Here is a 144,179-nt window from a genome sequence, read left to right as displayed (position 1 = left end):
AAGTCATTACTCTCTGAAGAGACTTTAAGATCTCTCTCCCCCCACGGATGGAAGACATCGACAGATGACCCGAGGACGTCCCATCTGTTGGCAGCTATTCCCCCTATTCTGTGTGTGTCTCTCTCTCTGCCCCCCTTTTACTTTGTTTCCCTATTCCCTCTCTGTCTTCTATCCTAAACTAAGCTGTTGGCACTCAATAAACTGCATTGCTGCTTGTTGCTGAATAAAATTTTAGTCTCTTCTTGTTTGTCTTTTGCACCCTGGGGTCGAACAAACCATCATGACCTCCGCTCAGGTTGTGCGGACTGTGACTCCCCAATACCCAGCAATGGCATGGCCTGGAGCTGGCAGCTGGGACAGGTAGCCACAAGGGCTTGAGCCTGACACTGTGTTAGTCAGAGCTGACGGATCAGACCTGGCACATTCTGATGGTATTGCTGGTGGCTCAGCTTCGCCTGTTAGAAGATGTCTGGGAGGCTTGTTTTTCAGCTGGGGCAGCAAGGGAATCTGCTTTATGATTCCCTCCTGCAATTTTGCCTGGCAAATCGGTGTGTGACCTTATGTGCATCAAATAGAACAGATGCTCTCAATGTGAAACTAAATAAATTACTTTTGAAAGCATCTGAAGAGATGCTCGTTCTCGGTGTCTTTGAGAACAGCCTGCTCTGCCCTGGACACTACCCTCTCCACGCAGGCTGAGTCGGTTACCAAATTAATTGGTTCCAAGAACTTCTAAAAGGCTCTGATGACTACGGCCAGTTCGGCTACCTGGGCCAACTCTTCCACAAACTCAACATCAGCTTCCCAATGCTGAGTCTTGGGATTTCTTCAAGTCATCCCCAACTTGTGGGACACCCTGGACACGTCTGTGAACACTGAGAGCTTTGAGTGGCCTATAGCTCCTTTTCTCATGAAGAATGAGTTGGAATTCCTCATTGAACAATTTGTGTGATGGGGCATGGACTGATATTTGTCCACTCTAGCTGTCCAGAGATAATTGGAGGTTGGCATTGCTCTGGAGCAAGTGCTCAAACATGTCTTTGGTCAATCTCTCAGAGTTTCTTCTCAGAAAGTTTGACCGAGAGGTGAATACACACAAAGTGTGCTCACACAGCCTTATCCTGGCTTTTCAGACCAGCTGAGCCATCAGCTCTTGTGGCTTTGTGATGGTCTTGGATCTTTGGTGGGAGAGGAAGACCCACTCTATGATTAAGAGCGAATCTTTCTGCCCTTTAATCCATTGGAATATCAAATCATGCAAGTGTGGCAGCTTTCCCAGGACAATAAATTTGAAATGCAGCTCAGGCTGTTAATGATGAGCCTGCCTCTCAGCCAAAGCCTTCTGTGCTTTTTCGACTGCAGCCTTTGCCTCTGGGGTCAGTTCCCTGGGAGAAACCAGCTCTTTCTCTCCCCTCAATAAATTGAGAGAGGGTCTAGGTCCTCATTGGTGAGGCCTAGCCAGGGCCTGACCCAGTTCAAAGACCCACACAAGGAATGGAGATCTGCTAGGGCTTTGGGATCACAATTGATTTCCAATTTCTGCAGAACAACGGTCTGTGCAGTGATCTCCAAGCCCAGGAATTTCCAGGGTGGCATCTTTGGACTTTGTCTTCCTGCAGTTGGAATCCAGCAGAGGTTAAAACTTTAACCACTAGGTCAAGTGTGTGTTGGAGTATAGAGTCATTGGGGGCACACACAAGCACGTCATCCATCTAGTGAAGTATGACGGCCTCCCTTTTTTGAGCACACACCAGGTACAGCAATGAGACCATGTACCACTGGCAGATGGAGGGACTACACTTCATTCCCTGTGGGAGTACTTTCCAGTGGTAGGGCTTCATTGGGGCTTCTCAATTGATCATAGGAACCAAGAAGGCAAACTATGGAACATCTTCTGGGTGTAGGGGAATTTGGAAGAAAAAGTCCTTGATGTCCAGGACAGTCAATTGCCAATTCCGGGGGACCATCGCTGGGGAAGGCATGCCAGGTTGGAGTGACCTCATGTCCTCAATTACTTTGTTTATTTCCCAGAGGTCATGGAGCAGCCACCACTTATCCTTCCCTGGTTTCTTTATTACAAAGACCAGGCAATTCCAAGGGCTTGTTGTCTCTTCTATGTGGCCTTTGGCCAATTGCTCTTCCACAATCTCCTCGAGTGCCTTAAGCTTTTCCTTACTTAATGGCCATTGTCCTACCCAAACTGGGGTGTCATCCAGCCACATTAACTTGTAGGTAGGGTGCTCTACAGTGGCCGCCTCCAAAAATCCTGGGGAGTCTTAGGGATAACTGATTTGACTCCCCACTGGGACGTGGTGTCTCTCCCTCATAGGGGGCACTTGTAGTCAGTGACAAACAGACGGACACTAACCAATTTTCTGTCCAGCCCCTCAATTTGCACGATGCTTTTTGAGATCTTTGCCAATTCGATGCCTCCTACACCTTGGATTTTGCCAGCCACAGGTTGCAACTCCCAACGTGACAGCCACATCCTCTCAGGTATGATTGTCATATCTGCCCCTGTGTCAAGCAAACCTTCCACATGGAGACGGTCTGATCCATGGGTTAAGTTGCATGCCAGAGAAGATTTTTCCTCGCCAACCACTTCTCCCCAGTAGACTTCAGGTGCTTTTTCATCTACTAGGACCTCTGTTGGAATGGGAATGTTCTGGTCATGGATTTGTCCTTTGGCCAAACAGAAGGGTGGCTGAGGGCAGCGTGCCAGGAGAATGAGGCAAATTATGCCTCCCTTGATGGTCATGGGAGCCACCTCAATCTCCAGGGGTAAGTGTGTGGTGTCACCAGTAACAAAATACTCACTGCACAATTCCCTGTGGTTTATCATCACGTCCTGTGAGTTGTCTTGCAGGTCCACTCTGAGGATTGTCCAACCAGTAGACCTGAAATGGAAGGCTTTGGTAGTCATGAACCTGAAATGCCCGTGAGGCTGCCCAGATTTGTTAATCAAACATTTGTCATTTTGATTTTCCAGCTGTCTCGCACCCTGCTTCCCTTCGTTCCCCTTTTTGTTAAGAGAGAGGTTTTCACACTGTGGAGCACACTGCACACTGTTGTATTTTTATCATGGCATGTATTTGTGTCAGATGCAGGTGGGCGCTCCCATCTCAGTTTTTTTGTTTGTTGGTTGTTTCTTCATTCTGGTTTTTCTTCTGGTGGTGTGAGAAGTCGTGGGGGTTTTGTTTTCTGGGGACTTCTTCCAGAGGTTTTCCCAAAATTTGCCCTAAACTAGGGCAAATGAACACATAATAAGTATCACCAATCAAGATAACCAGAGTCGTCAGAGAAAACTGCATCTCAATACCTGGTTCCCGTAAGCCAAAATCTGCATTCATCGAAATTCATCACTTCCCAGAAACGGTTTTGTCCAGCCCAATGCAGAGAAAGGAGGCTACATGAATATGCGAAACCACGAAAAGAAAGGAGGACCTCTGCCCCAGGCTAGAAAAACTGTATAAAACCACAACCAACTGAGATGACATTTGTGAATGAACACAGGGGAATCCAAAGCGATAGAGTTGGGATCAGTATGTGTGTTCACTCAGTGCCGACCCCAGGCTCGGTGTTGTCCTTTTTGATTGTGGCTATCAAGGACCGTATTTTCGATTGCAAAATAAAAATTGTTTCATTAATCATTCTTAATTAGGCTTAATTCTTTTATTACCTATACAGTAATTTCACAACTATAAGGTGCACCCTTTCGACAAAATTTTCTCCCAAACCTGGAAGTGCACCTTATAGTCCGGTGCACCTTATATAATGGACAAAGTTGCGAAATTTGCCAAACCAGAAGTGCGAACTGCAATGGGGGGGGCGGTGCCGCGGGAGCGCTGAGTCGCAAGGGTGGGGCGGGAATGGGTGGCCATGCCTGGCAGGAGTCACGACCGGAGGGAGGGAGCTGCCGCTGGCCCCAGCCCGGGCGCAGGCGGAACAAGTAGCCAGGCGGCACCACCCCGGGTGCGGGGGCGGAGGGGAACGAGAAGCCAGGTGGTGCCGGCCCCGGCCCGGGCTCGAGGGGAATGAGAAGTGTGAGCCCAGAACAGCCCCGAGTAAAGCCCGCCTGGCGGCGGCATCGGAGCAACAGTGGCAGCGAAGCCCCTGTGGTGGTGGCGGCACAGTCCCTGTGGCCACGGCAAAGCGGTTGTGGCAAAGCCCCTGCGGCTGCGGCAAAGCGGCGACAAGTGGTACAGCTGTGGGGAAGTGGGGAGAAGTGGCATGGCCGCTGCCACCACTGCGGGAAAGTGGCGAGAAGTGGCAGCGCCGACGCTGGCTGCAGGGAAGCTGTGAGAAGCACCGTCACCGCCAGCCAGGGGGAAGCCAGGATGCAGCGCAGCCACGCGGTGGGAGTCGGGAGCCGTGAGCTGTGCCAACTGACGCCGGGGGTGGGCGGGAGTGCCAGGGTCCGCTGCACGGGGAGGGCTCCTGGGGCTGCATTTAAAGGCTACACCGATTTTTGAAAAATGTTTGCAAATTGAGCACCTGCCAGTAATTCGTTACTTTGTTGAGCGCCGCGCGGCTCCTCGCTGCAAAAACAAAGTGTGCCTTATAGTCCAGTGCGCCTTACATGATCTACAAAGTTGCGAAGTGTGCTGACTCCCGGGGGGTGCACCTTGTAGTCCAGTGCGCCTTATGGTTGTGAAATTACTGTAACAATCTTGGTGACCCCAAAGTGATTCTGATTTGGGGTTTCGGGAAGGCCCCCCCCTCCACTCAGGAGGTGCCCCACTGATTTCAGCGACCCAATGGAATTGGGGAATTTCTCGGAACCAGTCAGAATCTCAAGCTAAAAGCCAGAACCACAATCAAAGAGGGGACAAGACGCGCCCAGCTGCTCTCGGATAACCACAGTGCAAATTTTTTTCTCTCATAAATCTCTAAGTGCACAAAGAACCCGAGCAGGAGAAGGAACTGTAAGTATCGCATGGTTGAGTGAGGGGTGATTGAGCGTGTATGTGAGATGTGATCTGATCACGGAGCAAGTGTGGACCCCAAGATTGCATTTCCACTATCCTTCGAGGGATGTGGTCGGTCAACGGGGAAGCGAACGTAATGTGGTAAAAATCTTTCTTGCATGTAAAGGCTAAAACTCGGGAAGTTTTGGGGGTCGGTCATGGGGAGGATCAAGAGGGAGGGTACGTTCCCCTGCAATTGAGCACTGGTAAGGCTTTTGGATCCAGGACTAGGAAAGTCCAGGAAAGGGAAAAGAGAGTTCACTATCTTTCGAAAACTCACAGATCAGTTCGCTGTGAGGTGAGTAGACTGGTAAACTCGAACAAAAATCAGACAAGTACGGTATCTCTCAGACTTAGAAAAGATCTTTTGGAGGATCCTGGCATGAAATCACGGTAAGGAAATATACAAGAGTAGTGTGTTGTAAATTTTTTTAGAAGGATGGGACAGAGGAAGAGTAAAATTCAGGAAAAGCCCCGGAGAAGCCTGTAAAGGCACGAAATCCTGAGGAACAGCCCGTTAGGATGGATGTTAGAACACTGGGAGGAGTGTCCCAATAGGAGAAGGAGGTCTAAGGAGAAAATGTTTCACTATTGCATAGAAGTATAGGGAGATAAGGAAATAAGGGAATATCTAGTTTGACCCATCTTTGGTATAAAGGATGGCAGGAGAAACATCTGCAGAACTTGTTTAGAAAAGCACAGTGGGTTTATATGAGGAAAGAAGAAGAGCAGCAGAAAGCACAGGAAAAGGTGTTGGTTGCAGCTGTGAAGGAAGCACAAAGGCAGGAGCAGGTCCAAAAAATATGAAGCCCACACTAAACCATCAACCTCAAAAGAAACGAAACCCCTCTCAGAAGAAGCAGACGGACAATCAAAGGGAGGTGTCAGAGTGCTTCTATTGTGAGAAGAAAGGCCATCTCAAGAAACAGCGTAAGAAGAGGATGAGAGATGAGAAGATTTTCCAGGAGGATTAGAGGTGTCAGGGGCTTTTTCATTTAGGGTCTAGAACGTCCAGAGAGCCCCTGGTAAAACTGAGAATAGGACCCCAAAAACTAGAATTAATATTCTTAGTGGATTCAGGAACTGAGCAAAGTACTGTTCAGCAGTTGCCCCGAGGATGTACTAGAAGCAAAGATACTACGGTCATTATTGGGGCAAAAGGGGAACCTTTAAAGGTTCCTGTAATTAAGAATGTAAAAATAGAATCAGAAACTAGGTTTTGTTTAAGGAATCTACTATTAGTCAAAGAAGCTGATTATAACTTGCTAGGGAGAGATTTGATGGTAGCTACAAGTTAGTACAAGACCTGAGAGCTGGGAACAGGAGAACTAGAACATTATTTCCTACTGTTTCAAACCCATGCACTTTATTAAATAATATTTCTCCTGAAGATACCTTGTATAGTGTGCTAGATTTGAAAGATGTGTCCTGGACCTGCCCCCTAGCCGAAGACAGTAGGAACTACAGTAAATTCAAGACTATAAGGCGCACCCTTTTGACTAAAATTTTGGTCCGAATCCGGAAGTGCGCCTTATATTCCGGAACGCCTTATATATGGACAAGGTTCGGAAATTTGCCAACCCGGAAGTGCTAGCCGCAAACCAAACTGCGCGGGGCCGTGGGGCTCAGTGGGGCTCAGCACGTGTCCTGGTTTGGAGGACAGGTGTCTGCTAAGAAAGGCAGGAGCCTCTCTTTGAAATGGAAAATGTAACCTCCCTCCCTCCAAATTATGATAATTTTGAAATTAAGGAGCTCTCAGGCAAAGATGTAGGAATTGAGAATAACAGTTCTTTACTAGGAAAATTAAGATAGAAATACAGTACTATAAAGAAACAAACCCCAAACACTGACAAAAATGTATCTTGGGTTACAATACAGGATGTGATCAAAGTATCTATTCTATCACCATCTATTGTGACCAGGTGGGGCAGTGATCCTTATCTCCGTGGGAGATACTCTGCTAATGAGCCATCCATTGAAACCAGTAGGGCATTGTTCTTTATCTTTGCACCCCCTATCCTTCCTCCAGGGAGTTATCTTCTGCTAATGGCCCATTGAGTCTCACTGTGTGACTGATAAAATTACTTTACCATTGAGTGTTGCTCCAGCCAGAGGGGAGAACCAAGCCTTTCTTACCTAGATAAAAACTGAAATTCTAGGACACCAAGTAACCCTTCCTCTGCTGGACTCCAGAAAAAAAATGGATTTCCATGTCATCACTACTAGACCTCTGGAAGGAAACTGCACCTTCTGCAAGACCACTGCTTCAACTAAACCACATCTGTTACTGCAAGAGGATGGCAGCCACCATTTAATGGGACTGCTACCAACATCCTGCCTGACGGGGTGTCAGGTTGTACTCTGACTTTGTCAGGGTTTGGGGTTTGTTTCTTTGTAGTACTGTATTTCTGTTTTCATTTCCCTAGTAAAGAACTATTATTCCTAATTCCCATATCTTTGCCTGACAGCCCCTTGATTTCAAAGTTATAATAATTTGGAAAGAGAGGGGTTACATTCTCCACTTCAAAGAGAGGCTTCTGCCTTTCTTAGCAGACATCTGTCCTCCAAACTAAGACACAAAGTCAGAGTACAACCTGACACCCCATCAGGGTGACACCTGTCAGTCAGGGTGTTGGTAGCAGTCCCATTAAATGGTGGTTACAGTCTTCCTGCAGTGACAGATGTGGTTCAGTTGAAGCAGTGGTCATGTAGAAGGGTGTAACCTCCCTCCGAAGGTCCAGTGATGACATGGAAAAAAAGCCCGGTTTTCCTCTGGAGTCTATGGAAAAGAGGGCGACTTGGTGTCCTAGAATTTCAGTTTTTATCTAGGTAGGAAAGGCTGGGCTCTCCCCACTGGCTGGAGCATTTCCCAATGGGATGAAGTAATTTTGTCAGTCACACAGTGGGACTCAATGGGCCATTAGCAGAAGATAACTCCCTGGACAAAGGATGGTTTGTGCAAAGAAAAAGAACAATGCCCTACTGGTTTCAATGGATGACCCATTAGCAGAGTATCTCCCACGGAGATAAGGATCACTGCCCCCACCTGGTCACAACAGAAGGTGATAGAATAGATACTTTGATCACATCCTGTATTGTAACCCAAGACAGCACGGCTGGCGCAATAGTTACTAATTGGTTACTTTGTTGCATGTGGATGCTTGCTGGGGGTGGGGAAAAAAGTGCGCCTTATACTCCGGTGTGCCTTATACTCATGAAATTACTGTACTTTGCCTTTCAAAGGGAGGATCCAGATACAAATAGAAGGCAACAATCCAGGTGGACTTCTTTGCCGCAAGGGTTTGTAGACTCACCAAACCTGCTCAGCCAGGCACTTGAACAGTTGTTAAGTCAGTTTGTGCCAGTAGAAGGGACCAAGTTATTACAATATGTGCATAATCTACTGGTAGCAGGTCCGAAGGAAGAGGACATAAGAACAAGTTCCATAAAGTTACTAAATTTTTTAGGGGACAAAGGATTAAAGGTTTCCAAATCAAAACTACAGTTTACTGAACCTGAAGTCAAATATTTGGGACATTGGTTAATAAAGGGAAAAAAGAAATTAGACTCTAAAAGAGTAGCAGGGATTGTTACTCTACTCTCCCCATGAACCAAAAGGGAAATAAGGCAGTTACTGGGACTTTTGGGATATTGCAAACAGTGATTTGAAGGATATAGTGAGAAGGTAAAATTCCTATATGAAAAACTCACTACTGATAGATTAAAATAGACAGAACAAGATGAGGAAAGATTCAGAGAGATAAAAGAAACACTCATGACCGCTCCAGTATTGAGTCTTCCTGATGTAAAGAGGTCTTTCCAGTTATTAGTGGATTTTAGTGGTCACACTGCTCATGGAGTATTAACACAGGACTGGGTCGGAGCTAAGAAACCAGTGGGGTATGTATCAAAGCTTTTGGACCCCGTGAGCAGGTGATGGCCCACTTGCCTACAAGCAATTGTGGCAGTAGCATTGTTGGTAGAAGAAGCAAAGAAAATAACTTTTGAGGTCTCGTTGGTAGTATATACTCCTCATAACGTGAGGAGTATATTACAACAAAAAGCAGACAAATGGCTCACAGATGCAAGGTTTTTAAAGTATGAGGCCATACTAATACACGCACATGATTTGGAGTTACAAACAACCACTGCACTAAATCCAGCTCAATTTCTGTTTGGGGAAGCCTCAGAGGGACCTACTCATGAGTGTGCTAAAGTGGTGGAATTTCAGACAAAAGTAAGAACGGACTTGGAGGAAGAGGAATTAGAGGGAGGAGAAAAATGCTTTGTGGATGGGTCAGCGAGAGTGGTAAAAGGAAAAAGAAAGTCAGGATATGTGATTGTGGATGGCAAGATGGGGAAGTAGTGGAATCAAGACCCCCAAGTGCAAGTTGGTCAGCTCAGGCATGTGAATTGTATGCGGTGTTGCGAGCATTAAAGAGATTGAAAGGAAAAAGAGGAACAATCTTTACAGATTCAAAGTATGCATTTGGGGTAGTCAATACTTTTGGGAAAAACTGGGAAGAGAGAGGGTTGATTAATACTCGAGGACGAGGACTAGTTCATGGGGAAATAATAAAACAAATCTTAGAGGCTATCAGGGAGCCAGAGGCAATTTCAATCCTACACGTGAAAGGACACCAAGCAGGAATACATTTTCAGACTCGAGGAAACAATTTAGCAAACAAAGAAGCTAAGAATGCAGTGTTATTAAAAGTAAGTACCCTGAAAGTCAGAGAGGGTGAGACTCAGGGATATCCCCTGTGTCCCTCCCAAAAGAAAATTGAAGTATATAAAAAGATGGGGGGAAAATTGGAAGAAAGTAAGTGGAAATTACCAGATGGAAGGGAACTAATATCTAAAGACTATACCAGAAAAATTCTAAGGAGACTACACCAGCAAACTCACTAAGGAGACCAGGAGCTGGCAGAACAATTTCTGAAATTTTTCAGGTGTGAAGGGATTTATGAATTAGCTAAACAGGAGGTACAGGGAAGCCTGGTCTGCAAAACGCTTAATAGGGTCAGAACACGATAGACAGTCTGGGGAAGTCGCCCTATAGCATACCGTCCATTCAAAAGGATCCAAGTGGACTTTACCGAATTACCCAAAGTTGGAAGAAATTATTCCCCAATATGGAATAATCAATTCTATAGACTCAGATCAAGGAACACATTTCACCTCAAAGATCATTAAAAAAATTGGCAGAAGCCTTAGGGATTCAGTGGGAATATCATACCCCGTGGCATTCTCAAAGCTGAGGACAATGAGAGAATGAATCAGACATTAAAGGCTCAATTATAAAAGTTAATGATAGAGACTAAAATGTCCTGGCCAAAATGCTTCCCTTTAGCTTTACTAAACATCAGAACCATGCCTCACTCTGAGACAGGATTATCACCTTTTGAAATGCTATATGGAATGCGTTATAATCATAGGATGTCAGTGGGACATTCTAGGATAAAAGATAGACAAATACAGCCCTACTTGATAGCAATAAATAAAAAACTATTGTGAAAACAGAGAATTGTAACACAGAATACTCCTTTGGGGTTTGCCATACATAAAATTCAAATAAAAACCAGGAGAGAAGTCCCCCTCTCTCCTCACTGGGAAGGTCCTTCTAATCACAGACACAGCAGTTCGAACAGCAGTTCGAACAGCAGAGAAAAGCTGGACACATGCTTCCCGGGTGAAAAGGATCAAACCAAGGGAAGAGACATCCAAGTGGAAAGTTACTATCCCCTCTGGAGACCTAAGGATAAAGTTGTGCCAATCAAGTTAAATGACTGACAGGGATCAAATAAGGTGTATAATATCTGGATGTGAATGTTATCCATTTATCCATTTCAAATGCGAATAGTTTTGGGTCACAAGTTTTGGGTCACGCATTGTAAAAGGGGATATAGACCTAGAAGTCTGTGCACAAAGTGTTTTGCAGACGAGCAGTCTGTGACTATTTGGGTCTTAGTACTCGCCACTAACTTAAATCTAATCAAATTAGACTCTCCAGAGTGGTATCTCTTGTACGAGAATGAGGTAAGGGGAAAATTAGCTTCCAAGGCTGAAATTTTAGCAATCGAGTGCCAAAAGTCGAATAGAGTACCCTGCGGAACAGATGCAGTCAAAATTATCAAGGTGGGGCTTCTTTAAGATGCAGTATGCGGCTCAGTCCGGGTATGGGTCCCCAGAAGAATACCCTTGCTGCCAAGAAGATGGCTTACTTCGCCGCTGGTGGCAACCCAGTAGGTGTAGGCAAAGGCAGAGGAGTATACCTATGGGGAATCCTAACAAGCCTGAGCCTAGTCATGTGCCAAACAATTAGTAGGCACCCAAAGAATTCACCAAGCCCTGTAAAACACAGCCTCAGTGATGAGTATGGGGAATGTTTACAAATCGTCCCAAAAGAACAAAGGAAAGCGAATGCTCCAGCATACCCTGCCCCAGCTGACTGCACCAATGGTGAGGAAAATGGGTATTGTACCTTTAACAGCACTCAATACGCAATGTGTAAATTGGATGGGAAAACAGTATGTTATGACCTCAAGGCGAGATCTAAGTATAGGTAGTCAGAGACACTCGTTCACAAAATGCAAAAGAAAGGTGCAAAACAGGTGCCGATTCTCACATGTAATCAATGTAACTGCACTGTGAGGATAGGGAGAAAGAAAAAATCAGTGTTTGTAGCTTACTTTCAAGTTAACTAACTATGTTATGACTACACTCAGTTAAATATGTGTGTTATGGGAAGAAAGACTTACTAGGTAGAAAAAAATCTGAGATATGAGAACAGGTTAGCTGCTAACAGTGAACCTGTTATCATTGACCTCCTTGAGGACGATGATAACAGAATCTGTGCACAATTTGATAACACTTTCTGTTTTTCAAGGGAAAGAGAGGGCATGGATCCAGAAACTAAGATGAAACAAGTAGCCCAAGAAATAAGAAAGCAGGAATCAAAAATGAAGAAAAAGAGGTTAAAACAAGAGAGATTAAACCCTGAGTAAGCAGTATGATCAACTGGAAAAGCAATACAATGATTGGGGTTTGCCTGCTTCAGACAGAAATTTGTTTATAAATCTGATGCAGGAGATTGCCACTGAATTAGGATTGTCTAATTGTTAGATTTGTGGAGGACTTAAGTCAGCTGAGAAATGGCCCTAGAAAGGTGAGAGTTTAACTCCAGAGCAGCTTCTAAAAGAGGATAGCACCCAAATCTCAAGAACAATCCAAAGACCTGAGGGTTGGGTCCTGGATAAGAGGGTAATTCGAACAATTTGTATTAGTCGAGAGGGAAAAGAATACACCGAGATAGTAGGATACACTCCATGTATATCCACTCTAGTAGTAAATTCAAATAACAAAAGCAAGATCTGGCAACCAGAACCCCTGCTGGATATTGAAAGGAAAGACAACTGTGAATGGAGTGATAAAATTGGACTTTGTTGGAACAAAGGCTCTGGACCTAATCTTTACCAATCTTTGAGAGAACTGAGTACTTATTGGGCTGAACCAGAAAACACAGAAATTACATGGAAAGCCCCTGATAGAATATACTGGGTGTGTGGGAAGAAAGTGTACAGTGAGTTGCCACAAAAATGGAAACAGTCATGCACCCTGGGGATGATTCAACCTGTTTTCTTTACCTTACCTAGATCTGAAGGTGGTTTACTGGGAGCACTTCACTACAAAATTTTGAGTAGAAAAAAAGGGAAATAAAAAGGAAACTTCTAATGCAGGTGGCAGCCAGACTTGGGAGGGCGAAGAATGGTCTGTTGAAAGGATAATAGAATATTATGGCCATGCAACATGGACACAGGACGGAAGTTGGGGGTACAGAACTCCAGTTTACCTGTTGAACAAACTAATAAGGCTGCAAGCAGTAGTGGAGAACCACACTTCAGATGCCCTCGAACTGTTGGCCAAACAGCATTCACAGATGCAGGCCTTTGAGTATCAAAATAGAATAGCATTAGATTATTTATTAGCTGAAGAAGGGGGAGTCTGTGGGAAGTTCAATGAATACAAATGCTGTATAAAAATTGATAATTATGGAAAAACTAACAGGAGCCTTGCTGCAGAAATAAAAAAAGTAGCACAGGTTCCAGTCCAAAAATGGAATTCCATTTTCTAAGTGTCTTGGAGGTGTTATAGATAATAACGGAATCAAGCTAAATTAAATAGTAAACCAGCAGTTTTTATTTTTGCGGCCGAAAATACGGTCTTGGGAAGCCACAAGCGAAAACAACAGTACTGAGCCCAGGATCGGTGCTGGGTGGACACATACACTGATCTGACCTCTATCAGATCCCCCTGTGCTCACACCGCCATCCCGGGGAGCCCAGTTTTTATACAGTTTTTCTGGCCTGAGGCGAGAGTTTCCTTTGTTTCTGCTGCAGGTTCTCATATTTAGATTAAATCCTTTTTCTGGTGCTGCCCTGGACAAAGGTCCTTCCTGTGTGCTGATGAAGGCTGTGTCTGCTCCGCATTGATGTGTAATTTTCCTTGGGAGTGCTGTCTCACGTTTATGGGAACCAGCGGGAGGTGATCGGCTGTCTGATATGTGGTACCTGACAGGTCCTTTATCGATGATCTTTTCCCATCTGTTGTCCAGATCGCTGGGCTAGGTCTGTTGATATGCTAATTACGGCCGTTGTCTATGGCCCCGGGTGCTTGGCGGTGTTTTAAGAGGTTCTTTTTATTTTATTTTATTTCATACAACCTTCTTATATTATATAAAAATGAATTATAAAAAAATATATTACAGTGGGATCTGTTGTTCAAAGGGGTTTGGTGGAAAAGACAGTATTCTTTGTATTATGCTCGGTAGCTGGAGTCATCTTCCTACCCTGTTTGATACCATGTTTTATCAGGTTAATACACTCGGTAGTACAGGGTATGCAAACGGTAGCTATGCCTATGGACCCAGAACATGCTCCCGAAATATTAAGTAATAAGGCATCCAAGATAATAAAATTGGGAGGAGGAGAAGTAAACACCAATGCAGTAGAAGCACTGGCAAAATTTGAGAAGCAAACAGGGAGGGATAAGTTTCATTTATAGAAATTATCGGGAGGAATCACTAGAAGAGTGGGACAGTAGTGGAGAATCTGAAGAAGACTGAGAGAAAGAGAGAAGGGAACACAAATTAATGTGTTTATATAGAAGGGGAGGGATTGTAATATATGTTATGAAGTAATTGTGATTTATGTGAAATAAATCATGTTCATACAAATAAAGAAAATAATAAACTTTAGAACACTAGCCGCAGCGAGAAGGAAAGACTGCCTCATGAGAAATCCAACACTGCAACTATTGACAAAGCCCAAATTAGGAAGTTACTAGAACTGCCTCCAGCGGAGGTGACTCTTTACAGAGACAGTCCAGGAAACACCCAAGCGATGAACACTTAATAAGTATCACCAATCAAGATAACCAGAGTCGTCAGAGAAAACTACATCTCAATACCTGGTTCCCGTAAGCCAAAATCTGCATTCATCGAAATTCATCACTTCCCAGAAACGGTTTTGTCCAGCCCAATGCAGAGAAAGGAGGCTACATGAATATGCGAAACCACGAAAAGAAAGGAGGACCTCTGCCTCAGGCTAGAAAAACTGTATAAAACCACAACCGACTGAGATGACATTTGTGAATGAACACAGGGGGATCCAAAGCGATAAGAGTTGGGATCAGTATGTGTGTTCACTCAGTGCCGACCCCGGGCTCGATGTTGTCCTTTTTGATTGTGGCTATCGAGGACCGTATTTTCGATTGCAAAATAAAAATTGTTTCATTAATCATTCTTAATTAGGTTTAATTCTTTTATTACGTATAACACTAATAATCCAGCCGTTGCATGGTGTATCAACCTCACGGGAGGCCTCACATTGGGTGCCAGCTGCTGTAATTTTACCCCCACTCTCCGACCTGCCCGGCTAGCTTCGGGTCGGAGATGGAGGAAATACAGCATGGACAAAAGCAAAAGACCAAAGGAGGTTCTCTGTCCCAGGAAAAAGCCCAGCACCTTACGCCCGAACCATGTACAGGGAGAAAGAGACACAAAGCACTGGCAGGGAATTTCAAGCCTAGGGGGAGGGGGAAATCGAGTTGCAGCCAATGAGATTGTGCCGGCAGGGAGGGGCTAAGGGAGGGCTGAACCATCTTCACAAGCCCTAGGGGATACAGAACAAACCATTTTCAGTGCAATAGGAACCATAACTTAGTACAGTACAACATCCACTATTGCCTCACATACCTGCATTGACAAAACTGCAGCTTCTGCCCAAGAACTCCAGACTCTGCAGCACCCGAGCCAGGCCTTGTGTCTTTCTCAAGTGTCCCTGCTGCCCTCGCAGCTGGCTACAAGAGCAGCAGCTCCAGCAGGATGGCCCTGAGCTGTGCAGGGAGCAGCCAGGAGCCCTCCTTCTTTAAATATTGTCAATATGTAAATACCATAAATATAGATTAATAATATCATATATGCAGTAATTTTTACAGTACTATAAATACAGAAATTTTGTAAGTTTTTTTTGTTGTAAGTATACCAATATTTGCTAATAGATTTTCTTTTCTGGAAAAGATGAGACTCATTTTTCACTGGCCCAATGAGGCTCTTGCCAGCTCTTGTGCCAGAGCTGTTCCCTGTGATCAGAAGTGGGAATTTGGGGTTGTATTGAACCAAGGGGTGAAGAGAGCCTGGCAGGAGATGGGTGAGACACTTAGTGTTTCTTCCTTTCCCTTTTCTGTCTTTTGTCTCCTGTTCCTTTCCTCTTTCCCTTCTCTTTTTCCCTCCAAGAACCTGGCACTCTGTTGAGACACCTGTCTTGACATGCTGTTACCGCCACAGTCAGCCTGAGGGGCAGCTCTGCTGCTTTCTACATGCTGTCAGTTTCAGGCTCCAGCCCTGCCACAGCCCAAGGCCACAGATGCTGTGGGGAGGGTGTCCTGGGCAGGGGGAGCTGCTCTTCACCCACCAGTGGCTGCACGGGGACTGGCCCGTTGTCTCTGGCACCTACAAGTCTGTAGCATTGAGAGTCTTGGCTGTGCTAAACAGATCCTGGGAATGAAGTTGGACATTAGCTCTAGACATTTGTAGGCCTGGATTTTCATTCCTTCTTTGAGTTGGGGCTGCATTTTGCCTTTCTTTCTCTCTTTTTATTTAAAAATCCCCCTTGAATCAGAAAAGGCCGTGAACTAAGTGCTGTGAATTATTTTTTTTCTCCTGCCCCCTCTTGTCCTCTTTCCCTTTCTCGCCATCTTTCTCCCTCCTATTTTTTCCCCTTCTCTTCAGTGCAGTGACCAAAAAGCAGTGCAGCAACCAAAAAGCAGTGCAGCCTCAGCAGCGATCAAGCCCAGGAGCTGGGGTTGCCAGCCCAGCACCACCTGCTCTGGTGGTCTCTGGGGAAAAGCAGGGCTGTCTTTTGCTCCCTGCTGATGGTCCTGGGGGTTTGGGGAAGGTGTGTGCCTGCACAGCCCCAGGCACTGTCAGATGCCATAGCAGCCAGGTGGAGATGTGGGGCTGAGCCCTGAGCCAGAGAGGGGCCCTAGAGAAAGCAGGTGCAGTTCTTCTCTTCCCCGCAGGCTTTGCACCCTGCTCAGAAACCAATCCCCATCAAATGGGGCACAAAAATGGCACTAAACCAAAAACTTGAGATGGAAACCATGAGGCTAGAGTTGGAGGATATGGCTGCTGCTTTGAAGCTGAGAGAAAGTGATGAACTCAAATGGAGAGGGAAGGCTCAAGGTGTAAGGATTGCCGTTCCCAGGAGGGAACTGGCCAAAAGGATTTAGAAGCAGGATTAAGTCATTATGTAGGGAAAGGCTCCAACAGTGCTTTGCACCAGCAATGACCTTCAGTTCACCTCAATGGCCCTGAAGGATTCCAAGGATGTCTCCCATAAAGAATTGAGACTCTCTATCCTTATCTCTCCAGGCTTGCTTGGCCAAAGCAGCCTGGGCTGCAGCAGGCAGCCTTGTCTGTGTGCCCGGCTCCAGCCAGAGAGCATTGACTGCCAGATTGTTTCCTGGCATGCCCAAAATGACTGATAGAGCTCTGGAGCTTGCTGTTCAAATCACCTCCAGGCTAAAAGCTGGGCATGGGGAGCTGCTTCTCCCATGTCCAGGCAAGGAGAGGAAACATGGGCTGATTGGGATTTGGTGTGGGAAGGAATGGAGCAGGTGAGCAGAGTGATGAACTAAACTGTGCAGTTTTTTACTCAGGGCTGAACAGCAGCTGCACTGCTGGTACTTGAAGGATGCTTCCCAAGACGGAGATTTCTGAGGGACAACTGCCCCAACAGCTGGCATTGTGGGACTGCAGGTGGTCCTGCCAGTGTGGGCTTGTCTGAGCCAGGCCTTATGCCTCTTTCAGGTGTTGCTGTTGCTGGCCTGAGACCAGCAGGACCACCTGGGTAGCTGTGCACAGGGAGCCCAATCTGCTGTTCCGGGTGGAGAGACAGAAGCCGGAGTAGCCTCTGAGCACTGAGTTCCTGCCTAGGAGCAGCTGCAGCATCACAGGGCTCCTGTCTTGTGCCCTTCACAGACAAAAGTTATGGTGTGCTCTGGGAAATGTTTGTTCTCCTTGCATTTGGAAGCATGTTTTAGAGACAGGATTTTTTATATTTCCTAATAAAAGGTTTTTCCCAGGAAAAGATTACACTCATTTTTCACTGTCACAATGAGCTGTGAGCTGTTGTGCAACTTCCACTTGAGGCCACAGCTGTTCCCTACAATGGGAAATGGGAATTTCAGGTGTGAGAAATGAAGGGCTGAACAGTTCATGGCAGGGATCCAAGGTGGGTGAGAGAGTGGTAGTAGGTTTGCTTTCCCTATTTCTTTTCCTCTCCTTTTCCCCTTTTTTCTTTCCTTTTTTTCCTCCAAGGAACCGGCACTCTGCTAGGACACTTTGCTTTCCACGCTGTTGTTGCCACAGGTGGCCCAAGAGGTAGCTCAGCTTCTCTCCAGAGGCTGTCACTGCTCAGCGAAAGCCCTTCCACAGCCTCTGGGTCTCCTGGAAAATGACACATTTGTTCAGGCTGTACTTTGGAATAGTCTACTCGTTTCTCTCCCTGTCCCTGCTGTGGGCACACACTTTTGTGTTTTCTCTCTTGTGGCACCACATGGCTTTCACAAGAGTACCTTCAGTCCACCACCCCGTCTTGTCTCTGCGTCTCAGACCAGCCAATCCCTGAGGGGAGTTTGGCTGAGGCCGGAACTGCTCCCGCCCCGCCCCTGTCCCGCCCAGCCAATCCCTGAGGGGGTTCGGCTGAGGCGGGAACTTCTCCCGCCCTCCCCTCACCGGTCACTCCTGCCCCTCCCCTGCCTTGTTCCTGGCCCCTAGCGACTCTGAATTTTCCCCAGCTGTCCCAGTCTGGGCTGGTTTATGCTGGTTCATTCTCCCCCCCACCCCAGCTAGAGGAGCTCCTGCTCCACCACACACCCCTACCCCCTCCCCACTGGCAGTCAAGGCATCTGCAGGTGAGCTCTGGGCTGGGCTGGTCGATGCTGGTAGCTTCAGGGGGGCTTAGAGGAGAAAGGGAGGTTGTATATTGGTTCATACTAGACCATATTGGTTTATTGAGTTCGGTGTGATGCCTGGAAAGGCTGACCTGGAACAGAGACTGAACAGAGCTGCACTGAGTATAAGCTGCATCTCTGGGTGTAGGCAAATATTTCATTTTTTGTCCATAAATAAGCCGCACCTGAATATAAGCCGCTCTGTCGTTCGCAGCGAGGACCCGCATGCAACAAAGTTGCCAAATAGTAACAGAACGGCGGCAGGGCGGGGTTTACTGGCTCAGCTAAGGCTGTGCAGACTCGGCCCGCTAGGGGCTGCTGACAGGGCCAGGTAGCCCAGCCCGGCGCTGCCGCTTCGGCGGGGCCACTGGGGGCCGGCCGCCGCTGCCACTGGGCTTGGTCACCACGGCCCGGTGTTGCCCTGTGGTGGCAGGCAGGGACGGAGCCCCCCTCGCTCCCGCGGCGGCGGGCGGGGACAGAGCCCCCTGCCGCCTCCCAGAGCCGCGGCAGGGGCGGCCCGGGTCCCCCGCCGCCTCCCAGAGCCATGGCAGTGGCGGCCTGGGTCCCCCGCCGCCTCCCCGAGCTGCGGCAGGGGCGGCCCGAGTCCCCCGCCACCTCCCAGAGCCGCGGCAATGGTGGCCCGGATCCCCCCTCTCCTCCCCAAGCCACGGCAATGGTGGCGCGGGGCCCCCCCATCTCTCCCCCGGGCTGTGGTAGAGGAGGGAAGGAGGGAGCTCTCCTGCCTCTCTTCCCACCCCCCGTGCTGCCTCCAGGCAGCCAGGCTCCACCCCGTGGCACAACAGAGTAGCAATTTGTAACAATTGTAAAATGCCGGCTTTGCAGCAGCTCGGCTCGGCACTCTGGCTGGCACTTCTGAGGTTGTAAATGTCAGAAAATTATTCACATATTAGCCGCTCCTGAATATTAGCCGCATTTCCGGTTTAGGAGCAAAATCTTAGTCAAATTGGTGCGGCTTGTATTCGTGAAATTACTGTATTTATTAAAAGGATACACCTTGGGCAGTGTGAGAGCCTGCCCGGGGCTACACCCAAGTCAAATCCAAGATGCATCCTGGTCATGAGTTTTTACACTTTTATAAGTTTTGGTTCTTCTACATATTGGGGTCAATTGTCCAACCATAGCCCCAGGCTATGAAGTCTCAGCCCCCTGGCTTGTCCCCTTCCCTTAGCCATTGTTTATGCTTTTTGGGTACTGGTTGTCCTTGATTCTCTAACTGGGAAGGGATTGTTTTGTCTAACTACCCTGTGAAGAGAACTTACTGACACCTAATATGAAGTTTCAGATTTACACACTAAGCAGTAGAGAAAAATATAAAAGCTAAAACCCAAGGCATCAGATGCAGAGCAGTTTAGGGCTGGTTGATGAGTAGTTATTAGTCCACACTGGTGGCTGCAGAGTGGTTTTAGGGCTGGAAAGGGTTGTTGGGCCATCCTGGTCCATATGGGTTTATACTCGGCCGTACTGGTAGGTGCAGGACAGCTTTTGGGCTGGAAGGGTTGCTGATCTATTCTGGTCCATATTGGTTTATTTGGGTCCATACTGGTAGATGCAGGGAGACATTAGGGCTAGAAGGGAGGCAGTTGCTGGTTTATACTGGTGCCTACTGGTGGCTCCAGGGCCAATACCAAAGGGCCATTGGCAGGAGCAGTGTCCAAATGCCAATATCCATTGGTCAACTGGATGTGAGTGGCTGGACAACCAGGACAACCATCAGCATGAATTTCTGCTGGCGTCTTCATAGAATCACAGAATGATTAGGTTGAAAGAGTCCTTCAAGATCATGGAGTCCAACCCATGCCCTAACATCTCCACTAGACCATGGCACCAAGTGCCACATCCAGTCTTTTCTTAAACACATCCAGGGATGGTGACTCCACCACCTCCCTGGGCAGACCATTCCAGTACTTTACCACTCTTTCAGTGAAAAACTTTTTCCTAATATCCAACCTGTATCTCCCCTGACGCAGCTTGAGACTGTGTCCTCTCGTTCTGTGGGTTGCTGCCTGGTGAAAGAGACCAACCCCCATCTGACTAAAACCACCTTTCAGGAAGTTGTAGAGAGTGATAAGGTCACCCCTGAGTCTCCTTTTCTCCAGGCTGAACAACGCCAGCTCCCTCAGCTGTTTCTCATAGGGCTTGTGTTCCAAGCCCCTCACCAGCCTTGTTGCCCATCTTTGGACAAGCTCAAGCATCTCAATGTCCTTCCTAAACTGAGGGGCCCAGAACTGGATGCAGTACTCAAGATATGGTCTCACCAGTGCTGAGTAGAGGAGAAGAATGACCTCCCTGTTCCTGCTGGCCACACTATTCCTGATACAGGCCAGGATGCCATTGGCCTTCTTGGCCACCTGGGCACACTGCTGGCTCATGGTCAGTCGGCTGTCGACCAGCACCCAGGTCCCTTTCTGCCTGGGCACTGTCCAGCCACGCCATCCCCATCCTGTAACGCTGCAGGGGGTTATTGTGGCCAAAATGCAGGACTCAGAACTTGGACTTGTTAAACCTCATCCTATTGAATTCTGCCCATCCATCCAACGGGTCCAGGTCTCTCTACAGAGCCCTTCTACCTTCCAACAGATTGATACATGCTCCCAAGCTTAGTGTCATCTGCAAATTTACTAATGAAGGACTCAATACCTGTGACAGGTGGCGACCTCTTTTATGGTCAGAGATCACTCACCTGCACATTAAAGGGTGGTCTGAGAATTCTTGTTTTGCAGCCAGGGCGCAGCAGGGCACAAAAGAAGACTTGAAAGCTGTTGTTCTGAGGTTTCCAGGGTTGTTTATTCTTTCTTATCTAAGGAATTTTCTTTCTACCTTACAGTGGTCCACTCTGCAACTCATCCAAGGCTGTTCTCCTGCCCTCCGGGGCAGGACTTATCTTTTATACCCTAAATTACGTATACTTTATTTACAATTAATCACCAATACTTTATACCCACTTTACACCGTGCGGTTTTCCCTTCACCAATCCCGAGTTGGCATCCTGACCCAGAAGATGGATGCCATGAAGAAGAAGAAAGAATTTCTTACTACGCCACAAATCCTCCATCTTGTGTTCAGACCCCCTAATATAAACAATCTTTAAAACCTTACTTTTCTACCTTTTAATGCACTAATTTACACTCTACTTATTTCTGTGACTCTGTAATTCTGTATATAAAGATGGTAATTTCTCCCAGGGACTTAGATCCAACTCACAGGGATTTTGAGCACCTTGCCAAGGCTTCTGAGCCCCCTGTCCAGACTCCGGGGAAGCCAGGGGGATATCCTGGGTTCCCACAAATACCCTCATCTATGTCATCAACGAAAATATTAAACATAACAGGCCCTAGCACAGATCCCTGAGGGACACCACTGGTGACAGATTCCCAGCTGGATGCAGCACTGTTCACCACCACTCTCTGGGCCTGGCCATCCAGCCACTTCTTAACCCAGCAAAGAGTGCTCCTGTCCAAACCATGGGCAGCCAATTTTTTTGAGTATTATTCTGTGAGAGATAGGGTCAAAGGCTTTGCTGAAATCCAGGTACACAACGTCCAGAGCCTTTCCTGAATTCACCAGGTGGGTCACTTGGTCATAAAAGGAGACCAGGTTGGACAAACATGACCTTCCCCTCCTAAACCCATGCTGGCTGGGTCTGATACTCTGGCTGTTCTGTAAGTGCTGTGTGATGCCACTCAGTATAAACTGTTCCATAATCTTACCTGGTACTGAGGTCAGGCTAACTGGCCTATAGTTACCAGGTTCCTCCTTCCCACCCTTTTTATGAAGGGGTGTCACACTGGCCAGCTTCCAGTCATCTGGAACCTCACCAGTGAGTCAGGACTGCTGGTAAATGATGGAGAGTGGCTTTGCAAGCTCATCTGCCAGCTCCCTCATCACCCTGGGGTGGATCCCTTCTGGGCCCATAGACTTATGAACATCTGAGCTTCTCAGCAGTTCTCTGACTGCCTCCTCCTGGAAAACAGGGAGACCATTCTGCTCCCTGACACCATCTGCCAACCCAGGAGGACACCTGTCCTGAGGACAAGCCATCTTCCCACCAAAGACTGAGGCAAAGAAGGCATTAAGCACTTCTGCCTTCTCCTCATCTGCAGTTAGTAATTTTTCTCCCTCATCCAGTAATGAACAAAGGCTGGACCTACTCTTCCTTTTACCATTAACATATTTGTAGAAACATTTCTTATTATCTTATATAGAAGTTGCATTTTTAGTTCAAACAGAGCTTTGGCCTCTCTAACTTTTTTCCTACATACTCTAGCAGCTCCCTTAAATACTTCTTGAGAGACCTGACCCTCCTTTCAAAGATGATGCATCCTCTTTTTATTCCTAAGTTCCTCCAAAACCTCCTTACCCAGCCAGGCTGGACGTTTGCCTTGTCGACTTGCCTTTTGGGACACAGGGACAGTTTGTTCCTGTACCCTCAAGATCTCTGTTTTGAAGCACACTCACCTTTCCTGAACTCCTTTGTTTCTAAAGGCTGCTTCCCAAGGAACTCTCTGAATAAGTCTCCTGAAAAGGCCAAAGTCTGCCCTCCGGAAATCCAGTGTAAAGTCTTATTGATATTCCTCCTGATTTCACCAAATATCGAGAACTCATTAATTTCATGATCACTGTGCCCCAAGTGACCTCCAACCACCACAGCTCCCATCAGTTACTCTCTATTTGCAAACAGCACATCTAACATAGTCATTTCCCTGTGGGCTCACCCACTAGCTGCATCAAAAAGTTGTCCTCCACACACTCTAAAAACTTCCTGGTCTGCCTTTTTTCAGCTGTATTAAGTTCCCAGCAGATGTCTGGCAAATTGAAGTCCCCTACAAGAACAATGGCTGATGATCCTGAAATATTATCTAGTTGCTTATAGAATGAGTTGTCCCCCTCTTCTTCCTGATTAGGTAGACAATAACAGACTCCCAGTAGGGTGTCAGCCTTGTTGGCCTTGCCCTTAATTCTTACCCCCAGGCATTCAACTTCATCATCATTCATTTCAATACCTATGGCATCAAAAGCCTCCCTAATATAAAGGGCCATGCCTCCACCTCTTCTCCCTTTCCTGTCTCTTCTGAAGAACTTGTAGCCATCCAGTGCAGTGCTCCAGTTTTGTGAGCCATCCCACCACGTTTCTACAATGGCAACTACATCACAGCTCTGCTGTTGCACCATGGCTTCCAGCTCTTCTTGTTTATTATCCAATGCTGCGTGCATTGGTATACATGCACCTCAGCTGGGCTACTGATTTCACCCCCAACTCAGCCTTACCACCCTTGGGCCTGCTTCCAGAGAGCCCAGCTGCACCCCCTTCCCCCCTCAAGCCTAGTTTAAAGCCCTCTCAACAAGGTCAGCCAGTTCATGAACTAAAAACCTTTTGCCCTTAACTGAGAGTTGGATCCCATCTGGTTCCAGCAGGGCAGGTGCCATGAAAGTTGCCCCAAGATCAAAAATCTTCAGCTAGCTTTGGTTGTGAAGTGCTTTTTCTGATGCCCTTAGTGAGCCACTTCAGTTTTGAAACAAGTTGTCCATATCCACTGTGAATCTGGTCCTCTCGGGACAGGGAGAAATGGAAAGTTGTCCTTTGCCTTTCCTCACAGCCTCTGCTGTGGCTGACAGTGACAAGCTGTGGCTGTAGGCTCTGACTGCTTTGTTCTGTTTGACTGGAGGTGGCAGAGTTGACATCTCAGCTGGCAGCGTCCTGAGAGTCCCAGGAAGCCATTTTCCAGGGAGCACAGAAGGATGTGAACGAGGCCCAGGAACAGTCAAGGCAGAAGCTGTTGGAGGTTGAACACGCCCAGAAGATGCTGGAGGAGGCAGAACATCAGAACAAAGAGCTGCAAATGTACAGTAATTTCACGATTATAAGCCACACCATTTTGACAAAATTTTGGTCCGAACCCAAAGTGCGGCTTATAATCAGGTGCGGCTTATATATGGACAAAGAACAAAAAGTTGCTGTTTTAGTTTGGAGGACAGGTGTCTGCTCAGAAAGGCAGGAACTTCTCTTTGAAATGGAGAATGTAACCCCCCTCCCTCCAAATTATTATAATTTTGAAATCAAGGGGCTTTCAGGCAAAGATATGGGAATTAGGAATAACAGTTCTTTACTAGGGAAATTAAAATAGAAATACAGTACTACAAAGAAACAAACTCCAAACCCTGACAAAGTCAGAGTACAACCTGACACCCCGTCAGGCAGGGTGTTGGCAGCAGTCCCATTAAATGGTGGCTGCATCCTCCTGCAGTGACAGATGTGATTCAGTTGGAGCAGTGCTCCTGTACAAGGTGCAGTTTCCCTCTGGAGGTCCAGTGGTGATGTGGAGAAATCCGGTTTTCCTCTGGAGTCCAGTGGAGAAAGGGGCTCCCTTAGTGTTCCAAAACCTCTGTTTTTATCTTGGTAAGAAATGTTGGGCTCTTCCCCCTGGCTGGAGCAACTTCCAATGTGATGCAGTAATTTTATCAGTCCCACAGTGGGACTCAATGGCCATTAGCAGACAATGACTCGCTGGAGGAAGGATGGGTTGTGAAAAGATAAAGAACAATGCTCCGCCTGGTTTCAATGGATGGCCCATTAGCAGATTATCTGCCATTGAGATCAGGATCACTGTCCCCACCCTCAACAGATGGTGATAGAACAGATACCTTTTATCACACTCTGTATTGTAGCATGCGGCTTATAATCAGGTGCAGCTTATGTATGGACAAAAAAACAAAAAGTTGCTGAAACCCAGAAGTGCGGCTTATACTCAGTGCGGCTTATAATCGTGAAATTACTGTACCTGCAGAACCTGGAGAGGGAATGGAGTCAATGGGAAGAAGTGGCACAGCAAAATTCAGACTTGCAGGCTTCTGTGAATGTCCTGGAGAAGGAGAAAACCAGGTAAAGGAAAGCCTGTGGGACTCTGCATTGTGGTGAATGGATTCCCTCTTTGCCATTTTTGCACCTGCCTGGGGCTCTGGCAGCATTTCCTAAGTGGCAGATTCTGAGCTCTCTGAGCGATACATCTCATTATGTGTTCATTTTCTTTTCCTTTAAACCTTCAGTTAAAGTTTTTCTGAAGGTAAAGGCTTTTGGAGTGGGTCTTTCCCTCTGGGGACCTTTGTGTTTTTTGGTTAGGTAGGTGAGTTAACACTGCCTAAGCTGCAGTGTAAGGAGGTGGATGCATCCATCAGCTCCACCTTGGGTCCTGTGACTTGAAGCCTTTGGGATCTGGATCAGCCTGGCATCTGATGCCTTTTGTTGACATAAGACGTGTTAAACCCATAATTTTTTATCTAAGCCAGATGAAGAGAATCTCAGAATGCATAAGGTTGGAAGGACCACAATGGCTTGTCTGGTCTCACCTCCCCACTCAAGCAAGGTCATCCCAGAGCACATGGAACAGGATTGCATCCAGATGGTTCTGGAATGTCTCCAGTGAGGGAGACTCCACTGTTCAGATTGTTCAGATCTGTTCAGTGCTTGGTCTCTACACAGCAAAGAATTTCTTCCTCATGTCCAGGTGGAACTTCCTGGCCATCAGGTCCTGCCCATCTGGTGCTGTTTCTTGGGCCCCAGGGAGCAGAGCCTGGGCCCTGCTCTAACCCTCCCTGCATACAGGTACACTCAGGACTGAGGGCCCCTCTCAGCTGGGGCTTCTCTCCAGACTGAACAACCCCAGGTTCCTTGGCCTTTCCTCATCAGGAGGATGCTCCAGGCCCTTCCTTATCTCTGCAGCCTCTGCTGGCCCTGCTCCCAGAGCTCTGTGTGCCCCTTGTCCAGAGGAGCTCAGAGCTGGACACAGCACTCCAGATGTGCCTCACAGGGCTGAGGAAAGGGGTTGCATCACTCCCTGATCTGCTGGCAATGCTTTTCCCAGTGCTTTCCAGGATCCCAGTGCACCTGCAGAACTTTGAAAGGAAAAGGAGTCATTAGGAAGCAGTGGCACAGTAAAATTCAGAATTGCAGGCTTCCATGAATGTCCTAGAGAAGCAAAAGCAAGGTGAATGAAAGCCCGAGGGACTCTGCATTATAGTGGATGGATTCCCTCTTCGCCATCTTCGTGTGCATGCAAACCTGCCAGGGGCTCTGGCAGCATTTCCTAAGTGGCAGATTCTGGCCTCTCCAAGCAGACGCATCTCATTGTCTGGATGTTATGTTTCATTTTCTTTTCTTTTAAGCCTTCAGTTGGAATTTTTCTGAAGACAAAGGCTTTTGGAGTAGCTCTTTCCCTCTAGGGGCTGTTGTGTTATTAGGTTAGGTGGATGTGTAAACACTGCCCAAGCTGCAGTGTAAGGAGCCAAAGGAGTCCTGAGCAGGAGAATGGTGCTTGAGGGACTCTGTGCATGAGCTGCAGGCTGTGATGTACGACCTGAATTTGGGGCTCCAGAGCTCTGAGGAAAGAGCTGAGGCCATGGCCATAAAGTGTAAGGTCAAGGAGCTGGAGCTGAGGGAGACACAGGCTCAGAGGTACCATCTCAGGGGTCGCAATCAGATTGTGACTGCAGATACATTTGGATGAAAGTTGGGAAGGTACAGCTTCCCCTCTCCCACCCACTGTCCCATTCTGTCTTGCCAGCAGAGATCTCTGATTTCATGCAGAGGAAAAGGGCAGTACCCCTGAGATGGCAGAGGGGAAAAACAATCAGCAGAAGAATTATTCATTGTAGTGCCAGTGAAAGCTTTTTCTCAAAAAAGATGCCGGGCTGGCAGTGGCATCTGGCTGTGCTGTAGCTGATCCCATGCACAGCTGGTGCTTTTCAGGTGCCCTGTCTGTGCTAAGGAGCTGTAGCTGGATGCCTCAGCTCGATTCCCTCAAACTACAGGCCCTGCCAGAGCCTCCAGGCTATTGATCCCTCTGGAGCAGGGCTGCACAGGCATCCCCAATCCTTTGTCTCTCCCTTGGGTTGCCCGCTGTGTCCATCACGACTGTATTTTCATCTTGGTGTCTTGTTACTTGCAAAGTTGAGGTGAGGTGCAGCAAAGGTCTGCAGCATCCCAAGAGACAGAGGGGCAGCTTGTGCGTGCCCCTGCGGCAGGAGTCCAGGTCTGGTATGCAAAGCAAACCAAGAGAGGGAATGACTGACTTTTTCTCTCTCTTTAGCATCAGGAATGGGGCAGAGTGAGCAGATCGAAACAAAGAGCGGCAGACAGCAATTTAAATGTATCAGCCACTGCATCAAAAACCTGAATAACTGCAGCAACAAATGCCTCCACCTAAGAACTCCAGATTCTGCAGCACCTGAGCTGGGCCTTGCGCCTTTCTCAGGTGTCTTTGCTGCCCTCGCAGCTGGCCGCAAGAGCAGTGCTGGCAGGAGGGTGCTGAGCTGTGCAGGAAGCCACCAAGAGCCCTCCTGTGCTTCAGCAGCTGCTGCTCCTTCTGCAAAAGAAGTTTTTTCAGGAAAAGATGGGACTCATTTTTCACTAGCCCACTGAGGCTCTTGTCAGCTCTTTGCCCTTTCCCTTCCTGAGGCAAGAGCTATTCCTTGCAACGAAAAATGAGAATTTAAGGTGGTATTGAACCAAATGGTAACAAGAGCACCACACGGATTGAAGATGAGCAAGAGATTGGGGCTTTTCTTCTTTCTCTTTTCTGTCTTTTTTCCCCTGTTCCTTTTCCTTCTCTTTTTCCCTCCAAGGCACTGGCACTCTGCAAGGATGCTTTGTTTTCCAGGATGTTGTCTTCACAGCTGACGCAAGGGACATCCGTTTTAGAAAGCTTTACTAATTGACGTGGACTGCTGCTCAGCTGAGGTCACACTAAACTCCTGAACCTTGGGAAGAAGAACAAAGACTTTATAGGGTTATGAACATTAACTTCTCTGCCCAGACCTGAAGCTAATTTTAACGACCATGGATTGTGTGTTATACAGGGGGTTCTTGCTAAGGGGGAACATGGAGTAGGTGGATCAGACAGTCTGTACCTTTAAAGTATCTCAGGCAATGGGGAAAAGGGAAAGGGTGTGAATCAGCTGGGAAATTAGAAAAACAGGCTACTTGTTTCACCAAATTGAGAGAGACCCCATTAGACACACACGCCTGATGGACTCTCTCCCTTTCTTCATAAATGAAGGGACTTAAAGGACCAGAAGATCCAGCAGGAAGACTTGCAGAGTAAGTGCTATCCTCTGCCATGGTGTCTTTGCAGGACTGCAGGGCAAAGCTGGAAGAGCTGGGGGCAGGTCTCCTTTGACTCACACAGGTCTGCCCGGTGAGGATCAGACCCTGACTTTGGCGAGCAGTCTCCTCCCGCCCTCACTGAATTCCTTCAGTTCTGCCCTGTAAACTTCACTGCGTTTCCCTGCAGGGACATCCCCTTGCTCTCAAAACAGCACAGCGTTACAAAGTGAGAGGGCAGAACTTAGACAAGTCCCTGCCTTAACAGGTTTGTGGCTTTTAGACAGCAGTTTATTGAGGCAGCAACCACCCCAAAACCCCACTCTTGTTTGCAAGTTCTTAATAATGATCAGTCAGGCTTATTAACAACATGAGTGATTTATTGAATAGACCAAGGAAAACAAACATAAGGATTCAAAGAGACTACTTACTACAGAAAAGGAACTACTAGTAGATAAAAAATACTGTACATGATAATAAAGATACCTATGTTACAGCTAGTGAAGAAATAGTATAGATTAGGAGTCAATATCACCTACCAATGAATGGTAGTGGTGTCCACAGAATCTCCTAATTCCCAATGTCTTAGCATCAAGGAGGACTCTCCACAGACAGGATGATTATTGCTGGCTAAGGAGGTTTTCAGCTGAGATAATTCATCCCATGACAAATCATTCTGCCTACCTTGGCTATATGGGGCAGGGAGGTAAGCTTTTGCTGTATCAGGGGGTGAAAGCTCCTGCCACACACAGCTGACGTGGAGCTATTGGATATTTCCCAGAATCTTTACTGCAACCCCAATGCACTACAAGGATGAACTTTGTTTTCTAAATGATGAAACTGCAGGGGTCTCACTAACCCTTCTTGGAGGTTTAACTTGATAATTTTCCTTTCCTGCTTGCCCAGGGCACTCTGCTGCACCTTTCCTGGTTTCTTACAGGCAGAGCCCAGCAGGTCCATGGCCTGGGCTCTGCTCCAGCTCTCAGGCAGCCCTGTTATTAAGGAAACTTCCCTGTCTGACAATCCTGGAGACACTCTGACAGTCACACTCCCACTACCACGCTCTTCCTGCTGGGACCAAGTCCCTTTCACAGAGGGAGGCTCAGGTGAACTGAAGGGTGCCCTCATTAACTCCCTGCACTCCCCCCACTCTCACACAGTCACACCAGGTTTCCCACAGCAGAGTCTCACATGTCTTATTCCACAAAACAATTTATTTGTGGTGCAGGAACGCAGAAACAGCTGGTGCCTGCAGGGAGGGACCTTGAACTCCTGGGCTATTACCTTCACAGTCCAAGCACAGCAAAGTCTCAGCTCTTCCTCCCAAGGTTTGGCATCTGCCCTGCCTCTGAGTGGCCACTGACCTGGCTGTGCCACAGGAGCCTGGGCTCTTTGTCCTGCCAAGGGTCTGCAGGTCGTGGGCTCTTGCCTCAGGCTTCTGCCAGCCAGAGCTGAGCCTGGAGTTGGCACTGCAGCTGCACCCCGAGCTACCTGCACCAGGTGTATTCCTCAGCACGTGTGCTCTGCAGCTGCCAAGGAACTGCACACAGGGCCTCCTACTCGGCCTCCTGGGACCACAAGCTGGAGCTGCCGGAGCTGCATGAGCACTGCCCCAGGTATCAGGCACTTCTTTTTTCCCTACCTCCTTCCAGCATCCACAAGGAACCACTAACACTTCCGTTCTTCACAGCCTCAGAAACCTTCTTGCCCACGTCAACAGAAGAGCAAAGAGACCCCCCTGAAATCAGGGAGATTCAGAAGAGTGAAAATAGCTTCAGACAAGAGCCAAACCTACTCCAGAGCTGAGCTGGGCACTGCTGCTGACTCCCAGAGGAAGCCGGACAACACTGCTCACAGCCTCTTTAAAGCTGTCCTTGAGCAGCTGACCCCAGCAGAAGCACAAAAGCTCCAAGAGTTGGTTGAGACCATTGTGTACAAAGTGTTTGCGAGGCTGAAGGTTCCTCAGGATCAGCATGTGAACTTTTTAAAGAAAAAATCTTTAAAAATATCCTGCCCAGGAGATCAGGCAGCTGTGAGAGAACAGAGCTTGCAGATACACCTCTAGACCACCATCAGGAAATAGAAATGGTGGCCAAAGAGCTTCTGGCAATGGTGTTGGGGAGCCTGGGGGACCATCTGGAGTCTGAAGCTTCTGAGCTAACAAGGGCAGTCAGCCGGAAGGGGCAGCCTGTTGATGGAGGAGTCACCCAAGCAGACACATCTGAGGAAGCTGAAGCAGCCTCCTCAAACAGGGCTCGTGTACAGGCTGCCCTTGACAAACTCACTATCCAAGTTGTTAACAGTGTTCACTGTCTCTTGAAATCCACGGTAGCTTCTCAGTTTGAAGGAGACTCCAGCTGCAAGTACAATGAAATCCTGGAGTTTCCCAAAGGTAAGATCTCCAACAGACAGATGCAGCCAGGATTCCCTGGAGCATCCAAACAGCAAAGCCAGGAAATGAGTGTGGGACTAAAGCTGCCTGCCTTAGGATCACAGCTCCAAGCAGAAGAGACTGGCTGCGCCAAAGCCATGGAGCCTGAGGATCTTGCAATGGTGAAGGAGAGCTTGGTGAGAGCAATCTCCAGCAACAATTCAGATACAAGGACCATGGCAAAAACAGACCATTCCATCCGTATTAGGGTGGATTTATAAATGTCTGCCTGTACCGCCCCCTGAAGAGAATTTTCAGTGACCTGTCCCAAACCCAGCCACATCCCAAGGCAGAGAGGAGAGCTGTGCTGCTGATAACACTTCCCTCCGAGGACCCACAGTTTTCCTGACAGTCTGTCCCTCCGGAGTGTCCCCAGGCCCCTGCCCAGGCTGGAACACGGCACAGATCAGCGAACCCAAAGCTCGTCTGAGTCGAGTGAGGTGTGTGGCAGGAGAGCTGAAGGGCCTCTAAATGGCAAACCTTGTTCCATCAATAAAGAGTTTACTCCTAAGGCCTTGCTTGTGCTTCGTCCTGTGGGAAATGGCCCCTCACTTTTAAAAGTTTAGAAGGTTGATTAAACCTTAACAAATACAATGAAGGACTGAATAAAGAAAAAGGGCAGTGTGCTGGGAGTGTGTGACCAACTGCCATGTGCTTGCGTCAGCCAACCCTGGCTTGTCCCAAAGTCTGTCAGTCAACTCTCCTTTGCTGTCCATTGGTGGAGACCACTTTCTTGCAACTTGATTGGAGGTCAGGTGTTGTCATGCTGCACCTCCTAGTAACAAGCCTTCCCTATTCCCAACTGCCCATGCAAGCGGCACATGTGCACATGTGCCCTCTCTCCACATGTCTCTGACAACTAAGGCTGTCCAGTGGCAAAATACAGGGGTGGGGAAAGGGACTATGGGGAGAACAGAGGACGTCCAAACAGCAAAATACAATAACATCAATAAAACTTCTCTTAACATACACATAATATTAATCCCTTAATTACAAGGGCAAATCATCACATCACCTACCTGCAACACTCCAAACCAGGCCAAACTGCATCCATGCATTTTCGCTGCTGTAACCAATCCCATCCTCTTCCCTTCTACAGCCTCAGCCATGCTGCAAATCGATTTTACAGGGAATCTGAGCTAGGGAGGCAAGAAGTAGCCAGCAGTTTTGTCTCATATAGCAAGTTTTGCCTGACAGGAAAGTGGAGGAACACATCCCATTGGAGGCAGCCTGGCTTTCACCTTATGTGAAGGACAATGATGTCTGCCTTGTGATTATTTTTGCAGAGCCTTTTCTCCTCAGACCCAGCTGCCCCAGAAGCTCTGCAGGAGCACTCGCTATCTCTGGGTGAATATCTAAAGAGGGGATGCCAAGAGACTGGAGCCAGGCCCTGCTCAGCACTACCCAGCAATGGGGCAAGACGCAACAGGCAGAAACCCTTCAGCAGCAATTTCCACGTGAACATGTGGAAGAAATTCTTTCCTGTGCAGAAACCACCTGTAGGGGTGGCAGTCAGAGTTTTGGGGTGTACAGCCAACCCATGTCACCTTTGGCTCATGCAGGGACTTCCACTAATGACAGGCTCAACACTTTGCAGGGAAAAGGGCGAAGGGTCAAAAGAATGAGAGGAAAGCTAATGTCTTTACAAACAATTTGATTCATGAAGGTATGGATGTAAACGTCTTTGAAATGGGTTTTAATGTCTCTGCTAATTTTGGGTAGCATGTTTGTTACAGAGCCCAAGAAGCTTGTCTCCTGAAACAGACCTGAATAAGCCTGAAGTTCTGAACTTTGGGGTAAAGCGACAGGGGCAAGGGGGAATATGTGGTAGGTGGTTCAGGAAGGCTGTACCTTCCTAGTACCTCAGCCAATGGGCTAAGGAAGAGGGCAACATGCGGCCAGGAGTTAGGATAAAAGGAGGCTGCATCCTCTGAAAATATGAGAGAGAGAGAGAAGTCCGCGTGTCAGTGATTGAGAGACAAGACTCCAGGGAATGCCAATGCTGAAGTTACAGTAATTTCACTACCATAAGGCGCACCGGACTATAAGGCGCACCCCCCCAGAGTCGGCAAAATTCGCAACTTTGTAGATCAGATAAGGTGCACTGGACTATAAGGCGCACTTTTTTTTTGCAGCGAGGTTCCACCCCTAGCTCATCCCATGCAGTTGCTGGCCGAGGCCTCGCCTCAACCCAGCAGCCATGGGCCCCCTGGCCCCCCTCCACCCGGCAGGGGCGGTGCCGCGGGCCTCCGGGCCTGCCTCCAGTCGGCTGCTGTGGCACTTCGGCTCCCCCCATGGCTCACAGCTCCCACTTCTGGTTTGGCAAATTTCGCAACTTTGTACATCAGATAAGGCGCACCGGACTATAAGGCGCACTTCCGGGTTCGAGGGAAAATTTTAGTCAAAAGGGTGTTCCTTATAGTCATAAAATTACTGTAATTTACTGATTACAGAGCTCAGTTTATATAGCCTTACAGCTTTGAATAGAATTTTCTACACCCAAGCAATAACCACATTGTTCATGTTTCTTATCAATATTGCTTAACTACAATGCTTGCAAGTGCAGTCTCACTTCAATACCTTAAAACAAACCACAGCATTCCTTTTCCTTTCTCCCTCAGATTTCTGTTTGAAGTTCCCATGGCTTCTGGCCTACCAAAGCCAAGATATCTGCACCAATTATCAACTCCCCAGTAATTTCTGCTCTATTCCTTAACTGCCTCTCTATACCTGTGGGTGTGTGCCCCAGTGGACTCTCTCCTTTTATTCTCCGTCAGTTTTGGTCAGGCCTTGGAGTCAGTCTGGCATGTGTAACATCATCCACTAGTCAAGCAATGTCTGAAGCAATGCCCAGAGGCATCAGCCCATACAAAACCCAAGCAGGCAGGTGTGCTCAAGCAGTTGGTTGTGCCAAAACACACAGCATTTCCTGAAGGTCGCATGTGAAAAAACAGCAGAGCAGGGGTACAAGGAAAGGGCCTACTTTTCATCTTCCACATGGAGAGAAAGGGACAAGACAGCAGCGTTCCCTTTCAGAGACCTTTGACAACCTGCAGGTATGAGAAGCCAGGCCATGCAGATCCCAGTTGGATGGATAAACACAACTGTGTAAGAATGAGCAGGGCTGCTGGGTGCCCCTGGGGAAAGACTCCAGTTGTTATTCACCTTCATTTACAACTCACTAGGAGCTAAGGGCAGAGTGGAAGAACAGAGAACAGCAAATAACTGCCTGAAAAATAGTAAGAGGAGAGATCCTGGAAGTGGTGAAACCTTGAAGACAGTATCAAATGAGAAGCAGAAAGTGCAGCCTGGTGAAGGACTTGGGGATGCTGGTGGATGAGAAGTGGACATGTACTTGCCATGTGTGCTGGCACCCAGAATCCTCTCCATGTCCTGGGCTGATCCCCGCCTCTGCCCCTGTGCTGCACTCAGGGGAGACCCCACCTGCAGAGCTTCCTCCAGCCCTCGGGCCCAGCACAGGACAGGTTGGAGCACATCTACTGTTGGAGCACATCTACTCCTTTAGCACTTCCCATGGGCTGACCTGGGGCCGCTGGCATATGCCCCATCCCACAGGGAGGTGGATGGGAAAGGACCCTCCCTAAGGGACTGGAGTTTAAATAGCATGAGGCTGGTGCAAGGGGCAACATCCACAGCTGCTCCAGCTGCCAGGACCAGCAGGGCAGCTGTTCTCACCTACACTGCAGGGAGCTGTGCTTCAGCTGGCTTCCAACATCTTCCTGCAGTGCTCTGTTGGATCTGTCCCTCATACTGGCTCCTTTCCTGGATAAAGGATTCCCTGCAGGTGTAGGACAAAAACAACACACTCAGCTGCAACTCGGGCAAGCCTAAAGTTTTTTCAGTGCTTAAACCCTTCTCTGCTGGGCAGTGCCAATGAAGTAGAGTGACCCGAAGATCAGGGAGACACTGACTGACCAAATGACCATCAGCCCCTGCCTTTGGTTGGAGAAAAGTCTGATGGAGTGCTCAGGATGAGACATGATTTCCTCCACTGCTCAATGCTTCACTTAAAAACAAACTTTACAAATGCCTCCACCTCAAGTTTTTGTTCACAGATTAAGAGCTTAGTCAAAGGACAAGAGACTCTACACAGGTAGGGCAGGGACAACCACGTTCCCTGCGTCACTATCCAGTGCTTTGTTCTCTAAACTAATCTTCCCCTTTTGTCCCAGTCCCTCACTCCCAACCATCTGCTTATCCACAGCTTGGATTAACCAGCAACACCAGTGAACATGAGAAACACACATCACACTTGATATACCAGAGACATTAACACAGACAAATGAGATGGGAACAGAACATTCCTACAAGACACAACTTGAATGTACGTTTATTTTATATATTTTTATATATATATATGTGTATATATATATATATATATATATCTTTGTATAGATTAAACTGGAGGGGATTTTATCATATACTTTTTTTGGTATAATACATGAGAAACAGGAAGAGGAACATAGCAGATATAAATCAGTACATTCCTTCAGTGAACTCCTTGACACACAGAGACTGAAAAATTGCATGCAATGGGGAGACAGAGAGAAGCAAAATCAATTTTATTTAAAAAAAAGAAACAAGATAATCTAGGTACAACTGTCAACAGAGAAGCAGCATTATAGATGGCAAACCTGTATAAATTAAAAGAAATTTCACTCCAACATCTACTATGCTTTAAAGTGCAATGAAGCCTGATATATTTACCTACAGAATACAGGAAAGTTTCTCCCTCTTCCCATTCCAATCTAGCCCTAAAAAAACCAAAAACCAAAACAAAAACAACAAACAACCCAAACAAACAAACCAAAAAAATAAATCTAAAAGATATGCATTATCCACAGTCCTATAGAGATGCCTACATCTACTCAGTAGCACCAAGAATTTGATACGGGTGTAATTAAAATCAATTAAAACTCGGGACCAATGGTAACATCTGTTATCTGCTTCTGCAGACCTCCTGCCCTTTATGAGTGCCTGGGGGGAGGTGGCTCTCCCTGTGCTGGAGTGATGGTGGCCCACACACACAGTACAGCGAGAGCAGAGCAGGGACACAGGGAGGGGGCCAGGCCCGGCTGGGTGGGGCTGTCACACACCTGGGTGGGTGCCTGGGACTGACTACACAGAGGGGAAGGGTTGTGTGAGTCCAACACGCGCCTCGAACCTCTTTGGTGACAGGGTAATGGGGCAGGAGGGAGGCAGAGAGGGGAAGGAAGGAGGTCAGCACAGCCTCCCTCTTGTGAGCCTCTGTCTGTGTTGTCTTCTGAGGCCAGAGGCCTCTGTGCCACAGTTCATGTGTCTCCATATGCCACCTCTCAGCAGCCCTCAGAAGCCGAAGGTCTCCTGGGAAGCATAGACCATGTAGAGGAAGCCATCCTCATCCTTCTCCTGCTCGTAGATCTCCGAGATGGGGGTGGACACACTGACCATGCTGTGCTGGTTCACCAGCAGGAAGAATGCCTGGGTGGGATTCAGCTGCAAGCGGCGCCTGTGGAGGCAAGAGCAGGACAGGGAGGGTCAGTCCACCTGGGGTGCCCTGACAGCCTGTTCCACCTCCCCAGCAATGCTACTCCCTTAGGGCCAAGCCTGCACAGCCAGGACCCCCTCCCACCACTCGGGACACGGTATCCATGAGTCCAGCTGAGCTGCTCGAGGCTCCAAAGTCTCCTGAGTCAGGATTCTACAAAGCCCCCCTCTCCAAGTGCTACTAGCAAGGGCAAAGCAGAGGGGCCTCTTCCCTCTGAGCTGAAGAATAAAAAGGGGATGGGGACCCCTTCATTGCTCATGAGTGTCCCCTTGAGGGAAACCCCATCCCTTCATAAGGTGCTAAGAACCTGCCCTCCCCTGGCCCCCCACAACAGTCTGTACCACACACGAGGATGCTGGCAGCTGCCACGTCCCCATCCCTGCCCTGAACAGCTGCCTTAGGTTCACCCTCACCCCACCACCCTGCAGAGAGTGGTCTGTGGGTGAGGACAGGCTCTCAACATGTCAGTTGAGGCCACCCCACTCACCGGATTATTTTTACCAATTCACTCATGTTGACATGGTCTGGGACAAGGAACTTGGTCTTGTCCAGCAATGGCAGCTGTTTCTCCCCTTTGTAGCGTTCGATGATGACCTGAGGGGAAAGTCAAGGGGAGGATTAATCATGTTCATGGTGCCCCACACGCTCATTCCAAGGTCAAATACAAATCCAACTAGCATGGGTAGAAAAGCTGAGGTAAAGCCTCACTTTGCTTCACCCTCACAGGAAACAAACCAAAAAAAGGACATGAGAAGTGACAACCAGGCCAGTTGCAGGTGGTTCTTCATCAGTCACCTGTGCCCAAGCCAGAGAGTGAAGAGTGTTCAAAACAATGAACTAGAGCACCAAGTACTCTGGCTGAGAAACAGTGGGCACCACTGGACTGAGACAGATTCTTGTCCTCGGGCATGCAGGAGATCTGAAGAGGAGTGAAGTATTTTAACATCACTTTCAGACTGACCAAACCCACAGGTTTTGTTGGCTTGAGCTACAGCTCATGGTGCAGTTTCCTTCCCCATTCCTCCCTGCTGCCATTCAGTATCCCTCTGTCTGCTCAGGGAGAGCTGTGGATATTCCCAAGCAAGCAGTTTTTAGAAGTCCCAGTGAAGCCACTCAGGCATTCCTTCAGAAAGGGGGTGTTTAGATTTCACCAGTCCTGCTCCTTATGTTAACAGTCAGACACTCTGAGTCCAGGAAGGATCAGAAATCCAGGGTCACTCCAACTGTGCACTGAGCTTCCCAGGCACTCCTGCATCCAGCAGATCCTCCTCTGCCAGACATCTCGCTTGGAAAAGCTCTTACCATCCCTACATTCTGAAATGGTTGAATGATGATTTCTGATCCATTTTCCTGCTATTATAATTAATGATTTTATTCTGTGAAGCTGTTTGCTGACAACTACAATTGCTGTTCTAAACCAGCCTGGAAAGGTACCTTTTGTATTCTGAGAAACAAAGTGGCAGGCAGTTAAAATAGCGAATGTACTTTTAAGTAAAATGAAAACAACAGAAGAATATACAGGTTAACATGTTCCCACTACAGTGATGCTCTCTCACATCTCTCCAGCAATCTGTTGTTTTCCCCATAGAGAGACTCTTGGATACTCATCAGCCCATTATCCTCTCCCACCTGAGACTGAACATTATTTTTCACTATAAGGCAAGGAATTGCCATAATTTATTTTACCAGGTCCTGTCCAAAAATACTCGAGAGACTGCAAATGGTTTTTGGCAGCAGAGGGGTGGCACAGCGTGCAGAGAGGAGGATCCCCAGGAGATGGCTCTGTGGAGCCAGACGGACCAGGGAACCTCTGGGAACACGGATTTCCCTCCCTTTGATCCCTTGCTGACACATCAGCCTCTGGCAGCAGCAGCAGTGGAAGTCCTGCCAGCCTCCCCCAGAGGTGGATCAGACACCCCGGTTGGAACACTGCAGAGTAACCAGTGAGCTGGGACTGCCTCGGGAGCCCCCCAGGCCGTGGGCTGATCTGACAGGGCTGGGCTACAGGCAGTTCCCAGAGGAGAAAGGAGTGTGAGGTGCCTTGCTGGGAGCTCTTCACAAAAACGTCCTCTGCAGAGCCCACCCTGGACAAATCTCACCCAAAGGGAATGAACGCCTGGGAAAGCAGCATTTGAACATCAGGTATTGCCCCTTTGGCTTCTTTTGCAAAGGAGGATCTGATTAAAGAACCATTTTCTGCAACAGACTAAATCATGCATTAGGACATCTCTCACCAACCTGTTAATGGCCCTTCATCCCTCCAAGGAGGGCACAGGGAGGACAAGATGAGCAGAACCATCCTACTGCATTTAATTTGAGTCTTACAAGGACAAGTGAGTATTTTGCCTGTGGGGAGAGGAGTAGTCTTGACAGGCTGAGCACCCACAACAGCCACATACAAGGATGCTGCTGGGAAACACACAAGCAACAGTGCCCCTTGCGCTTTTTGGTTTGCATGAAGGAGCAGCTACACAGCAGCTGTTTGTGCATCCACCTTTACCTGCAGAGAGGGCCCTGCACACCTGGATGATGGCCCAATTCTCACAAGAGCAGGACCAGAGGCCGGTGTCTCTCATTACCAGCCAGTTCCATCCCAAGAAGAAAAACCTGTAGATCAATCCAAGAATGGAATGCAATGGCTGTCCTGGCTCTTTGAACAACAGCTGCCTTGTGCCCTGAGCAGACACAAAGCCTCTCACTTAGAAGAGCTCAAAGAGTTTCTCTTCCCAGAACATGAGCTGTTATTTGGGTAACCCAGCTATAAGAACAGGTGGCCAATGCACATAACATTCTTGTCTAGCTCTGGAGGCAAAAGCATGATCAAATGCTAAAGTTACATCCCTGTGGCCACAGGGCAGGTGTACACAGCCACCCCCCCATCCCATATCCTCTTCCAAGCTGCTGCCTTGAGCTAGGGGGTTCCTCAGCAAGGGACACCTGCTCTTGCAGAGGGAAACTACCACAGATCTCTGCAGAACTCATGAGTGGGCACAGGTAGGAAGGGGAAACACACAGGGCAGAGCCTGAAGTCCTGGTCCCACTGCAAAGGGGGCTTGGACAGTGTTTGTTTAAAGGACAACCTTTGTTCTGGGGCCAGTCTGGAGAGATGGAAAGGGAGTTTGATAGGGAATATGGCCAGATGTGGTGGCCAACAGAGGCAAGGTCCAATCAGGAATGAGGCTGGGAATGTATTCCCAGCAGGCACAGAGGCTCTAATGTGTGTAACACCTCCCTGATATCCATGGCCAGGCACAGAAATTGACAAAGACACACACTGCACTCACATGAGCACAGACTGCACCAGCCTCATCTGGTTCCCCTCTGGCAGAGCAGGGTGCAGGTCCTTTAGTGGCAACAGATACAGTAGCCCTCAGTCAAAATGGTACTCTGGTGTTGATCCATTCAGAGTCATGTCAGCGCTGGACACTGGATCTGCAACTCCCAGAACAGCCATCCCAGGAACCCAGAGAAGGTTGTTCCTTCTTCTGAGTCCATAATTTGGGTTTCCATCCACCCCTGTGCCAGGGCAGAGCACTATGTGGGATCTCCCAACTGCCACTGCCTCTCCATATTCCTCTGTGGGTGCTCACATGAACCCAACAGAGTCCTCTCTGTATAGCCCAAATACCCCCTCAGCCCTCCCCACCAGCACAAGGGGTGGCCCTGCCTTCAGCCCCCTTGACAGCCCATGACTCACCAGAACTCCCCGAATTTAGCATTGAAGGGCTTTGGGAAATGGTTTGCTCCTGGTGCCGCCCAGCACAAGCGGTTTCCCAGCAATTTCAGACTCTCTGAGCGTTCAATCATCTCCAGAAAGATCCCTGGGGCTAAGAGCAGGCAGGGACAGTGTGGTGGGGCACAGGGTCCCTGTCCTCTAACAGGAGAGAAGATGATTTCGAAAACATGTATTGAGACTATTGATGGGGTTCCAGTGGAAAGGCTGGAAGTTCTCTGCTTGCTCTGACTGCCCAAGGAGAAACTGCACTGCAAGGAGCAGCTGGTGATTTCTTCCTGAGAGAGCTGAGCGTGAGCAGCACCTACTGCCTACACAACCGTCTCACCTTCTCAGCAACAGCTGTGTGTGCCTGTGTTCAGCACTTTCTACCAGAGCAGGCAACTCTGGGAAATGCAGAGAGAGCAAAGGAGCCCTGGCATGAGGTGGACAGAGGACCTGGCTCCTGCCTATGTCCAGTGAGGCATCCTGGGATGTGACTTCTCTTGAAACACAAGCAAAGAATTCCACATCAGTCCCTTCCTCAGCTCTCCCTGCAAGTACACTCATGGAAACAGGAGAGACATGCTCTTTCCTGGGCACACAGCCAAGCCATGCCCTCTGCAAATCCTCCTGTCCCCCTCTCAAAGTAGAAGGGACTTGCCCAAGGACCCGGCTGGAAACCGGAGAGGGCAGCAGGTGCTGTACAGCTTTGCCGTGGTTTCTGTCAGCAATAAGGGTGTGACCTTGGATCTCCCTAACTCCCCCGTGCTGTGGGCTCAAACCCCTCTGCTAATTCCAAGTACCTCTCCAGGGAAGCTAATCACTTGGAAAACACAGCTCCTGTCTTTCACAGTTCACCAAAACCTTCCTAAAGCCCAATGAGCCTGCAGTGCTTGGACTCACAACAGTGCCCACACCACATTCCTCCTGCATGGGGCTTTGATCGCTGCCCCGCACTGAAATCTGCAGGAGCTCTGCCTTGGGAGAGAAGAGAAACAGCACCAAACTGGTGTTGGGGTCTAACAGGGTCTTTAGAGACACCAGTGACACAATCACAAGGCCTTCATGACCCTTCTCACTTCCTGATTCTTTTTACCCCTCCCAGCAAAACTTGCATTGTGGTGTTGACCCCAACACAGAGAGCACTCCAGCCATGGGAGCTCTCCCACCATGTCTCAGTAATGCCTTAAAACTCTGCCTGTGGATGCACAGCTCTGGCTCCTTCTGTCCATTCCCCAAGCAACATACATTTGTGTGCAGGCACTTGATACATGTACATGTGTGCATTTTATGTCCAATTTATTTCTAGGCTGGTCTTACTGCCAGAGCCTGAATGCACTGCAATTAGCTCTGCCATAGCTCTGGAGAATTGCAGAGCCAGTCTAATGCCATTAAAACTATTAAAAAGCAGAAATCAATCAATGTGTTGATGACCTGCAGTACTGCCATCCAGGGTGCTGTGAGGGGCAGGCCCTGCTCTGCTGAGCTGCAAACACGTGAACACCACAGTGGTGGTGGGAGAAGAGGAGGAGAAAGAATTCTTCTGGATAGAAGATGCTGTGCTAAAAACAAAACAAGAGTGAAGCAGGAGTGGACTAAGATGGACCAAGAGCAGTTCGAGACATTCAGTCTTGAAAGCCAAATGCTGATAGTCTACAATTTTAAGACAAGGTTAACGTTCACCCAATACTGAGAGGGAGCTGAACTAGGAGACCTGTCTTTTTGGTCATAGATGCTGTGATATTGCAAACAGTAAATCAAGCAAGCCCCAAGTACAGTAATTTCACGAATATAAGCTGCACCATTTTGACTAAAATTTTGGTCCCAACCCAGAAGTGCGGCTTATAATCAGATGCGGCCAATATATGAACAAAGTTCAGAAATTTGCCAACCCGGAAATACGAGCCCGGGTGGCGCCGAGCGGCAGCAGGCATAGCCTGGCCCTGGGGAAGCAGCACGGAGTGGTGGCAGGCATAGCCCGGCCCTAGGGAAGCGGCACCAAGCGGCGGCGGGCATAGCCCAGCCCTGGAGGGGCGGTGCCGGGCGGCGGCAGGCAATGCCCTGGCCTCGGGGAGGCATCCCCAAGCCAGGTCCTGAGCCAGTAAACCCCGCAATCCCGCGATTCTGTTACTAATTGGCAACTTTGTGAAAGCTGCACACGGATCCTCATTGCGAACGAAAGTGCGGCTTATAATCCAGTGCGGTTTATATATGGACAAAGAACAAAATGTTGCCGACACCCGGAAGTGCGGCTTATAATCAGTGCAGCTTATAATCGTGAAATTTCATGGAATCATGGAATGGTTTGGGTTAGAAGGAACCTTAAAGGTGAGCAGGGACACCTTCCTCTAGACCAGGCTACTCCAAGTCCTGCCTAACCTGGTCTCGAACACTTCCAGGGTAGGATGTTCCTCTAAGTTCTCCATTTTCTCAGGAAGAGAAGCAAATACTCTGGTAGGAACTCAAAAGCACACTCACAGCCAAAGAGCAACTCAGCATATTAGGTGTGACATGGGCAGCAAGAACTGCAAGTTCATGGTGTCTCACCTGTGCCTGTCAACTACAGGTGTTGGGAAAGCACAGAACAGGTATGAATGATCCTAAGAGAGACTCTGTGCTTCCAATGCAGCAAAGATCAGCTCATACATCTTTCTCAGGGCAGAGAGAAATCTTTACCAGGTTATCCAGAAAAAATCAGGTAGCTACCACAGCCAAAAGAGTTTTCTCCTACTGTACTAGCTTGAAAATAGATTTGAGATCAAATCAGTCCTCTCCCTCCAGGGTAGCATGGAGTTTTAGAGCCAGACTGTCCTTTGCACTGCAGAAAACATGTTGAGCATCAAAACTATTGAGCAGCTGGCACACACAAGACACTGGAGGCTCATGGGGACCATCCTATGTTCATTCCAGGGAGTAAAGTTTTGCAAGCTCCATGGAGACCATCCAGGAGCACAGAGCAGTCCTGAGAACAAAGTCTGACACAAAAGAGTGAGAACAATCACTTACCGGGATTTTGTTTGGATGCTGCTCTCGGATCTGCTGCACTTCTTTACAACGATCCGCTGGAGAGAAACAAGTAAAAAAATGAAGTTACAAACACCTGCATGTGCTAGGGCAGCCAGAACTGAGGTACCCACCCTGCAAGCCACAGCCTGATCCAGAGAGAGGCACATTTCCCAAGGAATGCATATTCTGCTCTCCAGGCCTTTTCTGAGTATGGTCTGCCAGATGTCAGCTTCCTACTGCCCCAACCACCTCCCAGGTTGGGACATGCCACTCTGCCTGGTAAAACTGGGCAGCACACCTGGAAATCAGGAGAGTGAGAGGAGACCACAAAGATAACAAAACTGACTTAAATCCACCCTAAGCAAATGCAGCTCCTGGCAATGGGCGCAGGGCAGCAGCACAGCTTCAGGGGCTGTGCTCTGCAAGTTCAGGCTCTTTGTGTCTCCTGGATGCTTCCCCCACGGAGACAATTCTCCAGCTAGCCTGGGTTTTAGCCATATCCTTCTGCCTGTCATGTACTTCCAAGCACTCTCTGGCACAGTGCCTGGTACCACAAGAGCTGCACCTCACCAAGGGGGACTCCTTCCCTAGTACAGATCTACGGAGCAGATCAGCTCTTAGCCTGACAGAAAGTATTTCTAGGCCTGGATGCAGGATGAAAACCTTAAGCAAGGAGATGACCCACGTACAGAAAGACTTTTCCTCCAGTTGTTCTCACACTTTCTATTTCTATTCCACTTTCTTGCAGAGTTGATGTTTATTGACACACGTAACAGGCAGCGCACAAAACTTAAGCACTCTTCCAGTTCACAGGAAGTGAACTGTTCCATACCCCTCAATGCTTTACCAGAGGGCTCTCTGCTTTCCACAACCCAAAGCAACAGAAAGCAGAGGAAAGAGCAGTACCAGAGCCAGGTAGGGCTCTGTGCATGCTCTCCATGGGACACTACAGACCTACACTCCTCCTGGAACTGCCACGACTCTGGGAAGTGCTTCACAGCCTACCATGGCCCATCTGAAATGCCCAGAAACTAAGCCATTGGGTGAAGGTGAGTGACTAAGCACTGCCTAGAAAAGAGATCTAGGTATTGCAGGATCTGTCACGGGATTGTCCTGCCACACACAGCACAGCACCAGCTCCAGCCTGACTCCCCTCATCAGCTTACACAGTCCCAGTTCCTCATGACCCACTGGGTTAATGGAGGGCAGGATAAATGCATGTATTTGAGTGTTTTCTCCTCAGAAACACCGAGAATTTCTTTTCTGAGCACTCAACAAAACCTTATTGCTTATGTTTAATTTGGCTAGATATGACTTTGGGAAGAAACTGGAGTGTCTTTAAAAGCCTCAAGACTACAAAATCACCAGATCATTGAAAGTTTCAAGCACCATTTCTGCCTCTGAGAGGAAAATATCGCTCTGCTAGGAACTGTTAGACCTTTTATTCTGTAGGACTCCATAGGTGAGCAACACAGAGCAAGATTATTTGGATTTCATTAAAAATTCAGGGATATTTGTTTTGGGTTTTATGACTGAAGACACAGTTTCTCATGTTTCCTTTTTCATCCAGTCCAGTGCTCCAGGGATTCAGAGTCATCCTTGTGATACAGACAATTTTCCCCTGAGGTACCAATCAGCCAGGGAATCACAGAGACATCAGCACCACACAGGACACTGGTACAGAGACACCTCCTGGGGAATGCTGAAGGACACAGTGCAAGCAGCACCCAGTCCACACCATCCAGCTGAAGCAGAAGCAGCTGCCCTGTCCCACAGAGCCTTATTCCCACATGTTCACTTGTATCCAGGATGGAGCATCCAAAAGGCTGGAGATCCAGAGCTCAACTGGATGACACTGATCACCATGGAAATTCCAGCAGCTTGACTGCAGCCAGCTCAGACTTCTGGGTGTTAACAGAGCTTGTAGAGCTGTGTCCTCACATTTGGCCCATCAGTGTCCACTCTAGCCTGCTTCTCTCCCTTTACTATTAGATGGACATGTGGATGAACTTCCTAAACACCATGTGCTGCCGTACAAGATCACAGGACTGTTGGCACAGGAAGCCCCAACAATGCAGATAATTGTGAGAAGGGTCAGAAAAGGAATTTGCTGAAGGCATGTTATCATGGCTAGTAAATGAAAATAACCTTAGAGCATCCAAGTAGCCCAGGCTGCATGTGCCAAAAGGCAGCCACATTCCAGACACCCCTTCCTGCTCCCTGGAAGCATCACCAGCTACAGCACAAGATGACACAAGCTATCACCACCTTAATTTACACATTGGAAACAGAGATGCCTCCTGCCCATTACACTGAAAAAGGTGCCACACAGAGAGGAAGAGGGTGCATCAATACTCCAGCTGCACATCAGTGCAGGACTCCACCCCTGGGACCAGTCCTTTGTCCCCCAAGGGGCACAGACAGGGTGCCTTCGACAGAGGTGGTTGCTGCTCCTTCCAGGCTTGCTGACTCTGTGCCCAGGAGTCAAGGGCATGAGACACCAGGGACAGAACTTTCTGCTACCCTCAAGTCTGCTAGGCCAGTGGAAGCTCTCCTGTCCCACCCTTTAAAACCTGCCACATGCCCAGGACCACCTCCCTCTGGCCAGCAGGACCCAGGGCATTCACAGCCTTCCTGACCTCAGGGGACCCTGTGGCAGGAGGCTGATCTGCAGGTTACCAGAGTGGAATGGCAGCAGGTGCTGCTTTACTCCAGGGGTTGCTGGATCCCTCCAGCAGCTCCATGGATTGCAATGACAAACATCTCAAGCACTGCACTTCTTCCTCTGGCCTGGAACTGCTCACTTCAGAAACTTCATTTGGGAAGGCAGTTGGGAGCAATCCCACCTAAGGTGCTCAGGTTCCTGAATATACAGGCAGAAGTTTCCAGGACACCTGAAGCATTGGTAAAGAGCACACCCTGTCCCATCCTAGCCTTAGAGAGCCAAAGAAGCAGGCTTGACAATTAGGAAAAGCTGCATCAATCCCTGATAATTTCTGTGCACACAGGAGGCCAGGCACAAGAGATCTTCGGCAAGTGATAGTGACGGTCACCCACACCCTCCTCAGCCTGGGATGGGAGCAAGAGGTTGAGCCTGTGACTCACGAAAACATCAACAACACACAGCAGGAACGACTATAAATACCAGCCTTAATTTAGTGTCTATACAATCTAATCTAAGTCATAGGAATACAGAGAAAACAAAGGGCACTTCAGGGAAACCTGGCTGGAGGTGCCAGCACAGCACCTGAGTCCCCAGGGTGCTGAGGACAGGCAGGATCACCCCGGCAGTGTCTGCATATTCACATTTCATACACAACAGGTCTGATCTTACAAGCTTTGTTTTCCTCCTGCAGTTCAAACTGTGCTGAAGTTGAGACTTCCCCCTTTCCTGCAGTGCCTGGTTACAGTTAATCCTGCCAATGTGCAGAGTAAGCCAGAGCTGCTTACAGAACTCTGTCCTTAGCCATGTTCTACTCCTCTGGTCCCTCCTCGCTGCCAGGGGAGCAGAACACCACACCTGGCTGCAGCAGCTCAGGGGCTCCAGCCTCCTGCTGTTTCGAAGAGCTGAACAAAGAGAGAAGAGCACCATCCCTGCTCCAGGTGTGGGTACAACATCTCTGCCATGAAGGAAGCCAGACTTCTCCCCAGTGCCAGGATGTCAGATCTCAAGATGTCAGCAAGACAAAACCCACATAATTTTATTGGTTATTCCCAGGGAAACTTCTCTGTCAGGGCCTATTGAAAGATAGGAGTATTTTTGTAGCATTGCATATGCCAGGAAATTGCCTATTTCTCCTCCAACTGCTGTTTCAACTGTTAAGTACCAACAGCAAAGCTTGCCAATTGCCCAAAACACCAGAATCTTGGCTGTCTTCTTGACTGAGGTTCTTCCCAAGCTGTGCTTCAAAAGATGTGAGCACACAGTGTATCCCATGGCAATGCAGGATGAGATCATTATGGCAGTTGAGGAGAACAGTGGAAAATTTTAAGCCACACTTTGCAAAAATTAACCTTTTTTATCAGCAGTGCCCAGGAACCCTGGTCACAGGAGCCAGGTCCCTGCTGTCCTGAGCACTGTGCAGAAGATGAAAGGACAGTCCTGGATGCAAAAGAGCCTCAGCAGACAACAGATACAGATGGTGGGACAGAAGGAAAACACATGGCAAGTCTTCCAACAGTGCCATTGCATAAGGGGCACCATTCTTCAGGAGATTCTAGACAAGCACTGCTCAGGCACTGGTGCTGCCCCAGGGCAGCAGATGGACAATAGGGAGAGGTCCTGCTGCCTGTGACCAGCAGGAATGCTGTTAGGAAAACACCAGTAAGAACAAATACCACCTGGAAAGGTCATCATCGTGCTACCAGATAAACAGCTCCCGAGCTGAGCAAGGGATGTGTGGAAAGCAAAGCAGAAACCAGAAATGCAGCCATGAGCTACTGCCTCTCCTGTGTCCCACAGATCTGGAGTGTACAGACATCCCTGGCACCTCCAGCAGGCTGCTGGCCCTATGGCTTCTCCCTGCCATCCACACAATACTCTGCCAGCCAGCCCAGAGAGTGATCTGCCTAAGATTTGAAGCAGATGCAAAAATGAACATGTTTCTTCAGGAAGCTGCTGTGGTCAGTCCCAGGGCAGAGTGCTGCTAGAGCATGGACTTCTCTCCAAGAGATTTTCTGCCAGGAGAGGAGAAATTGGATGGTTTGAAATCAGGATGTGTGTGGGATGAGCTGGCAAGTGCTGGAGACACAGGCCAGTTGTGCAGGTCGTTCCAGATGAACATCAATGACTATTTCTGTAATATCACACCACCCTAAGGCCAGACACCTCTGACCACCAGGAAACACCCCCATGAATGTGCCATGGCTCACCCAGCACTTGACCTGCCCTTGCCCAATGCTCCTTCTCAGGCCAGTGGTGCTGTGGGAGGAGCAAGAAGAGACTCCAACATCCAGGAAGGAAGGAGGTTGTGCCCAGGTGTCCTCAGCACCCCAAAGGGTGCTTGTCCCAGGCTACATAGGACAGCAGCACTGCAGAGCTCTGACAGTGCTTCTGATTGTCAAGTTTATTCGATTGTCTGTTTGCAAAGCTGGGTGCTCTGCACAGGACAAATTACTCAGGACCAAACCTACACTGCTCTGAACCTAAAAGCTTTAAACTGATAGAAAACATATCTCTGCATCATGGAAGTTGGAGCCTGAAGCTCCACTGTCCCTGGAAGGTATTACCAATATGAACATGGTGCAGTGGATGCTCTGTCGTCATGACTCTCCATCACATCACTATAGCTGCAATACCAAATGTGCAGTGTTTGGGAGAATTTCTAAATGCTAGGTTCTTTGGGCCCTGTGACTGCAGAAGGATCTCAGCAGCCTTATTCATTTACAAAAGTTCACAATCTTCCTGGCTCCAGAATAAAGCTTGAAAATGGATTTTAAAACACAAAGAGGAAACACCTTTATTTTTTCTCAGCAGTTTAAAAATGTAACAAAAGTATGATTTTGAGCCTGGCTCCAGGAATGAGCATTTGCATCTGGCAAATCATGATAAAGGTTCAGCTCATGATCAAGCAGAGCCAAACCACAACTGTGAACTCTAAATACATGTCAAGACACTTGTCCACTGGAGTGGCATTCCCCAAGGGAGAATGGCATTAAACTGCCAGAGGGCAAGGTTAGATGGGATATTGGGAAAGGATATTCTTCTCTGTGAGGGTGGGTAGACAGGTCTTCCAGAGAAGCCATGGCTGCCCCTGGATCTCTGGAAGTGTCAAAGGCCAGGCTGGATAAGGCTTGGAGCAACTTGGGATAGTGGAAGGTGTCTCTGCCCATGACAGGGGGTGGAATAAGATGGACTTTAAGGCCCCTTCTAAACAAAACCATTCTGGGATTCTGTGATCCACCCCTGCCACACGGGCAGTGCAGGATGAGCACTGGACCTCCATCATCCAAACAGCTTAAAACTCACTGTACCCCCCTGAGCACAAGGAGCAAACAGGCAGCACCTTCTGTGTCACGTCAGGATGGCAAACCAAGTATTTACATCATATTTTCAGATAAGGAACTGGTTTTTTGCTCAACATTTAATCACAGTTTCACTATCCTTGGTAAAGGAACAGCGAGTTCCCTCTGTGCAAGCCCTTGGGAGGCTGCCGTGCCAGGGTTTCCCTCTGCCTGCTGTGTGACCTTCCACCTGTACAACCTTTCCATCCATATCCTCCAAGACAGCAGGAACACACTCAGATTTCTCAGAACTACTCAGTACTACTACTTCAAATTGCTCAAAGAAAGACCTGGCACTGCTGGCAGGACTGTATTTTGGTGCAGCCTACCATGCACCTGCATGCACCAAGAGCCTTTGCCCAGCACAGGTTACTGCTATTTGTGCACAAACAGGCTTGGACATGTACAGATGCTTTGGGGACACGGGTTAGACACCAGAGTTTTGAATTCATTCCTGCATTTTCTCTCACAGCCTTAAAAAACCTTCCAAGGACAAAAGGCAGCAAACAACAGCATGACAGAGCTGGTAGTGTGCACACACTACCAGTCAACCACAGAATGTCACATGAGGAGATGACACAATGTGAGACCTCCCAGGTGACTCTCCTGGCCATGATCCCTGCTGGGACTGACCACAGAAGAAACACCAAAGCCAAGGGACATGACTTATCGATGGCTCATGGCTACTCAATGACAGAGGCAGCAAGGGCCTACCAGTCTGACAGCCCCTGGATTCACTGGTCTCCACCCGTCTGGCTCAAAGGAAGATCTGAAGTTTTTATAGTGGAAAAAAAAAACTAAATCATGAACAAAACACACAGGTGTTATTATTCCTGGCTGCCAGTCAGGATCTTGTATTATATAAAATAATAATAATTTAAAAAATCAAAATTTGTGGTCTACATGTCAGGTTGGCATTTGTTCTGGAAGCCTGTTGAGTTCTTCAGCACTGATAATTATCCTCACATCCAGTCAGGTCACTGAATGTCCTCAGTAATTAATCCAAGGCACAGGCAGCTAAGCAGCAGCTTGGAGCAGCATCCTCCTTTCAAGGAATCCCATCTTGCAAAGCACAACTGCCGGAGCACAGACACCCTGAGGACCAGCCAAGGACCAGCATGGGCTGATGGACCAACTCCACATCAATATCCAGAAGTTCTTCAAAGCCACCAACAAGCAAAACTTTGTGACAAGTACAGGATGGTGTGTGAAACAGACAATTCAGCCGCTGCTGATCTCTCAATGGGTACAGGCACAGCTTGCTCATGCTGGATGAGTCCCCAGGGACGCTGTTCCCCAGAGCCAGCAGGACATTTGCTCTACACCCACCCCTGCCTTTCATCTGAAGAGGAGTGGCTTCCACAACTAAAGGCAGATCTCCCAGAGGATGTAACCTGGGATGGGAACACTCTGTCCAGAGGCCAAGGTCAATCCTCTATGTTTGTCACCAAGCCAGAGGCTCCAGCTAAGCCACAGGACAGAAGTAGGTGTGTTCCTGCTTCTGCTTCGGCTGGACACAGGGGCACAGGACCGAGGTACTCTGGGTCATCTAGCCAGTCCAGGATCCAGGCCCATGTCCATCACCACGCTGGTTTTGTGCTGCATTGAAAACACAGCTGGCAGCTGCTGCCAGCCCAATTCAACCCCCACTTCAGAGCAGTGGGACAATGCTCCCAAGGACTTGCGTTCCTTTTGGGAAGTGCAACAGTGTTGTCAGGCTGCTGCATGCTCTCACTATTGCCAGGACAGCCTGTTCCTCTGACACAGACCACAGCTTTGTTCTGGGAATTGTTTTGGACTCCTGCAACAGATTTGAACATGCCTCAGCCTCTAGGTTCAGCACATGGATGCAGAGGGTGCTGCCACACTTCACCCCCTGCACCCACAGACCTGCTCACAGAGCTCATCTGAGCTTACCTGCTCACCAGGGACAGCACCTCAGATCACAGGAGGAGTCACTGCTTCCTGCCCTACACACACCTTGGACCAAAGCCCTGGTGTTTTCTAGGCAGTCCCCTTTTCAAGTCCTCAACAATGATGAAAAAAAATCAGGAAATTTTACTCAGGAGAGACCCAAGACCAAGCAGATGAACTAACGTAAGAAATTCACAGAAAAATTCCAAAAATACAAGAAGGAGGAACACAAGCATTGAGGAAAGCAGAATCTTCACTGAGGAGCAGCAGACCAAGACCTTAGCAGCCACTTGCCATGAAACTGGAGCCTGGGTGCCCTTTGTAAACAGCCATAGCTCTGACTCTGCCTTTTCCCTGCTTTTTTGGAACTGTTCCATTTCTGTAAAGTTTTGAAGCCTTAAAAATTAAGCCATTCTGAGGGTACAGAATCACTGGAGATGTTTTCCACCAGCCCTCTCCAACTGCATTGTAAACAATCGCTTCCTGCTCCTGTTGTGTAATGCTTCAAAGACAAAACCAAGCCGTATTTACTTTCTGCAACAGAGTAATTCCAGCCCTGACCCAAAGCAACAGCAGGGGCTGCCAGGCCTCCTCCTCCTCCCCTCCTCCTGGCTCAGCTCTGCAGCCCAGTCAGCTGAGAGAGCAAAAGGGCAGAGGAAAGTACAGAGAAACAAGGAGCACTTGCAGTTGCCGGCACCAAACTCCCTCACTCCCTCTGTCCCCTCTGGGCTATTTTAATCCTGCTTTCTTTCAACTACTCTGAGCCTCAGATTTTGTTTTCCTTCTGGCTCACACAAAGTCTGAGCAATCCACAAAGGCAAACCACTCTCCTCTTGACCATAATAAGCTGATTCTCACCAGTTTAACAGTAGGGAGTTACTAAGGGGCTGATTTAGGACTTTATTGGTTTTAATACACAGCTTAGGAGAACACAGCAGGGTCTCAGCAAGGATCCCAAGCACCCAGGCTTCAGCTGGTTCTTACTTTTGTGTTCTCTTGGCTCAGTCCTGTGGCAGAGGAGGGCTGGGTAAGCATTCGAGGCCAGAAGGGTTGTGCCAATAAAATACCAAATATTTACAGTTTCCAAGAGAGCAGCAAGGGACTGGATCAACAGTTTTCAGCAGGCAAAAGCTGCAGTTTTAAAGCTCATCTAGGAAACGCCCTCACCTGCGTTTAGACAGTCTCTGGCACAGTATGAGGGGTTTTAGGCATGAAAACACCGATTTCAGCATCATACAGCCAGTAAAGCTCAACTGTTAGCCCCTCCCCAGGAATTTAACCTGCCAGAAACACACGCCTCTCCCTGAACCGGCTGGCAAAGTGCAAGAGACACAGCAGTTGATGTTTCCTCGCATTCCACTATCGGGTCTGGAGATAAAATCTGGGACTTTCTACAGTAACCTCCTCACCTATTGAGCCTCCCCACCATGCACCTTTGACAAAGGGGTGGGGAGGATGTGAGCATTCACTCCTCTGGGTCTCCACAACCATCACAGAGGGCATCCTGGAACAAAAACCGCCCTAACGCTGACAAGACGGGGAGCGCGGAAGGCGATTTTTGGGAAGGTCTTTGTGCTCTGACAGTCAAAGAGGACACCCGGGCACCGCCCTCGTCCTGGGCATTCCACAGCCCCTCGCGTCCGCCACCGCGCCCCACTGACGCCGGTCCCCTGGAGAAGCGACGACACAGCGGGGACGGCCCGGGGACATCGCTGCGCTTCGGCCGAGCGCGGTACGGCCCCCCCGATGCGGGGCCGGCCGGGATGACATCACCGCGCGGCGGCTACGGCACCGCCGTCCGCAGCACGGGCCCCGTTGCTCCCGCGGCCGCGTCCGGCGGGGACCCGCGGCGGCCGAGCCCCGGCCCGGGCGGGGTGGCCCCGTAGGGCAGCACGGCGGGGACGGCGCAAGGCAGATTCCTACGTCCCTCCCTCCCGTGCCGCCGCTCCCGGCTCACCGAAGGTGCGACGCTGCTTGAAGGGCCGGTCCGAGGGCATCGCGGCGGGACCGGGACGGCACCGGGACAGGGCGGCTCCGTCTGCGATGGGGCTGCGGCGGAGCGGCGGTGACGTCACAGGGCACAGCCCATCGGGGGCGGGGCTTGGGCCGCTCGGGGCCCCGCCCACCTCCGAGACCCCGGCGCTCGCCCGGTCTGGGCCCCTCAGTCAGCCGGGACCCGCGGAAACTGTGGAACCGTACTCGGCTTTGGGCTGGAAGGAGCCCTACAGTCCAGCCCGTGCCACCCCTGCCATGGGTAGGGTCACCTTCCGCTAGCCCAGGCTGCTCCAAGCCGCATCCAACCTGGCCTTGGACACTTCAGGGATTCAAGGGCTTCTCCGGGCACCCTGTGTCAGGGCCTCAGCACTCTCACAGTGAAGAATTCCTTTCCAATATCCAGTCGAAATCTCACCTCTCTTAGTCTTCAGACTGACCATTCCCTCTTGTCCTATTACTATCAGCCCTTTTCTTTTTTATAAGCCCCAACACAAGAGAGAGCAGCTGGTGATACGAGAACAGCTATTCCATAGGAACACCATGGCAGAGCATCCCCATTTCCCGATTGGACATAATGGTTTATTCAGAGATGACCCAAAACACGAGCATTTTTTCCAGTCCTGGTGGAGCAGAGCACCTGAGGGCCTATCTTAAGACAGCAGAAGTACACTTGAGCTGGGATTTCCAGAGGTACTCAAAAGACAGAGGTGTCCATGACTCCAGCCTGCAGTGGCGTCTTCTGGACATTTTGGTTCAAACATCTTCCAAGTGTCACTGCCATCCTTGAGCAGCAAACGTGGTTGTTGTTAGCGGGGTGGAGGAGAAGGAGGGATTGTGTGGGGATGAAGCCACAACAGCTCAGACCACAGACTCCAGCCAACAAACGTGGACATGAACTACTCTCACACAGATACTCAGACATTTACAATTCCCACATCTACCCCAATCATCTCCCCACTAATGAGCCCGTTGTTTTCCCTGCTGCATTCACAGCCATGGTTATGCTGAATATATTAAAGCCCGCAGCATGACTACAAATAGGGCAGCTATTTCTGGAGCTGGTAAATGAATCAAAAACAACTGCAAACAGAGCGTCAGTGTTTCATCAGGTCTAATATCCTTCTCACTGCACACTGAAACAGGAGCTGTATCATACTAGAGCACTGTCTCATTGTTACAGTGAATCGGCACAAAACAGAAGTGAACACAAATGTCAAAGGATTAAGTACAACCTTGGTAGAAAAAATAAATGAAAGATGCAGTTTTGAAAGAACTGCTACAAATATTGTGCCACCAGTTAAAACAAATATATATTTAATGAGAATTGAAGAAATTATTGTTTCCTTGTTGAGTTTACCCAAGAAAGAAAACATTTTCATGGTCAATATAATGGATTTTCCTTGACCAAACAGTAGTTAAACAAGCCCATACTGGTAAGGAAGCATAAACTCATGAGATTCACTTTCATAATTAAGATACAAATAGAGATATTAACCTCTGATTATAGGTCCTGTTAATCAGAGAATACTGACGGGAAAGCAGGAATGTTAAATCAGACATGGCAAGTGATGACCCTTACAGACTTCATCCTCAGCACAACGGTTTATTATTGCTATAAAGTGTGAACCTCTTTTTGATAAGAGGAATGTGGAAGTCTTTCCAATTTAGTGATGTGGCCCCTGGTTTTATCCATGCAGACATCATTGCAGGGCTGGGGCTGTAATTCCACAGAATATTATTCGGACACCTGGAAAGGGAGAAAAAAACCCATTTCATAGGAGCCCTGGAGCTTCTCAGCATGTTAGCATACTTCCAGAAATGGGATGTGGATCAAAGAATTGATTGAATTTAAGAATTAATTTAAGATTTAAGAATTGATTCAATTTATACACTTCCTCCTTCAGCCCTCAGCTTCCCAAACAATCCTGCACACATTAACGCCTCTCTTGCCTGGTCTTACCGATGGGCAAAACTCCTCATTTAAGGAGGTGCATTTCAGATTCAACAACCCCCCAGCCCCTGGATCAGTCAAAGGTTTAAAGCACCAGCGAGCTGTCCTAACATGACCTGGAAACAACAAAGAGCTTCCCCCATGCCAGCATTCCACAGCATAGCAATACTGATAATAAGCACTCCTGGATCTTGTAAAACCACAGCAGTGAGGCAAATCTCCCTGAAAGAATCCTGTAATGCTACTAAAGGAAGTATATTTTTGTCAATGGAACAGTGTTGATGCTCAGGCTCCTGCTGGCCAGGGTGGTGTTTGGGCTCCTGACCCTGCATCCCCAGCTGCTTCTGCTTCTCCTGCAGCTGGTGAGTCCCAGGAGCTGCTGTAGCTCTGCTCACTTTAGGCCAGCCTCTCTTGGTGTGAGATCTCTGTCTTTGTCCCCGAGAGAAGTAGCTAAGACAAGCTCAAACATAAATCACAGACTGGTTTGGGTTGGAAGGGACCTTAAATCTCATCCGGTCCCAACCCCTGCCATGGGCAGGGACAGCTCCCACTATCCCAGATTGCTCCAAACCCCGTCCAACCTGGCCATGGACACGTCCAAGGATGGGGCAGCCACAGCTCCTCCTTGTCCTGTATGTGAAGCTACCTTAGGCAGGGGAGGAGTTACCTGGGAGGGCACTGGAGCCAACACAAATTCACAGAAGGTTTTACATAAGCTCAGCTTTTACAGTGTTACTATCGCGGCTAGGAGCTGTGGGGGAGGTGCCGTGGTATCCTCCGGTAAAACGTCCTTAGAACGACGTCCGTGAACCACAGGCACGTCCTCGCTCCCGGGCGGAGTGACCAGTTCTTTTGTGAGGCTCCTGCCGACGCAGGAGAAAGAGACGGGAGCCGCGTTTGGAGTTCCAAGGAGAAGTTTATTGGTCATCTTCCTCAGAGGGGTCCAGGGATGCACGAGCTTAGGGGGGGCTGAGGGAGTAGGGTTTATATAGGGTATGAAACTGACGGTCCAGGGGTGGTACAAAGGGGAAAGTGCCAATAGGGTACAACCGATTAACATATAACAGAGGGACATATTTGGGATAATTTTTCCATAACCACTATGACGGGGGAGTGCTTAAGAGCATTCCCTCCAGGGGAGTGGGGCAATTTCCGTCCCCGGTGGGCCATTGGCCTCCACATGTTACCTCCATTCCTCTGCCAGAGTCTTATTTCAGCACAGAGGCAACATAAGAGACACATTCTTGGGCCTCAAGTGATGCTCTTCCCAGCCCAGAGCCATGCCCCAAACACCCTTTCATTACCTTGTTAATCCATCAAGGGTTGTTTGCCCAGTAGCAGATGCTTCTTCAGCCTTCCATAGAGATCCACCAAAACCAAAATTGACTCTTCCAAGACAGCAAATCAGGCCAGTCTCCATTCCCAGCACAGAGCAGCTCCAAAGTGCAGATGGCACAGGCTGTTCAGGCTGCCTGTGGTCCTGGCTACAAAAAAGGACTGGAACCATAATGCTAATTTTTCTACTCTTCCTCAGTTTGGTAGTACAGTTTTATCATACAAATAACCAGGCCGAGACTCATGAAGCATGGGACCAGAAATTGAGCTCCACTCATTCCTTTATTTAACCCTGTTTGTGATAATGTAGGAAAATGAAACCCTCCTCTAACTTTCATACATGGAAATTGCTGCCAGCTCTGTGACACTCTAAATAGACTTTAGTTTATTAGTTTAGTTGCTATTTAGTTTAGTTACTTTGTTCCATAGTAACTGAATGGAAGTTGCTGTTCTTCAGCTTCCTTCACCCCTTGCCAGTTTTAAAAAATAAATCTGAGTTAACTTTGGATGCTGGTGTAAAGGTGGCGCTACAATGCCTAAGCAAGGCCCTGCCCAGATGGATCTGATAAGCTCCTTGACTCCAAACTCAGCTTAAGAGCCTTTCATTCAGATTCCCAAGTGTGTCTCGTGTCAGGTTGCTCTCAATCCCTGGGGAAAAAAAAACCCAAACCAACCCCCAATCCTCCAACCAACCAGTACATAGGAGGAGTTCAGTCATTTCACTGCAAATTTATCATCTCAAGACAACACAAAAGGGTAATGATCTTTTGTTTTGCAATAGGTTATTTATTACAGCTTAAGTAAAACCAACACTCAACACTCTGTCCCAAAATTCTGTGACACAAAGCTACTGTTAGAACAGCTATCCTTAAGGAATTGTCCAAAAGAATGCAGGACACTGCAGATTTTTCACTACCACCTACGTGGGAAAGCCAAAATCCATAAGCAAGTCACCACCTCCAAGGAAATATATCTCTGGGTTACAAACAACAAAGAGGGATCACTGAGGTAACATTTTTCTTCTGCCTTGCTTCACTGTTCAGTTATTACCCGGACTTCAGCTTGCTGAAGGTCATTTTTTTGGGAGGCAGCATTCAGTTATTGCAGATCACAAGCATTATGTACAGTAATTTCACGACCATAAGGCGCAAGGGACTATAAGGCGCACCCCCCGGGAGTCGGCAAAATTCGCAACATTGTAGATCATATAAGGCGCACCGGACTATAAGGCGTACTTTTTTTTTGCAGCGAGGCTCCGCCCCCAGCTCACCCTGCACGGTTTCTGGCCGAGGCTCCGCCTCAACCCGGCAGCCATTGGCCCCCGGGCCTGCCTGGACCCAGGAAGGGGGGTGCCGTGGGCCCCCTAGCCCGCCTCCACCCGGCAGCCATGGGCCCTCAGGCCTGCCTCCACCCGGGTACTTCCGGCTCCCCCCACGGCTCACAGCTCCCACTTCTGGTTTGGCAAATTTCGCAACTTTGTACATTATATAAGGCGTACTGGACTATAAGGTGCACTTCCGGGTTCAAGGGACAATGTTAGTCAAAAGAGTGCGCTTTATAGTTGTGAAATTACTGTAATTGCTGGGTATCAGGAGCTGCTCCAAAGGCCAAGCAGGAGAAACAGCTCATGAACAGCAACAACCAACTCTGAGTCACAGGGGCAGCTGGGACACCCAAAGCACTCATGCTACAGGGCTACAGACCCCAAGAGGAATTTCTGACCTTCAGGGTCATGGCCACCACCAAAGATTAGACACAGCCAAAAATTGATGTCCAGGTATCAAAATGCAAAGAAAACGCTGAACATGCAGGTTACCTTAGCTATTTGAGTGCCCACACACCCATCCTTTGCTGGGCTCTGAAAGCCACAAGTGCCCAAATCAATACCAACATTTTTACCAAAATCTCCACAGCTGCACTTTCCAGAGCACCCCCTAGTGTCGCTGTATAGGCGGGTGTGACATACACACAGACACTCCACACTTCAGAAGGTCAAATCTGTTTATTAAGCATGCTGTCTTTTAAACCCTCTACACAGTTTACATTTTCTTCATTAGCTACATTAAATCAACGTAAGGATCATTGGTGGAAAAATCTCCACCTCTATTCTTCCCAGAGCCTTTCTAAAAATACGTTCCCCAGCTGCAGGGTTTTTTCATGGCTATCTTCTTTTCTTCTTCTTCTCTTCTTGGTCTCCACGCCAACAGCCTTGGTCACAGAATACTTCTTGGTCACAGAATACTACCTCATTCATTAACCCTCTAACCCACAGATCAGCTGTGGGTCCTACTATACCCCAGTCCTGTTTTTGGTTTTTTTCTGAAGAAAAACTCCACCAAAATAACCCCAAAACCATTTTGGAGTAACCATGTGGGCTTTTTTAGTCCTTAATGGAATCAATAAAAAAGTATTAAAGGAAAATAGCACATCAAACTGGCTACTGAACTATGACAGTGTGAAATCTCCCATGGGTGGCCTCAATGGCCTTCCTCAGCCAACCAAATTCTGTATAGAACAGAAAGAAGGTGGTAGGAAAATGCTGCAACACAAGAGCCAATTGTGAGTGCACTGCACATGCTCTTGGGTCAAAACCTTGTTCAGAGAAAGCAACAGACAAACAAAAAAACTCCTAGGAAGGTTTTGTTTTTTGAAGAAAAACTTAACCATAAGAAAACTTAAAATCCTGAGAAGCAAAACACGTAAGACAAAGCCAGTTACTGGTGACACTTTTTAATTTCTTATGGTCAGACTTTTTTGAAGTAAAACTAACAGAGTAAGACAGAACTAGAGGACAGGCAGTCAAAACTAAGAGCCATTCAAAACTAAGAGTGAAAAACCAGAGCTCAGTGGTAAAAGAAGCATAGAAGCATACAAAGAATAGTATTTTTTTGGTTATTATTACTAGAATGTTACTATCTGAGCTATCAAAAGAATCTGTTGCATTTTTTACTGCCCAATTCCAATTCACCAGCTCCCACTCAAACTGACTTGTGATACAAAAAGCGCCATTTTTTCTGTTTGTAGACAACAAAACCACCTGCTTTAATTCTCCCAAACCTTACTGAAGAGTCACAGCACAGTTAACACTAATGCTCTATTCTTTACCATTAAATAAAATATAAAACAGGGAAAATAAAACAGCAAAGAGAAAAAAAACCAGACTGAGTCAGCATAATCATTCAATTGGATTCTGGATGACAATCAGGAAATAGTCTTTATCTGGAGAGAGAAAAAAAAAAGAAAATTATTCTTTCACTGTTGGCATTTGTTCTGAGAAACAGTAATTTCCAACATTTTTGACATCTCTCTGATGCACTGTGGGAACTCCAGAGCCCTGACATTCAGTCTCAATGAGCAAAATAGGCTCCAAGTGACAGATCATTTATTTTATGGGTTTTACTGAGAAAAACTCTCAGTTTTAGAAACTGCACATTCCCAAGGCAGCTGAATTTAGCTCAGTTTGTGCCAGGAAATTACAGTAACTGGCACGCGCCACGCTACTGCAAGGTGGTCACTGCCCTTCTCTCACAGGCAGACTGAGGGCCACAGCTGTTTTTTCTGGAGCAATGCTTATTCCTCTTTCCATCCTTCCTGTGGAAATCTGAGGCTGCCTCAATACGAACCAGAGCCTGTGTTAAGATCTGCCCTGGTGCATGCCTGCCTAGGTTAACTGCCATCCCCTGCTTGGCCTCTCCACCAGCCCCATCCCAGCAGGGACACACAGGGACAAGGCTGAATTCCTGCCACGTGAGGAACCCGCATTCATCTCATTGCTTCCCAGTTTGGAATTCAACAAAATACTGAGGATGTTTCCTGAAAAGAAGGTTGCTGCTGCTGTATACCATGACTCATGATTACAGCTACAATGTACTCTTAATACTTTCCCCAGAACTAGAAAGTCAGGACCGCCTTGTTTTATCACTAGTCCACAGTTCTGAATGGAAATTGCTCTCAGAATGTATTTCTTTCCAAATCCTAGGGTTTTATACTGAAAAACAAAGCATACTTTGATCTACACAAAATGAGGGAAGCGATTTGCCACATTCAAATATGACAAAGGAAACTTAGCTCAATGATAAAGCTTTCAACTTTCCAGAAAGTAGAACAGCTTCTTGGAAAGAAGGGATTATCCAATGTGAACACAAGCAGCAGGCAGACACCTTCCAGGCTGAGTGTCAGTCCCAAGAGAAAACAATACTGCTGGATTCCCAGGTTCCTGCTTCCACCCTGCTCTCTCCTACCTGGAGCAACCATGATTTCATTTTTCTTGGAGCGGATCCGCAGGAATGTGAGGTCGTTCTGGGGATCGATATCCCGCACGGTGCTCCTGGCCTTCATGATGAAGCTATGCATGAGGCCAGCGTACTGAATGGTGGTGGTGTTGTCTATGGTGCTCTTGATGGGAATACCTGCAGGAGAGGGACAGTGAGGCTCAGTGACAAACCTCCCGAACCAACCCTGCATTGGGCAGCATCAGGTCCAACCTTGGTTGTCATTGCACCAGCAGTTAGGAATGTTCTCTCTGAAGGCCAGATGAAAACATGAGGAACAAAATATGAAAAAGCTGACGTGGGACTACAGGTGTAGGTGAGAGCTGATTTACCTCTAGTAGCATCAGTGCTTTACTTCTGCATTTTGAGAGTTAGAAATAAATTAAGCAAAAATAGTTATCTGTAGAGGAGAGAGGAAATACCAGTGTTACCGTTTTTTCTCCTGACTGGGAACATCTTTATTACTTCAGAAAGACTCCCCAACACCAGTTAAATGGTATTGAGCTAGGCCAGGCTGGGATCAGAGGACACCAGCTGCTGCATCCCACACTCCAAGACTGAAGCTCCAACACTCAGCCCTGAGAGGTGGTGCAGTCTTGGGAGGTCCCTCATTCAGTGATAACCAGCCTTGAGGGCAGACACACTGTTCACCCATCCATTAGATGTGTTTTCCCACCAAAAGCCAGTCAAATCCCAGCTCCTGGGTCAGAACACAGCAGCCAAGTACCAAATTCTGCAGGGTAGAACCAGGTGTGTGTTTGAGCAGCTGCAGCACAGAGAGCACAATCCACTCAACCATATAGAAAAGCAGCGAGCAGGAGCCAAGTTGCATGATCTGATCCTCAATATAGTCACATGTAGCTACTGTCATCTTTTTAAGGATTATTTCTAGGAAATATTCAGTTTTTGGGCTGCTCATTGTGTATTCAGAATGCTCTGAAGAAGTTGCTCTGTTGAACTCTTCAGAGACTCCAAAAAGAGACAACTTGCTGATGAGTTACACGAGATCACAAGCTAGACAGTGCTAAAGACCTGGAGTCTGCCAGGCCAGTAGTGTTCTAGACAGGCCCAGCAGCAAGATTTACATCTTGTGAGAGTCTCAGTGCTACTGATTAAAGTTTTCACAAATCCAGTTTCAAACACTGCCATAACTTAAGTATTTTGATATTTCTGCAAATTATTTTATTTCCTAAAATAATAAAGTGAGCTTGCAGAAATTGGATACAAATTTTCTCTTATAGCCTGACTGTTGTCTGTCTCCTTGGGCTCCAGGAATACCTCTTCCAAAACCAGACTAAGTGGTACAAGCAGCAGCCCTCAAAGTGGGTGGCTAAAGTAAGTAATAGGTCAGAAAAGTGAGGCTGACACAGCACCTTCTGAATTCACCACGATGATTCCCTGCACTCCTTTCTGGCTCTGGATTCGCTTCAGTGTTTCCTCTACCTCAGCCTGCAAGACAAAGCACAAATCAATACAGAGTTACAACTGCTCTTTGCCTCCCACCAAAGCTTTGGAATAATGCAGCTGAGAACAAAGCTGCACAGGGATGATTAAACAGCCACTGCCTATACTGGTTTACACAGTCAAATGTTTGTACTTTGGTGACACCTTTTCTGCATGACCTTTTCAGTTATTTTTCATCTACCTTTCTTCTTCACTCATTTGTGACTACCATCCTCGAACTCCCCTCTCTCCTCCTCCCCAAGCCTCCTGCTGAAGGCTTGCAGCTGGAAGCTGCAGTCTGCTATAATTTAGGTGTCAATCAAAAATTATCTTTGAAAACAGACATGGAATTTACGAACAAAATAGGAAAAAGATACATTGTGGGTGTGAATGCCAAAAGCAATTACAAGTAAGAGAAGTGAAAGGAAACCCAATGAATTAACACTTTTTGTTTGCAATTCTGATTCATGCTGGGATGGCTGCAAGGATGTAACCACTACCAATAATTTACAACTTAAAAATGAAAAAATGCAAATGCAGGCCAAAGCAATAGTCCTTTGTCTGCTCTACAAAAACGATCAAAGGTTTCAGTACCTTCTGCACAACTTCCCTGCTACAAGACATCCATCAAAATGTAATTATGGCATCCGTAGTAGAGCCAGAAACCCTTATACCTGAGCTGATTTGCACAGCTGGATGAGTATTTGGCATTTTGCAGTCCCACTAAAGGAAACAGAAACAAGCAGTATCTTTCAGATCCTGCAAGGCAGAGTCCCCCAGAAATGGTTTAGGAAGGGAGATAGGAATCACCTGAACCAGGACAGGTGAGACCTACAAGGGGCATTTGGCCAAGGCTGTGTTCCCTGAGCACCCTGAACAATCCTCTCCACTTCCTCCCACATCAAATGGGCACAAAGATGTCACACGTCCTGTTCCCTGGGAAGAGACTTTGTCCAACAGCAAACACAACACAGCACAACACAACATCAGCTCAGCTCCAGCACCACCAGCACTTTCCTCAGGGTGCTGTTGGTAACACAACCTGTGGCTCATAAAAGATGGGACCCCCTGGGCTGGTCTTTTGAAGCAGAAGATTTTCTGTGTGATCCAGCACAGAAAAATTCAAGTATTTTCAACAAAACTCTTTATTATTTCTGAATGCTGGACTATTCTCAAATGAAAGGCAAGGGAAATTAAACAAACGAAAGGGTGTATGAATGCTGAGAAAATATAGTAGCAAAATTTTTAATCTATTAAGAAACTAAGATTAGATTTCCTGCCTTCTAACTAGCACTATTTAAGTCCTGATTAAATACTTTTCTTCATAGGACCTTAACAAACCTTTTCAGATGCAAAGCAGCATCCATAAGGAAGGATACCAGTTTTCAATTTCCTCTAACAGCTTCAGCTGATCTAACTCACAGGTGGGTGGTCTGCTCTGATAGTTCACTGTTGCTGATGTGGGAAGGTCCTGCTCCTCCTATTCCCACTCTGGGGCTTGTCCAGCACCTGCACAAGCCAGTGCAGCTCACCAGAGCAACAAAAGTAGTACTTAGAAAAAAAATACATATTTAATTCATGAAACACACAAACCCCATTTTAATGAAGGGCTGAATAACTACAAGAAATAGCACATGGAGAAGGAGAGATGCATTCCAGAAAAGGAGAATAAACACTTCCTCAACACTATTTTGCTGCTAAATACCCTTTGCTATATGTACAACAGCAGCCTTTATCTTCCTGTTTTCATCTGCAATACCTGAACTCCTAGATTTGCCTAAAAACTGCATCTTATTAGATAATTTCAATTTTCCCTCTGCAACTTCGATCAGCATTTATTTCTTTACACGTTTTAACATACATTTCGATCCCCAGTTTCATCAACGTGCAATAGCCAGCAACACATCTGAGCAGGGAGAAACCTCCCATACAATCACAACATAACGAATTCAGCCCCGGTTACTAAACATCCAAAACCAGTCTCTTTTTCCCGACTGCTTCCAGCTTTAGCTGCAGGAAAGGCAGGTTTCACTCTGCGCGTTTCCCCGGCACAGGGCTGGGCTGGATCGGGTGAAAGACGGTTCGGCCTCTACCCGCAGTGACTCAGGGCGGGCAGAGCCACTGAATCCCCAAGGAGGCGGCGCTGGGACCCGCAGCTCCCCCGGGCCCACCCCGCACAAACACGACCCCGCCCGGGGGCCTGACACAGAGCCCGACGCGAACGGAACAGGGCCGGGCTGCGCTCCCAGACCCCGCGGCGTCTCGCCTTTACCCAGGCCCTACGCCTGAGGGGAGCCCCACCCGAACTCCGGCCCGGCCTCACCCACCATGATGGAACCGCCGCCTCAGCCCGTCCCAGCCCCGGCGGTGCCCCGGAAGCGCTTGGAGCGCGGGGCGGACTCGGCCCGGGGACACCGCCCCGAACCCTCCAACCTCTCGGAGCCTGCGCACATCTCCCGCGAGCGCTCGAGGACGCGCTTGGGAACGCGTTTGGTCGCTGATCCCGCTTTAGGGACATCAGCGTGAAACCCCAGCCTTCTAGTACCCGAAAGGGAATCACTGGAAAGGTGAGACGAGTCTGTTTGCAAGAGCCTGGAGTGACAGGACAATAGGGGATTGAAAGAGAGGAAGTTTAGATTACAGATTAGGAAGGAATCCTTCTGTGTGAGTGAGGGTGCTGAGGCCCTGGCACAGGGTGCTCAGAGCAGCTGTGGCTGCCCCATCCCTGTAAGTGTCCAAGGCCGGGTTGGACACTGGGGCTTGGAGCAGCCTGGGATAGTGGGAGGCCCCCTTCCCACTCCAACCGTTCTGTGATACTCCATGAAAAGAACTCCACGTGGGGAGTTCTTTTTCCCCCCAAATGGCCACGTCACCTCAGCTGCTGCCAGAGGCCCCCGGAACAGGGGAAGAGCCACTCCAAGGCATGGTGCACCCTAAAGCCCTGGGACCTCCCTGCCACAGCCCCGGGGATCCGTGTCCTGAGGGTAAAGATGTGTGCTGCCCCTGCCAGTGAGAAAGGAAGAGCTCTCAGCTCCCTTGGGGGAAGGACTGGAGATGATGGCAAAACAAAACAACACATTGAAGAACTGCATCCCGCATAACCCCAGCTCTATTCTACACACACAATAGCAGCAGTTGTGACTTCACCCCTGAGCTCAGGCTCTGTGAAACAGAGAGTCCCAGAATGGTTTCGGTGGGAAGGGACCTTTAAAGGCCATCTCATACCACCCCCTGCCAGGGGCAGGGACACCTACTATTCCAGGTTGCTCCAAGCCCTGTCCAACCTGGCCTTGGACACTTCCAGGGATCCAGGGGCAGCCACAGCTGCTCTGGGCAACCTGTGCCAGAGCCTCATGATCCTTAGAGGGAAGAATTCCTTCCAAAAATTTAATCTAAACCTACTCCCTATCAGTTTGAATGCTCCTTATTTTGGGACCACAACCCTGGAATCAGCAAACAGACACTGGATTCACACTGAGCTCCCAGAGCAATCACAGAGAGCTGCTGTTGGGTGAAATGTAAAACATGTCCTCACAAAGTGGTTTTAGATTTTATTTTTACCCCTCTGAAAGCCAGGATTTGACACAGCAGGTAAGCACATTGGCCTCTCTAATCTGTCAGAATCTGCATTCTCCTTAGAGAAGAAAAGATTTCCGCAGTGAGTCCTGGCATTTGTGTACTGCTGGGCTGACAGGCATTGCCAGAGATCAGGAAAAAATTCTTCTTTAGGATCCAAGAGGCTATTTCCTCTTCTAGTGGCTATTTACAACTCTGCAACCTAATTCAGTTAAATTCTAATCTCTCTTACCAGTCCAGCAGCAAGTTTTACAGCTTGGCTATAAGAAGTCATTTTGCCATGGATTGATTTAACTTCTAGTCTTGTGATGATAAGATTAGGGCAATAGTAAGGATGTGGTGGATAATTTGGGCAATAATAAGTAGTGCACAGCTGCCAGCAGGCACCCAAACCAAACATGGGTTTGTTTAAATAACTGTTACTGTCCTGCCATGAACAAAACCTTCCACACCCCCAGCCAGGGCTAGTGCTGACATTAGCACCCTCATCACCAAAGCAAACAGGAAAAAAATGGTGCAATTGAGATATACATTTATCATACATTGCATTGTGATTTTTGCCTTTTTAAAATAAACTTCAGATGTATGTGAAATACTGTTTCTGTATTCACAATAAAGCTGCCCAAAGCACCTTTCAAATTTTGTTTTTACACTACTTACTAGGATGCTTTTAAGTGGTTCCATTCAAAGCTTGGAGGAGGTGTCTCCACGCTAAGGCAGCTGTTACTGCAGTATTTGCCTGGCACAGGAAATCATCCTTGGGATTTGCTGTCTCTGACAAAATTGTGTTAACTGAGCCTTTGGGAACACCTGAGAAAGTCAGCAGAGGAAGAACACAGTGGGAAGGTCTGCAGAAGGGAATATCACCCTCAGGGGATGACCACTTTAGGGACCATTTCACCAAACTGGACAGAATCAGGTCCCTGAGACGGGATCACAAAATAAGGGTGGAAGAGACCTTTGAGATCATCAAGTCCAACCTATGACCTGAGACCTGACAGGACATCCCTGTGAGCGCTGAGGGAACTGCAGCCTCACTGCAAAAGCCCATCTCAATTATCTGGGAAAGTTTGTGGCTGTCAGGAGAGGTTCTGATGACAGAAGACTCTAAATGCCACCTACCCCTTCAAGGAGGGTCAGGGACAGTAAAAGACTGGTTGCTCTCACTGGAGTTTTCCCACCCTCCTTTGTGGCATTCTGTTAATCCAAACCACTTGCAGTGTCATTCCTCATTGTTGGTGCAGCACTGCAACAAGTGCTGCAATGAGATGTTACAGCTGTGGCTCCTGCAGAACCTCTCTCAGGCCTCAGAAACCTCACAGCCCTCACTGGCTCCTCAGGGCAACAGCCACAAGCCTAAAAATCCACAAATTGTGTCCAAAAATCTCTTGTTCAATATCCAATCCAATCAATAAGGTTGGACAAGGTCTTGGGAAAGAACTATTCCTAAAGAATCCTAGTGGAAGGACAAGTCCAGGAAGCCTGACCCTTGCCCCCAAGAACACACACACAGACAATTAATTTCCACCTGGATATTCTGTCACACAAAAGGAATAAGGACCACACCACCAGCTCTTGAAGTAGTTTTATAAAAGTATTTGACTTACTGAGATACTGTTACAGTTACCTGAGTATTTGAAATTACAATGCAAGGAAATATCAACAATGAATTTCAGTACAGTATTTTACAATCCAGTGCTGCTGATCCCAGTTTCTACATGAGTTCACTAGAGCACATATACACAAACAGTGATTCTTGGAGAAAATTAAAAGACACCACAAAAAAGAGGGCTGGAGATACCAATATAACAGAGTTGAGATTACAAATCCAGTGCAGCATGTAATAAAATAAAATAAAAAAAAAAACCCACTAACTCTCAGAACAATTTTTTATTTTTCTTAGAATAATAAAAAAAGTTTGTTTTTCTTAAACAAAAGCAACCGGATTAAAAAAACTTCCATACTAGATGAGATAAAGACATGATATATTTACTGTGCATGTCATTAGTAAATGAACAGTTCCTGAGCTACTCAACAATAAGGCTTTGTTAATTCTCAGTGTTTCATTTTCTCATGTCATTCTCATGAGGGAAATTCTAAATAAAACTTCTTTTAATACTTGGCAATTAGGATCAAGTGACAGTTGCATATGAATGTACATTTGTAATATACTATAAATTTATGCAGCTCAGGTTGCTAAAACAGTGGGAGACAAATTAATTAATCTCTGCTGAAAATCTTACTTGTAAATCCAATCCACAAAAACGTGTTATCTAGGAGAGCAGCTGCTCTGAGCTCATCCCTGTATTGCTTCACCAGATCCCCAGAAAAAAATGAAAGTGCACCAGTGGCTTGTATAATTCCTTTGAACCTCTACACAACATGCTGTAAAAATTTAACAGATTAGTTAGTATTCACAAGTCAAATGCCTAAGCAATCTGAACTTATGCCTTCAGAAATATTGTCAATGTAACACTGTAAAGTTGCTTTCAACTTTTTATATTTGGCCAAATCCAATGTTCCACTGATTATTTTTCCCCCTCAAAGAATTCTATATTTGCAATGTTTTAAAATCATACCTGGTGCTTGGGATATCCAGCCCCCTTTCTCCCATCCTGGTACAGCAGAAAAGACATATAAACATGCCATTTAAATTAACAAAACAATGGAATAAGTGGAATCCCGGACATCAAAAATATATACAAGCAGGTATGGTTTTCCTGAACTAAACATTTCAACCATAAAAATATTCAACAGCCAAACCCTATAGAACTAGGGCTAAGGCTATTTCAATTATAACTATTCTTTATTTTAAAAATATAGGGCTGACAGCCTTTTGGGTGATATTTATACATGAACAATAGTTCTAGGTTCCCTACATGAATCATAAAGCAAATATGCAGAACATAGACTATTTTTCATAGCTTAACCTTGCATTATCTTGCTTAATTTAATCTCTCTCGTAAATACGTTAGATAACTACATTTCATTGTAAGAATTAATATAAACAGAAAATATATATAAGGCTTTTCTCTTCCTCATGAGCTGTATACTGTGATAGATCCAAATGTTGTGGAAGTTGGCAGTTCTCCTCCCAGTCACACCTGAAGGTGAATTCTCTCCATCAATGAAACTTTAAATGAGGGCCATTTCTGTATTATCAGCATCTCTTCCCCAGGCCTTCCTTTGATTAAGCCTGACAAGTCCCACCCTCTTGCCTTCCCAAAGCATTTATCACTGAGACCTGACACACTTGTGAAAGTCAGTTAAAACCTATAGTGTCTTGGTTCTTCTTAGGCCTGAATTAGCTTTCTCTCTTGCAGTTTAGATGGATGAAACAGCAGGAAAGAAACACACTTTTCCAGACTGAACATTCAGGCTTACACTTTCCCACCGTCCTGCTTCAGCTCTGTCATCTGAAAATGTCTAAAATGCAGCACCTGCCCCCAGTGCTCTGAGCTGTGGGTTTGCTTTAATATGTGCTACATGTTATTTCAAGTGTCATGTCTCTCACTGCAGCTACAGCTCATTTCACTGGTGTCTGACTTCCTCCCTTCAGGGGAAGGGAAAGGGCTGACCAGACCCAAAAAGTGCATTCAGTCTAAAGGAGCAATAAAATGTAAAATGTTATTGTAAACTGGACAAGAATTAAGAGATTTAAAAGGAAATAAAATATGTTAATTCAACAGGAACTTGCTACAAAAGTTACTAGCTGTAAGCAGCTTAGGGTGAATTAGCTTAGAAATCTCCCCAAAAACTTTAGTTTCAAACTTTGTAGAACTATTTATTGATGCTCCAGCTTCCCAAAAACCTGCAATCCATGTCTGAACTTTCTAATCCTCTTGGTCTCAGCCAGTCTCACATATCAGTTCATCTGCAGAAATGATGAGTAGGATTATTTCCTGAATCCAGTTGTTTTGTGTCTCTTCCTGGGAGCCAAACAAACTCTTTGGAGCAAACTGACTGCAACATGTAGGAAAAACACTGAGGGTAATGTTCATTAACACTGCTGACAAACAGCCTGCAAACAGGAACCTCAGTGCAATCCCAGCTGGACTTGTCTTTTGCAAAACAAGTGAAGTACCACAGTGTTAATATTGATTTCAAAGTTAAAACACGTTACACAGCATAAGCTCAGAACCAGAGCAGTGTTCCAACAACTTTGGGCAGGTGTCTCTTTTGCTGACAGGAGCAGGACCGGGATAAACCAAAGTGAAGCTATGCCCTGGATTTGTGTCACAGTTTGACATCCCCTTAGCAGCAGCTTCAGTCCAGCTGGCACATGAGCAGACTCCAGGCAAGGAAAAACAGTCTGGCCACACTTGAGTTAGAAAAAGGAGCTTAAGGAATGGAGCTGCTCATGGCACAGAGGTGGATCCAGGCTGGATCTGACATTGCTGTTGAGAGGCTGAGGATGCTGCTGCAGCATTGCAGCTACCAATGAACTTCCCAGTGCATCAGTAGCAAAAATGCTACTAAAAAGGAAAGACAAAACTATCGTTAAAAATCTGTCAGTCATTAAGGACACATTCTAATTAATGAATGGTAAAACAAAGCTGCGCCCAAAGCTGTATTAAACCTCTACTTCAGTCATTAGTCACTTGTAGCCATATCTGATTGCGCATTTGATTTCTGAAAGTGCTCAGTAGAAATCCAGAATAAATGTGGATAACCTCAGGATAACATCCATTTATTTACACATTAGTACTGTTAAATAAACTGAAGTCATGTCTACTTTACAACGAAGTGTGCAACAAGCAGAAGTGAAGCACATACATCATGTTGGGTTCACTTTCTTCAAGGTGCAAATTTCAGCTACTCTTGCCCAAATCCTTCTGTTTCTTCAATTGCAAATAACAACTTTTCCTTCAACTGCTCATAATTCTTATATGGTGGAAGGTCTAAGCGATTGAAACTGAAAAATAAAAAAAAAGTACTGATCAAGAATTCAATAGAGCTCAATAGAGACAAAAAATCCATTATGAATATGCGTGATTGGAATTTTTGCTGTGGAGATGAATACTGGGATTTATATCCCCAAGAAAGCTGACTACTGATATACATGTACGTATTTCTGAGGGCAGAGGTTAGGATTCAAGTGCTCATACAGTAATAGTTTTCATTAATCATTCCTAGTTGGAGGAAAACCAACCTATAGGTGGTTCATTAGAGTTGTCATTCAGATATGAAATTTTCAATTTGTGTGGATTTGCCTACCACTAACATCTGAAGAAAAGAGCAGAAGTGACCTTTTCTCTGGAAATGTGTGAATGTGGCCATTTTACTAAGGAATCCAGTGATAAAAAGATAATCCCAACCTTGTTAGACAGTACTATTAATTGTTCAGTAATATATTACAAAATTCCATGGAATTCACAATGGAATCTATTCCATGCCAAAAGAGATTTTTAGAAGTTCAGCTATCATTCAACAACATAGTTCATAATTTCACGATTATAAGTCGCACTTGATTATAAGCCGCATGTCCGAGTGTCAGCAATGTTTAGGTCTTTGTCAATATATAAGCTGCACCTGATTGTAAGCCGCACTTTCGTTCACAGCGAACTTTCACAAAGTTGCCAATTAGTAACAGAATCACCGTAGCGGAGTTTACTGGCAGGTGCTGACCTTGAAAACATTATTTCCAAGCAAAAAAAGATACAGACGATAGCTGTGGCAGTGTACCCAGCAAGTTTTATTAACAAGCGAAAAAAGATATGAACAATAGTGTGGTCATTTTACAAGCATTTCCAACGGATCCGCATTGCCTTTAAATAGCCACTCAGCTGAGCAGCCGCACAGCCACGTGGGCAGGTGGGGAGCTGGGCAGATGGGCAGTTGCGTGGGCAGGTGGGGAGCTGTGCGGGGAGCCGGGCAGCTGCACAAGACTGAAAACACTGAAAAAATACAGAGAAATATCACAGGCTCGGATCGGCACTGCCGCCCCGCTGCTGGGGCCGTGCAGGGTCCGGCTCGGCTTGGGGCTGCTGCGGGTTCTCACTTCCAGGTTGGAAAATTTCTGAACATCATTCATATATTGGCTGCTCTGGAGTACAAGCTGCACTTTCGGGTACAGACCAAAACTTTAGTCAAAATGGTGTGGCTTATAATCGTGAAATTACTGTAATTTGTGTTTGCTTTCACAGAGTCTCAACCACTTCAGCATATTACCCATTTACTAAAACGTCAAAGCAGATTGGTCACCAAAAGCAGAGCAATAGCAATATTCTGATTTGTTACGTACTCACCAGGTATGACTTCTGGGTAACCAATTTTCCTTTCCAACTTTTTCGATACAGAATTTTTGAGGTCCATTGCTCCCTGTAATAAATTCCAATAGACAAGGCTACCTTTGTATCACTATAACACACCTGAAGCATGCAAGGCTTAAATAAACACAGGATTACCATTATTTCCACAGAGAATGTACATTTGTCTCACTATACAGCTCTGCCTGGATCAAATTATGCATGTGGAGAAATGCATCAATTTGAAGTGATTTTGAAGCACAATAAACAGGTGTAAACATTCCTTCCTTCTTTTTCCATCCCAGCTCAAATATATGCATGGCTTACAAAACAGCATTTAATATAAAATTAATTTTAAATGCCATAAATATATAGTTTGGGGTTTTTTTAGAAGTATCTCCTGCATTAGAAGGGTTATTTATTAATACATACCCATGAGATCAGCAAATCCGCCCACTGGCAATCTGCATGTTCCAGTCACGAACTGCAAGAGTCTCATCCTCTTCTCATTATCTATTTCTTTCACAAACTGAAAAACAGGAATTGAAATAAACATTTAGGGATAATTTCATTATTCAGATTTTCACATCATCACCATGCCCAGATGAACAGTAGTGGCTGTTGGGAACAGCTGGGTTAGCAGCTGTTTCTATCTGCACTCTGCAGGTGTGCTCCGTGTTCTGACCACTGCTCACTGAGTTGTACTCAGTAACTTCTCCTGGTCTGAGAATAAAGCAAAATCTGCAAACCTGCCAGAACCACACGATCTGCCTGCTGGTCCTGGTGTAGTGCCTGTAGATGGTGTGTCTCTGCCAGTCATTCAGGTCAATTTCTTGCATTCCACAGAGAAGCACCTTTGGGGCAGAAAAAGGGAAATAAGCAGAGGAATACAAATTTGTACTTTTCTTCTGTGACCTCGCACACAGCAAAAGAGAACAACTGAATCCCAACCTCACAGCACCTGCAATAACAGTGCACGTGGTTTTAGTTTTAAACTTAATCCAAAACTTCTATAAATAAAGACTGGTGATGGTTCATGAAGTATATTTGGAGACGCCACAGATTAGAGTATCTCTGTTGTGAAAAATGGAGTACAGTAATTTCAAGACTCTAAGGCACACCCTTTTGACTAAAATTTTGGTCCGAACCCGGAAGTGCGCCTTGTAGTCCAGTGTGCCTTATATAATGTACAATGTTGTGAAATTTGCCAACCCTGAAGTGCGAGCCATGAGCCGAGCCACGAGGGATGATGGGAGCAGGCAGCCCCCGGCCAGCAGGAGCCACGCGGGGTGGGCGGGAGCGGGCAGCCCCCGGCCAGCAGGAGCTGCACGGGGTGGGAGGGAGCAGGCGGCCCTGAGCCTCCCTGAACCATGGGCAGCCCTGAGCTGCCACGAGCCGTGGTGGCCCTGAGCCGCACTGAACTGCAGCAACCCCAAGGTGTGAGCCATGGTTGTCCCAAACCGTGGCAACCGTGAGCCGCGGCTGCCCCGAGCCCCGTCTCACCAGCTGGGGACGGGCAGGAGTGTCGGGGCCCATGCATGGGGAGGACGCTTGGGGTTGTGTTTAAAGGCTATACCAATCTGTGAAAAATGTTTGCAAATTGAGCACCTGCCATTAAACTCCACAATGGCAGGATTCCATTACTAATTAGTTACTTTGTTGCACGCGGCACAGATCTTTGCTGCAAAAAAAAGTGCACCTTATAGTCCGGTGTGCCTTATATAATGTATAAAGTTGCGAAATTTGCCGACTCCCGGAGGTTCGCCTTCTAATCCGGTGCGCCTTATAGTCGTGAAATTACTGTAATTGTTTGCAATTTTAGGAATAAATTCTTCCCTGTGAGGGTGGGAAGGCCCTGGCACAGGTTGCCCATGGAAGCTGTGGTTGCCCCTGAATCCCTGAAAGTGTCCAAGGCCAGGATGGATGGAGCTTGGAGCAATCTGGGTTAGGGGAAGGGGGTTGGAACAAGATTATTTAAGATTTCAACCCAAACCATTCTGGGATTCTATGTAGACATTCAAGCCAATTTATCTTTGCCCAGCCATACAATTCTTCACAAGGGATGAAATGTTTTGTTTCGATGGTTTTATTTTTCAAACTGAACAGATGCTTCAGAAAGTGTAATTTTGAGAGCTCAAACCCAAACCAAGAACTTGGTCCAATCTATAAGCTACTATCCATTGCATATCTGGTTTTATCTCTCACTCTGTCAAATTACTTCTTCTTTGAACACAGGCAAATCAAAGAATCACAAAAACATAGTAAGAAATTGCTGACAGAATCTTGGCCTGTAGAAACATCTAAGTTGGCTGCAAAGAAGGAAGTTAAGGAAAACACATTACAGTAAATTCACGAATACAAGCCGCACTGACTATAAGCCGCATCTCTGGGTGTTGGCAAATATTTCGGTTTTTGTCCATAGATAAGCCGCACACGAATATAAGCCGCTTTGTCGTTCGCAGCGAGGACCCGCGTGCAATTAGTAACAGAGCCGCGGGAGGGCGGGGTTTACTGGCTGAGCTAAGGCTGTGCAGGCTCGGCCCGCTAGGGGCCGCTGACGGGGCCAGGTGGTCCAGCACGGTGCTGCAGCTCGGGGCCGGCCGCCGCTGCCACTGGGCTCGGTCACCCCGGGTCGGCGCTGCCCCGCGGTGGCAGGCAGGGACGGAGCTTCCCCTGCTCCTACGGCAGCGGCGGCGGGCGGGGACGGAGCTTTCCCGCGCCCGTGGCGCCGGTGGCGGGCAGGGACGGAGCTTCCCCGCTCCTGCCGCAGTGGCGGCGGGCAGGGACAAAGCACCCCGTCGGCTCCCCGAGCCGCGGCAATGGCTGCGCGGGGCTCCTGTCGGCTCCCCGGGCCACAGCAATGGCGGCGCGCGCTTCCCCCCCCTCCCCGGGCCGCAGCAATGGCGGCGCGGGCTTCCCCCCACCTCCCCGGGCCGCAGCAATGGCGGCGCGGGCTTCCCCCCCCCTCCCCGGGCCGCGGTAGGGGCGGCCCGGGTCCCCCCTCTCCTCCCCGGGCCGTGGCAATGGCGGTGCCCCCCCCCCCCCCCGTCTCTCCCCTGGGCTGTGGCAGAGGAGGAAAGAGAGCTCTCCCGCCTCTCTCCCCGCCCCCTGTGCTGCCTACAGGGAGCCAGGCTGCACCCGCAGTGCAACAAAGTAGCGATTTGTAACAATCGCAAAATGCCGACTTTGCAGCTGCTCGGCTCAGCACTCTGGCAGGCACTTCTGAGGTTGTATTAGCCGCTCCTGATTATTAGCCGCATTTCCGGTTTAGGAGCAAAATCTTAGTCAAATTGGTGCGGCTTGTATTCGTGAAATTACTGTAATCTGATACTATTCCATGAAGTTTCCCCCATATTCCCTATAAAAGAGTTGTCAGCCTCAGTGATTTCTGCTCTTCAGATGTACTGCCCGAAGTTTATGTATTTTACGTGTAATGATCTGGATCCAGCAATAGGCAAGCAATCCTTTACCTCCAGTTCCTTTGCATCAAAATACTGCAAATACTGTTGTGGCAAAATTTCATTGAAGCCTTCAAAGAAAGCCTGTGTCTGCTCCTCAACACCTCGGGACAGTCTCCATTCGGCTACTAGCCTGGAAAAGAAAACACACCAAGATCACTTAAATGGCCCATGCTAATCCAAGTCCACATCTTTGCCTAGTTTGAGATGAACTGTAAACTAAAAAAAACATGGCAAGTCTAGAAAGTTCTGGGGATACAGCTGTAAATAACTTTATCAGCAGCCTTTGTTCTGTGCAAATGATTTCAATTTCTCTCTGAATTACTCCAAGCATTCAACTGTTCTGCTACAGAAGTATTTTGGACTCAGAAGCAGCATCTCTTCACTGATTACATTAATGAGAGCATAGCAGTCCTGAGGTAGTTGATGATTTTGTCTGATATTCTCCCCAGAAATCTCAGTTGTTATCCATGACAAGGTAAAAAACAAGTCAAGTTGTACTGGTGAAGAGCAGCAGGACTACCAGCTTACCAAGCAGTGACTATGTCCATTTGGAAAGTTCCATATTTGTTTCTGTTAATCATGAAACTTTGCTCTGTGGCAGAAACTCCACTCTCCATTAATACAAGGGTGAAAAGCAGGCAGGAGACAGGGAGAACCTGAACCCAGGGAGAAGCAGATATGCTGAATTCAAGCCTAACCTGTCAGGAGCACTGGAGTCTAAAGCAGAGGTGGCTATTTCTCATTTCAGTCCTAGAAACTTGAGGCACTTAAAGCAGGACTTGCAGTAATACAAAAGAATCTGAATGAAACTGGAATCCAAGCTCTCTCTGGGTTCCTAGGAACTAGAGAAGAATTATTTTCTGCAGATCCTCTCCTCCTGCCAAATGCCAGTATGATGCTTGACTAAACATCTCCTCTTTTGTGAATCACTGAAATGTCTGCAGATTTCTCATGTGATGAAAAGAGAAGTCCACCCCTGACTCCCTCCCCCTGCCCATGGAAAAAGCCTTCACAGAACACATCATAATGAAAAGGAAAATTCTCTGTGATTCAGTTTAGTTTGTGCCTGCAATGTATGATGACTTTTTTATTTTGGCAAGCACATCCTCCAAGCTTTTATGTTGAAGTTCACACCTTAAATCAGAGCTGCTGTACAGCTGCACGCTGACGAAGAAGGGGATATTTCAGGACAAAGCAGGTCACCGTTCACGTTTTTATTCCTTAATCAGTCTTAGGCTCCTTCACTCCTGATCTATTGCTTTGAAACATTTTGGTGCTGCAAATATGATCCTTATTTTATGATATCACAACCTATGACATCATGCATAGCACTTACAACTACAAGACCAGTTCAGATAAAACTAACAGAATTCCAAGTACAGTAATTTCACAACTCTAAGGCAAAAACTTTCCCCTCAACCCAGAAGTGCGCCTTATAGTCCGGCGCACCTTATATAATGGACAAAGTTGTGACATTTGCCAACCTGGAAGTGTGAGCCCGCAACAGTCCCAAGCCCAGCAGAGCCCGCCTGGTGGCGACATTAGACCAGCGCCGGGCTGGGGTGAGCCTGGCGGCATCTGGACAGCCCGGGCGCGGGGGGAAAGCTGGCGGCATCGGGGCAGCGGCGGCGCGGGGTGAGCCCACTGGCATCGGGTCAGCGGCGGCAAAGCCTGGGGGAATTGGGGCTGCGCCAGTGCGGGGGAAAAGCCCGGGGCCCCCAGAGCTGCATGAGGCTTCCAGAGTGCCAGGGCGGCACGGGGAGGGAGGGAGCAGGCTGCCGCAGAAGCTGCAAGCCACGGCCGTTCTGAGCTGCCGCGAGCCGCGGCCCCCCCAAGCTGCCGCAGCCCCGGCGCCGCAGGAGCCCCGTGCTACGAGGGGGAGGCGGGACCCCCGCACTGCGGAGCCACGAGGGCGAACAGCATGGCGGCACCACAGAGCTGCGAGGGGGAACGGCATGGCGGGAGCACCGAGCTGCGGGAGACAGGCGGGACAGGCGGAGTGCCGAGCCCAGTAAGGGACGGGTGACATGGCAGGAGTGCCGCGCCGAGCGAGGGACACGCGACACGGCAGGAGCGCCGAGTCGAGCGAGGGAACAAAACAGCGGCTCTGCAGAGCCGCAAGGGGGAACAGCATGGCAGCACCACAGAGTTGCAAGATGGAACGGTACGATAGCAGCGCTGAGCCGAGCGAGGGACAGGCAGCACGGCAGGAGTGCCGAGTGAGGGACAGGCAGCACGGCGGCAGCACCAAGCCGAGAGAGGGACAGGCGGCACGGCGGCAGCGCTGAGCCGCGTGGGGGAACGGCATGGCGGCAGGGCGGAGCTGTGAGGGACAGGCGGCATGGCGGAGCTGCGAGGGGCAACGGCACACTGGGAGCGCCGAGTCGAGCGAGGGACAGGCGGCACGGCGGGAGCGCCGAGCCGAGCGAGGGACAGGCGGCACGGCGGGAGCGCCGAGCCGAGCGAGGGACAGGCGGCACGGCGGGAGCGCCGAGCCGAGCGAGGGACAGGCGGCACGGCGGCTCTGCGGAGTCGTGAGGGGGAAGAGCACTGCGGCAGCACGGAGCCGCAAAGGGGAGGCAGCCCCGCTGCTGCACTGAGCCGCGCCAGCCGGCACCAGGGGTGGGCGGGAGTGCCAGGGCCCACTGCACTGCCTTTGGAACCCTACGCCAATCTGTGAAAAATTTTTGCAATTTGAGCACCTGCCAGTAAACTCCACGATCGCAGCATTCCATTACTAATTCGTTATTTTGTTGTGTGTGGCGCAGCTCCTCGCTGCAAAAAAAAAAGTGCGCCTTATAGTCTGGTGCGCCTTATATGATCTACAAAGTTGCGAAGGTTACCAAGTCCCGGGGGGTGCGCCTTATAGTCCGGTGCACCTTATGGTCATGAAATTACTGTATCTTTGAAAAATAAGGATCTTCGCAAAACGATCCAAAAATGTTCTCAAAAAGAAACCCAACAAAAAACAGCCCCTCAAAACCTCAAATGAACCAGAAATGGTTGGCTAGAACATCAGCAGGGTATGAAGCAATATAACTATAATAATAAACACATGGAACATTTCATGAAATACGTAACAGTCACAATTCTCATTATGGTATTCTGCTAAATTGAGGTAACTAGAAAAAAAAGGTGCACTTTCTTCTAATTATGATCTTTAGGAAAACTGGATTTTAGAAACTAATTTCAATCAATATTCCTTTTTCAATTATGAGATCCAAACAATTGCCACTCATTGCCGGCATCAGCAATTATTCATCAATGCTTTAAATGACACAATCTTTTGTTGCTAGAACTCAAGAAAGAAAATGACAGAGTTTTAAAGTCTTCACTTATTTTCACCTGATGTAGTCTTCTTTATTTTCTTCTGTGACCAAAATGTTGCTACCATTTGGCTTCAAATCATGGCTTTTGATTTCACCTAGTATTTCTTTATCAACAGAAAAAAACATTTCCAAGCCACATTCTTCAATATCATTCTCTCTGGAAGGAAAAAAATATAGTTTTAAATAACTGTGTTGAGAACTTGCATACTGTAGAGAAGATGAGTATGAAGAACGTCAAGGTATAAGGTTTGGAGCTAAACAGTCAAGATAAGGAAATGTTCCTTACACAGTAATTATGGCCTTGCAAGAAGGCCTGGAGTTTATATGTTGATTTATGCTTTTGCAAAGTGAAGAACTGTCTATATATACAGAGGTTTTGATGATGATTTTTCCTCCAAAATAAGGTGCAAAATCCAGATATTTATCCTGACCCATAACACAGCAACATCAGTCTTGAAAACATGACTATGGTTTATTGAGCCCCATGATACAACTGCACTTCTGAACTTCATCTTTCCAAAACACATGGTACTGCATGAAACCTTGGATGAGGAGAGGTGGTTTCAGATGAAGGGCTGATTTCATTTTATCATCCATCCCTTTTAAAATGAAAGCTACACGGTCCAGCTCAGTTTGGGCATAGAGGTTTGGCAGATGACCTCTAAAAGTCCATGTTCAAACTCAGTCAATCTGTGAAATCTTCAAACTTGTGGGAATGAGAAAAACAGCCCCTTGACAGATGTGCCAAGGAATACTTCCTGCAAAGTTACAAAATTTGCCTGTAAGGAGCAAAATTATGTCTGTCCTGACAGACATGGCTCTTTTCCCCGTACATGTGCAGTCCTTTCCTCAGGGTTACCTCCAGTAGCACTACAGACAAGCAGGCTCAGCTACATTGAAGTTTGGGTCCGGACTGAGAGGACTCTGCAGCCCTTGGGGGATCTGAAGCCTTTTCTCCTATTTTATATCCTTAAGTGTTTTTTCAAAGGGGCAAAGCCTTTTCTGACTTCAGCCTAGAAGATTTCTACCACTACAGAAATTGCTTTGAATTAAAATGAAGGCACATTAGCAGCACATCCATGGAGTGCAGAACATACTACTCTGAAAACTAAACACAACTCCTATTTTAATTCTAAAACATCTCATATGCTGCTTTCTCTGCTCCTCAGTATTTAAGATAAATCTTCCAAGAATCACCACTACAGTAGATGAAAAACCTGGCTTTTATATTTAGTTTTGCATTTTAAAACCCAATCTATTTTCACATCTTCTATGAAGTTTTCAAAGCATATTTAAAACTATTCTTAGCGTGATTCTTCAGTGAAATATTTTGTCTCTAATCGCAAGAAAGACTAATTTTTCTGCAAAATTGTTTTTATTATAGCTGAAGAAAAAAATTTAGTTTGTTTTTCTCTCTTTTTCTTCTAATATATTTACCATTTTAACTGAAAGAAAAAAGATGTGTTACTGAAACAAATGGTGCACATTAACCATAGACTAAAACATGTGGCATCCTCCTATGACAAAATCAGTATAGAATTACAATGCTTTAGATTGAAGGGGCTTTTAAAAATAATTTCTTAAAATATCTGTATATACATAATTCCAAAATAACTATGGTCTAGAAACTCCACATCCTTTTTACTCGCTAGTCTCTGGAGAGGAATTTGCAAAGTCCTTCAGGAAGAGGAGGACTCCACAAGAGCATGGACAGAGAGGTGCCTGATCATGCAGACGTGGAAGGCTGCAGGTAGGAATTGTCTGGAATCATTAAGCTTGGGGCAAAAATACCAGGATGGCTAGAACTTCTTTTAAGGCATTAAATCTTCAATACCAACCTTGAAGTCAAATTGCAAGTGTGACTAACAGAAGAATTATGTGGTAGTAAGTAATAAACTATATTTGTTAACTTTGTGTGATTGTAGCACTACAAATTTTGTTTTCTAACAAAACCAAGTACTAGAGAAATATTAATTAGGTTTTTGCTGATTTCTTCTAACCAGTTATCTCAGAAGTCTCAGTTGAATTTACTCAAGCCATTTTATGTGTAACCATGTTCAAGACTGCCACATCTGTATATCTAACTAGAATTAGTAACAGCCAACAAAAACACAACAGAAGATGCTGCACAGAATGTTCAATGAATCAGAAAGGCCCTGCATAAACAAATCATTCTTTGTGTATCTAAAGTAACAGTAAAAATTTCATACTGCTCTGCAATGTTAGATTGCATTATTCTGTAGGGTTGTTAGTAATAGCTTTACACCTACTTCCTGGCAGAAGTGAAAATCCAAAACATTGTATTGCTATTTCAAGAACAAAATTCAGTCAAACTCACTTTACCCAGATGAGAGAGTTGTAAAACTCTGGATCAACAGATTCTAAATCCTTGAGTCCTACTGCCTTGTTTAGGATACGTTTATAGAATGGCAGAGAGAAACCAGTGTCAATGAACTTCCCATGGAACAAAGCCTGAGGAACACAAAAACAGACAAAATAATGCAAAGGATGCTTCAGTACTTAATATGACAACATTGTGTTCTCTGTGCCCATGAAATCTGACAGTCAAAGAATTAAACCAACCTGAGTATCATGACTGCCCATATGTTGAAGTAGCTTATACCAACAGGAGTTATAGCCAAAACTCCTCACTTTGTCAACTCAAAAGTGGATTTTTAAATTATCCATGTGATGGCACAATATTTATTTATAGGAAAATTACAAGACAGATCTGCTTTCTGCTTTAGGACTTACCATGGCAATGAACCTCCCAATGAATCTGAAGTATTTCAGGTGGTCTGGGTTGATGTAAGAGGCTGGGTTTATCTGTAAGCAGTAGTTATCTTTCCCTGCATATTCAAACAGGCAATACATGGGGTTCAAGACTTCATGTGACAATAGAAAGAACCACTCCCTGAAATCACACAAACAATAAAAATACATTTCAAAATAAATCACAGCAGAAATTACTGTAGCTAACTCATGCTGACTCAGGCCCTTGTTGGCACAGTCTGCCTCCTTCCCCAGAAAGTAGCTGGCCCACACTGACACCAAAGGGAAACTACAGCAAATTACAAATTAAAATGCAAAACTGCAATGATACATAACTCTCAGCAGCTTGGATAAAATCTAATCTTATCTAAATGAGCACATTACAATTCTACCACTGATCTAAATATCTGGGGTTGAGGAATGCCAATTAACATATGCACTTCTCAGTCACATTCCAGTCAAGACTTTGGATTTAAATGTACGTTTCTGTTCACTTTTTCAATAAACTTTATTTTGACATTTACAGTTGGGTCAAAGGCTTACTTTAGTTCAGTAAACTGCATCTCTTTAATCCTAGAGATGATTAAAGTCATTCCTAATGCAAACTAAAAATAATTTTATACAGTTTTAAGACATGCAAACATCTTGCAGAACTGCCTTCCTCAGATGTTCCAAAATAAGGAATAAACTTCACTCCTATTGTGAAAGCACTGCAGTTTAAGTATCTACTTTGGGGAAGCCTTCACATCACCACTTGCAGAACAAGTTATTATCTGCCATTTCAGCATAGTTTACCTTGCCACACCTCCATAATCTAAACCTTCTTCTCCAGGGAAAATAACCCATAAACGTCTCCGGAGATCCTGAGGGCTGAAGCTCATTATCTTAGTGAAAGAAAAAAAATCAATTCTTTTTAAGAAAACAGCTATAAGCACTGGTTAGAATTATTACTATTTTCTAACACGCACTAGAGCATTTAATAATTTGGAAAAATTTTAATCAGGTCTACAGACCTTAACAAAACCTAAACATTTAAACCTTAAGTCTACAGAGATTAATAAGAATTTCACTCCTAATAATACAAATAGAATTAATAATTTTTGTTTTTAAATAAATCACTCATTTCAAGACAACCAGACTAAGATTAATTTAAAAGATTTTTTGTATATAGCCCATGCCAGTACAACACACTGTGAGGAAAAATGCACCAACAAACAAACACAACACAAAAACATCCTGAGAATGGGGTGCTGCTCTGCCCCAGCACTCTCCTCAAAATTAACTCAGATTTTAAATCATTCTGAGAAAAAAAACCCTCCCCTTCGTCAGATAAATCAGTGCCAGAACTTCCTATTTTAGCATGATCTTGTAAGTGCAACTGCAGCCTAACTACTAAACTAGTACTTTTTTGTTAGTCTGACTTAAAGCAACATTAGCAAGATATCAAAGGCTCAAAAATGACATGTGAGAATAAATTTGATAACTCCACTTTTCATGCCCATTACTCCCATGTTTTAATACAATACCTGCTGAAATGAGTCCTCAAATAATGTTTTCCTGCTCACTGTGATCTTTATGTGCTGTGGCATTGCCAGTTGCTAAAAGGAAATTTTTTAGAGGTGAAGGGTACAATCACTTAAGATTTCCACGGTTAAGTTTGGACTGCAATTTGTAGTATATATTAAAAGGTACAGTTGAATTTCATTAATTGATATAAAACAAACCTAGCAACCAAGATATCTGAATTGCAATTTAATCTGAGAACAGGTTGGTTCCAACATTGCTGTCTAAAGTGACATGAACACACCTCCAGATGCTGCTCAGCAAAGGTTAAATATTGCACTCCTACAAGATACTGGAAAACATGAAGATTGATAACATATTCCAGCTGAGTAAGGCTTTCTACCTCAGAATTGATGAGGCACATGAAGTACCTCTCCTATGAGAAAAAGTGGACAGAATTGGGATTTTTCAGCCTGGAGAAGCTTCAGGGTGACCTAATTGTGGCCTTCCAGTACCTGGAAGGGACCAACAGGAAAGACGGAGAGAGACTATTGACAAGGGCCTGGAGTGACAGGACACAGTGAATGGCTTCCCAATGCCTTTAAGGATTAGGTGGGACATTGGGAAGGAATTCCAAGCACCTATAAGAGTGCTGAGGCCCTGGCACAGGTTGCCCAGAGCAGCTGTGGCTGCCCCTGGATCTCTGGAAGTTCAAGGTCAGGTTGGACAGGGCTTGGAACACCCTGGGATAGTGGAAGGTCTTCCTGCCCATGGCAGGGAGCTGGAATGAGATGATCTTTAAGGTGCCTTCCCAAGTCAAACCATTCTGTGATTCTATTAATTTAGCAAAAAAATTAGAACATTCAGGCTGTACTGCACAAAATTCCAAGTGAAAAACGAGGCTACTCTCTCCACTGTTTTCAAGGAAAACTGGAACATTTAAACCAAATACTTTTTCCTTAAACATCTCTTGATATAAGGAGCTTAGAGGACCAAGACTGACATGCTGGAATTTGATAATATGCTAGAGCAACCTAACGTGCACCACAGCATATTCCTCAGTGCTTAGATATGTCTGTTGTGTTGCAAATGCCCTGCATTTTCTCCCAGAAGTGGGTATTTTTAATAAATATTTCTATATATATATATAGAAACTAGAAACTGTCCTACAGAAAGCATTAACTTTAAAAGTACTGTGCCTCTATATATTCCTGTATTAAAAATAGCAAGAACACAGTATTCAGAAACCCACCACTTCAAAAAAAAAAAAGCAGGGAAATGGATGTTTTCCTTTATTCTAAAACTTTTTAAAGTCAGAAGTTACACCACTTTAAAGGTTACATAATACAATTCCTGCATTTACTCCGTCCTAATTTAACCCACCTTTAACCTTACAGTAGTTTGATTCCCTTTATTGGAAGGCACTGAAGAAGGCATTAGAAGCATGTAAGCAAAACCAAAAGTGCAAGGAAATACTGCCAAAAAATGAATCCATACCTGACACCAGAATCTGAAATAATGGACCTTGGCCTTGAAATCACGCACATAAGCTATCTGGGGTCCATTGTCTCTGCAACCAGAAGGAGGAAAAGAATATATTTCCATTTTTTTTGTAACTGAAGTAAAAGCCTGCAAATGTATTAGTTACACAACTGTATGGCTTAGCTGGCAATCTAGTCAGTTTTTGATTTTGGGGTGTAATTTATTGTTTTTAAACTAAAAAGAAAAGAACTTCCTTTGTAAACTGTGGAACACTTAACACTACACTTAAAACACTACCTGATCATTAACTGTAAAAAAAGACTCTAACACTAAAGACGTGATGACATTCAGTTAACTTGGGAGGTAAATTCTGGTTTCAACTTCCTTCTGGTTCCGTAAAAAAAAACCAAACAGGTCAAAAAAAGAAAAGGGTTGGGTCTCTTTTAAAGAGAGAGACTAGTAACTCTAAGGAAGGGATTTGGTCATCAACAGGACAGATGCAGCTCCTCCATTACTCTCAAATCTCAGACAGTACATGGCAAGAAGGATTCTGCAGTGTTCAGAACTCTGCCTTCTTCGAGGACTTTCAGTGAATGAAAAATCCCATGTAATTAAGCAGCACTGTTCCATGTACAGTAATTTCACGAATACAAGCCGCAGCAATTTGACAAAAATTTTGGTGGAAACCCGGAAGTGCGGCTAATAGTCGGGGGCGCCTAATATATGAATAATTTTCTGACATTTACAACCCCAGACGTGCCAGCCAGAGTGCCGAGCCAAGCACCTGTCAGTAAAAGCCGGCATTTCGCAATTGTTACAGTGTTACTGTGTTGCCCTGGCTCCCGGCAGGCAGCACGGGGGGCGGGGAGAGAGGCGGGAGAACTCTCTTCTTCCCTCCTCTGCCGCAGCCCAGGGGAGGGGGGGGGGGGGGGGGCGCCGCCATTGCCGCGGCCCGGGGAAAAGGGGGGGGGGGGCGCCGCCGTTCCCGCGGTTCGGGGAGCCGACCGGGGGGGGGTGGGCGGGCGCCGCTGTTGCCACGGCTCTGGGAGCCGACGGGAGCCCTGCGCAGCCATTGCTGCGGCCCGGGGGAAGTGCGCGCCGCCATTGCCGTGGCCCGGGGAGCCGACGGGAGCCCCGCGCAGCCATTGCCGCAGCCCGGGGAGGAGGCGGGGTGCTTTGTCCGCGCCCACCGCCGGCGCCACGGGCGCGGAAATGCTCCGTCCCCGCCCGCCGCCGCAGGAGCGGGGGAAGCTCCGTCCCTGCCTGCCACCGCAGGGCAGCGCCGACCCGGGGTGACCGAGCCCAGTGGCAGCGGCGGCCGGCCCCAGCGGCAGCACCGGGCTGGGCCACCTGGCCCCGTCAGCGGCCCCTAGCGGGCCGAGCCTGCACAGCCCTAGCTCAGCCAGTAAACCCCGCCCTCCCGCAGTTCTGTTACGAATTGCACGCGGGTCCTCGCTGCGAACGACAGAGCGGCTTATATTCGGGTGCGGCTTATCTATGGACAAAAACCGAAATATTTGCCAACACCCAGAGATGCGGCTTATACTCAGTGCGGCTTGTATTCGTGAATTTACTGTAAACCTTCCTGCCTAATAATGTAGTAAAAGGAAAAAAATATAAAGATCAAAAAAATTATGTGTTCTAAACTTGACTTTAGAACCTTAGTAAAATGTGAAGAACACTTACAGAGCAGACTTGCCCGTGCGGGGATCTATGTATGTAGTGGTTCTTCTATTGTGATCCACAAAATAGGGAATTCCATCCACAGTAAAACGCATTTCCCAGCCCTCTGGCAAGGGCTTCTCATTTAACTGACTATGGATACAAGAAAATACATGGTAACTGATCAACTTCATCTATTAATTCAATTGAGTAATACCTGAGACGGTAAACATTTTGGAAAACCTAGAAAAATCTGCATATTGAGAAAGTTTCCATTTGGATTTATTTTAGCTTTTACCCCTCCCCTTCTAAATTCAGTCAGGTCTCAATTAGACCAAAATGATGAGTTAAGTAAAAATTAGCTCATTTGCTTGCACTACCTTAAATAAATGCAATAAAAATCCTTGAGGGAAAAGCATAAGCAAGATTTTTTGTTTCCTTTACAAACAACAGAATTTTATCTTCTAACTATGAGGTTTTTACTCAAAAACTGACATAATTTTCATAACCATCTTTTGCTACCTCATGCATAATCACAGCAGCCATAAATGTTTCAGAATGACAAAAATAAAAAGAAAATGCAAATACTGATAATGTAGAATTGTTTCACAATTTCCACCTCAGTTTTGCTATGTACAAAAGTAGAGCTCAATATATCGGAAAACCTGAATAGGATCACTGCTAAGTGCTTCCCAGTGGCCTCCCTCCATAAATACCATATCCTGACTGTACAGCCCCAACATTCTGTTGCTGCGCTGTTCCAAGAGTAACTGCTCTCCACAGTTGGCTGCTGCAGAGGTGAATGGCTACAGTTGTGACCCCTCTCACACAGCCTTGGCCTGTCCTCCTTCCCCTCCCCCCATGGAGGACAGGTGAAGTTGCTTCACCAAACAGACATTTTCAGTTCAAACAGCAGCTGGGACTGAACACACTTCACCTGCAACTTCCTGTCTCCATTCCTTACCTCAAAGACATTGCAGTAAGACAGCTGCAAATAAACAGAATTCTACTGTTTCTAGTAGTGCCTCAATTTCTCTGTCTCCTTTATTCCTCCTTTTTTAAAAAGGTGTGAGAAAAGGTGCTATAGGTTTTGGGTCTGTTTTCTTTTTGTCTCCTTCCTATCCCTGGACATGTCCAAGGCCAGGTTGGACAGGGCTTAAAGCAACCTGGGACAATGGAAGGTGTCCCTGCCCATGGCAGGAGGGTGGAAGGAGATGGGCTTTAAAGTCCCTTCCATTCTGTATAACTGCAAACCATTCCGTGACTCTATGACTGTCTGGAAAACAATCGAAGTCTTATTCAAGACTCTGCACTATCCCATCATCATACAAAGGAAATCTCTCCTTCCTCCAATGACACAGATGCTTAGCCAAATGTAATTGATTACTTATGAAAAGTAGAAACCACCCTGGAGAATGAGCTTATTGCTTATTGTTGACCAAAGCTTTCTTAGTAATTGTAGGATGACAAAGTAATATTGTGACAGATTCCATTTTGGCCAGTATCTCAACTTTTAATCGAGTTTTCTGATGTTTACATAACACAATCCAAGCCTCACCCATGGGCAGCAACTCCTGGCTCACTCAACTTTTACTACCTGACGCCATTTTAATTTCATTTACACTTTCATCATACATGCAGCTGCAACTGATTTCTTACCCCTGACTCCTGGGGTCTTCCCACTGAGTGATTCGTGTGTTGTGATTGACAAAATACACTCTGCCATTGCTGTCAGTTCTCTTTTCTGAAAAGATGTAAAAGGAGAAAAAAATCAACTCCTCCTTTAAAATATTGCTAATAAAACACTAATCTTAAAAAAAATTAGGATTTTAGTTAAAAGTTAGTTATTAGAATTAAAAAGCAAATGGATAGATAGGCATTGTTGAAAATAATTAAAAGTTAGAAGAAAACTGGGCTTGAGATAGTTATCTGAAACCCAAATAATTGATTGCCTGTCACTATATGTTTGCTCAGCTGTGCTTGCAATGGGAAAAGATGAAACTAGTATGTAGGTCCAAAGAAACACAGACTTTTGCAACTAGAAACCTATTTGAAAAAATTGGACTAATCCCAGAAGCCATTTCTATTGTCATTGTATCTTGGATTGCAATACAGGATGTGACCAAAAGTATCTATTCTATCACCATCTGTTGAGACCAGGTGGGGCAGTGATCCTTACCTCTGTGGGAGATATTCTGCTAATGGGCCATCCATTGAAACCAGGTGGGGCATAGTTCTTTATCTTTTCACAGCCCATCCTTCCTACAGAGAGCCATCTTCTGCTAATGGCCCATTGAGTCCCACTGTGTGACTGATAAAATTACTTCAACCCATTGGGAGATGCTCCAGCCAGGGGGAAGAGCCAAGCCTTTCTTACCAGGACAAAAACTGAGATTTGGAACACCAAGGAAGCCCTTTTTTCCACTGGATCCCAGAGGAAAACTGGACTTTTTCCATATCATCGCTGGACCTTCAGAGGAAAACTGCACCTTCTACAGGAGCACTGCTTCAACTGAACCACATCAGTCACTGCACGAGGACTGCAGCCACCACTGAATTGGACTGCTACCAACACCCTGACTGACGGGGTGTCAAGTTACAGTGATTTCACGATTATAAGCCACACCATTTTGACTAAAATTTTGGTCCGAACCCAAAGTGCGGCCTATAATCAGGTGCGGCTTATATATGGACAAAGAACAAAAAGTTGCTGTTTTAGTTTGGAGGACAGGTGTCTGCTCAGAAAGGCAGGAACTTCTCTTTGAAATGGAGAATGTAAACCCCCTCCCTCCAAATTATTATAATTTTGAAATCAAGTGGCTTTCAGGCAAAGATATGGGAATTAGGAATAACAGTTCTTTACTAGGGAAATTAAAATAGAAATACAGTACTACAAAGAAACAAACTCCAAACCCTGACAAGGTCAGGGTACAACCTGACACCCCGTCAGGCAGGGTGTTGGGAGCAGTCCCATTAAATGGTGGCTGCAGTCCTCTTGCAGTGACAGATGTGGCTCAGTTGGAGCAGTGCTCCTGTAGAAGGTGCAGTTTCCCTCCGGAGCTCCAGTGGTAATGTGGAGAAATCCAGTTTTCCTCTGGAGTCCAGTGGAGAAAGGGGCTCCCTTAGTGTCCCAAAACCTCTGTTTTTATCTTGGTAAAAAATGTTGGGCTCTTCCCCCTGGCTGGAGCAACTCCCAATGGGATGCAGTAATTTTATCAGTCACACAGTGGGACTCAATGGGCCATTAGCAGAAAATGACTCGCTGGAGCAAGGATGTGTTGTGAAAAGATAAAGAACTATGCCCCACCTGGTTTCAATGGATGGCCCATTAGCAGAATATCTGCTGTTGAGATAAGGATCACTGCCCCCACCCTCAACAGATGGTGATAGAACAGATACCTTTTATCACACTCTGTATTGTAACATGTGGCTTATAATCAGGTGTGGGTTATGTATGGACAAAGAACGAAAAGTTGCTGGCACCCAGAAGTGCGGCTTATACTCAGTGCGGCTTATAATCGCGAAATTACTGTATATTCTGACTCTCTGATTTGGGTTTGTTCTTTGTAGTACTGTGTTTCTATTTTAATTTTCCTAGTAAGGAACTGTTATTCCTATTCCCATATCTTTGCCTAAAAAGCCCCTTAATTTCAAAATTAAAATAAATTGGAGGGAAGAGGTTTATATTCTCTATTTCAAAGAGAGGCTCCTGCCTTTCTTCGTAGACATCTGTCCTCCAAACCAAGACACATTGATAGAAAAGGTCAAGAGTTTAGGGCAAGGAAGACTTGCCTTGTTTCCTCCATTTTAGACCTCTCTCCACAAAAACGATCCCAGACTTAATTCAAAAAGCCAACCACGCATGCTTAATAGCCATTGAAACTATTTACCATAGGAAGTGAGGAATGGGAAGGGCTGTTATTGTGAGTATGTATTTGTTGGTAGCTCTTGCCAATAGACTCTGATCACCTGTAATCTTGCAGTGTGTACATGTAACAAATTTATTCCATAGAGAGAACCAAATCAAGAAGCAGTTAGTGGCCACTATAAAAAGCATTTTCAGACCAACAAAACTCTTCAAGAGTTGTCTTGAAGCGAGAATTTGGGAGTTTTATTCAGAGAGGATTCGGAGCATGACTTAGCAGGAACAGTATAGAGGGTGAATGGAAAAGTCTGAAAAGGGTGACAGTGTTAAAACAGCTATTACACTTGTTACCGGTGGAGTGAACCAGAACACTTTACAGTTTCTAAACTGCTTTGAAATGGCATAGCCTAGTCAGGATTCTGTTTTAATAGTACATTGGATTAGATCTAATTTTAAAATATTTTTATTTCAGATAATTTTTATAAACTAGTTTAGAACAGCTGACAAATAATTTGGCAGAAGTACGCTTTACTGTTTAATTACACTGTGTTACAAAACGCATTTAAGTTAGTCTTACCCCATCCATGTGGAAGAGGGCCAAGAGGATCAAACTCTTTGTTCTGTGTGGATGAAAAATCCTGGTTCTGCAAGTCACATGAACAAATGAGGCATTAATGACTAGTCATCTGCTTTCCAGATGTCCTACCGTAGCCATCCTGAATTATTGAAGTAAATGCATTTTTGCTAATGTTACACATAAGCAAAGATGCCAACTTTTTCTAAATTTTCTCCACAGAGAAGGCCTGTTCTACTGACCTTGGCATGCTTAATTAAGTACAGTGCCAAGAAATAATTATTCTTTGTTTAGTACCCCTGCCTACGCAGGAGGAAATTAGTACAGTAGCACCCAAAACAATCAGAAACTTAATTCCTGCACTCGGTACAGTTCTCCTCACCATCACTTACGGGCTCCATTTTATTCTCACACATACAGCGAATCAGAACCTGCACCATTCTTGTGATCTAATGGAGTGATCTAATGTCTGCTATTCATCAGAGGCAAACAATGGATTAAAAATGCTGGAAGAATTATTTTCATTTTCCCTGCTCTCCCAACTTTCGTTGTGCATAATTCATTTTACCCGGAGCAGAAATGCATGGCCTGTGAGCTTGCACGTCCCAGGTGTTTGGTCAGGGTAACACAAGATACAATACAAAGCTTAGTAATAAGATGTACAGTGATTTCATGAATACAAGCCACACCATTTTGACTTAGATTTTGCTCTCAAACCGGAAATGCGGCCAATATACAGGAGCGGCTAATATGTGAATAATTTTCTGACATTTCCACCCCCAGAAGTGGAAACCGAGGTGCCGAGTCGAGCAACTTGCCAGTAAAAGCCGGCATTTTGCGATTGTTACAAACTGTTACTTTGTTGCGCCGCGGGTGGAGCTGGCTGCCTGCAGGCAGCACGGGGGGCGCGGAGAGAGGCGGGAGAGGTCTCTCCTTCCTTCCTCTGCCGCAGCTTGGGGGAGAGACGGGGGGGCCCCGTGCTGCCATCCCTGCGGCCTGATGGGAAGGTAGGGGTTACGTGCTGCCATCCCCACGGCCTGGGGGGAAGGCAGGGGCTACGTGCTGCCATCCCCGCAGCCCGTGGGGTAAGCGGGGGGCTCCTGCCCCCGCCCGCCGCGGCAGGAGCAGGTAGGCTCTGTCTCGGCCCGCCGCCGCTGCAGCAGGAGCGAGGAAACTCCGTCCCTGCCCGCCACAGCAGGAGCAGGAGCGGGGAAACTCCATCCCCGCCCGCCACAGCAGGAGCGGGGAAACTCCGTCCCCGCCCGCCATGGCAGGAGCAGGAGCGGGGAAACTCCGTCCCCGCCCGCCACGGCAGGAGCAGGGGCGGGGAAACTCCGTCCCCGCCCGCCACGGCAGGAGCAGGCAGGCTCCGTCCCGGCCCGCCGCCGCCGCGGCAGGAGCGGGGAAACTCTGTCCCCGCCCGCCGCCGCTGCCGTGGAAGCAGGGGGTGCTCCGTCCCTGCCTGCCACTGCAGGGCAGCGCCGGGCCAGGGTGACCGAGCCCAGTGGCAGCGGCGGCTGGCCCCCAGTGGTCCCGCCGAGCGGCAGCGCCGGGTTGGGCTACCTGGCCCCGTCAGCAGCCCCTAGCGGGCCGAGCCTGCACAGCCTTAACTGAGCCAGTAAACCCCGCCCTGCCGCGGCTCTGTTACTAATTGGCAACTTTGTTGCACGCGGGTCCTCACTGCAAATGACAGAGTGGCTTACATTCAGGTGCGGCTTATTTATGGACAAAAATCGAAATATTTGCCAACACCCATAGATGCGGCTTATACTCAGTGCGGTTTGTATTCATGAATTTACTGTAGCTTGTTTTGAACTGAAGGCTTTATCAATATTGCACATAAATTTTATCCAAGAAGACATATACTGAGGTGACAACTAAAGCCCATGTGCTGACTGCAAGGAGATGACCTAACATTACAATGAGCCCTCCCTGCCATGCTACACACAGAGATCTATTATCATAAACCATAACAGAGTCTGCTGCCTTTATGGGGAAAGGTCACCCACAGGCATGCTCAAACCCCAAAACCACCCTAACCCTCAGTGACCCACATATTCTTACCCCATATATAAACCTCTGGTTGAATTGCTGCATGGCTCCCTGGAGCTGGCTGCGCTGGAGCTGCCACTGCTCATAATTCCGGACAGACTCCAGCGTTGGTCTCTGCCATGTCGTCGTTCTGGTGAAGTGGTCAACGTAATAAATCCTCCCCATGTTGTCAACTCGGCGCTCCCAGCTTTGGGAAAAAAGACAAGCCACAGTTGTCAATAGTTGGCAATTTAAGGGCTCAGAGGCACTTGGAGGTCAGTGTGGTGGAAGGGAACAGAAAGCATGGGCTCATCAGCAGTTTCTTCTCTGCTACAATTATGCAAGAGCTAGAATTGTTTTACAAAAATCACTTTTATTTGTTGCATACTATACAAAGTCAGACCCATTCCATTTACTGTATTTTTATTTTTTTAAAAATAGTTTTCAAGAGCTGTCTAGACCACTGTCCATACTGTGCTGGCATCACTGCGGTTATCCCATCCAGCCCTATAATACAAGCCTGCTGGTTTCTCCTAAAATACGGAAATCCCCCTGACATTTTAAGCTATTTGACAAAAGACTTCCCCACATTGATCTGGCAGAAAAGGAAGGTTTGGACATGGGGTTTGGTGTTTTGTTTTGATTTTTGGTTGTTTTTTTTTTTTTCTACTTATAAAACTTGAAAGAAAACATTCCTGTTCTAAGTAGGTTTAAGGAATATACAAGTTCATCTGCTCAAAGAGTTCAAAATAACTTGAAACATGACAGGTGGGCTCCATTTATGAGACTGTCAGTTTTTGTTCTTTAATACCAAGTTCTCTTTACTCTCCCACGTTTTCACTTTTTAATTCTTTATAGTGTGTGAACCATTTGAGAATGCAAAAGTGCAACAGAACAACTCTCGTATTTTTCTTACATTGTCAAAAAGTAAGAAACAGCAACTGTGAACTAACATAAATTGGCTGTTCTGATGCCAGGAGCTGGAGAAATTTAAAGTTGGTTTCTATGTGCATAATAAATTGGCAGCTGGGACCCCTGAGACAAGATCAAAGGCCTGCAAACAGTAACCTCGGGATAAGAGGTAAACAAGAGCATTCCTGCTCAACCTGATAGTTACCTCAGTCCCAAAATACTTTTCTATGGTTTTAGTTATCTTTTAGTCTTGGGGGTGTCCACTTACTGTCTTTAACTGAAGCATGTTTCTCAATCAGTAAAGATGCATTTGCTTAATCTTTGACAGGAAATTCAAATTTGGTTATTTTTTACATTCAGCTCCTTTTCTGTATGCACTCCCTGGAGACAACCTGGAGCAGCTGGGTTCACATTTCTATTTTCAAGTATCTCTTCCAACTTTAGCAAACTGCCAGGCAATTAATTCCTGAAAAACTCAGACATCCGAGATGATTGCATGGCTGATCCTGGCTCACCTTGGCGGAAGAGGCTCTGGTCGATCCCATGTTGTTCTTTTTTCAACATGATCCACATAGTACACTCGACCATGCTGGTCTACTCTTTGCTCCCAACTGAAAATAGATCAAAAGCTTTAATCTTCCTCCAGATCAAACTACTCCCACCATTCATCTACAGCATAAAGATGAGAAACACTTGTTTTCATAAAATGCTTGTTTCTAAATGAAATGCTTAAAACTAACCCTTGACTCATGAGATGCACCAAAACAGTGTTCAGGATACAGGATACCATTCATATTAACAGTGATTCTATGTCAACTAAAATAAAAAAAGAAACATTGTACATAACCATCTTTCTGGGAAACAGAAGCTCAAATTCATACCTAGGTGTACAATTTTAGCAAAATTTTGTATTCAATATCAAGCGTTATCAATAACCTGTTGAACAGAATCAACTGTAGATCATAATCCCCTTTTATAGTAGCATTAATCCAATATATGCACATTTTTCAGTAATCAAGTATATGCAGAGATCAACTTAGGGGCATTGTTCCCATTTTCTGCATATGCAGCATATGCTGCATATGCAGCATTTACGACAATGACTTACCACTGTATTTGCATCAGATGCAACATCACAGGGGGTGGGGGAAAAAAAGCAAAAAATGGCAAATATGCCATTTCTGTTGAAATCAAAATGATAAAACAACAACTGATGTTTTCAAGACCACTTTTTTATTTCTGTTATCCTGTGAGGTAATTCAGACCTCTTCTACCTTTTGGTTCTACTACTGGCAAATGAAGGCAAGTAATTCACCAATTACACCATTCAAATGAGGAAGTTTTTGATTTCCCTCACTCAGAGTCCAGAAATGTTTTTTTGGTTGTGGGTTTTTTTTTGGTTTTTTGGGGGGCTTTTTGTGGGGGTTTTTTTGGGTTTTTTGGTTTTTTTTTAGGTTGACAGCTTTGGGGCAGCAGGCCAACCATCTGTCAAATTCCACATGTACACAAAGCACTGTAGCATGTCCATGCCACTCTCAGGAGCTGCAGTATGAAATCCAAATCTTCAGGACTGTAACAGCACCTTTTCTTCTACTTATCTGTACCAATATTTTCCTACCTGACTTTATTTTAATTTGAAGACAACAAGCTGTCACACTATTTTAAACCTATGTTTCACTGACATGGGAACTTAAAAATATCAGAAGTAATTTTTTCCTTGAACGCTTGAAGACCAACCATACAAAACAGCTAGAAACTCTCCAAACTGGTATCAGGGGATTTTTGTCAGGCAGCAAAAGGCAGATGTTATCAATGGTTTGTTACACCTACTATAAGTAAAATAAAGTAAAACCAGAAAAGTCAGCACACATGGGGAGAAAAAAGTCATTAAACCCATACCCAGGCGGAAGAGGACCTTGGTTGACTGTAGTAAGGGCCTGAGGTGAAGGATTTACTGGCTGGACTTGTCTCGACACCGGAGGAGTGGTGAGCGCAGGAGAAGCAGGAGCTGTGGTTGTGGCTGTTGCACCCTCTGGGTTCTGCTCTGAAGGTGTATTTGAGGCTGTACCTGCCAGCGATCCTGCACTGGCCCCATCACTTTCTGTGGATGCAGATGAAGGACCATTTGAACTTGCTATAACACCAGAGAGAAAAGAGAAAAAGCCTTTAACTGACATTTGTCACCAATCTATTGTAGAAGTTACACATTACATAAGCAAACCTGCCAGAACTGCTGTTTCCACAGACACATTTTGCAGTTCAAACAAAAACTAAACAGTAATTCTGTCTCAGTAAAAAATGTTTTAATCCAAGAACTGCCATCAACAGCATTTTGATATTTCTGATAAATATTTATCTTATCTGCATGCTGTAAACATTAAATGATGATAAAAACTACTACCTTGTACTAATGAATTAATTCTTTTCCATTTATTATTTGGAATAATAATTTAAGTGATGATAAGCATAAAATTTTCAAGAGGAGAGCTTCCATTGCATGCAAAGTAACAAACACAATGGGAGGGGAACACAGACATTCTTTAAATGTTTTCAGTTTTATCTTAATGCCATTTGGTGGGTGGTGTTAGAACGTGAACACAGGTCAAGTCTCATTAATGAGCTGCACTGGATTAATCTTTTAAAGTAATTACTGTATTGCAGGGCCCACCCAGACCCAGCATTTATCAGTTTTAACAATGAGACTAGTGAAACATTGCATTGTATGGGGGTAAAGGAATTACCCCAAAAACATAAAGTAACTTTTCAGTATTGTGGCCTTCAGGTAGTTTTAAAATAACTAGATTTAAAAAAAAAAAATCTGTCCATTGCAGCAAAGAAGAATAATGAATGTTTTAAGTACTGCAACTTCACAGAATCTAACTGCAACTGTAGAAACCAATAACTCATATCTCAGAACCCATTATTATCCATTTGAGGCAGTTCTGTGAGTCGTTCAGTGGATTTCATGTCACCCTTAGTGGGTGCCTTAGTGCAGCAGCACCACTCACTTGTGTTCTCCTGGTCCCAGTTCCACTCTCTGTAGCACCATCACTGACTGCCACCACCCCCGAGTGGATGTGGAAACAAGAAATTTCCAGCAACAGGAACAATGACTAAACAACATGTACTGAAGGCAAGCTAAAAAATACTCCTTCAGAAATGACCTGCCAAAGAATTTACCATCAAAAGTCCAGTTAAACATCAGGAGCAGAAAGAGTTAGGTTCACTCAAGGAGTGCCCAGCCCGATGAACATACCGGTGACCGATGGGGGTCTGCGCGGAGTGGGGGGCGGGGGTCTGGCAGGCCTGGGAGGTCTGGCAGGTTTGCAGTTTCCATTCGTGAGTAACGGAGAGTCACTGCCATTAACAGTCTTGTATTCACTGGAAGCAGCATCCTCAGCATTTTCAAGGCCATTTGAGTTAGTCCTTTTGCAGGAAAAGACAGAACTGTTCTAGTAGTGCACAGGTGACATGAAACTTTGCAAATCACAGAATCATTGAAGAGTTTGGGTTGGGACAGGCCTTAAAGCTCATCTCATTCCAGCCCCCTTCCACTCAACCAGGTTGCTCCAAGCCCCATCCAGCCTGGCCTGCGACACTTTCATGGAGGGTTGAAAAGACAGGTGAAAGTCACTAGAATGCAATACTTACAACTAGGTGAGATTGTAACACTCACAGTAATTCCAAGTATCTATACATCTGTATAAGGACATTCAGAGTTTATCTCCTAAGGTACTTGAAACCTAAGTTGATGGAAAGGTGGTGAAATAGATGTATACAACATCTGTCACCAAAATCTCCTTTTTTCATTCCCCATTTGATACACTTGCCCTTAGGTCCAGGCTCTGGATTTTGCTGCTCAGCTATTTCTGCCCATGAGTCCCTAATGAGATGAAAAGCTAACACCTGAGAACAGCTTGTGTGCCTTTACTCCACAGGGCTGGCATATGCCTAGAACACACAAAATGCTACAAATTTTTAGAAATCTTACTTATGCATACATATTTTTTCCTCTAAACTCAATTCTGGAACATAATGGAGAATTTAGGACTAAGCATTAAAGTTTTGGCCAACAGCTATTAATACAAACTGCTCAACCTGACAAGAATTAAGAAACTACACAACAGTACTGACCCATGATGTGCTGTTCACTTACACCTAGCAGAGTATTATTCTGATATATTTGTAGCTCCTTAAGCAGAGGTATCTACGTATTTATTCTAAAGCATTTTATTTTCAGAATATGTTGGTAATACAAAAAAGCTGTCAACTAAAATTCTAGTGGATTTACAGGTCAAGCATATAAACCATCAAAAATAAAGAAGTTACAGTTTGAACCCAGTACCTATAAAATTACATTCTTTTAGATGTACACAAAACAAAATCTTAGGTAAAGCTAAGTAAATCCCAAGTCATAAAATCATGTTCATTTAACCTCAATATCACGGTCAAACACACTTTTGCTCTATATGTATGTAATTCATACTACACCAACCCCAAAGTAAATTACTCTGAAAGTGGGTCCAAATCATTAGTGACCAAGTTTGTAGGTGGTTTAGCCCCAGTTTTTCAGCCATTCTCCCTTGTTCTTTCACATCATGCCCTTGTAGAAAGGTGCTCTCCTGATCATTTACATGATCCTCACAATGACCACCAGAAGCTCCTTGGATGATACCAAAAACTGAATCATTATTATTATTTTTGTTATTATTCTAATATACACTCAGATATTCTGAATATCCAGGCATCTAAACACCCTTTCAAACACAAAAAGGAAACAGAACAAAACCAAACTTTAATGGGAAGACTTCAGACAACATAGCCAAGAATACAAACTATTTAAAAGAAGTAAAATTTAGCTTGGCTATTCCAGATGCCACCCAGAATGCTGTGCCTTGTACAGATCCTTAAAATACTCACAGAACTGGTAACTAATTACAGTAAGATGGTGTTGGGCACACTCTTATCCTACCAGGCAGCAAGGTTCATAATCCGGTATCAGCCTTAGCACACTGTAAGTGCCAGACAGTTTTTGGGATCTTCTTAAAGCTAAATATAATTCTGATACCTCCATGCTATAAACCAGTTTAAAAACAACCAGTGTCATTTGTTTGGGTTTTCTTAAATATGCATTTTACTTTGGGTAATCACTGGGAGAAGGATGAGCAACAAAAAGGGAAAAAATATAAAGATCAGTCAGGTATGGAGGCAAAACTGAGGCCAGACAATGGAGCTGAGCAGCAGTTCAGTATTTTTATTTAGGGCATGCTCAGATTTTAACAGATTCTGCTGCAGGGCGTATTCATTACAAAATATGTAATTCCTCTTTCAAAACTGAATACTAAAAGGCAGAATAATAGAAAATAAAAATGAACAAAAAAAAAATCTTACCGCGTATCACTCCTTACTCTGGAGCTTTCACTCTGTGTAGGACCTTAAATACCAGGAAGAAAAAGACAACAGAAGCATAAGCAATGCTGAATCATTTCCAAGGAAAACAGCAGCCTTTAATGCTCACACTTCTTTCAAGTGTGGAGGTGAAACAATGTGTTTATCTACTGAGTTTCAAAGCTGTACATATTTTGCATGTCTCTATTTGAGTATGTGAATACAATTTTTTTAACCACTGCCACTGTAATACTTCGCCCCTTATGGAAGATGCAACAGGACATAATTTGACGGTATGAATAGTCCCAAACACACACACACACACAGTTTTAATAACACTGTCTTTCTAGCAGTATAAAGCAGTGTTAATTTCTTTTAAGTGGAGCTGGATTTTCATACTCTCTCCCTTTTCAGTAATGGCAAACAGAGCAGAAAGGGCAAAAATTTCATTAAAATCTCCTCTCTGGTTGGCTGGGGGGCTTTGCTTTTTGGGGCTCTCTAGACCAGACCCCTCCCCCTCTCAGTAAATTACTTAACATAAAGGCATTGAAGCAGGTACAAAATATGGCTGCACTCCAAAAGCATTACAACAGCGCAGCCTAGACTTGCAAATGTTTTGCAACTGCTTTTTCAGTCAGCCAGGAAATATTTGGCTTTTGTGCCAGCATTTGCAAACCTTGAATGTGCAGCACAGAACTGCTCCTTCATGTAGATAGCACCAACACTTCATTTCCATAGAGTTAAACAAATGTCATTAATAAAGAAATCCATTTTCAGTTCTGACAGGAACTGTGGATAGATCTAGGCCAAAGACAAGGATGTAGTCACAGAAAGACTTAGGTTAATGTGCTGTTAGTGGATTGTGCATGGAAGGAATTACAGTAATTTCACGACCATAAGGCGCACCGGACTATAAGGCGCACCCGCCGGGAGTCCGTAAAATTCGCAACTTCGAAGATCAGATAAGGCGCACCGGACTATAGGGCGCACTTTTTTTTTTTGCAGTGAGGCTCCGCCCCCAGCTCCCTCTGCGCAGTTGCTGGCCGAGGCCCTGCCTCAACCCGGCAACCATTGGCCCCCGGGCCTGCCTGTACCCGGCAGGGGCGCTGCCGTGGGGCCCCAGGCCCACCTGCATCCGGCGGGGCCGGGGCATGGCCGCTACCCCTCCGTGCTGCCTCTCTGGGGTCGGGGGGTGCCTGTGTAGGGGCCATGCCGCCTGCACGGGGCCGGGGGGTGCCTGTGGAGGGGCGGCTCTGCCTCCACGGGGCCGGGGGGTGCCTGTGGAGGGGCGGCTCCGCCTGCACGGGGCCCGGGCGTGCCTCTGTAGGGGCCGTCCCGCCTGCACGGGGCCCGGGTGTGCCTCTGTAGGGGCCGTCCCGCCTGCACGGGGCTGGGGGGTGCCTCTAGAGGGGCCGTCCCGCCTGCACAGGGCCGGGGGGTGCCTCTGGACGGGCGGCTCCGCCTCCATGGGGCCGGGGAGTGCCTCTAGAGGGGCCATCCCACCTGCACGGGGCTGGGGCGTGCCTCTGGACGGGCGTCTCCGCCTGCACGGGGCCCGGGGGTTCCTGTGTAGGGGCGGCTCCGCCTGCACAGGGCCGAGGGGTGCCTCTGGAGGGACGGTTCCGCCTGCACGGGGTCGGGGGGTGCCTGTGTAGGGGCGGTTCCACCTGCACGGGGCACGGGCGTGCCTCTGGAGGGGCGGTTCCGCCTCCACAGGGCCAGGGCGTGCCCGCCGTTGCTCCGCCCCGCCTCCACCTGGCAGCCATGGCCCTGCTGGCTCCCCCTGTGGCTCGCAGCTCACACTTCCGGGTAGGCAATTTTTTTGAACTTTGTCCATCAGATAAGGCGCACCAGACTATGAGGCGCACTTCCGGGTTCCAGGGAAAATTTTAGTCAAAAGGGGGCGCCTTATAGTCATGAAATAACTGTAAATCCCAGCAAGAGAAATCTTAACCTAAAAGCAACTCCATAAACAATGTATTTGCCTGAAGTGTCCTTAGTCTGTACAATGTGCAAACTAAACTTGAACATTTAACTCCTTCCTTATATGCTCCAGTCCCCTGATTACCTGGGAACCTTCTGCTGAACTTGGGGCTTGCTGCGTCAAGCCCAACCCGGTAAGTAGTACTCAATTCCACTACCTGCATGACTTTTCCCACCTTTTTCTCAGTAGATGAACTTTGGGAAATACAAGAATGCACAGATGAAAATCAAGTACTGCATAAAAGGAAAATTCAGTACTTTCCCTTGATCTGGCTTTTATTTACAAACAAAATTCCACACAGTCTGTCCAGTTGATCTCTTTAACAAAATGCAAAGAAAATGGACTAAAAGCTCAAAGAAATAATGGTTAAGAATTTATGCATTAATTCAATTTTACCATGATACTTTGACGAAATTTCAAAGCAACTTCCTCTAGGAATATAAACAACCCCCAGAAACCTGGAACTTGCCAATTAAGTGTGCAGCTGGTCACTACGGCAGTCTCTCTTGCTGCTTTCTAGGAAAGTAAGTCTCATATACAGCATTTCAGATATGCTCCACTGTCCTACTCCAAAGGAATTAAAATTACCTTTTTATTTTACTCTAACTAGATATTTTACATGTATTCAAGTTTTCAGTTTAAAAAAATTGTACATACCAACTAAACAAAGTGGATCCCTCTCTGCAGCTCTCCACAGGGAACTAAATCTATGAATACATTTATTTTAATGAGCTATTTCAAGAAAAATTAATATAAACCCATGTCTCCTAGTAAGCAGAATACTTATTACTAGGATCCAACCAACTTTATATTTTTTGTTTATGATGTCATTAAAATTCAGGGAAGCTAGAGGCTTTCATTAACATTTGGGATCACTAGATAAAAGTTTTCAAAGTCCAGAAAATAAGGATGCTGATCTTGAATTTGTTGCAATAAGGCTGAAGGTCTGCCCTGTGAACTATGACTCCACCTCAAATAAAAATGCATGAGATTTCTCATGTCTATAAACAGAAAGTTACAGAAATTGCTGTTACTGGGCTTACTTAAAGACTGTGTTAAGGTTTCCCAAAAAATCACTTTGCATAGCAGATAAATGTAGATTTGGACTGTAAGTTACTCACTTCTTGTACTTGAGGCTTCCCCATTGGTCAGGAGGTCAGGGTCGACCTGCATCCCATCCAGACAGACTGACAGATCTCCCACCACTTCTGCTGGTTCCCTGTCACTGACCAGGTGCAACGTCACCACTACCTGGTCCACTGGAATAGAACATAGAACAAAGGGAGCTAATCTTACTGCATGAGAAAAAAGAGCCTTTTATACAAGAAGCCAATTGCACACACCTAAGTGATCAAGGGGGGAAAAAAACCTCGAACACTCACCAGAACTACAGTTCTGCCTTTACATTATTTTTTTGTGTGGTAAAACTGAGCATTTTCACATTATCATTAGAAAGTCATTGTTTCTACAAAAAGGGCAAAACTGGAGCATAATCTTGTTGCTGCCTAGAAAGGATTATCATTACAGCAGAGATTGAGTCTCACATTACTACAGCAGTTAATGCATCCGCACCCAATACACAGTTAGTTTATTCTTGATTAAGAGCAGATATAATTTCTCTTTTCTGACTAAGGCTTCACATTTACCTAATGATGTCCAGATTCACATTCAGAATGTGAACATTTTCCATTATATTCCCAGACCAATGGTATATTCAGGGTTTTCAGTGAAACAGAACAGCAAATAAACATTCTTGCTGAAATAGTTTGAAACAAATCCCAGTGAACTCCAACAGGTGCCTGGTTTCAGACAGCAAATGCACTGACCCACAGGGATTTTCACCCAGATTCAGCAGGACAGATACTGCTAGGAGAGCAGCTCTCACTGCTGTCAACACTCTCGATCTGCAACACCCATGTATGACAATTGGGAAGCCAACACTTCTTTAAAGGAACAAAAGCAGAACAGCACAGCTCTGTACTGCAGCCCCATGAGTGCTGCAATGGGTCTGTAAAATTCTGCATTTCTGCTTCAAGCTTCCCAGGATGCACATCCTGCCCAAAGCCTAACTAGTTTCAAGATAACTGAAATAATGCAATATACCCCTGCAGCACTATTTATAACAAAAATAACTTTACACATTTCTTGTCTAGCACCAATCTCAACCATAGTTTTAATTTTTTAAGCTATGTAAAAGGGAACTCTCCTCTTTAATCAGCCTTTCACTCAGTCTTACACACACTAGCAAAGTAAAAAGCATTTGTTTTCAGGGACACCATGGTAGCCTGTGGATAAGAAAAAAAGCAACCAAAAGGAAGCCTTAAGGGCCCATTTCCAGAGGTGCACACAGCATTAACAGACTGAGGTACTCCTGAGGAAATCTGTGGCATTCTGAGGTACTCCCCATCTCGGACTTACGTTTCATACTGTTGGACTTCAACGTTTCATGAATATCCAGAGCAGCACTTCCCAGAAGGACATCAGACTTTAATGTTTGATGGCTCCACACTCGAAAGTTTAATTTACTTACAGGAGTGACAATACTGAAAAGAGAAAGTTGAGTACTGTAAGGGCATTTTTTGGTGGGGAAGCGGGTGAACTGAGCCATCTACTTCTACTGTCACTAGAAGTTATTTAAAAACAAAGAAATAATGGTGGTAACAGCAAATAATTTCCAATTATCACATTTGTATGACACCTGAATATGTCATGTCAATCAAGACTGTTGCAAGGCTGTTCATAGACCGAATCAATTTTTTTATTATTACTCTTAAGGGAAATACAGAAAAACTGCCAACAACTCCATAGTAATATACAGTAAGTTCTGTGACAGAAACTTCAAAGTAATTTTTAATACTGATATTCTTTTTCTATAAGGAACACTCTAACATTTATATAGTTTTAAATTATTTTCATTGTGAGAAATGGGTACAAATGACTGCTTATTTTCTCAGTGGATAATTTCAGCTGTATATGGTTGATAAGTTCAGACTTTGAGTGAGTCAATCTCTTCAGAAGATCCATCCAACAAACTCCAAGGAGAGGAACCCCAAGAGGGTCCATCTTCATTTGCAGAAGCCACCACACTCTTCCTTTTTATCCTGAATCTGAATATAGATAGCTGTGCCAAAATATTGCCTAAAACCCAATTTACTTCACTAAGCTCCATGTAGCTTTAGTATAATTTTCAATGAAGTTGATATACAGGGGGTGTCTGTGCCCAGCTCTTATTCAACAAGAGCAAAAATTGCCCATATATTACTGTGTAGACTTGCATAGCACAAACCACAAACATTCCCATTAAAAAGCAAAAAAGGCAAGCTTTAAAAGGCAAAAGAACATTCTGCTCTTCTACACTTTCACACATATAAAGTGCAAGACTTTATTTTTCTTAACATATCTCAGTGCAAAGTAAGGTAGTAAATAGTAGTAACTAAAACTTCACAATAATCTAAATTACAATAAAAGTACAGATACAAAAAAGGTTTCCCTCAGGCAATGTTCCACATACTTCAAGAAGAATAATCTACAATTTAAGTGCAAGAAATCACAGAATAACTGAATGGTTTGCAATGAAGAGGCCTTACAGCCCATCTTGTTCCACCCACTTCCCACTATTCCAGGTTGCTCCAAGCCCTATCCAGCCTGGCCTTGAACACTCCCAGGGATGAGTAGCCACAGCTGCTGTGGGCAACCTGTACCAGGGCCTCAGCACCCTCCCAGGGAAGAATTTCTTCCTACTATCGCACCTGGCATGCCCTTGTGAAAAGTTCCTGTCCAATGTGCAAGCACAAACTGATCTATATCACAGAGTTCCATGTGACACTAAGAGAAAATTAAATTATAGAACTTGGATTTCTTCTTTATTCACAACACAAATACTAAGCCAAGCAAACATCAACACTGTATTTATCTTTAATCTGATGTTACCTTAGTACTGACAATTTGCATAAATTAATTGGGAATTTTGGATTTGTGCTTGAATTTAAAGGTGCACAAGACAGAGGCAACTACCTTGTATTATGGCACGGTACACCAAGTGGGACACAAAAAAGCTAACACTTTTCAGTTACAGAACTTCTGAAAATTGTAACTTTAAATATGACAACGAAAATGTGCATGGGACCATCAGTTTTAATATTAAATTACTTTACTGTCCTTACTACTCACAGAATTAGAGTTCTTTTGATATACCACACAGTAATACAAAATATAAACAGAAGTAGTGTAATAGGTTGTAAGTATCTATTTCAGACTGTACTATATTTATTCTAAGAATCATACAAATGTCATCACCTCATGCAACATTTACTCCTTGCTTTAAAAAAACCACAATCTTCAAGCCCACTTGCCTTAATTTAGCTCAAATAAAATGGAAAATAAAGCCAAACCTACACTGTAAGATGTTGTTTCCACTTTGGACTATTTGTATTGTTGCACTTTTCTGTCTTCTTTGACTGTCCATCTACTGAGACTTCCACATACGGGCTAGGTCCAAACCATTTATTCTTTTCTTTTAGTTTTGCTGAAATAACTGTTAAGAAACAGAAAAAACAATAAGTTACTCAGGAAGATTTCAATTGCAAATGGTATTTTTCAGCTGCTTTAATATTCAGGTGCTTTAATATTCAAGTGTCAGGTCATTGATGCCTGATCGTAACACTGAAAAAAAACCCCCATAACACATTAGATGTACAAAGACTCTCTTGCATTCTAGCTCATTTATATGATGCCACAGCTCACACAAATGCCTAAAACGTGCAACAATACTTTTGCAACATCAAACACTCTTATTAATCATAACCAGTACAAGATCCACAGAAGTGCTTAGGTGTTGAAAGAAAATATCCTCTACAACCTTCTCCTGTCTATCACCAGCCAAGAGAATTCCTGGAGTTTATTACACTGCTTGTTAAAAAACTCAAAACATGATCTGCCTCTCATCAAGGAACTGTGGAAAATTGACACAACTAAGAAAATTAGATTAGTGCAAATTTTTGTGTAGCTAAGCAAACTTACTGAAAAGTTGAATCCAAACCCTGGGTTCCAGTAACTACCTCCTATTCTCGAAACAACAAATCTCGACAGGACTTGCATTCCCATCTTTCCAAACACCACTGCAATGCTGCCTCATCTACAATGTCTGAGTCCCAGGTGTTCTTGGACTCACTGGCAACACAAAACTCACAAAACAGTACTGAAAACAAAGATGTTATCATTTCCACTTGGTCCCTGAATTTACTGTTCTAACAAAAACCAGCTTGCTCTTCTGTGTTTGTCACCCACCACACTCTCACTACATCCTTAAAAAGAAATGACTAATTCAGGCCCATCTGGCTAATCTCCCCAGATTCCCTTTATAGCCTATGCTCCTTTAGAGATTTAGAGAAGTAGCTTAGTATAAACTGCTGTGAACTGCTCCCAAGGAAAACTCTTTCTCTGTGTACTACAGATATCTCACGGAATTCAACTCATTAATTTTCACAAACAGCTCCCCATCCTTCCCCTCCTGTCTCCAGTACTTCTATGCTATAGCACCTCATACCTCAACATCTCTAATTATCTAAAAGATCTACTTTGGAGCAGCTGAAACTAGCAGACTTTCAAGGTTTGCTCTTACCCAGACACCCTGAAATTTCATTTAAAACTAATGAGGGCAGCAGAATGGGGTGCTGAGGGCACAGCAGGTGGGAGGCAACATCAGCAACAGTTTGCTGCAGATCATGGCTGAACATCTACAGAAATTCAGACCTGAAATACAAATACCTCAATAGTCTCAATTCAAAACACTGAGGTATTTATTCAGCTTTACTGTCTTTGTGTGAGTCTCAGGCCTTTAATGGGGAAAGCCTTGGACAGCAATCACCACTTCAATCCTCAGTCTGCTCTCCACCCCTGTGTGGAAGAGGTACCTCTGTGAAAACCTCTTCCAATTTCTCTCCAATATGAACCTGTAGGGACAAGATTTTTCTACAGCCTCACAACGTACTGAGGAAACACAAGCTTGTGACCTCAGGGGGACAGCTACAGCCTGTGTAAGTTAGTGAGAGCCAACCTCCTTCCTAGTCTAAAGCTTTCTATCTATTTTTGACAATTCTTTTCATCCCCACAATATCCCTTTTCTGAAACTACTGCATATGCCCACAGGTCTTCACACTGAGGATGCAAAATTTACTCTCGATGCTTCTAAACAGAGACCTGCACACATCCCCAGATGTGTGTCCCATTCACTTTTGATGCCTCAGTTAAATTTCCAGAGAGCAAAAGTGAGGAAACTTTGGTAATTAAGTTTCAACAGCTGCTCTCTTGGTGAGGCACAACAAAAAAGCAAAGTCTGTCATATAAATCCATTTCCAAACAATCCAGAGGCGTTCAATCACAGTGATATTCTAACCAACACTTGTATTAAGTATTTTATCCTTTCTTTTATCCATTTCAATGATGGCCATAAAAACATGTAACAAGGGAGAAGCCGTAAGTCAACTTTAATGAACAGCAGTATCAGGAAAAAGTGCTAAGATTTGATATTATGCCAAATTTCAGTAAGTGCAAGTAGTATCATAATGCACTGTTACATTTCCAGGAGGACTGCCCGTACGCTTTATTTAACAGCACCCCAAAAAAATGATTCCTTTCTTTATTCTTTTACACAAATATGTATCATTTCTAAATGCATTTTAGATAAAATCCAGAATAAAATAGTTGTAATGAACTAATGATGGTCTAATACCAATCTTGACTTCTCTTGGGTATTTTACAATGCAAAACTTCCTGAAATGCAACATAGTAAACTCTGTTTAATTGTGGAAAAACAGTGTCACATTTCTAACCAAAAAGACAGATAATTTCAAAAGGCTCACCAGTGATCTGAAGCTGTGATTTCATGGACAACCCACTGGCTGGTCCTGATCTGGACCCACTGCCAGCCATAATATGGGCTGGATCTTGAATCTGCATGAAGAGAGAATGCAAACATTTCAACACTCAGAAGCTTGAAAATTCATCTGATTTTTGTACTATGTGTCCACATGTCAAAAAATCCCAGCATATTTTGGTTTTTGCCTAGGTCCTTTCCATTTCACCAAAGTACAGAAAATCCTTTACAAAGGACTCGGTCTCTATTACATGACCTATAACTATTCAGGTTCTAGGCAAAAGAGGTCTTTTGATTTTGTCACTTCCTTCCACCAATTAATGAGTGAATGATGTTCTAATTCCAAAGTTTGCTGTGTGTCTTATGTCTAAAACGTGTGCTTGTCTTGGTGTTGTAAATCCTGGATAAGTTTATCTGTGTCAAATACTACTTGGTTTTAAAAAATAAACACCACAATCTACAAGCACAGCAAAAAGACTGAAAATATATTATTAAATTAAAAAGAGAATTTCAAATTCAGAGAAGCCTGCTTTGGTACCTTTTTTGTTTTTACCTAGTCAGCTCAAGTCTATAGACAGGGGTTGTAACTCTACAAAGCATTTAAACAAAAAAGGAAATACATCACTTTTCCAAGAGAGCGGACAATTTTCAGTTACTGCCCAACTCTCCTTCTTGGCACACCCCAACCCTCACACCAAGGTTTGTCTGATCCTCCCAGCCCAAGGCAGCACAGGTTCCTCCTTGCAGTATTTGGTTTTGTGGGGGCAGACAAAGTGGACAATGTGCATCATAGAGGTTCTAGAGAAATTAATATTGTACTATTACATTAAACACAGACATCACTCTGGAAATATCCAGAAATACCCCTGTCACCTATTCATTTTTGAAACACATTTCACCTCAGCATCTCTTACCAATGACCTCCACTACAAAATGAACAGCCTAATGGATATTACTTCCAGACCATTTGCTGCATCCCTGTCATGCCATGTTCCCTCCTTTGTGTCACTTCCACACTGTCTTCCTTGCTCAGAACCTACTGCAAACCTTTTTGTGCACCTCTCTGGGTGAGCCCTCTCCCATGGGGCTCAGCTGCTGTGGCCAAGGAGTTGCTCATCAGCCCTGAGCCCCCGCTGATGCTCTGCTTTGGGTAGCCACCAGATGGGATCCCAACGCAGAGCAAACATCCCCTGTCAGCTCTCCAAGCACTTTTCTGTACACATTACTTCCAAGAAGGAAAGGAAAGTGTTAGCTTAGGATGCTGCTATCTGTATAGTGAGTCAAAACATGCTGTTTATGAATTTACAGTTGATAACACTAAAAGCAGTTTATCTAACCCCAGACATGTTCAGCCACACCAAGGAAACCAGAATTTGTACAAGGAGCTCAGCTGTCAATATGGTAACTTTCTTTTTGGAGGCCGCAATTTGACGCAACTATCTGTGACAGTGACTACGGAAATTGTAATCCCACAGGTATTTGAAAATTGTGAAATGGGTAATTCTTGCATCCTGCAGCTTGATGATGCAAGTATTCCTTACTGCAGAAGGGAACCCAAACTGGTACCAAAATTAGTAATTAATTTGCAGTTATGAATTAGTACCAAAAAAGGTACTAATGACTTGCTCAAATAGTATTTGGCGTTATTTGTCAAGTTCAGTGCTGTTATTAAATTGCACATGTGAATCACATACCAATAATAATAATAATAAAAAAAATAATAAATTTCAATCATGTTTGAGTAAGAAAGATTTTAATGTACAGTAATTTCACGAATACAAGCCGCACTGAGTATAAGCTGCATCTCTGGGTGTTGGCAAATACAGTAAATTCACGAATACAAGCTGCACTGAGTATAAGCCGCATCTCCGGGTGTTGGCAAATATTTCGGTTTTTGTCCATAGATAAGCCGCACACGAATATAAGCCGCTCTGTCGTTCGCAGCGAGGACCCGCGTGCAATTAGTAACAGAACCGCGGGAGGGCGGGGTTTACTGGTTGAGCTAAGGCTGTGCAGGCTCGGCCCGCTAGGGGCCGCTGACGGGGCCAGGTGGCCCAGCCCGGTGCTGCCGCTCGGGGCCGGCCGCCGCTGCCCCTGGGCTCGGTCACCCCGGGTCGGCGCTGCCCTGCGGTGGCAGGCAGGGACGGAGCTTCCCCCGCTCCTACGGCAGCGGCGGCGGGCGGGGATGGAGCTTTCCCGCGCCCGTGGCGCCGGGTGCGGACAAAGCACCCCGCCTCCTCCCCGGGCCGCGGCAATGGCGGCGCAGGGCTCCCGTCGGCTCCCGGAGCTGCGGCAATGGCGGCGCCCCCCCCCCCGTCGGCTCCCCGGGCCGCGGCAATGGCGGCGCGGCCCCCCCGAGCCGCAGCAATGGCGGCGCCCCCCCCCCCCCCTCCCCTGGGCTGCAGCAGAGGAGGGAAGAGAGCTCTCCCGCCTCTCTCCCCGCCCCCCGTGCTGCCTGCAGGGAGCCAGGGCAACACGGTAACACTGTAACAATTGCGAAATGCCGGCTTTTATTGGCCAGTGCTTGGCTCGGCACTCTGGCTGGCACATCTGGGGTTGTAAATGTCAGAAAATTATTCCCATATTAGCCGCACCCGACTATTAGCCGCACTTCCGGGTTTCCACCAAAATTTTTGTCAAATTGCTGCGGCTTGTGTTCGTGAAATTACTGTATTTCGTTTTTTGTCCATAAATAAGCCGCACCTGAGTATAAGCCGCTCTGTCGTTCACAGCGAGGACCCACATGCAACAAAGTTGCCAAATACTAACAGAACCGGGGCAGGGTGGGGTTTACTGGCTTAGCTAAGGCTGTGCAGGCTCGGTCCGCTCAGGGCTGCTGACGGGGCCAGGTGGCCCAGCTCGGTGGGGCCGCTCGGCAGGACGACTCGGGCCTGGCCGCCGCCTCTGGGCGCGCTTGCCCCGGCCACGCTCCCACCGGGGCGGCAGCGGGCAGGCACGGAGCACACGCCCCGCTCTCGCCGCCGAGCGCACGCCCTGCTCTTGCCGCGGCAGGTGGGCACGGAGCACTCCCTGCTCCCGCCGCGGCGGCGGAGGGCGGGGGCGGAGCTCCCCACCTCCTCCCCGAGCCGTGGGGATGTCAGCACAGAGCCCCCTGCCTCTCCCCCGCCTGAAGGAGGGAACTCCCCTGCCTCCCTCCCTCCCCCTGCGCTGCCGGCGCTGAGCTGGCCCCACCCGCCGCGCAACACAGTAACCAATTTGTAACAACAGCGAAATCCTGGGTTTTACCGGCAGGTGTTCGGCTCCGCACTCTGGCTGGCACTTCTGGGGTTGTAAATGTCAGGAAATTATTCACATATTAGCCGCTCCTGAGTATAAGCCGCATTTCCGGTTTGGGAGCAAAATCTTAGTGAAAATGGTGCGGCTTGTATTCGTGAAATTACTGTAAGTATTAAAAAAGTAGCCTAAATTTAAATGATTTAGAGAGCAATTCTTAATTTTGCCCCTGTGACTGGATGTACCCACCTCCCTGAGTATCCTTTATGCTGTGTGAAGACAATGTATCCTATCCAATATGTATCCTTTATGCTGTATGAAAGCAATCAGATTATATCTAGACCAACACAGACACATTGGATAGTCTGAAGGAGTTTGGATTTATGAAAGAGCTGCCAGTTCCCACCTGGAGAAATAACACTGCACAAAATATACCTGGGGTCCCTGGAGGGGATCACTCTCGACTGAACACCCACACTAAGCATTTATACCATACAACACTCATTCAGAAGCAGTGTTAAAACCAACTTTCATTTCTAACCCAGCAAGTACTCTCAATAAAATGATTTCACTAATATTTGATAATTTTAATTGAGAACATGCAGAGAAAATCTAGCAGCTTAACCACATCTGAAATGAGTGTCCTGCAAACACAGCTGAGTTAGCACACGTAGCTGTAAAAACATGTATGCTGGGAAACACAGCCTGCACCAACAAACATCTTAAGGAAAATTCCAAAAATATACTGCTGGCCAAAACTTCTAAAAAAAAGAAAGCACTACACATTGTTTAGTTCTCTCAGCTGCTAGAAAGTTTCTAATTATTTTTGAACAATAAAGCTTATCTTATTTTACTCTTGCTAAAATCTAGAGGCTGTGCACTTATGGCAAGCTCCATTAATTAACCAGGAGGAAAAGCAGAGTCCAGAAGAACAAGAGGGAAGCAACAATTTACCTCTGCCCTGCATTTCAACATCCCTACCTGTCTTTCCATGTTTTTTCAGTGCCTCTTCTATTCCCCGTAAGTGCCCCCTGAGAAAGATTCCATGAGTGGAATAGCTCGTTCCATGCCAAGCTTGGAATAATCATGGAAAACGCACTGAAGCTTTTCTCTCAGCTAAGTCCCTTCCCTACCATGCATGTATATACTTTATCTGGATTTTTCACAACTCAGAAATTTAATCAAATTCTCTACCTCCATCTCCATCAGTTTTTAGCTGGAATGGATCAGTAATTTAGAAACTCTGTAGTGCAACACACAGGAAAATGGGAAGAGAGCAGGTAGAATCATGTATACCTCATTCTGTTAGGAAACTAAGCTAAAATACATTGATTAGCCAAAGAAGAATCCATGGTGATTAATGAACTACTTAGAAAGAAACAAAAGAGAGTGCAAAAGGCAGTAACACTATCCATCACACATATTCAGCTACTGTCTATTTGCACTTAATTTTTTAACATTTTACTCCTCTTTATTTATGTAACAAATACACCACACAAATTCTGTTCGTAAAAAACTACTCCCTTAAAAGCTGCAGACGATTTAAACTCGGAATCAGCCTAAGGCTACTTGTAAGCCTAATCACAAAATTTAAAAAACTCCTCAATCATTGTTAAAGCACAGTAATTTCACGATTATAAACTGCACTGACTATAAGTCGCACGTTACAATACAGGGTGTGATAAAAGGTATCTATTCTATCACCATCTGTTGAGGGTAGGGGCAGTGATCCTTATCTCAATGGCAGATATTCTGCTAATGGACCATCCATTGAAACCAGGCTGGGCAGTATTCTTTATCTTTTCACAACCCATCCTTTCTCCAGGGAGTCATTTTCTGCTAATGGCCCACTGAGTCCCACTGTGTGACTGATAAAATTACTGCATCCCATTGGGAGTTGCTCCAGTCAGGGGGAAGAGCCCAACATTTCTTACCAAGATAAAAACAGAGGTTTTGGGATGCTAAGGGAGCCCCTTTCTCCACTGGACTCCAGAGGAAAACCGGATTTCTCCACATCACCACTGGACCTTTAGAGGGAAACTGCACCTTCTGCAGGAGCACTGCTCCAACTGAATCACATCTGTCACTACAAGAGGACTGCAACCATCATTTAATGGGACTGCTCCCAACACCCTGCCTGACGGGGTGTCAGGTTGTACTCTGACTTTGTCAGGGTTTGGAGTTTGTTTCTTTGTAGTACTATATTTCTATTTTAATTTCCCTAGAAAAGAACTGTTATTCCTAATTCCCATATTTTTACCTGAAAGTCCCTTGATTTCAAAATTACAATAATTTGGAGGGAGGGGGTTTACATTCTCCATTTCTAAGAGAAGCTCCTGCCTTTCTCAGCAGACACCTGTCCTCCAAGTTAAAACAGCAACTTTTTGTTCTTTGTCCATATATAAGCTGCATCTGATTATAAGCCGCACTTCGGATTTGGACCAAAATTTTAGTCAAAATGGTGCAGCTTATAATTGTGAAATTACTGTACATCCATCTAGTTTCATTATAACAGAAATGGTACATAGGAATGGGAAAAGCAAATGCCTTTATAAATTCAATGTAATGCTACAAGCACTTTCACAAGTTGAAACTGTCATTCCAAAGCTGAGAATGCATGTTCAGGTTTTTTTTGTGCAGTACAAAAAATCAAACACATCTTTATCGATATTTAAAGGTTTCACGTGGCTTAGGTTGGATTTTGAGGTTTTTTTGGTTGGTTGGTGTTTTGTTCTGCTCTTCTGGTTTTGTTTTCTTTTAAATGATAGTAAACGCCTATTGCCATTTTTCTCCCAGATGCTACAACTCACTTCCAAGAAACTGTCAGAATCTGAAATTTAAGAACATCAGCTTACAAGTTTGAGAGCTCTGACAGAACGACTGGGAGCAGTGCAATTAATGTTCATTTCTGAGAAAATCATACTTATCTGATCATCCTTTGAACAAGACAAATTCTTTGACATATAAAAAGATAGAATAGAAAAAGAATATCTTCTTTCAATTAAAAATAATCCATTGAAATGGTTGCCTGAATTTCCTCTATGGCTGCATACCTGCCCTATAACATCCTACCATAACATGCAAATAATTAGATAAATTATGCTCAGCTTCATTATTGCATGCACCATTGTTAGTACTCAGGCAGGTTTGAACAAACACTGCTTAAAATACATCTGCCTCACAGCAGAAAACTAACCTTGCATCCTTTTGGTCCTGTTCTCTACAGAACTGCACCTGCAGTGCTTTCCCAGCAGCTTCCCCTTTGGTCTGACCCAGTGCTGCTGGGGTATCTTCACCCAAGACAACAAATTTCCACCACAGTTTACAGTGCATGGGGTGTGGGAAGGAGGAGAGTGCAGCCCAAATGCTACGCTGGGGCAAAGGAAGGCAGCAAAGGAGGATCCTCAGTTATTTTTCTAAGAAATCAGAAGAAAGCTGCTTTTCTCCCCACCCTTTTTAATGTTTCGTGATTAAAGCAAAGGAAGGGAAGAGCTGGGGAGGAGCTCCTCAACCCACAAAATCAGAGAGTATAGACAGAAGAAAAATGCTATCAATGGATTGAGAGACCTTCAGTGTCACACCAATTGAACTTGGGTGACTTTATTCAGCACTGGAATTCATCCAGTAAGAAACCAGCTTACTGAAGGAGGTTATTGTGTTTCGTATTTACTTGAAAGAACAGAAGATGCTGAAGTGAGAATGAAACCCAGTGACTGTATTACACACATATAGCTTTGGAAATATGTTGGCACATGCTCTTTATAATTTAAAAAAACTGAAATAGTTGTACATGGTTGGTTCCTTTAAGTCTTACGTTTAGTAATTCATTTTAAGAATAGGCTAAGCTGCTCTTTGCAGGTGTTCCTATTCAAAGTACAGTAATTTCACGAATACAAGCCGCAGCAATTTGACAAAAATTTTGGTGGAAACCCGGAAGTGCGGCTAATAGTCGGGGGCGGCTAATATGGGAATAATTTTCTGACATTTACAACCCCAGACGTGCCAGCCAGGGCGCCGAGCCAAGCACCTGCCAGTAAAAGTCGGCATTCCGCGATTGTTACAGTGTTACCGCGTTGCCCTGGCTCCATGCAGGCAGCACGGGGGGCGGGGAGAGAGGCGGGAGAGCTCTCTTCTTCCCTCCTCTGCCGCAGCCCAGGGGAGGACAGGTGGGGGGGCGCGCCGCCATTGCCGCGGTTCGGGGAGGACTGGGGGGGGGGGGGGGGGGCGCTGCCATTGCCGTGGCCTGGGGAGGAGGGGGGGGCCGTGCCGTCATTGCCGCGGCCCGGGGAGGACGGGGGGGGACGCCACCATTGCCGCAGCCTGGGGAGCCGACAGGGGCCCTGCGCCGCCATTGCCGCGGCCCGGGGAGGAGAGGGGGGCCCTGCGCCACCATTGCCACGGCCTGGGGAGAAGGGGGGGGGGCGCTGCCATTGCCGCGTCTCGGGGAGCCGACGGGAGCCCCGCGCAGCCATTGCCGCGGCTCGGGGAGGCGGCGGGGGGCTTTGTCCGCGCCCGCCGCCGGCGCCACGGGTGCGGGAAAGCTCTGTCCCCGCCCGCCGCCGCTGCCGTAGGAGTGGAGGAAGCTCCGTCCCTGCCTGCCACCGCGGGGCAGCGCCGACCCGGGGTGACCGAGCCCAGTGGCAGCGGTGGCCGGCCCCGAGCGGCAGCACCGGGCTGGGCCACCTGGCCCCGTCGGCAGCCCCTAGCGGGTCGAGCCTGCACAGCCTTAGCTCAGCCAGTAAACCCCGCCCTCCCGCGGTTCTGTTACTAATTGCACGCGGGTCCTCGCTGCGAACGACAGAGTGGCTTATATTCGGGTGCGGTTTATTTATGGACAAAAACCGAAATATTTGCCAACACCCAGAGATGCGGCTTATACTCAGTGCGGCTTGTATTCGTGAATTTACTGTACATTTACAATTTCAATAATGGAGAAAAAACTTGCATAATGAAAAAAACTCTTTTAACATACCTAGTAATTTTAAAAATTGCTTTGAGAACCTCACTATGTAACAGGAATAGAGACTTTTTTCAAAAGTATAAAGCATAGAAAATTTTGTTTAAAAAACTGCATGTAAAATGTAACAAGTCCCTTTTATCAACAGGTATGTCATAGATACATGCACTTTTTTTGTGTGTGCAAAATCATAGAAATGCTTCCTCTCCTTCTCCCCTAAACACTGAAGCCTCTCTTTAACTGAAGGCATGCAGATTGCGGAAAAGGTTTTCTCTTTAATGTTAACTGTAACTACACAGTGAGCCTGGGCAGAGACAGGGAGTTTGGCAACTTACTAGCTTAGCAAATTGGCAGTTACTTTAACTGTTCAAGTTTCATCTTTAAAGTAAAACGTGGTTTGACAAAGCTGGTTTTAGTGGTTTACACTTTTTCTCCCCTAAAATAAGTTTTAAAGACGTGGTCAGGTTTGCTCAAACAAGTCAGATGACAGAAAGGAAGAAATTGCTAAGTAATCAACCAGGAAGAAAAGAATAGACACAGATTATAAGAGTGTTGAGTACATGTTGGAAAGGGAGGCAATTATAAGGTTTGCATCAAGCGATATTTATATAAGGAATAGATCAGAGAGGTTTAACACACAATGCAGCTTGGCTCCCTTTGGCCATTACTTTGTGAGCAGCACCACATCCATTCACCAAGAAATCTGGAAAATCCGAGCAGTCTGTGCCAGAATACAACTGCTGGAATTTAAAATACCTGAATTGGTATTTGAACAAATGTGAAACACATGCTGGGTCTGAAAACAGGCTGTGGCTTGAGTTACTGAGCTGTGTGGTCCTGTCTCCCCCGCCATCAGGGCCAGCACAGATCCAGCTCCCTGTAGCCTCCACGCTCAGGTTATCCAGGTACAAGCAAACATCTATGCAGCTGCTCTGAGAGCACCAAGAGAGATCCCAACTGAAAGATAAGACTAGAGCCAATTCAATACACCGGTTAAAATATATATTTGTGGGGAATACAATTTAATCAGTTTGGGATGCAAACCAAGTGATGTGACCTTCAGAGACTGCAAGGAGGGACAAGCAAGATATATAAACCACACAACAAATGAAAAGAGGGGCCCAACTTCTACCCTGGTCCTACAGTAGACTTACTAACAAAAAATCCATGATGCTGAAGTAGAAACTTCAAAGTTTCATCTACTATCATGTCTTAAAATTGTATTTTTTTTTAGTATCTGACCACATATACAAGCTATATGATCTACTGTACTCTTGGCTCAACACAGGAATCACTTTCTTGTTCATCTCTTTATCATTAGGGCTGCAGATTATCATTTCTGCACTCTTTCCAAGGAGAGTGGCATATCAAGACTCAGAAGTCACATCTCTAAATCAACAGGTCTAGTTCTACAAGTGAGATTATCTAAATCTGTTCTCTATACCCACTATTCTGAACTTTTCTATTGACTCTTTTACTGCTGTGAGCAGGAAAACATACCTTGTAGAGAATGCAATGCTAAATTGAGATTAATAAAGTAGGGATAAAAACATGCATAAATCAGCTAAGAGTTAAAATGGCTTTGATTGATAACAAAGGGCACTTCTTGCAGGAATAAAACTGAGGAATATTTGTGTCAAGGTCAGGATGCCTTCACTCTGATAAGACTCCAGCACAGATGCCTGACCAGCAAAACAGCCTGTGCTTCAAAGTGGAGAATGGCAACAAGCTTATGCCACATCACATATGTCATTCCATTTCCTGTCAGCCCACCAGGAAAACACACTGTAGCTTTAAAGAGATGGCTATTCCAAATAAGGAAAAAAACAAGCAGCATTAGCCTCCTCCAAAGATTTATGAGAGCTGAAGTAAGCCATATTCTGAAGCAAAGAACTAGCAAAAAAACCCACTTGACTCCCAGAAGATAAAAAATATCCATATGTGAAGTTGTCACCAACAGGAAACAGAAGTACAATAAACAGTGATAGATACCATTAGTTGCATCCTCCTTTTATGCTTTTTAGGAAAAGCATAAAAGACACACTGGGCATCTCACCTCAACATGTGGAAATGTTCTGGCATCCAAGAGTACACAAGCGAAAGAGAGGATGAGTTAATGAAATGTACAAGAGGGTATAAGTGATGTGATATTTTAAAGATAAATACCACATTCTCTGTGGTAAAGAGAGTGAGACTCTTTACCCTGTAAAGTCTCATACTGAGTTTTGTTTTACTAACTTCCTGCAACCTCAATGCAACATGAATGTTAATGTGCAATACTATATTTGATATCCAACAATGGCAATAAAAAATAATTGTCACAAACAGATCGTAAATTATAGCAACAAAGACTAAGGAAATTACATACTATCAACCTTAAACATCTTTTCCAGAAACAATTATTTATGCAACAGTATTAATCAGTGCTGATTCCTTGTTGTTCCTAAATATCTACCACTTCAAGAAAGAACTGAGCATGGGAAACTCTTCTGAATCTAAAATTTTTAAGTTGGAAATGTTGAAAAACATTCAACCTGCCTACCAAAGCGTAGACATTGCCCAACAAAAGGCAGAACAACTCTGGAAACGTTGTAGCCAGACAGCTAGTGATACTCATTTTAACTTTTCCCTGAACATCTGGAGTCACTGGGTAGTCTTCCTTGTACAAATGGCACAGGTTAGAAAAACTCGTTATCAACTTCAGCTTGATGAGAAAAATGCTTCCAACACTGCTTGCAGTCCAAATTAAATTGTCATCAGGCCTCCCAAATTGGAGACTTCCAGCAAAATTATAGAGAATTCAGTCATTAGCATTTCCCTGCAATGAGAAGCCTGCTTGTAAAACCTGCACCTCAGCTGAAATAGTTCACGCTACGTTTTTTCTACACACATGTAGCATTTGAATCTGAATAAAACAAGGGAAAAAACCATGTAAAGAAATAGAACTGCAATATAAAAATTCCAAAAAAGACAAGCATAATTTGACAGTTTTTCACACTTTCAGTAGTACATCAGAAATTCCCCAACCACAAGCTGTTCTTAGACAAACTCTGGCAGGCAGGACAAAGGGGATAAAACTGGCATTGCCACTCAGATGACTCAGACAACTTCCCAATGGATTTCCTTCCTAACTAGGGGGATGTTAATTTTTACTAACTTTTAAGAAATGCTAAAAGAGGGGGAAAAAAAGAAAAAATGTACATGAACATCATATGTCTTTTGCTTCATTTCCAAAAGCTTGGCAAGAGCAGCCACTGCAGAGAGCTGCACAGGATAATTAAAATCATTTGTGAAAACAAAGAGATGGTCTATTTTTATTTCAGCCATTTCCTTCTCATGGTACAATCCATTTCAAAGAGGACAACAATTCATATATGCAAACCACTAAGCTAAAACTGGTTCAGTGCTGTAATCTTTGAAATAGAGCAATACTTAAAATTGTTGGTTCTTAAACGCTGCCATTGGAAAACATCTATGAAACTTAGCACACATGGTAACTCCCAGCACAAATTAAACTAGTATTAAGATGACAGAAGAAAGGCAGTGAAACTGGAATAGCTGTAACTACCACAACCTCAAACAGATTTTTGAATTACTGGATTTACCCGTATTAACTGGACACGAACTCCTGTGTTTTACAAACCACTGGTTTTAGAAATTAAATTCTGGCCTTTAAAATTCTTTGCAAAAAATCTTCGGTAATCACACAGTTTCCACACAACACTGCTCTGACTCGGAACTGCTTCATTCTAATGTTTCTGTGATGAGGTTTCAGGAAAATTTTCCAGTGGGAGTTCACAACCAGAACAAAGTTACAGTCTGTGGAGTGGAAGGTAAGCAGTTACCTTGCTACCTGCAATGCAACACAAATTGCTTTTCATTCAAGAAACCAGATATTCAAGCCTGTTCCTTTATAGTTGAGAGTTCCCAGGTACTATCATGGGTTGGCAACATTCATTTATAGGGGTCTGTGCTCTTTTGTCTAGTTCATGATGGGCAAAACTCTTTCCCAGTCCTGCTTTTCTGGAAGGTCAGGAGTTTTAATTCACTGCTGGCTGCCTTTTCTCAATGGACACCCCTAAAGGTGCGAGTACACAACAGTTTTACTTACCGAACACATCTAATCATATCTGGTTGAGGAGGCAGAGTAAGCACCTGGCAGTCAGACATGATTAACCCACGCCATTGCTCTGCTGAGACCATCACGTTTCTCACAGAATGGTTTAAATGAAGTTCAGCTTTCAAAACACAAATTAAACTCATAGTCTGAAACCCACCAGGTGACAGCACAGTGAGCAGAGTTTATGCTGTTAAAAGGTGAAAGTCCTAGAACTGGGAATGATTTGGCTATACAGCGAACCAGCTTCTCAGAATGAGCAATACCCTTCTTCCATAAGGAAATATCCTTTTAGCATCTCCAAAGTCCCTCTGAACTGAAATACTCCTGTTAGTAGGACTGTTAGACTGCTATTACAGATCTCGAAAAAAAAAAGCATCAAGTTCTAGAAATCAGAACTCTCATATCTTATAGAAATTAATTACAGCTTCCCCTCTTAATTCTTCCACTTCGTTGCACTGTGAACCATGTCCTACATGGACTTTTGAGGAAACAGAGGTAAAGAATATTCTGCGCTGTAACTTCAGGGATATCCTTCCTCAGAGAGGAAGGAGACAGACTAAAGCAATGTAATCGACAGCATGTATTTCCCTAACAGGCAATAAAATATATTACATTTCACTTCTAAAAAAAACCCAACTGTTACATTTCAAGGTTTCTATTTAAAAAGTACCTAGAAAGTAGAAACAGTATTTTTTTTCAGTAGTAACCTCGGAAGAGAATTTTCTCCAGGGAAAAGCATACAGTGTGGCCAGACACTTCAAAGTAGTCACTGTTAAAATGCTCTGACATTAACCTTACCAGGTAGCTGAAAACATTTAGTGCTTACTATAAAATGCACCTGCTTGATAAACAGTATCCTACAGCATGCAGCCTCGGTAATGGCTCACCCAGGTAACATCCAACCCTGACTGTAGAAATACACTTATCTGTTCTGTAATTCGGACATCAGGTTTCCCAACTCAACTCGCATTTTATCATAAAGGACAACTTTGAGCCCAAAGAAGCACTGAAGAGAAGTAGCACAAGGTAGTTAACAAAACAGCTACCCAAAACAATGTTTTGTTCCATCTGCCCTGTAAAAGCTTATTTACCCCTATAGCCATATTTAGCTTCAGGTGGCTCAAAGGCAGAGAGGCTCCTACAAAGCAAAAATCCCAAGATTGATCATCTTATTCAAATATTAATGGTGCTGTTCTCAACAAGTTATTTTAGACCTTACCATGACAGCACGCAAAGGAATCTTCTGAAGTTTACCCAAAGTCCCTTCCTGCCTTGTTGCTATGGGAATTTATCTGGAGGCCTCTGCTTACCACTGCTTCAGTTGCATGACACGGTAGCGAGAAGAAACAAGTCACACAAATCCACAAGTTATAAGCCACTTATTCATGTTATTCAATTAATTTTTAAAATAATCTTATGTGATTATTATAAGGAATCTTATGTGAGGAAAAACATGAAGTCAAAATTTTATGTTATTTTACCCTCTTTAGGCAATTTTCTTACTTATAATCTATTAACTGATGATTGCCTGGAAGAGGTAATTCAAATCACCTTCCTTTTAGCTACCTTTTCACAGTTTCATCAGTTTTCCTGCAAGTTTCCAAGAAATTAGTAGAAGCAGTAAGGAAAAAGAAAAATTAACACCTATGGATTTAAAGCAAAGGCATTCATGGATTAAAAACACGAAACACATAACACATGAACAAAACTTGGAAAGATGAAAAGACACCAGAAAAAACCCCAAAATTTTGCCTGTTACGAAGCACCCAGAAAATTAAGGACAAGCAGACAAAACACACAAAATAGGTACTGACTTTGAAGTAAAGGTACCTAATCTTGTGAAAATTTTCACTGAGGATGAGAAAAGTGTGCTTGGTTGAACTCTGAGACTTCTAAAAACAGTCTACAAGTGCCAAGTTACATTTATATCTTTACCTCTCAGACCCTTCCCATGTATTTCTGCTCTTCCCTATGTTGTGCATTTAAGCAAAACACCATCTGAGAATGATCTGAAAATAACATAAATGAAAATGGGTTACTAAAACAGCATACAAGGATATCTTAAAACAAGAACACACTTCTAGGAATTGCTTAAAATTTCTTTTTCTTTTTTTTTTTTTAATAGAAACTAACAATAATTTGGGCTTGAAAGGGCCTCTGAGGGTCATCCCATCCAACATCCTCCAAAACAGCGAACACCAGTGTTAACCCAAGCTGTTCAGTGTCACTTAGAAAGGTACACTACGCTCAACTAGGAGCAAAACACAAGTTTTTGTAAAATAAAGGCATTTTAACAGATACTCTGTTTGCAGATACAATGACAACAAAGTGAGTGGCTCTGAGGCTCTACACAAACACATGCTATTTTACTAGGCATAAAGGTGCATAATGCCTTCCATTCTTAACATGTCAGCCTTATACATTGTGGGAACCCAGGATATTCCCCTGGCTTCCCCGGAGTCTGGACAGGGGGCTCAGAAACCTTGGCAAGGTGCTCAAAATCCCTGTGAGTTCAATCTAAGTCCCTGGGAGAAATTACCATCTTTATATACAGAATTACAGAGTCACAAAAATAAGTAGAGTGTAAATTAGTGCATTAAAAGGTAGAAAAGTAAGGTTTTAAAGATTGTTTATATTAGGGGGCCTGAACACAAGATGGAGGATCTGTGGTGTAGTAAGAAATTCTTTCTTCTTCATGGCATCCATCTTCTGGGTCAGGATGCCAACTCGGGATTGGTGAAGGGAAAACCGCACGGTGTAAAGTGGGTATAAAGTATTGGTGATTAATTGTAAACAAAGTATATGTAATTTAGGGTATAAAAGATAAGTCCTGCCCCGGAGGGCAGGAGAACAGCCTTGGATGAGTTGCAGAGTGGACCGCTGTAAGGTAGAAAGAAAATTCCTTAGATAAGAAAGAATAAACAACCTTGGAAACCTCAGAACATCAGTTCTCGAATCTTCTTTCATGCCCTGCTGTGCCCCTGGCTGCAAGACAAGAACTCTCAGACCACCTTTAATGTGCAGGTGAGTGATCTCTTGACCATAAAAGAGGTCGCCGCCGGTTACAATACATCTCCCTGCCACACTGCTCCTTAAACCTATCAAGGAAACCAAAACATACTAAATATGAAATTATGAAAAGATGCATTCCTCAGAAATTTTATTCCTCTTGATATTGGCAATAATATGGTACGAGATTGCTCAGTCAAGATTGCTTACTTCTGTCAGAACTTAATACCACAAATCAAACAGCTTCACTAAAACATAGGAAAAGTCCAATGGTTAAAACAAACAAACCAAATATTGTATATATCAAGATTTCTTTTGCTACGTTATTTAATTCTTAGAAGTGCAATCATTTTTTCAGTTTATGCTCGTACATTCATTTCAGATGGTTTTCAACTGAAAGACTGAGAAGAGTTGCCAAGTTAACCCCTTTGGAAGGATTCTCCTCCTCAGTTTTTAAGCTACTCCTTTAACACCTTAGGATGTATTATATTTCCCTGCACCTTTTGTTAATAACAATCCATATAAATGCTTCACTTATTCTCAATTTAGGTGAGGTTTTTTTTGTTTGTTTCTTTTTGAAGACTTCCACTGCTTCTTCATTTTCAAAACTTGTTCATATAGTACACATTCAGAGAAAATTAAAAGAATAATAAAAGTTGCATTTAAGAATAAGACTATTACCCTTCAGCTTGTACCACCTAATCGCATTGTTATATGGCTTCTAAGCTTCACTGTGGAAATTACTTACCAAAACAGATTCCTATTTTCTTACAGCAAATCCATTTTCACCTCCTGCACTGTAATCTTCCTAAAAACTCTGTGCCCACACCTTTCATAATTAGTAGCAAATTTCAGTAGTTAACCTGTCTCTTTTTTGCTACAGCCCCTTTCACAATGGCACAGCCTTTTCCAGTGATGGTCTCTGAACTCCCCCAAAAGCATCTGCTGTGCCCACACCCACAAGGAATGGGAGTGAGGAGAGGCAGGAAGGTCTGCAGACCTGAAACCCACCTGGGATACCTTCTTGGAATTTTAGTTTGGAACAGCTCTACTGGGATCCCACAGTCCCACACCAGCAGGACCACAGCTCCCAGTTTAGTTTCATCCAAAAGCAACTCAGCTTCCTTGACCCAAGTTCACCTCACAGGTCAAATCAAGTGCAGTCTGTGAGAACATTCAGTGGATTAATTTCCAAAGTGGCCTTCTCATTCAAATTAAAACAACTACACCGCTAATGAAGATTGTTTCTTTTCCTGTTTTCTTTGGTATGCATTCTGGCACTGAGGAAAATTTCCACAGGTCTCTCACATCCACTGACTCAAGTTGATTCTTTTTGCATTACTTCTGCTCTCCTTTGATTCCCTGCCCATGGACAGGAGTATTTTCATGTGTGACCTTGCTTGGCCACTTTGTTCATGGACTGCCACCTTTCACTCCATTCTGACAGTCAAAGATGAGATTCTTTTTCAGAACATTTTCCTTTGTAAAGTTATAAAACAGGAAATCCCAAAGTTTCTTACTCTCTATCAGTGGGACAAGTATGCTTTTTCCCTTCTTCTGTGCAAAATCAAAGCTAGAAAATTGCTTCTATGAAACTACTAGGAAGTTTTAACCGTTGTGCTCTGGTATAAGTAAAAATCAAAGTATTTTTAGTATAATTATATTATTATAATTATATTTTAATGAATTATAATTATGTTACTAATATTATATATAGCATTTCATTTCAAATATGTTAAGATTACATTTAGAGTATATGTCTCTAACACAAATTATGAATCCTGTAGGTTAAAAAAAAAAGGTTGTCATAAAACATAACATATTTGTGTCATCAAACAGGGTAACAGATTGTCTCCCTGAGGCCTAAGTGAGGAGCCAGACCACGGAACTGCTTATTTTGTGCAGAAGGAAGAGCAGTAATGAGTAACGCTATTTGTATAAGCACAAACGTTTTTTTTTAACAAGGAGTATAAATTTCCAGAAGTATTAAGCATCTAGAGAGATGCTGAAAATCTGAAGTTTCTTCTCCTGTTCATTCTATGCATTAGAGAATATCAGTAAAGCCCAGTCTGTGCCACATTAAAGTGAGAAGTCCAACTCCTGTGAGTACAGTAATTTCACGATTACAAGCCGCACCTGATTATAAGCTGCGGGTCCGGGTGTCGGCAACTTTTCGTTCTTTGTCCATATATAAGCTGCACTGGATTATTAGCCGTACTTTTGTTTGCAGAGAGGATCCATGTGTAACTTTCACAAAGTTGTCAATTAGTAACAGAATCGCAGGATCACGGGGTTTACTGGCTTTGCCCTGCTCGGGGCGGCTACCAGGGAGCGGCCCCAGTACTGCTCGCTGCTGCCGGCAGGAGGAGGGAGAGCGGCGTGCCCAGTCGCTGCCGGCGGGAGGAGGGAGAGCGGCGTGCCCAGCCGCTGCCGGCGGGAGGAGGGAGAGCGGCGTGCCCAGCCGCTGCCGGCGGGAGGAGGGAGAGCGGCGTGCCCAGCCGCTGCCGGCGGGAGGAGGGAGAGCGGCGTGCCCAGCCGCTGCCGGCGGGAGGAGGGAGAGCGGCGTGCCCAGCCGCTGCCGGCGGGAGGAGGGAGAGCGGCGTGCCCAGCCGCTGCCGGCGGGAGGAGGGAGAGCGGCGTGCCCAGCCGCTGCCGGCGGGAGGAGGGAGAGCGGCGTGCCCAGCCGCTGCCGGCGCTGTGTCGTCACTGCCCTGCCGCCCAGGGCCAGGCGGGCTCCGCCTCGGCTCAGGGCTGCTGCTGGCGCGGACTTCCGGGTTGGGAAATTTCCAAAATTTGTTCATATATAAGCCGCTCCTGAATGTAAGCTGCATTTCCGGTTTGGGAGTAAAATTTTAGTCAAAATGGTGCAGCTTATAATCGTGAAATTACTGTAATTCTCCATATTCCTGGTACTGAAAAAGACAAATTACACTCCTTTCTTTGAAAGGGCAAAAAGGATGATCCAAGAAACTACAGGTTGACCAGTGTCATCTCAACTCCAGGGAAGTCAGGGAGCAAATTCTCATAGGAGCCATTTCCAAACATAACGTGAACAAGAAAGTGATTTGTATTACTCAGCATGGTTTTACAAGGGGGAAATAAAACAAGTCTGATTAACCTGAGAGCTTTCTTTGAGAATATGATTTGGTAGCTGCGACAACACCATGTCCTACACAACATCCTCACACAAGGGGATGAAGCAGGGGCCAGGCAGGACTAGAGGGTGGACTGCAAGCCTGGATGAAGGGCAAGGTTCCTGGGGTTGGGATCAGAAGTGAATTGTCCAGTTAGAACCCAGGCATCAGTGCTGTAGCCCAGGGGTACAGACTTGACCAGTACTGTTTAAGCTCCCCATTAATGACCTGGACCCAGTTCACTCTCAACAAATATGCTGATGGAACAAAAATTCCACAAGGGGAAATGCAAAAGTCTGTAGGTGGGGAGGAATAAACTCATGCACCTTTAAAGGCTGTGGGGTAGCTTGAACAGAAAACAACTCTGCCGAAGGCACTGGTGCTGTTGTACACAAACTAGCAATAGCTCCTCGCAATAACAACAAATAAAAGCGTCGCCAGCATCCTGGATTAGGAAAAAGCATCTCTAGCAGCATGAGGAAGGTGATCCTTCTCTTTCATTCTAATTCTAGGCTCCGCAAATCAAGAACGACACAGATGTACTGATGTGACACCAGCAAAGGGCTACAGAGACAATAAAGTGATTGGGAAGAGGCTGAGAAAGCTGGGATTGTTAAGCCTGGAAAGGAAAATGATCAGGAGGATTTTATCAATGTGTATAAACACTTGAAGGGTTAAAAGACCGAAGGCAGACTCTCCACAGCAGTGTTCAGGGATGGGATAATAGCCAGCGGGCACAAATTAAAATACAGGAAATTCAACTTAAAAACAGGGGATGGAGTTATTTATTTTTCTGTGGGGTGGTTGAACAGCAGAGAAATTGTCAAGAGGTTAAATCACCATTCTCAGAGCCAACCCAAACCTGACTGAACACATTACTGACCGCTCTAACTGGTCTTGCTCTAAAAAGATGAATTTTGATCAGGCCATGTCCAGAAGTCTCTCTCTTTGACCTCCCTAAAATAATCTCAAAAATTCCTGTTGTACCTGTCCTGTTCTTGTTCGTTTTGTCTCTCTGTCCTGTAATAGATTCCTCCTCTAAAGAGACATCAATCAAGCTGGTCATATATGCTATTTTTTCTCCCAACTGAGGATCCCTTTCACTGCCCAGTTATTAATACAGCTTAAGTTTTACTAGTTTGAATAGAAAGGCACAGATTGCATAAATCAGCATTGCACTTTCGTCAGGTTCAGTAATGCTCATCTTGAACATCAAAATTTTCACTTCTACAGCTTTTCCCAAGTCCTACACTAAATTTCAATCCACAAGTCTAAACCAGGTATTCTCACTTGCAAAAACTACTTTGATTTCTCTTATTGTTGCTGTGTATTATAAGGAACAAAGTAATACAGCTTGAGTAAATTTCCTACATGTCCAGCACTATACAGACCCAAGTGTTAGCCAGCTCCAATTAATGGTAATCTGGTAATGTGAAACTGAAAAGCATGCAAAAGTCAACTGGTTCAACTGTCCCAACATAAAGATGCTACTGAACACTTCATATGCACACTGGTTTCATGGTTTATTTTCCTTTTCTTTTGCCCTAATAAGAAACCTCATAAAAATTCACATAGCATTGCCTTGGAATTATAAAACCATCAGAGATGAGAAAGTCATTAAATATCACGGCTGATATTCTGTTTATCCAAAATGATATCATAATTTGTTGATGATTTTATGTATTTCCTTGATTTTAACTTACATGATTATTATTTACCCAAACAAATCTGGACAGTTACCTTTATGTTGCTCCGTATCTCTCCCATGCTTCTTTAAAACCACTGTCCTGGAATTTTCAATCAAACTAATTACTCTCACCTAAAAAATATCCCATCTGCGACAAATTTAGGCTGGAGAGTCGCTTAAAGGATGCTGATCCTCTAACAGTTTACAAAAGCTTCTCCTAAGTGTCTATATAGATTAATCCAAACCTTAGTAGGAAAGATTGGTGATGAAGTTTCACTTATGATACTAAAACCAAACAAAAATGATGCTGCCAAAAATCCCTATGATGTCTGCACAGCTAACTTGATTTTGGAGGTATAATACAGTTGCATACCATAACATAGCTGCCTTTCTCATCAATGTGCTCTTCTACCATTTCAGCTTGATTTTCACTTAATCACTGACTTTCCCTCATTTTTCAGTGCCTACATTTATCTTCCCTATCTCATTAGTACAGACATACCCACACAGCATCACAGCTCACATTACTGCTTTAAGTTATTTTCCAGTTAAAAAGGTGGAGATAGTCAACCTTCCTGAGCAAATTTCAGAAACTGCAGAACTTAATTGGATGCTTATAGGAAGAGACAAAAAGACTGGTATCACTGGATATGTTAAGAGAACCACTTGAACTTTAACTAATTTGACACGCTATTTTGTGACTTGCCATTGGAAGAAAATCCATGGTTTTTATATTACAGCTATTTTTAAATGTACTTCAAAAGCATTACTTTTGATGTTCTGCCAATTGATGGGGGCAATTTAAAGGCAGACATCAATGGAAAGAATTTATCTGATTATGAATATTAAGGCAACACAAAAATAAAATAATACATTCAATAAAACTGCATGCTTAGCTTTAGCAACAAGCAAAAAGAAGCAAAGTAATGCACCTAATAATTGCCATATAAGAGACCGGATAATGATTGAGAAAGATACATCAGGCCTGAACACTCCACCATCAGCCAGAACCCACAGTCATTGAGGGTCCCGTTCTACAGTGAGGACCTGGAGAACCCTTCCCAGCAATTGGGAAAATCCAATGTGGTGCATCCACCTATAGGTGAGGTTTCCAAATACACCCCAAACATGGGTCCAGATGTCATAGGCCCAAATCAGCAAGTCAAAGAGACTTAGTTATATTTTTAGCACAGAAACTCCTGGATCTGATGGCACTTCCTGACCAGCAGCAGCCAGAGTTTGGCCAGAGCCCAGGCCTTGTCTCGGAGGGTTTTCCCCTAAAATACGCTACAAACAAACCTCTATTCATGTCAGTTGGGAAGTTTCTTAAAATGATACATTTCTTGCAGGTAACTACACAAGGTTACACATAAGCTAGATGTATATAGAGCTAGCATAAGCATCTGCATCATTTATTTTTAACTAAATAGTACTGACAGTCACATAATGCCCTGGGTTCATCTTGTAAGTCACCTCTGGTTGAGGCCTGCTGCTCACTCCTAAGCACATCAAAGAATCAATAAGAAACGCTTTCACTGCTGTAAAATAGCACAGTAAAACAAAATATGAGACCACCACCTTCTGTTGCACCACCCACCTTGGAGCTTTGGAACAAGCCCCTTCAGAAGCAGTTACACATTCAGTTATTAACAGAGGGCAGCATCTACAGAGGATTTCATAATCTCCAGCCATTAGTTTTACTTCTTATTTACAGTGTTTATTTCACATTATTTCTCTATTCCTTTCTCAGAGCTACATTTCATTATCAATGGTTTGTACACACACCTAAACAAATCTGCAAAAAGCTTTTAACTCTGGGGAACGAAAAAAAAAAAAAACCCAGAAAGTTTGACCACTAAATTACCCAGCTACCTGTAGTCACTACTAAGAATGACAACTTCAGTAGCCATTACAGTTGTTGTACATGTTTATATGCTTGTAAAACTGTATAGCTGTAATGTCTTTACAAGTAGCTTCTGTAGAGTCTGTTGTCTACCAGCAAAATGTCAACCCTGATCACCTCACCTGGAAGCTTCAAATGGAGCAGATACACTTTTCAAAAGCACAGTGCTGGTATCTACATGAACCAAAACATGATTTCTTAGGATGTTTTGTATAGGACTGTGTAGCACACAATGCACTTTGTTTTAAGTGTCCAACAGCACTGGTGGTGGCTTAATGAGCCCAAAACTACTTCCCTCTGTGAGTACAGCAATGAAGAGAGGCCCAGACACACCACCACTCCTTTGCTCCCAAGAATACAGATAAAAAGGCCCATGCAGCTTTCAAGAGATATTGCCTATAAAAACTTGCTAAACAGATCATCATTGGATGGTAGGTACCAGAGAAATAAACAAAATCAAAATAGACTGCACAGCTCTGCAACTCAGCCTGGCACGGCTCATAAAAAAAATGATGAATCATTCCTTACTACCAGTGACAGTCACACATCTGAAATGGGCTGATGACCTGAAATCTCTTGAAAAAGAATGCTCTTTGTCACTTGCTGCTTGTACCTGCTTCAGCAAAGTACATGGCATAAGACAGTTCCTGTTGATTAACTCAGTTGTGGGTACAAGAACTTCTGTAGACAATGCACTAAAATTCTGACAGGTAATTCATCATCACCAAGGCATGACTACATATACACTGGTCCCTAAGAAAAACAAGCTGCTTTTCTGAGCATTCTCAAACAGTAGAATCAAAGAAACTAGAAGTGAAAAGCCAGTACTTGCAATAAAATGAAGTAATATTGTGGTGTGCAAAATTCAGTGTCAGCTGAAAATAAAGGTTGCATTTTTCCAAGCTAAATTATTTATTACTAAAGTAAAGCCAAAAGATGTAAAGGAAATTACAATTTCAGGGAGGGGAAAAAGTATTGAGATTATTAAAGTCAACCTTGAGGTATCTGAAAGTCTGATACAGGTCACTGTCTTTTCCAAAACTACAAACTACTGCAAGCAAAACCTTGAGTTCCAGAGGAGTCGTCTTCATGTTTTCCAATTTCAACAGAAGTCTGTTACCTGCTTCCCAGGAATTTTTTGTAAGTGACCAGACAGCAACATGAAAGTACAGCCATGGGTGGACAACACACCCATCCAAAACCTGCAAAATCTCACTGCTTGCTACATTCCATCTCATGCAAAATAAAACAGAAACTATACCACTATTCCAATATTCTCAACACTTTCATTAAACTTGGGCTTTGTGGGGTTGCCCTAAAATTCCTTTGACCTTCATCAAAAGACAATGCAGATGTCAGAAAACTTAATTCTTCCAACTAGTAATAAGTAAAATCCTTAAACAAAAGTTTCAGTCTGTACATCCTATATCTTCTGTGTGAAAAACTGATAATTGCACATTAAATAAAACCAAAAGAACAAGATCATCTTCTAAGAACAAACATCAACTGTATCCTTCAATTTCAAGAGACTCACCTTGCTGCTGGGATACAACAACTGGAAGCCCACAGATTGGTGAAGAAACTTCGGACTGACTCCTAAACCAAGACTTGCAAGTGAACCAGAGGTAACTGCACCACCCATGCATCCCACACATGTGTCAGCAGTGCAGCTGCTGCAGCTCTCCGGCAGTGCAGATAGGGAATTCCTCTCCTGCAGCTGGATACTGCCCAAGGAGTGGGCCCCCCTTGTCTCTGTCTCACAGTCCTTCCCTATCTTTGTGCCAACTCTAGTCATAAACTGACATTCACTGACCTGTTCTAATCCAGGAAATCTCCAGGAAAAAAGCCTAGGGTCTCGATAACTGTGAAACAGTGTATTTTTTAAAAACAAAATAGGCACACTTTGCATACGCTGGCAAAATATTCTGTGCAGAGAGAGTAATTCATTGTGAACACACTACACCATATATCCACCCTTTCATGGTTTCCCTGGCTATGTATCATGTGGAACATCAAAAAGGAACCCACATACTGGAGCAAAAGAACAGGCCCATAGGGTTATAATGCTGTGCAATGACCACCTTAATCAGCAAAACATCCTTACAGATACAAATCCTGAGTCAGAACGACGTGATGAGTTCAGAAAGTTCTCTTCTGAATTCTGTTTGGACACTTTATCTAACTTGCAATACATTAGAACATTACTGTATGTGAGATTAGAAGTCAGGAAGGTAGAAATACAGAATATGAAGTATAGAGTTTGTTATTTTTAAAACAGGAAGTGAAATTCCAAAAAGCAAAGAAATCCCAGCCGTGACACAAGCTCTCTTAGAATAGATCTCATCCCTATTATTACAGTCTGTAAGTTCCCTCCTCTCTCACCTCCCTCATCAGCCTTAACTATGAATTTCACTTTGTTGGTGTCTTTCTCCACTCAAAACACAGAGTGCATTGGGCAGCTTCCAGCCTCACAATGAACAGGAATTAGTCTGAAAATATTTTCACCCCTATTATCCCACTCAGGACAGTATTATTTTGTTCACATCGCAGGTGTGAAAGCAAGACGCTGCTTAAATGTTATTTTTTTTTCTTTAACAACTCAAGCTCTCACTAGTGCCTTAAGTCTGGTAGTTCTGAGAGCCTCATGACAAGCGGAAAAAGTAAAGGAGAAAAAAATACACCATGCCACACCTCAAAGGGCCATGTATAAAACCTTTAAACCATGAAGAATATCAAATAAACCACCAGCAATATCAACAGGTCTCCAGACAGAGCAAATCCATCTGCCCAAACCAGATTTCAGAACAGGAGCTAAATATGTTGATTCAATGGGTGCACAGAGGAACAATGAGAACATCACTGCCTCACAAAAGCTTTTTCATTGACCTGAACTCAATTTGGTTCAGGCAAATGCTTAATAAATGCAGCATTGCTCTGGAAATTGGTCTTTTTAATATTCACAAAATGCCTAATTGGTATAAGGCAAAAAAAAAAAATATTCTGAAATCTTACTGGTAAACTCAATTTAACGTGCACAAAGTGGAACACGCCAATTACATGTGGGATTACTGCCTGTGGATCCTAGGTTTTCCTCTGTACCATCAGGTGACGATACAGGAACTAGAAATGTTACATGTGGTGAAGTCCATCTGAAAACACAGTTTGGGCAGCTATGGAAACTTCTTTCATGTAGAGTGAGGTGATCAAAGCGTCTTCCTTCAGCATTTCCCTCCTCCTTCCTGCTACCATCACACACATTATTCCCCCCTCAAACAACAGGAATAAAACTGCTCTGAAGGCTTCATCATTGAAGACATCACATGCACTGGGTCAATCACATACATTTAAGAACCAAAGCAGTTTCGTGATCTTTGAACTGGTGCCTTTAATGTTCTGTCCAACCCAAACTATGCTGTGATCCTGATACAAAAAGCAAGTCAGTGTTACAAGTCTCATTTTTTATCTTCTAAACTCACAAACTTTCTTTTGGATGGCCCAGGAAGTCTTAATCTGAATAGATAGGAAAGGGTGTTGAGGTAAAATCTGGTGAAAATACACAGCTCATCACCTTCTCAAAAGTTAGCAAACCTGGTTAAATATTAGGCCAAATCCATTACCATTTTATTAACTTTTTAATATACTGGTCCCCACATTTCTTATCTAGTCTATGAAATACAGTAGGAAATACAAGGCACACCCACTTGTAGAGACAAGCCTTACTAAAAAAATTAATCGGAGTGATCCACAGATCACTTAATTCAGGCTCTGTAAAGCCAAAGTAAAAAAAAAAAAAAAAAAAACAAACTTTAAAGATGAGGAATCCTTATAGAGAACAAATTCACTCCATCTAGCTGTTCTGCAAATAGATGAAAAGAGCAGCACAGACAGAGCAGAAACCTCAGGGTGTCAGAAAAGCAGAAGAGGAGTATCCAGAGCAACAAGTCTTAATCCATTCAAATGTTTATGAAGCCAGCAGGGAATAAAAATCTGGGTATCTCAGCACTCTGTTAAGCAAGAGTAGTGATTATTAATACATAATTAAAAGTTAGCCAGCACTGGGGACTGGGGAGGCACTAAGGATGGATACTGACCAAAGTATGTTAAAAATTAACAGAACCCACTCTCCTATGTCTCAGTCCATCTCTTGCTTGCTCAGCATTGAGCTTTCCTTCACTTTTTCCACTGTATGAAGTAAAGCTAAAAAGAATAGTAAGCTATGAATCTATGAATAACTTGCCCAGGCAAAAGTTCCATCCCAACCGTGTGAAACGGATTGGATCAAAGAGTCTATTTTATTTTTCAGTAAATTGACTTGCTTCCAGTCACAAATTTTATATTCCTGATGGATATTTCACTGCAAATGGATATTCATTTGTTGAATTAATGAATAAATCACAAGCAGATTGCAGACCTGTCTTACTACGTCCTTTTCTGTTTCAAGGTTACCTTAATCTTTTTTACCTGATCTTTCTTTTCCCTAGTAATAAACTTCAAGAAGATTACTAGATACCCAACTAATACCTAAAGAAAAATATGTGTAAAGGCTACAGTTGAAAGAAAAATAGACCTATAAAGAACAGAAAACTGAGAATGTGAAGATTCTATAGAGGCTGATAGCAACACATACCTCTTGAAAGCTCCAGCTTCTGTATCACTAACAAATCCAGAATGTGAGATCTGCACATTTCAGGTAAAGGTAAGTCACCTAACTTTCACTTCCTGATTAGAAACAATGTTCCACACAATCAAACTGGAACAATCCCCCTGAATAGGTCTTTTCTTGCTGAGCAACACCAGCATTAGAGATCCAACTTCAGAACCAGTGATGTAAAAGCAAACATGACAGGAGTTCTGTGCCTGACTGAAACAATAGGCCTCTCCCAGCAGCAGAGTTGAGAATAGCTTGGGCAGGCGGGTGGAAGGCAGGAATTATCAGTTCCTAAACAGGAGGACTGTAATAAAACTTTAAAAAAAAAAAAAAGAGTAACATACTGCCAAGCTTGAAAAACTATTTGAATAACCAGCACAACAAGATCTGGTATCGTGTTTCCTCAGAGGAGAGAAAACAAACCTGCTGTTCTTTGGTATAGTAAAAGTAGAAATTTCAGACATAACTTGAGAGTTGGTCATATGAAACAGTGACTTGGCTTCTTCAAAACACTCTTTCCCAGTTTGTTGCAATACTTTTCTACTATGTGTAATTTGCAATTCTTATGAAGAAAAATATCAATCCATCAGCTTCAGCAACTTTGCACTACAGTAAAACCCGAGTGCCAGTCACTTAGAGAAAATGACCAAATCTTTATTGCTTTAGTCTTCAGAGAGAAGGATGAAGAACCTTTCTCTTACCCAAACGTGCACACAGAATTAGCTCAGGTAAGGACTCAAGAAGGACTGCCTAAAGTCTTTAAAAATACTCAAGTTATGAGACAGTAAAACTAAATCTCTAGAATACTCCCAAACTAGACTATAATTATGGCTTGTCTACTTCCTCTTCTGAGGCAAGCACTTCAAAATGCTTCTGCAGCTGGGCAAAGTACGGCTATAGTGAGGAACTGTGGCCAGCACTCTTCTGGGTTATGCACACACCTTCACTTTCCTCACTTGTAAAGGCACAAAGGAGTTCCTGCAATTACGTAAGTACAGAATGGCAAATGCTGGATCAGTACATAAACATAACTGGACACCCAAACAGAAAAGCTTAAAAATAAACTCCCAGAAGCACTCCCAGAAGCTTTGTCACTACCATGTGAGGGTTTTTCTTCTACTCTCACCCTGCAGACTCTCTTCCTTGCTTTTAAGAAATCAACTTGGTTTTACTGCTTGAAAAGTACTTCACTGTGGTTGAATACATTTACCACTTTGTTTAAACAGCTTAAACTCAGAAAAGATGTTTACTGAGATGCTATCATTGACTGATACTGATAATATTGCTGACAAGCATCTTATCTCTTGCACATGTAAAACAGGAGAAAATTACTTTGTAAACCTCTCATGTAACATTTTTCAAGCAGTCTATGACAAGATCTTTTAAAAAATTATTAATTTAAACTCCTCAAGGCAAACACCATGCTACTTTACTGCATTTCTTCCTATTACATTATTTATTCTGTTGTTTTCCCCAAAGCATTTTGAAACTTAGAAACAAAGAAATAAGATAACTCATGTTTCAGGTCTATTTCATGACAGAAGAAACAGAACTTTAAGAAGGGAGAGAAAATTGAGGGAAGAAAAAGAGGTGATGCTGCTTAACTAATCAATTCATATAAATAATCTTCTCTCAATCTCTCTTAAGCCCCAAAATAACTTTAATCTGTAAGAAGCTTTCAAAGTTTGCACTCAGAAGTCTCAGTTATTTTCCACTCCAACATCATCTTTCACATCTACTGTATAAGTTCTTGTTTTAAAGACAAGAAAACTCACTTTGGGTCAGAATGCTACATATTATTCCAAAGATCACTTGGAGGTGAATGCATTCAGTGCAATGATTAAATATCAGTTAAATCACAACTAAGAATGCACACTAGACACAATTCAGATTTAAACAGCTGTAGTGAATGGTAAGGTAATTGCAATAAAATTAGAACTGCTTTGGACTTTCACTTCAAGAAAACAGAAAAGAATTTACTGCTTTTTCAAACAATAAGTTTTTAAGAATGAAAATCCTCAGAACCAAAGACGGTCCGTGATTAATGTTTTATTCTTAAACACCTGTGCCTTTTCTCAGGCAAATACAAGCAATTTCTGAATCTACTGTCACTCTCTCACACAGAATGGACTCTTTCAAATACCAGTCCGGATTTCTCTCCACTTCTCTTTGAAAATGTTGACAGGCAGGATAGCAGAGACCAAGCAAAACAATGAGAAATTCACAAAAATAAGCAGCAATATATTGGGAAAAGATAGTCTAAAATACCCTAGTTTCTGACTTCTTCAATTCTAACTAAGTTATAAAGGTAAGTTTTGCTAGGGGTATTTCCTGAAGCATCAAGGGTAAAGGCTGCCACAACACAGGTACCCCAAATGCTACACCCGCCCCTTTCTCGGCACTACGCACAGATTCGAGTCTTCTGCCAATTTAACATCACAAATTACAGCGATTAAAACACGCTGAATTCCCGAATATCAGAGCAAATTAGAGAAACCCATCCTCGAGCACCTTTGTCTGTTTTTATCTCGATAGCACTGGCACACAAGGTCAAAGACAACCTGCGTGGGAGCGAAAGAGTTAACAGACAGAAGTTGTCCGTGTTTCCAAAATAAAGCGGTGGCACCAACGTTGCAAGTCTACCATGTTTACAAGAGGGAACACCGTTCGGGATAAAGCTCTGGCTGTAGTCACGCTTTATCGCTAGGAAATACTCCTTCAATGTCCGGCTGTACCCGGCCGAGACAAAGACACCGAACCCTCGTACACCTGGAAGGAGCCCCAGGACACGGGGGACACACACGGGGGAAGGAGGCTGTGCTGGAAGAGCTGCAGAAAGCACAGCCCTGAAGGGAGCGAGGCCCCGAGAGGGCGAAGGTTTAGGGACAGACCCTGGCGACCAGGAACCGGGAGAGGCTGGCGGAGTCCGGCCGGGCAGGGACGCAACACTGCCGGGGACAGCTGGGGAAGGGATTCAGAACTGGAGGCACCGGGGCGCGGGCAGGTATCCCCGGCAGCCGCGGAGGGGAGGCGGGGCTGGGCAGCGCGTGGGTCCCGGGGCCGCTGCTCGCGCTCCGGGAAGGGAGCGGTGCTGCCCCGCTCCCAGAGCTGTTCGCGGGGCCCGGGGGTACAGAACGGCGGGTCCGCCCTCAGTGAGCCCCTCCCGGGGCGAGCGGCCCCTCCGAGTCCGGGCCCGACCGCGGGGTTCCCGCGCCCCCCGTATCTCCCCACCCTTCGTAGGGTCCCGTCTCCAGCGCTACCCCCGCGCCCCCACTCCGCCCCCGCTCCGCTCACCGGCGGCGGTTCCCCGTCCCTTAGGTCCAAGATGGCAGCGCGGCCCGCCCGGCCTCCGACAGCGACTTATCAAAGTCGGGCGCGACGTGCGCAGGCGCCGAGCCCCTGGCTGCTTTGCAAGGACTACAGCTCCCACCGTGCCCCGCGCCAGGCACTGCGCATGCTCGATGCGGGCCACGGGGCCGCCCGGCAGGGAGTTGAGGGGAGGGCTGGGGATGTGGGGCCTCGTGAGATCCGCGGTAATGAGCCGGAATGCATATGGTATGGAGCCAGGCTGGGAGGGCTGAGGGTGTTCACCCGGCGAAGAAAAGGCTCCAGGGACACCTTAGAGCGCATTCCAGTACCTTAGGGGACTCCGAGGGAGCTGGAGAGGGACTTTGAACAAGGACCTGGAGTGACAGGACAAGCGGCACTGGCTTCCCACTGCCAGAGAGTAGGGTTAAATGGGATATTGAGAAGAAATTCTTTGCTGTGAGGGTGGGGAGGGCCTGGCACAGAATGCCCAGAGAAGATGAGGCTGCCCATGGATCTCTGGAAGTGTCCCAGACCAGGCTGGACAGGGCTTGGAGCAGCCTAGGACAGTGGAAGGTACCCTTGCCCATGGCAGGGGGTGGAACAAGGTCTTTAAGGTCCCTTCTATTCCAAATCATTCAATGAATCTATGATTCTCTAAAAAGAGTGTGTGTATGTATATATATATGTGTGTGTGTGTATGTATGCACACACTACAGTAAAAATCTTGGATCGTCAAAGCACCCTTGAGGACTTGACTGGTAGAAAAACACCTTGAGGAACCCACAGCCATCCCTGTCCTCATGTTATTGCAGTGACAACAGTAATGGGAAATCCCTGTGAGCACAAAGGGACATCCTGGTTAACATGAGTCTGTGACAGTCAAGCAGCTGAGACATCATTGCTGTCACTGTTGGCTTTGGGACGCAAACCCTTTTAAAATAAAATCACTTTTGTGATTTTTAAAGTATCTGCTGCAGGTGCTTAAGCCATTGATAGTATTTAACCTTTACTTAAAATCTTGTTTCAAGTGTTTTTTTTTTCTTAACCTGAACACACGATTGCATAAGTGAATGCATAGAAATTACAATACACTCACTCTTTTAACAGTAAGGAATGAGAGAGTCCACACTGTGAAATCAGAGGAAAGATTACCCAGTCTTCAAAGAGTAGAAGAATATCCTCAGTAATTCTTCAGAAAAATTATGCACTTTGAAAGTAGAAAGTTTAGCATTTTCTTACAACTGATAGGGATGTGAAAATCCACTTCTGCACATAAACTTCAGTAAGATCTCACAGACACAATTAAGTGACTGCCGATAAGGCCTAAGCAAGAAAACAGCTGCAACTATTGGCCAATCAGCCATCTGTGGTTTCCACTGACCAAGATACATGTGCACATCACTTCAGGCACAGAAATCACTTTAACTCCAGCACAGAACAGTGTGTGCTGCTCAGCCAGAGGCTGAGTATGGAAAATTCAGAAGCGTGTGGCTTTGTCAGACAGGTGGGAATCCCTGGGAAGCAAGTTTGGAGCCAGTGTTACAGCCCAGTATAAGGACAAGCAAATTGACCAGCTGAAATAAGGTCTGGAGAGTTTTTTATTTTCTCTAAACCTTTTCTATGCACCTTTAAGTCTTTATGTTCCTTTAGAGATATTTGACCACATACACATACATTTAAAGTTCCATAGTTAATAGTCTATTTGAATTAATAATTATAAAAATGAGTTCTACAAGCCTTGCTTAACAGAGATCTCCGTCTCAGGCATCACCTACATAAACAGTGATCTCTTATACAGTTCCTGTCCTGGCCAGTGATGCTCTGGCTGACTGCAGCTGGAGTTGTGCCCAGCTGGGCATCCTTTGTGGTGGATTTGTTGTCTCCCAGCTGGCACATAACACTGTTTGGTTTTGCAGATTGCCTGTGGCTTGATTCCCAACAGTGGGAACATTGCACTGTACCCTTCTCCCCAGCCTCCTGGATTAATTTTACCTTTAGCAGAGTTGAGTGTTTGCAGGAAGAAGCCAGATGCTGCCCCCAAAGACACATCCCTGTAGTCCCTGTGGAATTCAGCAGATGTGCATATATCCATCCCTTGGGCAGTGTGACCATTTGCAATCTCTTTTTGTCTTACTGAGTTTTCGTAGGTAAAGGTTGCTAAAGCAGACGTGGATAACATTCTCTTTTTAAGAACATGACATCAGTTGTGTTACCATTTTTCTCCTCCTTTTCAGACAAAGTGCTTGTTTTTCAGCCGCAGCAGCCCTAGTCACTTTGTTTTCCAGCTTCCGATGCCTCCAGTCAAATTCCATTGGTTCCATCTGCTCTGTAAAATTCATGAGAAAAAGAATGTATTCCAGGTGCAGACTACTGATCAGTTTGTGCTTGCCAGGACAAGAGGAAAGCAGAGCAATCCTCACAGTCACACTCTTTCAGATATCATTTTCCCTGGTAAAAATCATGGCCTGTCAGTGAACTGGAAAAACAAATAAACAATGCACACTATGTGGTGAGCGAAGATGAATATAATTGAGTGGCAGAAGAACTATGTATCCAAGATTTTACCTTTGAAGAGAGGAGTAGAATGCTTGATTATTGTCTTTTAACCTCTATGCTTTTTGTAAGTACAAGATACTTAGGCAGGATTGAATTTTCTTGCTATTCCCTGTGATAGCTTTCTTTTAATGAGTACAAACCCCAACAGATAGGAAAGTTTCCCACAACAGTGCAGGATGGTCTTATGCAAAGGCTCTTCAGAAAAACTGAATGTTTAGTAGCTTTCCATATTTACTGGGTTTGGTATGGTGAAGCTGTGCTTCTAGGAAATAATTTCTGAGAAATAATATTTAATATTTTTCATAATATTTTTCTTTTATTTCTCAGTCAGTTACAGACTTGTCAGTGAGACAGAGATTGGTGCTGGTGGCAAAATATATGTAGCATTTATTCTTAGTTGGGCTATGGTAAGTGATAATATTCACATCCCTAATGGAAACTTACCCTGTTGTAACAGAACTGCCACACTCAGTGAGTGCTGTTGGTGCTGAGAGCTGACTGGGAAGCCACTGAGGATAGGGGTCTGTGTGGCAGAGTGGTATAAATGCTTTCTATGTTTGAACCTTTTGTGTGGTAATAAAAACAAAAAAAGTCCTGCAAGATCATTAAAATATTTGGATTCTGTTTGATTTTTTGAGCAGAAGTCTGCAAATAAAGATTGCTGTCTGATACCTCTGGGCCCTGGGCTCCCTCAGCTAAAGGGCTGGGACAAGACTGTGTAACTGAAGCATGGAACACTCTTATTATTCTCCTATTCCTAGAGTACGGGATTCCCTCTCCTGAAATAGAACCTGCCTTCATTCCCTCAGTTTTTTCACTCTCAACCAACTCCATTGACCTCATACATGAAAAACCTCTTCTTTCCAACATTACATAATTTCCTAAAGGTTGCACAGCAAGTCTCTTGTCAGACTTGGAACTAGGGCTGGGTTTCTTAGTTCCTTGACAAGTACTTAATGATTTTTTAGTTTAGTGGTGTGGGGTTTTGGGTTTTGCTGTTGCTGTTACTTGAGGATTTTTGGTTTGGTTTATTTGGTTTTTTTTGGGGTTTTTTGGAGGGTTTTTTTTGGTTTTTTTTTTTTTGTGGGGCACATAAAAATGCTGACAGAATCACTTAAATACAAAATAATTCAGGTAGGAAGGAATTTCTGGGGGCTTCTAGGTCTACCCCATGCTTGAACCAGAATCAACTTAGATAATGCTGCATAGGTAAGAGATAAATACAGTAATTTCACGAGTATAAGGCGCACTCTTTTGACTAAAATTTTCCCTCTAACCCGGAAGTGTGCCTTATAGTCCGGTGCGCCTTATCTGATGTACAAAGTTGCGAAATTTGCCAAACCACAAGTGTGAGCTGTGAGCCGTGGGGGGAGCTGGAAGTGCCACGGCAGCCAGCTGGGGGTGGGCCCGGAGGCCCGCGGCACCGCCCCTGCCGGGTGGAGGCGGGCCAGGGGGCCCATGGCACCCCCGCTCCTGGGTCCAGGCAGTCCCGGGAGCCCATGGCTGCCACGTGAATGCGGGCTAGGGGGCCCATGGCACCCCCGCTCCTGGGTCCACGCAGTCCCGGGGGCCCATGGCTGCCGCGTGAATGCGGGCTAGGGGGCCCGCGGCACCCCCGCTCCTGGGTCCAGGCAGTCCCGGGGGCCCATGGCTGCCGGGTCCAGGGTGGCCCGGTGGCTCGCAGCACCGCCCCTGCTGGGTGGAGGCGGGCCCGGGGCCAATGGCTGCCAGGTTGAGGCGGGGCCTCGGCCAGCAACCGTGCAGGGTGAGCTGGGGGCGGAGCCTCGCTGCAAAAAAAAAAGTGCGCCTTATAGTCCGGTGCACCTTATCTGTTCTACAATGTTGCGAATTTTGCCGACTCCCGGGGGTGTGCGCCTTATAGTCCGGTGCGCCTTATGGTCGTGAAATTACTGTACTTTCAAGGCTGGAGATCCCACAGCCACTTCATGCCCTGGTCAAATGTTTGGTGCCCCTCACAGTCCATTTTATTTCCTTATATTTATTTGTCATTTCAGTTCACAGCTCTGCAAAGAGTACAGCTTGTCCTCCTCACACCTTCCCAGCAGGCAGCTGCAAGCAGCAGTAAGGTGCCCCTTTGCCACCTCTTCTCCAGGCTGAACAGATCCAGCCTCTCAGCAGCTCCTCATGTGTCCTATGCTACATTCCTGATAGCTTGGTGGCCTCCTCTGGACTTTGGTACATCAGTGCCTATACCAGTCAGGCACCAGGGAGCTCAGAGCTCAGGCTGGTCCCAGCCCTCACAGGTGGGTTCATATAACTGCAGAGTAAAAGGTGAGGCTCCTCACTCTGCTGGCTGCGCTCTTGGTGACACAGCCCTGAAAGTCCTTCTTTAGCACAGGGTGCTTGGTTGAGGTTCTACTCAACTTACCAGGACCACAGTACCTCTTCCATCAAATTGCTTTCAAGGCAGCACCTCATGTCCTGCTGAGTTTGAGTTACTCCCTCCCAGATCCAGAATTATCTTTGACTACCTGCATTTGTTTTTGCTGAGTTTCCTGTGGGTTTTGTTCACCTTCCTGTAGTACCCCAGCCCCTATTGCTGATTAACTCGGCAACATGAAGCTGGTCCTGGTAATGGGGAGACCACAGTGACAGTCTCACCGGGGAGGCAGTTTTGGTAGTGTGGATGTTTACCTGTTTTGGGATAGACACAGCCCCGAGCAAGTATCACACAATGACTGTGGAATAGTCATCAGATGTCATCAGCACCCATTAGTTCCTAAGCAATTTTCAGCCTTTAACTATGGCTTAATGCTGCTGACTTAAGGGTGTGTAAAGTTGGTGATTTGTAAATGCAAGATTACAGTAATTTCGCAAGTATAAGGCACACCGGAGTATAAGGTGCACTTCCAGGTGTCGGCAAATTTCTGAACTTTGTCCATATATAAGGCGCACCAGCATATAAGGCGCACTTTTTTTTTGCAGTGAGAATCCGCGTGCAACAAATTAGTAACAGAATTGCGCAATCGTGGGGTTTACTGGCTCAGCTCGGGGCTGAGCGGGCTCGGCCCTGCTCGGGGCTGCAGCAGGGAGCTGCCACGGCCCTGCTCCCTCCACGGCCGCTGGCGGCGGCCCCGGCCCCACTTGGGGCCGGGCAGGCTTGGCTCAGCTCAGGGCTGCTGTGGGCTCACACTTCCAGGTTGGGAAATTTCCAAACTTTGTCCATATATAAGGCACTCCAGGGTGTAAGGCACACTTCCGAGTTTGAACCAAAATTTTAGTCAAAAGGGTGCGCTTTATGCGCGTGAAATTGTTTTCACATCATTTTTCTTTACTAGTGTTAAAGCACTTTATAAGTACTATAAAGTTAATCTTATTCTTCTGGAGCATTTTGTCAGTTGGGTAATTATTCCAGGAAGTGCTTTATATTTTAAAATCTGACTTCTTGTTTTGAAATGGTCATTCCTAGAAGGAGAAATTTTGTTGAGCTGCCTTGTAAGGAGAGTCTGAATTAATTTCACTCATGAAGAAAATGGTGTAGATCAGAGTGTATCTATTTCTAATTGACTTTAGAATCAGAATTGATTCATTAGATTTAGGATTTAGAAAAATACTAGTAGGAAAAGATCGATTACTTCCTGTTATCTGCAGAGGGAATTAATGAACCCTTCAGGTCGGCAAGAAACTATTATTATTTCCGAGTAATCTAATTAAAGGGTATAACAAAGACATCGTGGCTGTTTAATTAAGTGTTTTATTACTCAATTGCTCTACAGTGCATAATCAGAGAAG

At 45.3% G+C, this 144,179-nt stretch overlaps 3 protein-coding genes across 3 annotated transcripts; all 3 read right to left on the bottom strand.

Annotated features, from left to right (window-relative positions):
• Positions 1–35,595: 35,595 nt before the first annotated feature.
• On the bottom strand, positions 35,596–53,300 carry MAP1LC3A (microtubule associated protein 1 light chain 3 alpha). Its single transcript, XM_033074980.2, has 4 exons — positions 53,171–53,300; positions 43,297–43,352; positions 37,063–37,169; positions 35,596–36,536 (listed from the first exon to the last, which is right to left on the bottom strand). The coding sequence occupies exons 1-4, from the start codon at positions 53,208–53,210 to the stop codon at positions 36,374–36,376; spliced, it is 366 nt and encodes a 121-aa protein (XP_032930871.1). The 5' UTR covers positions 53,211–53,300; the 3' UTR covers positions 35,596–36,373.
• A 5,177-nt stretch (positions 53,301–58,477) lies between these two features.
• DYNLRB1 (dynein light chain roadblock-type 1) lies at positions 58,478–64,638 on the bottom strand. The gene is made up of 4 exons (XM_033075119.1): positions 64,536–64,638; positions 62,139–62,214; positions 60,736–60,903; positions 58,478–59,713 (listed from the first exon to the last, which is right to left on the bottom strand). The coding sequence occupies exons 1-4, from the start codon at positions 64,536–64,538 to the stop codon at positions 59,670–59,672; spliced, it is 291 nt and encodes a 96-aa protein (XP_032931010.1). The 5' UTR covers positions 64,539–64,638; the 3' UTR covers positions 58,478–59,669.
• Positions 64,639–67,357: 2,719 nt separating this feature from the next.
• Positions 67,358–137,921, bottom strand: ITCH (itchy E3 ubiquitin protein ligase). Its single transcript, XM_033074979.2, has 24 exons — positions 137,856–137,921; positions 107,856–107,946; positions 105,391–105,529; positions 103,414–103,538; positions 102,117–102,254; positions 99,015–99,057; positions 96,880–97,049; positions 95,523–95,757; positions 94,139–94,234; positions 92,745–92,919; positions 90,684–90,750; positions 87,901–87,985; positions 86,266–86,394; positions 84,595–84,667; positions 83,121–83,192; positions 82,390–82,478; positions 81,577–81,736; positions 81,161–81,294; positions 78,839–78,979; positions 75,503–75,623; positions 72,782–72,886; positions 72,465–72,561; positions 72,033–72,105; positions 67,358–70,699 (listed from the first exon to the last, which is right to left on the bottom strand). Exons 2-24 carry the CDS (start codon positions 107,923–107,925, stop codon positions 70,600–70,602), a joined length of 2,637 nt encoding a protein of 878 aa, XP_032930870.1. The 5' UTR covers positions 107,926–107,946; positions 137,856–137,921; the 3' UTR covers positions 67,358–70,599.
• Positions 137,922–144,179: the final 6,258 nt, after the last annotated feature.

This window comes from Catharus ustulatus, chromosome 17 (genome assembly GCF_009819885.2).
Source record: "Catharus ustulatus isolate bCatUst1 chromosome 17, bCatUst1.pri.v2, whole genome shotgun sequence".
NCBI lineage: Eukaryota > Metazoa > Chordata > Aves > Passeriformes > Turdidae > Catharus > Catharus ustulatus.
Note: the sequence above shows the minus strand (reverse complement) of the source record. Positions and strands in the feature narration are given on the sequence as shown.

Bases quoted from the DNA above. Each gene is read 5' to 3' on its own strand.
- DYNLRB1 (XM_033075119.1), bottom strand. The intron at 60,904-62,138 runs GTGCTGTGTCAG...CCTCTCCTGCAG, and splicing joins CATCGTGGTGAATTCAGAAG to GTATTCCCATCAAGAGCACC. The intron at 59,714-60,735 runs GTAGGAGAGAGC...TTCTCTCTCCAG, and splicing joins TGAAATCATGGTTGCTCCAG to ATAAAGACTATTTCCTGATT.
- ITCH (XM_033074979.2), bottom strand. From the start codon at position 107,925: ATGGCTGGCAGTGGGTCCAGATCAGGACCAGCCAGTGGGTTGTCCATG. The intron at 95,758-96,879 runs GTATGTTCATCG...CTGGTGTTATAG, and splicing joins CAGACCCCCATCGGTCACCG to CAAGTTCAAATGGTCCTTCA. The intron at 82,479-83,120 runs GTATTGTATTAA...TCTTTCACTAAG, and splicing joins TTGAGGACTCATTTCAGCAG to ATAATGAGCTTCAGCCCTCA.
- MAP1LC3A (XM_033074980.2), bottom strand. From the start codon at position 53,210: ATGCCCTCGGACCGGCCCTTCAAGCAGCGTCGCACCTTCG. The intron at 37,170-43,296 runs GTAAGTGATTGT...CTTTCCCCTCAG, and splicing joins AGCATCCAAACAAAATCCCG to GTCATCATCGAACGCTACAA. The intron at 36,537-37,062 runs GTGAGTGGGGTG...TTGCCTCCACAG, and splicing joins GAATTGGTAAAAATAATCCG to GCGCCGCTTGCAGCTGAATC.